Source organism: Tetrao urogallus, assembly GCF_951394365.1.
Source record: "Tetrao urogallus genome assembly, chromosome: 23".
Classification (NCBI taxonomy): Eukaryota; Metazoa; Chordata; class Aves; order Galliformes; family Phasianidae; genus Tetrao; species Tetrao urogallus.
Window position 1 is genome coordinate 4,258,049 of NC_136836.1, and position 137,398 is coordinate 4,395,446.

Below are 137,398 nucleotides of genomic sequence, written 5' to 3' on the forward strand. Positions count from 1 at the left end.
GCAAGGACTGGGTGTTGTGGGACCTGCAGCCCCTGGTCCCAAACCTCATCCCAACCCACGGGGAGTGCTGCGAAATCGCTCAGCTGTGTTAAGGGAGAGCACACATCCCCTTCTGCTCTGGCTGCGCCGTGCCAGGCACTGCTCCCAGGGAGTGGGACAGCCAGAAGCATCCCATGGGGACACTGTGTCACGGGGGGACAGGGCTGGGTAAGGCCTGGGTGCCAGAGAAGAGAGATGGGGAAGGAGGGGATGGGATGAAGTCAGAGCCAGAGGCACAGGGGTCATTCCAGGTAAGGCAAACAAATAAATAGCTGATTCAGGGGTTTGTTCTCCTCTTTTATTTAGCAGAAACCGTATTTTTACAGCTGCAATCCCTTAAAATGGGATTTTTCCCCCCCTTACACAGATCCCTGTAAAATAATGCTTCATAAAGAGAAGCGTTCCTCTGCTAAGCCCCACAGACAGACAGCAGCACGGCGCTCCTCCTGCACTGCCCAGCACCACGCAGAACCCGTCCAACACCTGTCCAGGGAGCAGCCCTGTTCCCTCTGCTTAATTGCTTTAATTTTATTTGTGTTGATGTATTTATTTCTCCCCTCTGCGCCGCAGCTTTCTTCTTTTTCTCACTGCTGTTTCAGCAAAAAACATCCAGGAAATTCCGATGAAATCCCAGCGCGCAGCAGCCCTGCCCCGGCGGGGAGAGGCGAAGAAGGGCTTAATGCTCATTAATTACCACCACGGGTCAATTAATGCGAGGAGGAGGGAAACAACCGGCAAAGCTCCTTGCCATCACGTGTTCTTTAAGCTTCCAAAAATAAGTGCAAATCAATCTGGCAATGAAAACGTTGCTGGGGGAGAGGTGTCTGTACAGCTGTTTACATCCAATAAAGCAGGCGCTTCAGGCTGGGGCTGCTGCTCCCACAGGGGTTTTCTATGCACCCAGGGGTGCCTAAAACAACGGGAAATTGCACCGGGGGGGGGGTTCTGCTCCCTTTGGGGCCTTTCCTGGAGAGCTGGCTGTGCGCTGCTCACCGATCCTCACGGGACGCGGGGCCGCACATCGCGGTGCTGCCGGGGCCCCCCCTCACTGCTGCTCTGTCCACAGGAGCGTTGTGGAACAGGATGCTGCCGGACGCTGCGGTGCTGCTGCTGCTGCTGCTGCTGGTTGGCCTTCGTGCAGCGGCGGCGGGAGGAGCGGCCGGATACGCGCAGGTCAAGTACATGCAGCCCATGGTGAAGGGGCCCCTGGGACCCCCGTTTCGGGAAGGCAAAGGGCAGTACCTCGGTAAGGGGCGCGCTTGGAGGGGTTGGGAGGGTGGGGGTGATGCTGACTGCGAGAGCAGGAGACCTGCCTGCAGCATCCCATAGCGCCCCATGGCATCTCGCTGCATCCCTCAGCCGCTAAGCTCTCCCCATCACACCCAAACCCCACAGTCAGTGGGTCCCTTGGCTCAGGCGGGGGGGTCTCCTGGTTCCTGCCCTCCTGGTCACATCCCCCGGGTGTCTCACTCTGGGACCTTGTGTAGGAAGCAGCCCCACAGCCCTTTGCTCTCTTCCTCCCATCCTGCCCATTTGCAGTGGCTCTGGGCTCATCCTCTACCTATCCTGTTTCCCTGTCTGTGTTTCACACCAGCTAGGAAAGGAGAGAGGGCCAAGGCCCGAGCTGGGAGACCCAGCCCAGCACAAAGAAAGCAAGTGAGAGCGATTTCCTCCGCCACACGTGTTAAATCAATCCCCACCAGGCGACATGTGCTGCTCGCAGGGGCAGAGGCGCTGAGGTCATTGCAGGGAGCAGCCAGCCCAGCTGCAGCTTCCAACCGAGCCACAGCCCTTCATAACTGCTGGCTTTGAGCTGCCCTGCTTCCACCTTGTCTGCTTCCACAGAGTGCACGCACATCCTGCCTGCTTCCATGCCCTGCATGTATGCATGCACTCCCTGCTTGCCTTTGCTGCAGAGCCCTGCTCTCTTTGTGCCCAGTCCTGCTGCAGGTGCTGCAGCACAGAAGGCACAGGTGGGTCCATCAGTGACCAGACCCAGGGGTTATCAGCACTCGTTAACTCCACACCCTCTCTGCAAACAGCTAGCATTGAGAGTGGCTGAGTTCCTGCAGCATTTCTTGGCACAGACCGCGTGCCAAGGGACCCTAACCCAGCACCCAGGTGATATCTGCAAGTCACGATGGGGGAATGACAAGTGTGACTGAGCCCTACCTTTGGTACCATCACAGCATCTCCCTCTGGAGCCAGCCTCTAGGACGGGGCAGATCCCTTGGGCAGTCCAAGGTGTTAACAGCACCGGGACCCCCCGGGCTCACTCAGAGCTGGACCCTCCAGGAAGCCCAAGTGTTGGCTGTGGGAGGAGGAACTGGAGAAAGCTCAGCTGCCGGTGGCTGATTTACTGCTGGGAGGAATGTCTTATCAGGAGTTCAGCTCAGCACATGTGTCAGAAAACACACAGCAAAACCTGGAGCTGAAGCGTGCTGGGAGCCCCCGCTCCCTGCCCCCTTCTCAGCTGTTATAGAGCTGCTCTCTGAATCCCAGCCAGAGACACAACCTTCCAGCACAGCCTCACCAAAGAGCAGCACTTCAGCTGCTGATGGGCCTGGATTCAATATCTCCCCGCTGCTTTTCCTGCTTTTTTCCTCCTCCTTCCCCACACGTCAGGGTGGCTTGTCCTACCTCTATGCAGTGGTGGAACAAGCATGCTGGGGGGCTGCACGGGTACCAGGCTGGAGTGGGCACAGAGCCACACCGATTCAGGACAGAGCAAAGCAAACAGCACGTGGAGGGACCCTGCTGAGCCCCCCAGCTTTCACTGCCCAAAATAACAATGGGAAAGATGGAGGCAGGTGGGAATACTGGTAGCTCCCACATCCCTCTGAGCTCCTGTGTAACGGCTCCTTTGGCAAGGCACATCCCTGCTGGCCCCCTGCCCTGCTCCAGGACACAAGGGCCGTGCCAAGCACTCTGGTACTCCCAAGCCTGATGTAGAGCCTGGGACCCCAATGTGGGGAGGAGCAGGGCCGGTCTTTGGGGCTGCTGGTGCCACCTAGTGAGACGGACAGGGCTGCCTGCCCCGGGGTGCTGAGCAATAGAGTGCCCCCCCCTCCCCAAATAGAGTCCAGGGTGAATGGATGCAGCCGCAGGCAGGGGACGGCCACTAGGATCCATACAGCAGTGCCCACGCGCTGCGGGGCCGAGGTGAGAGCTCGCAGAACTCCTTCCCCTTCCCCTGCCCCAGCTGGCTCGGAGCATCAGCATTCATGGCAGCTTTGTTCATGCTTCGAGGGGAACACATAACCCCATGCTGCTGCTGTGAAATGCAGAGCTCCGAGACATGCGTCTGTGGTAAGACATGGGCTTTTGAAATCGGATACCGCCGGGGCTGCAATGTCCCAGTTTCTCCCCACTAACGTCCCCGGTTTGGTTTTCCCGTCTGCTTTTTGGCCGCCTGCACGCTGGCAGCCCATGCCTGGCGTTCTGCTGTGCTGCGCCGTGCGGCTGCGTGCGCGCGCTTCTCTCTTCCATGGGCTCAGCTGTAGATCCTTGTTCTGATCCCATGCAAAATGACCTAGAAAATTAATTCTTTTCAAACCGTGGCAAGAGGGAAAAAATAAAACCGGGTTGGGGACGGGGGATGGGGGGAAGGGGGGGGAGGAAACACATTGAAATCATTTTCCGGATAAAAATTTTTCCAGAATTCAAGCCCCAGAAATGTGCCTTAGTGCAGCACTTCATGTCTCCCTGCTTTCCCACACCGCTTTCTGGGGTGAGGAGCAGAAACCCAGCGGCAATGCCAGGGCAGATGAGCATTTCCTTAACGCGTGCTGCCAAGTGCCCTGTGCTGCAGCACAGCGCGTGGGCCTGGCTGAGCGGTGGGGATGAGCACTGAGAATGCTTCCATCACCAACAAACACTGGGCACCCAGCTGGGACACAGCCATGGTGCGTTGCTGCTCTCAGCGGAGGCGAACTGCTGCTGTTACGCTTCTCATGTGTCTCGAATCCCCCTGGATCTCCTCCCGCTGACCAGGGGGGGATCAGCGCATTGGCAGCTGCTGCCCTGCTCTGGGCTGGGCTGGGTGAGCTCGAGGTGTTGAGGTCTCTGCCCTTCACATTTCTCGTGGCGGTCCTGCCAAGCGTTCCCTTCATTCTGAGCTTCCCCAGAGGGATTTTGCTGCGTTCACCCTTTCTCACCCATTCTCCATGTCATGTGTTGCAGCACCCGCCCGCGCTCAGGGGGTGATTTATGCTCACGTCTGCGCTTTTCGCGCGTAGCTGCGGTGGGCATGTAATCCAGCCCCTGCTCGCTTTGTAGTCTCTCAGCCCATTACTTTCTTTCTTATATCCGTTTGCAAAAGAGCTCTATAAATTCTTGAGATGTCAGGCGGCGGCGGCCCGCTCCCAGCTGGGCTGACTCACTTGGACGCGGTCGGGGCTGCGCTTCCCTCGCAGCTATTGGAGCTTTTCCTCCATCCTCAGCGCTTTTTCCTTTGTAAGTTTCTCTCCACCTCGCTGGACGGCGGAGCGGGGCCAGAGAACAGCATTGGCGTGTCTTAACGAGTCGCACATCACCTCTCTGGGTTCTCAAGAACATGTCAGCGTTTTCTTTTTAATCCCAAAAGAGACCCAACCATGCGCGGGTCTCCAGGCCTCAACCCATGCGGGAATCATTCAGGTTGAAAAAGCCCTCTGACATCACCCAGTCCAACCCCAACCCATCCCACCGTGCCCGCTGACCGCATCTCCCTCAGCTCCAGCATGTGGCAAAATGGAGGTGCAGCCAACTGGAGGCACCCCGACACGGCAGCCTGACGTGTCCCCAGCCAGCTGCCACCCCAGTAAAGCTCCCTGCTCTCTTCTCTCTGCAGACATGCCACCGCTGCTGCCCATGGACCTCAAAGGGGAGCCAGGACCACCTGGGAAGCCCGGCCCACGTGGCCCCCCCGGACCCCCCGGCTACCCAGGAAAGCCAGGCACAGGAAAGCCAGGCATGCACGGTCAGCCAGGGCCTGCGGGGCCCCCTGGCTTCTCCGGCATCGGGAAACCTGGCATCCCAGGACTGCCTGGCAAAGCGGGTATGAAGGGGATGCCCGGAGCCAAGGGTGAGCCTGGTATGCGGGGAGAGCAAGGGCCCAGAGGACTGCCCGGCCCCCCAGGGCTGCCAGGGCCCGCTGGCATCTCAGTCAATGGGAAACCAGGACCCCAGGGCGGCCCAGGGCTGCCAGGGTTTCGGGGTGAGCCTGGCCCCAAAGGAGAGCCGGGACCCCGTGGGGAGAGAGGGATGAAGGGTGAAAATGGGGTGGGGAAACCAGGGCTGCCAGGGCCACGGGGCAATGGTGGCCCTCCTGGCCCTGCGGGGCCGCCAGGACCTGTCGGCGTTGGCAAACCCGGCCTCGATGGGCTGCCTGGCGCGCCGGGGGAGAAGGGTGACATGGGCCCCCCCGGGGGGCCAGGGGTCAGTGGGGAACCCGGCCCTGCGGGGCCACGGGGGCCGCCTGGCATCGATGGGATCGGCGTCCCCGGTGCTGCAGGGGTGCCAGGGATACAGGGCCCCATGGGGCCAAAGGGGGAACCGGGCATCCGCGGCCCCCCCGGTTTGCCGGGCGCCACAGGCTACGGGAAGCCAGGCTTGCCCGGCCTCAAAGGAGACCGCGGGCAGCCAGGGGTGCCGGGAGCCATTGGCGATAAAGGGGAACCCGGAGTCGATGGTGAGCCGGGCGAGCAGGGCCCTGCCGGCGTCATCGGGCCACCGGGCCCACCGGGGTCCACGGGGCTGCCAGGCAAGCACGGGCTGCCAGGCCCTAAGGGCGACGTGGGGCCCAGCGGGCCGCCGGGAATGCCGGGGATGCGAGGTGACCAGGGCCCGAATGGCTTCGCAGGGAAACCAGGAGTGCCGGGAGAGAGGGGTCTGCCCGGCTCACAGGGCCCCCCCGGCCCAGCGGGCCCCAAAGGAGAGCCGGGGTTCATTGGCCTCCCTGGGGTGCCGGGGTTGACGGGCGGCCCCGGGCCCAAAGGGGACGGTGGGATCCCGGGGCAGCCGGGGCTGAGGGGCCCCTCCGGCATCCCCGGCTTGCAGGGACCCGCAGGGCCCATGGGGCCTCAGGGGCTGCCGGGGCTCAAAGGGGAGCCGGGGCTGCCCGGTGTTCCCGGCGAGGGGAAGATGGGCGAGCCTGGCGTGGCCGGCCCCATCGGCCCACCAGGAATGCCAGGAACACCGGGGCTCAACGGGCCGCCCGGCCCCCCTGGGCCTCCTGGGCCACCGGGAGCACCGGGGGTGTTTGACGAGACGGGCATCGCGGGGCTGCATCTGCCTGACGGCGGCGTGGAGGGCGCCGTGCTGGGCAACGGCAAGCCGGGCAAGCCGCAGTACGGCCGCGGGGAGCTCTCCGCCCGCATCGCGCCCGCCTTCACCGCCATCCTCACCTCCCCCTTCCCGGCGTCCGGCATGCCCGTCAAGTTCGACCGGACTTTGTACAACGGGCACAACGGCTACAACCCGGTCACAGGGATATTCACCTGCCCCATCTCCGGCATCTACTACTTCGCCTACCACGTGCACGTCAAAGGGACCAACGTCTGGGTGGCTCTTTATAAGAACAACGTGCCTGCCACCTACACCTACGATGAGTACAAAAAGGGGTACCTGGACCAGGCGTCGGGCAGTGCCGTGCTTGAACTGAAGGAGAACGACCAGGTCTGGGTGCAGATGCCCTCCGACCAGGCCAACGGGCTGTACTCCACGGAATACATCCACTCCTCCTTCTCTGGGTTCCTGCTTTGCCCCACATAACGGCTGTTGGGCGCATTTCCTTTTCACACACTTTAGCCATAAACTGTCATTTTTTTTTTGGTTGTTTTTTTTTTTTTTTTAAATAATTTTTTTTTTTTTTTTTTTAATGAATACAAAAAGAAAATCACTGGGAAGAACGCGCAAGCCGTTGCCGCGGGACATTGCTTCACGCTGTTTGATCCATGAGTCGAGAGGGTCATCAGAAAGGAGAAGTTTTTCTTTCTTCCTTTCTTTTTAGGGGCAGGAGGAAGGGAGGGAGGGAGCAACTTTCTCAGCAAAGTGTATTTGGAATAGATTTTCCCCTAGTGACTGCACATCAAACACAGGAACTCGCTTGGGATGGCAAGGATCTGGTAATGCAGCATGTTGCTCCGTGATCCAGAGAGGACTGGAGCGGACCCCTCCAGTCTACAGTTAGTGCCCTCGTTTCCCATTCTGAGTTCAGTCAAATAAACGCAGCCGATGTGGTGGATGGTGTGTTTGCTAACCAGCACGGGGTCCCAAGCACTTACCACAAACGCATACAGCAGCAGAGATCCTTGCTGGGTTGAGGATTTCCTTCCCAAACCATCCGATGTCCAAGTTCCGGTCTCCCTGATGCCTGTTTCTTCAAGCTGCTTTGAAGCAGTGTCTGATTCACTCCGGATCCAGTGTGGTTGGATTTACAATCAGAGAACGTGGAACACTATGCATAAGCACCTTCTTAGAATAAGTAAATATTATTTTTTAGCCCTTCCCCAGCATATTTAGGAACGAAACCATCCAGGCATCGGTCTCTGGGAGGACGACAGCCTGTTGCAGGGACACTGGGACCCTTGGGTCCTCTCTCCAATTAACCCAGCAAGCCTGAGAGCTGCTCCTATCCCGCACGTTTCTCTGCAGCCCAAAGGCTTGGCCTCGCAGCACGTCACTCCATCCAACACAACGGCGCTGCATTGTGCCAGCAGATGGAGTTCAGCTTTCCTGCAGGTGCCAGCCTGCTTGTGCTGTCCCACTCCTTCACCACGCGTCAGCTTTCGCACTGGTGTTTCCCATCTTCTCTTTCTTTCAACCGAGGAGCAGCCATCACTCCGACCTTCCATTCCGTCGTCACACAGCGGTGCTATGACCTACTTAACGAAGTTACGTACAAGCGTAGTGCAATATGGTTCTGTGAATGCGCCGTTCCGGGTGCGTTCCTCTGCTCAAACATTCCCATTTGTCATTGCCACTTTGTTCTCTAATGCTTGAAGATGTCACCGACCCGAACAGGAGCTGCAAGGTTTTGGGGAAGGAACGTGGGATGCCGACCACGTGGCTGCTCTGTCCTTGCTGGCGGGAGGAATCAAACTGTTGCTTTGCAGGTTTTCTCATGGCAGAGCAGCAGTCGCCACTTGCACGTAGAGAAAAGCAGTTCTCATCCCAGGAAGCTGCATGCTGCTGGAGGCAATCCGCTGCGTGTCCCTCTGCAAGGGAACGTCCCCAAGGAAACAGCGACGATTTGGTCACCAGCTGAGCAGCTGGCAGCCTTACATTTCCCTAAAGCCTTCTCTATGGCCAAAGAAACAAAATGTAGCAAGAATGAGACTTGGGACTGTTCTTCAGATGGACTGTACAAAATATTTAAACAACTTTTTTTTTTTTTTTTTTTTTTTTTTGGTTGGTTGTGTTCTTTTTCTTTTCCTTAAGCCTGTCACGTGTTTCTGCCTCTTGCCATGCAGGGCTTCCCCATAAAAGCACCCCGGCCCTGCATAGAACAAACACGAAGGAGGTGTAAAGCTGAAGGGGCAGCAGCTGGGGCTGGCGTCCCTCCCCACGGTGGTTTTGCTCCGTGCAGAGCTGCAAGTCGTGGCGTGATGAAACTTTCTCAAGTTGAAACGCAGCCCCAGAGCTCTGATGCCACTGGACCTCATAAGTCCTGGAAGCAGGGAGGTGCCAGGCCTGCTGGGTTCTGCTCACAGCCGGTTATTTCCCAGCAGGAACAGGAGCCAAAAAAAAAAAAAAAATACCCAAAATGTCAAAGTGGAAGCTCGAATGCTTTCCTCAAAGCTGGGAGGAGGGCTCAAGGACAGAGCCTGTGTCTCTGGGTCTCCTCCACTGCAGTGATTCCTGGGGATACAGCACAGACTGGAGCTGCTGAGGTGGGATCCCAGCACGCTGCTCTGCGGCACAGTGATGTGCGCAGTACCTGCAGGAGGCCAGCAGCTTCCATGCGCTTCCAGCTGCTCCCAGGTGGAAGCTCAGTCCTCTTCCTCAACAAAGCGACTTATTTATACTGTGTTCTAACCTACATTCAGCCTTTCTGCTCTGTTCTGGTTTACCGCACACATCGTGTTCCGGCAAGAAAAAAAGACACTGTCACCAAAAAACCAGGATCCCCCTGAGCGCTGTAGATATTGTTTTGCAACCTCTCCCTTCACACGCACAGCCATCAACCGTCACCAACCTGCATCACCTGCTGCATGCAGAAGCAGAAAGGCAGAGCTGTGACACACGCACACACGTGGGATCCGAGAACGAAGCAGAGGACGAGGGGCTGCTCACCAGGCCAGGAAGATGTTCTGCAGGACTGAGCGTGTGAGATCCGCCAGCAGGAAGGGCTGCTGTGCGGTGTGTGAGCGTGTGGGATTCTGGTTTCGGTCACACTCAAGAAAACAGGTTGGGTTGGATGAAGTAGGTCTATTTTTAATGATGAAAACTGCATTACAATGTGCATTTTTATATACAAATCCTTACTATTTTTTTTTTTAATTCGCCTCTAGTATTTCCATTTCTAACCTAGTATATAGAGGTTTCTAGTTTTGTAAATACTTACTACATGCACTGTCTGCCATAGTAAAAGTTGGTTTAAAATGCACTCTTTTTGTGATCAGAAACTGGCCTTCTCTTCAGAACTAAAACTGCAGTACTTGATTGTATTGACAAACCATCAATAAAACTTATTGTACAAAGCTGGGGCTGGCTGTGCCTTCGTCCTCCTCGCCCCCAGAGCTGTGGGCACAGGACAGGAGAGCACAGCTGTGGGGCAGAACTGAACGTTTCAGTCTTTCACGGCTGGCCTAAAATGGGCTCTATTTTTTAAACAGGAAACTTCAGTCCTTCGTGAGTTCCAAACGCTTTAAAATTCTCCAGCTCCTTTAACAGGAAAAATGTCTTTTTTTAAATAGCTCTGTGGACATGTTGACATCTCTGGCAGGAAAATGTGAAAAATCTGCCATTTTACACCTCAGAGCTGCAGCACAATACATAAATATACAAAAGAGCAAAATTCCACACCACCTCAGAACAAGATATTCATTTAAACAAGTAAAACTCATTAAAGCATCACACAGAAGACTGGCACTTGAAGGAAGCAGAGGCAGAAAGGTCTGGAATGACCCCACGCCCCCAGATGTTCCACACGTGCATGCAGTCCAAAACGCACAGCAGCCACGAGCTGTGACCAAAAGGCAGCAAACTCCATTTGTGCACAACGTTCACGTGCCACTGTCACAATCTGAGATAACAGGGTTACATTGCCACGTTCACATTTACAAGCACTTCCATATGACGACTGCTTGCCTCTTCCCTTTTGGTTTTAATTATTAGAAGCTTGTAACCCTCTTCAGACGTGCCATGCACAAGCTGTTATTCCCTTTCTGACCAGCTCCCTTGGGCAAAAGTTTCAAGATTTTCAACTCTGGAACAACACAGCTGCACTGCAATGTTCTCACCCATCAGTACCAGCTTCAAATCCCAGCGTTTTGTCATCTTTTAACCTTTCCCTTTATTTTCAGATGCTTTTCACAGAGAAGAAGAGTTTGAAAGCTATGAGAAGCAACTCCTGCTTTCAGCTGAAGCCATTTCTGTCACTGACTGCAGCAGAACCAAGAATTCAGTCCTTGCTTAACACTACGTTTCACAATTTTTATTTTTAAATAGCAATCTCCCTTGGGACATTCACAGGGCAGAATTAAAAGCACAGAATGTGAGGATTAGAACTAAGAAATGGCTGGAGTAGCTGCAGAAACGTGAGCCAGCTATCTAAGGGAAGACAAAGTGCAGTCAGTCAGGGCAGTGCCAGGCAGATTGCAGAGCAAAGGGCACCAAAGGGACATCATTAGTGATCCCTGCCTAAAGGAGGGGGTTGGAACTACAGGATCTAAAGATCCCTTCCAACCCAAACCATTCTAGATTCCATTCTTCCAGCAGTAACAATTTGCCTACTGGGATTCCGTGTGCAGGCACCAAAGGCATTTCTTCAAACGCCACTGGCAGTGCAAAGAAATCCCTCCTCCCTTCTCAGGCACTTTTCATCCTGCCTTTAATGAAGTGAACCTCCCTGTGAGCTCTGCTCTGCAGCATCTTCACTCTGCACTGAAGGAGGCAACCTGTCCCCACACACAGCAAATCCTCCAGCTCTCCCATGGCTGCTCCTCTGGAGGCTCCCACCCCGACCCTCTTGCTTGTCAGTTGAGAATGAACGCTCACACTTGTCAGTGTTTTAAGGACGTGCATCCCATGAAAACCAATGCTTGACACGTTGCTACCAACAGAAATGAAGGACGTGGCAGTAAATAGTAAAAAAAAAAAGTCTGTGGATTCAGACACCACCTAGGAATAACAAAATGACAGTTACAGAAGGGTGGGCCAAAGCAAGCAGCAGCCTTATGAAAACTTGATGCTCTTGTACTTCGGAGATGCTCCCACTGTCCAAGGCACCACATGCAGCCGCTTCCCAGCACAACTGTCAGTGAAGGCTATGTCCCATCTCTTCAATCCCAGCTGGTGCTTCCACCTCTCTTCTCACAGCAGCAGGTGTCTCCTCAATGGAGGCTCGCTGCATCTGCATGGCACGGATCCACCACCAACTTTATGACCAGAAAAGCAGAGGCAACCACCTGCTTTGCCTTCCGGACACACACTCCCTTCAGGCTCAGAGCCGTTGGCAGTACAGTTCATGTAAGCTATCTGCCATCTTCTGTGTCTCTTGAAAAGCTTCGCAGCTCTGCTCCCAACTTGGGGGTATCTGTTCTTCCCCATAATAAGCCCCTGCAATGGCTCCTGCCATGGTAGCAATGGTGTCTGTATCTCCACCCAGAGAGATACAGTAGATGATGGTCCTCTGCAGGTTGTTGTAGTGCTCAGGAATATCTGGGTCAGCTTCCATGCAGCGCAGGAAGGAGTAAATGGCAGTGGGGACAGACCTCAAAGCAGCGATGCCATTGCCTGTTAACAAAACCAATCAGCTCCAGTGCTGCACAACACTCTTGTCCTCTTCCCCACCGAAGTTACCCCTTCCCTTTTCACTGCCACGTCCCATTGCCAATCACCATCAATCCCGTGCTACTGATTTTATCACCACAAGGAGCAAAACTAAATTTGCAGGAGACTCCCCACAGTCCCCCAGTACTGCTCCCACCCCAGAGAACATCCCAGCTACATCAGAATAGGCTGGCAGGACACATTTACTTAATCCTATCCAACATTACGATCTGGGAGCCATTAAGATGAGATCTTAGAATATTAAGAAATATTATTCAAGATAGTTTTTGGTAGCAAGACAATTTTCTTCCCACAAACAGAGGGAAGGAGTCGCTGGGTTGGAACTCGAAGAATTGCATACCTAATTCAAACAATACATCTGCTTTGGGAACACTGCTGAGCTCCAAAAATTCCTTTATTTTCTTCAGACGCCTCGAAAATGGTAAATCCTCAAATCCCAGCCTGGAAACGAGAGTGCAACGAAGGAGAGAGGCTGTGAAGAGTCAGAGTGAACTGTGGGGTGGGCGCTCCGCACAGCTACTTACGCTCGGGCATCAGTAAGAGACTTATCATCTGCCTCCACGTCCTCCATGTGGCTGATGAGCTGCTCAAGGAAGGTCTCCCTGCTCACCTCTCCCTGCAAGGCGAGATGCACCGCCAGGGCCTGCAGGATGGCCCCGTTGTAGCCCAAGGAGTTGGCGTGGGTCAGCTCAGCACTGAGCTTTGCAAACTGTGAACGAAAACGTATCATTAGCAAACCCAAGTGAGAGCAGAGCGGGACCCAGCCAGCAGCAGGCAGTCACAGAGCCAGGGCGCCCCAGGGAGCACAGTACCTTCTTAACATCCTGAACATCCCAATAGGTGAGCGGAATGCCTGCAACCCTCATGGCACCACCATTGCCATAGGAGCCTTTCCCATTAAATTGAGCTCTTGCTGGCTCAAACACATCACTGCACTTGGGGCTCAGCAGCTTCTTAAAGACACTGACAACAGCCATCCCATAGCCCCTGTTGGGTTCCTTCTTGTATTCCTCAGCAAACCTGCATAGGCAAAGACAGCAGCAGTTACACAGGAGAGAAAGAATTTGTGGAGTTTCCAAATGCAGGTGAGTTAACAGCATAGGGACCACTCTGTGATAGCCATGGCTCAACCGATTCAGCTCTGCAGGGAAAGAATGTCACTTCCAAAAAATGGTGTGAAAAGAGGGGAGGGTGTATGAATGGTGTACAGGCATCTCCCACAACCCACTTGTTTCCTTCTCCACATTTCTTTGAAATAGGAGCAAACTCGAAACATTTCCCTGGGTCAAAACCACAAAGAAAGTCTTTTGTTCGAGTTCAATGGAAGTGTTTTCTAAACAAATAAATGCTCTCCCTTAAGTGGAACCAAATGCTACCAGGGCTGTGGATCCAAAAGGGAAATGGATCATAAACAAACTGAGGCTGACCTCACTAATATTCACCAGCTAAATTAAGTACAGACATAAATAGCAACAAACAAACATGTAAGGAAATGCTTTTCGTCCAGGCGTTATCTTCCACAAAGGTGGCTGAATGTATGTGGCTCCAATACAGAATGGCAAAACAGCAAGTCCCACCCCGCTCCATTCTAAAGCCTATTTGGAACTGACATTAGAGCTAACGATGCTGGATGCTTCAGGACAGAGCACACAATAAATTCCAGGGTCATCGCTCTTGTTTTCTCCACAAATTAGCAATGACTCTGCCTGAGCTCCATCCCCTTTTGCAGAGTTACACGATGGCTTCATTTTAAGCATCTGACACACAACGAGTTTTGCTCTCGCTGGAAGCCCCAGCTGCAGCCCTCACCTCTTGGCCATGTCAACTTCATCGAACTCCCGCTTGGCCAGCAGCGACTGCACCACAGATCTGCTCATGGCCGTGTCATCCGTGTAGGAAAGCGTTTCTGAAACAGAGAGTTACAACTTCATGTGACCATTCAGCTCACAGCTCCCTGCGAGCACCGCCTGCCCGTAGGGCTGCAGCGCTGCTGGGGGACACGCGGCACCCTGAGCTGTGTTCATTGAGCAGCCAGGATCAGAGCAGGAGAGGCGCCGGCAGCACGGACAGGATGCAAAGTGCTGCAAGGCGATAAAGCCAAGGGACACGTGTTCTCCTCCAGGTACATGGGGACAAGTGAGAGATCACAGAATGGCCGGGTTGGAAGCGACCTCAAGGATGATGAAGCTCCAACCCCCAGCCACACGCAGGGCCACCAACCTCCGCATCTCACAGCAGCCCAGGCTGCGCAGGGCCCCATCAACCTTGAACACCTCCAGGGACGGACGGGGCATCGCAGCCTCTGTGCAGCTGTTCCGGCACAGCTCCCCTTCGCTCTCCCTTACAGATCCGTTTCTCCACGTCGCAGCAGCACCGCACACCCGTTACATTACGTTACGTGACGCTTCCCCCCGCTCCCCGCACCGTTTCACATCCCGCCCCGCCCGCCGTTCCTCCCACCTCTGCGGGCGCTCCCGGCCGGCTCCCCTTCACCGCCCGGCGGCTCCAGGCCGCGGAGAAAGCTCAGCAAATCGGGCAGCTTCACCACGCTCCTGCCCTCGAAGACGGCTCCCAAGCAGTCGCCCAGCAGCGCGCCGGCCAAGCAGCCCCGGAAGCGGGCGAGAGGAGGCCGAGGACGGGACACCGCCACGCGCCCGGAGCCCGCGCCCGCCGCCGCCATCTTGAGTCGTGCCGCCACCGGGCCGGAAGCAGCGCCCCCTTGCGGCGCGGAGGGCAGAGCGCTATGGAGCCGCATGGGGGTCAGAGGATCATAGAGGATCATGGAGTCGCGGAATCACAAGGTTGGAAGCGACCTGCGAGATCACCCGCTCCAACCGCCCTCCCGTCACCCCGCTGCCACAGGCACTCGCAGCTCCTCATCCAGACGCCTCTCGAGCTCTGCCAGGGACGGCGACGCCACCTCCCTGTGCAGCCATTGCAGCGCCTGACCGCTGAGAGAAACAGTTCTTCCTCACGTCCAACCTAAACCTCCCCATCACAACCTGCAGCCATTTCCTCGGGTCCTGCTTGTTTCATGGGAGAAGAGGCCAAACCCCTCCTCACCACAGCGTCCCTTCAGGAAGCTGCAGGGCGCACTGAGGCCTCCCCTGAGCCTCCTCTTCTCCACACTGAACAACCCCAGCTCCCTCCTCAGATCCGCGCTCCAGACCCCTCACCAGTTTCATTGCTTTTCTCTGGACACGTTCCAGGTCTATTCTGTAGTGAGGAGCCCAAAACTGAACACAATACTCGAGGTGCAGCCTCACCAGTGTCATAGAACCATAGAATCACAGTGCTGAGCACAGGGGATGACGGCCTCCCTGCTCCTGCTGGCCGCACTGTTCCTAACGCAGGCGCTGCTGGTCGCTCTGTTCCTGCACAGGGGGCAGATCAGTGCATCTGAGTTCAGACCCCCTGGAAAACCCATCAGAGTGCAGGAATCCCAAGCCCTGCTTCTGTTCCCAGCACGGAAGGGCTGAGGCAGAACCGCCCAGGGCACACGATGGGCTCAGCCACTGTGAAACGCTTCCAGTGCACCGCAGCCGCTCTGGCAGACACTCTTTATTATTGAACGCTCCTTGGAGCACACGGAACAGACTGTTATACAACAAACCGGGGCAGTCAGGTCAATTCTGGAGCACCCAGGTGCTCACCCTGCCTTATCCCAGCTCCAGCTGCCCGGCTCTGGGTGGGGATGGCACACGGTTCGTGGTGCGGTTGAAGGAATCCACCTGAGGTACAAACTTCTCAGCGGGCACCACGAGCTTCCTGCGGCTGTCCATGCACTTGTGGTCCAGCACCAAGGAGTGGGCTTTGTAGGCCATGTCGGTCTGCACGCGATGCAGCTGTCGGTACAGAGCATCCAGGGCATCCCTGGGAACAAGGAGATGGGAGCTAGATGGATTCACACCCAAAATGGATGGGAAGCACGTGGCTTTTGCCTTTGTTTGAAGAGCTGAAGCACCACATCCATCACCAGCACCACCCCATGGGCTCCATCACTGCCCCATCCCTGGGGGTGTTCAAGAGCAGGTTGGATGGGGGCTTGGGCAACCTGGTCCAGTACCTGATCTGGAGGTTGTTAGCCCTGTGGCAGGGGGTTGGAATTTGCTGATCCTTGGGGTCCCTTCCAACCCAATGTGATTCTATGATGCCATCATATTTCTTGGGGCATCGCAGCAGCATTGTTTGGGTCTGTGAATAGCTGGGACCCCCCTCCATCCTCCGGCACACACACCTTGACCCTTGCCCGCAGCCCACTGCCCAGAGCAGCTCCCACCAAACCCAACCATATCTCCATTCCTCCTCTGAACAGACACGAGTTCTGAAATGCAGCCCCTGGAAGCACCGGGTACCACATCCCTAGGGAACCTGCTTTGGCAGGGGGGTTGGACTCGATGATCTCTGGAGGTCCCTTCCAACCCCTACAATTCTGTGATTCTCACACAGGCAGTGCTGTGCCACCGCCCTGATGCAAAGAGGAGAAGACTCACTGCGCCTCTGCGAGCTTCAGCTTCAGAGCACGGATCGATCCTTCCAGCTGGTGGACCTCATCTGTGAGCCCGTACTGCACCTGTGATGTGATGGAGATGCCCATGGCAGTGAATGGGGCCGACTCCCTGCTTTACAAAGGCCACAGTTCTGCATCCCCCTGCTGGCCTGCATGGCATTTTCTCCGGAGTGCAGCCACACCTCAAACAAGGACCATCCTGTTCGGTTCCCCAGTCCCTGGTGACAGGGCTGATACCTGATCCCGGCAGAGCTCCACGTTGGGCCGGTAGCTGCGCGTCTCCAGGCGGCTGTGTGCCACTTTCAGGTCCTGCATTTTCCTTCGAAGATCCTCCTCCAGGCGTCGGATGTCCTCTTCCATCTCAGCAATTTCCTCCAAGGTCTAAGGTAAAAAAAGACACGTATCCTAAGGGACAGCCACAGTTCCCTGTAGGAGACAGACTAGGAAACAGCCCCCAATTGCTATAGGCTTTTATGTGCTCTGAATGCATTTTAAATGGAGCTGATGGGTTCTGAACCTCTCTGCTCATGGCTTTGCAGGCAGAGCAGGCATAGTGCTGCTATGGAGCACAGGACCTCTTCTGCATTCAATCCCCACTCGAGGCTGTGGCTGTTAGATGAGCCCCATTTACATTTTGCTCCTGCCATTTCAGCTCATCGTAGGCTCTCTCCATGTCTCTGATCCTCTTGCGCAGGGCAAACTCTGTGGCCACACGCTGAGCCTCCAGCTCGTTGTTTGTCTGAAGAGAGAACAGATTCCAAGCACACACATCTGGAGGGGCTCTCCCTCCCAGCAGCTGCTGCTGTGATGGTCACATTGATGGTCACATACGACACGGCTCCCCGTGAGGTTGGGACAAGCAAAGCCATCCAGGCTGTGTCTGCTGGAAGGTCCCACAGCCAAAAGGAACAGCAGCGATGGATCGCTGTGAGTCTTCCAGGCTGCTGGGTCTGCTGCACCCTCTGCACAGCCCAGGTCTTCTTTATAAACAGGAGGGCACCAGTAATTCACTACCCAGGGGCTAATTTACCTGGGCAATGGAAAGCACTATTGCTTCTCGGAGCTTAGTCGAGGCTTTCATTTCCTCCTCAGCATGATCTTTGTTGTATTGGCTATTCTGTTCCCACTCACCAACCGCAGTTGATCTAGGAACAAATCAGCAGTTATGAAAATAAGTGGAGTGTCTGCAAGGCAGTTCAAAGGGAACCACCTGCTGCAGGCCACGAAGGCTTTCTGCAGTGCAGAATGCTTCAGGAATTTGGAGGTCGCATTCTGTCTGATCTCAGTGCACCAGCTGGAGGCCGCTGCCCCACGGCTCCTGCACTGAGCCCAACATCTGCTCCAACACATCCAAATTGGGATCCAACTGGGGACACATCCAAAGCACGCTATGAAAGGCCACCAAGTGAAAAATGTGCAGCAGCTCTCCCATAAAGCCTTGCCGGGGGCTGATGCTGCTTACTGTCACCTACAGCCGAGCGCAGGGAGGCAGGGCAGCCAGCTTCTGTTTTTGCAGTGACAATTTTGATAACCTGTTCACCGTTTGCGCTCCAATTTTCTGCACTACAGAGATGTTATTTATTTGATGGTGATGGTGGTATGAGCTCGGTGTGCCCTGACATCCTGGCATCTGATAGCAGCACACATCGCCAGCCATCAGCTCGCTACGGGCATGGATTAAGAAAGGTCTGATATCCAACAAGTCTGTGGCTTCACAGCCCAGGACTGACAGCAAATCCCAGCTCCTGCACTGAGCTCTCAGAAACTGCACTCATCAGCCAGGATGCAGCATGGGAAGGAAAAGCATCCTTGGGCTCTGGAAAGCACTTGCACGGATCTGGACAGAAGCACAGGCTCTTTACTCACCCGTTTGGGATCCGAGTTGGGTTGACCTTGAAGGAGATGTTGGGGGAGTTCACGCTGAGGGATAAACACGTGCGGTCTATTTCCAGCGCCTCCATCTTGCCACGGTGGTCGAAGCTGAGCTGCTGGCGGGCTTCCTGCAGGAGGCTGCAGAACACAAGGCTGGGGTTGCAGGGAGCACAAGGAGGAGTGCAGCTCCCCACCTCCAAAGCCTTTCAATCACGTCCTCCATCATCTCCGTGAGACCAGCAGCGTGCTGTTTGCCTCACCAGAGCCGTTCGAAGGCTTCGTGCACTCTCTGCTGCAGCTCCTTCTTGGTTCTGTCGATCACCTTCACCTCTTTGTGCAGCTCCTCCTCCACAGGGTCCCTCACCACATCGATGGCGCGGCGGCCGTCGCGGAGCGTCAGGCACTCCGTGGCCACATCCAGGGACAAATTCTTGGCCTGCAGGGCGCGTTCTGCTGCTTCCTTCACCTGCAGGGAGCACTGGGCTGTGGGGCAGTTCTCCTTCAGGGATGGGAGAAGAGGAAGAAGGAAACCCACCCCCACCCTCGGTAAGAGGACTGGCCACCGCCTGCATCGCAGTTCTGGAGCTCTCAGCAAACCTGGAAGGAAATCTGTGGGAGCCAAACACAGCGGCGCTCCGCGTGCGTTGGGTCAGGGCTCAGACCCTGCCGGAGGCCCAGGGCTCCAAACGGAGCAGCCTGTGGGTTTAGAACTGAAAGAAGCAGAGACTGACCCCGCTGACATTCTCCATTTCAAATCAAACCTTTTCAGATCGTGGTTTGAATGTATTTCTTGTTATCCTTGAAAGATAAAAACGAGGCAAGAACAGGAGCAGGCAGTGCACAGCTCAGCCGAGAACATCAGGATGTAATTTCATCAGGTATCCATCCCAGAATACCTGTGACAAGCCCCCACCGTCGGGCACCATCTGGGCCTACGCACTGCACGAGGCAAGCCTCAATTATTTAACATCCCATGTTGAAAGCGTGGTTCATTTCCAGCCATCTGTCTTCCCAACATACCTTGGCCAAAGCATTGATTTCCTCATCTATGTCTGCGAGGCATTTGTCCAGGGTCTCCTTCCATCTGTTCACACTGCTGATTCGTTCAGCCAGGCGGGTTTGGTTGTCGTGTTCATCCCATTTCGCCTGGAATTGGAAGAAAAGCGCCCTGAGCTGTTGGTTGGTGTTACTTTTTGAGACCCCAATCGTGAAACTTGCCGAAGCCTTTCCTGCTTTCAGGATGGATGGAGCTCTCCATAACGCATCGCTTGCTCTAACAGTGATCAGGAAGAGCAGAAGGGGCAGAAAGCGATGCGAGTTGCCAAGGGCACGAGAGTCCCACCCTCTGTAAGGGGATTCGGGAGGCTCCCACAGGTGAAGCCTTCTCCCCTTCCCCGCCACACCTGGGTTCTCTCCCGCCCTCTGGGCACCTTTTGGGCCAACCCGGGGCTCCCACCTGGTTGTTGGTTTCGCTGCGCAGGGCTCTGGCTTCCTGCCGGATCTGATGCGACGCGGAGCGTTGGCTCTCAGCGTCGGCGGAGATGAGGCGGGCGTTGGTGTCCCAGTCGGGCACGGTGAACCGCTGCCCCGGCTTGACGCTCAACGCTGCCATCTCGCAGAAGGGGCGACTGGAAGGGAGCGGGACGTTCGTTGCGTTTGTTCGCGGAGGTTTATCGTGCGGAAGCGGTATCTGCATCCCCAGAAAGCCGCTCCGATGGGGGCAGCTCGGCTGCACGGCCACGTCCGGCCCCGGGAGCACCGCGCTCTGCACGGGCGGCTGTCGGCAACTCGCGGTGCCGCTTCGCTTTCGGGGCTGCCGCCGTTCTCGGGGTGCACGGAAACCACGGGAGGGGCGCAGAGCAGCCGAGGAGACCGCAGCCCCCGCTCTGGGCAGACACGGGGGGGGGGGAGGGGGAGGAGGAAGGACGGGACACCCCGCGTGCCCTCAGCGCCGAGAGGCGGCGGGATTGGAGCGGGATTGGAGCGGGATTGGAGCGGGATTGGAGCTCCTCCCGCACTGCTGGGGACAAACGGGCCGGAGCTGAGAGCTGGGAAAGGACGCAGCCCCCGCAGCCCCCGCAGCCCCCGCAGCCCCCGCAGCCCCCGCAGCCCCCGCAGCCCCCGCAGCCCCCGCAGCCCCCGCAGCCCCCGCAGCCCCCGCAGCCCCCGCAGCCCCCGCAGCCCCCGCAGCCCCCGCAGCCCCCGCAGCCCCCGCTCTCCCTCACCGCACTCCGTGCCGCCTCGTTCCGTTGCCACACGCGCGGTCCCGTTGCTAAGCGGCCCCGCAGCCGTTCCCCCTCCTCCTCCCCTCCTCTTCCCCCCCCCCGCACCGGGCATCGCGCCGCTGACAGAGCGAGGGGGGCTGCAGCAAAACTTTCGTCTTTTTTTATTGCAGTTCTTAGTGAGTTACACTTCAACCTGAAGCAAAGCGACGTGAAAAAGGAAAAAAACAACAAACACAGGAAATTTCTCATCATTTGTAATGTTTTACAAGGGGTGAAAACCGAAGCGAGAGCAGCAGAGGGTTTGGTGCAGAGCGGTGCCTCCCGCAGCCCCACACGTGGAGCTCAGCATGGACAACGAAAGCCGGATTGAGGACCTTTACATGGCAGGAAAGCAAATGGAGGCGGGTGGATGCAGCCCCCAAACATCAGCCGGGGGGGGGGGAGGGGGCAGCAGCTCGAGAAGTATAAAAACAATAAAACAGTGCATATGCATTTCAAAAAAAAAATTAAAATTATTATTATTTTTTAATACAGTTGGTTTACAATACACCCAACTCGATGGTATTAAAGCCTGCAGAGATCTGAGCACTGCTGTGCGCACTGTACAGCTGCCTACGGGGCGGCGAAGGCTGACGTGGGGCTGCACTGGAAAGAAAAGCAACTCCTGCAACAGGTAGAAAATTTTGGCAAGAACAATTTGTCTAGAAGGGGAGAAAGAGCACAAAGCACTGCATCCACCTCCACCACTCACCAAAGGGTCCATGGCCCTGCACGGCCGCAGTACAAATAGGCACACGTGGTTGAGATGGGTAAGTAAAAAAAGAAAGGCTTCGACCAACCGGCTCGTTTGCCATCTGCCTACAGCTGTGCGGTGCCTCGAGTCACAGCTCTGCTTTACTCTTGGATTAATTCCCTTTTGCTCTGAGAAACTCCCGGAGCTTCACGGTGGGAAGGGCCCAGCAATGAGCTGGAAGCAGAGCAGCTGCTAAGGCAGGAGAAAGAGCGAGACACACAGAGGGAATCGCAACGCAACCGGCTTCGTTTATTAGAACTTTATTCTGAGAAGGAATCCCAAACAGCACAACAGTTTTGTTTGTCATTTGAACAGGTGGTGGTAAATATGCAAAGGGTGTATTTGCACAACGCTGCTCCCCGCAGCCTCCTGCACAGCACAGCAACGCTCGTGGCACACGCTGCCACCAGAGATGTTCCAACAGCCACAACTGGCTCATCACCAGTCACAATGAAAGCTTCAGGCGATGCCTCTCAATGACAACATCCTGATCCATGATCTGATGCCTCAGTGCATTCTGACAGATGAATTCTCCCCCCCAAATAAACAAGCAGCAGTGCCATTTCTCCACCAATTTCATGCACCTGAGGAAGCCTAACTGCTCACAGCAAGGGAGGAAACGGCACGGACAGGAGAGCTGCGTGGTGAGGCCCCACAGCGCCTCTGCTCACAGCTGGGAGATCACTGAGCACCCATTCTGCAGCTGCTGTTGCTGTGCTGAGGCTTCGCAGGATTGCCTGTGGAACAGAGCAGAAACGCAGCAGTCTAGAAGCAGGTTTACCTACAGGAAAACAAGGTGGAGTTTTCTCAAGGCGAGATTCAACAGATTGAACACTGACAAGGGCAGGAAAGGCAGCGCTCTGCTGAGGAGCAGAAATCAAAGCCGAAGGAAACCGAAAGCTACAGCCACAGGAGGCCGCGATGCACACAACCAAAGCCCTGAGGAAGGCAGTGGTGTGCAAATTGCCAGCAGGCAAATTTCATCTCAGCCTCACACAGCAGCTCTGCTGGGCACCCCGTTCTCCCCTGCACACAAACACTGCTCTGCTGGCGTGCTCCAAACACCAAAGGTTCCTCAGCTGTAGCACTGCTCCATTGGTATTGCTGGGCCAGCGGAGCAAGCACTAACCTGTGAGACGCCCAAATAAACTTTCCGAATGCACTCAAGAGATTTGCAAGTGTTAGCACTATGAAAGATGATTAGTAACTATTTTAATGCCTAATTTTCTCACAGCTGTATCAAAATTGGTTGTGGACCCACGATTCAGGTGAGACAATATCAAGATAATCGTATTTCTCCGTGTTGTTGGAGAGCCTTACGGTAGGAACTCATTTTTCAGCTGCTAAATGCGTTTGAGAGACCTCTGAGATTCTCAGCAATGTAAAGGAAACCTTTTATTTGAATCAACTCATCCCTAATTTGCAAAAAAAGCTCACAGAAAGCAGCAGTGCACACAGTGGGACCGACCCCAAGGAGCTCCTTGGGCCAGCGGTGCTGAGATAAAGGCGAGGGCACAGGCTGCGTCGGATGGACAGACTGCAAACAGCCACTGGCAGGAAGGCGCACGGGTTTGTACCAGGAATTGAGCACTTCACAGCACGGCTGATGCTCACAACACACAGCTGGCTCTCGTAAGGCAGCGCACGGCATCCTGCGTGTGTTCCAGATAGGGCAGAAAGCTGAGGCAAAAATCAATTCCCTGAAATCAGGGAGGGAACCCATCTGACAGCCAGCGCCGATGCCAGAGCTGCTGGCTGGGAACCCTGCAGTACCTCAACGTGCAGCAAACACCTCGAAAAGCTCCTCTGTTATTCTCTGACAATCTGCACGCACAGCCTGGAGCCTGAACCAGCACCTGAGGCAGCCAGCAGCCTTCACTGCATAGCTGGGTGTGAGAGGAGAGGCTCAATTCTCATTTCTCCCCTCAGCACATCCCTGCGCCTCACATCCTATCCCAGACTCGCGCATCAGCACCTTCAGCTGCTGGCAGGCCACTCCTTAAAGCCACCTCCAGTGATGTTCAGCCCTCAGCACCACGTTCCCACTTCCCAACCTCTGCCAACAACGTTCCTCAGGTCCTTACAGTCAGCAGGGAAGCTGCAGGAGCACAGCAGAGACGTTATGGGACAGGCAACATTCAGATAAAGGCAGAATTAATGGCTCTCTAAGGAGAAACATATCACTGTTCAATTTCATTTAAAAAAAAAAACTAAGTCTATCACCAAATATGTTTGTTTGATGACATTACTCTCCAGAAACCATTCACTTTAAAGCTTCTTCTCTCTGGGTAGCTACATTCACAAATAATTCAGGGCTCCCTTTAAGCAACTCAACACCAAACCGACTCCGTCCTGACCAAGCCTCAAGCAGCTCAAGAACACTGACCCCACTGTCAAGCAGCGCAGACTGCCAGCTCCTCCAGCTTCTGTCTCGGATCAGAAAAAGGCACATGCTTGCTCTCAACGAGTTCAAGTCTGACCCAAGCAGCCCAGGACACCACAGCTAACATGGGAGCTCCTTCAGCAGCTGCTGTACCAACCACCCAAAGACTGCAGCCAGAAATCATTGGAGCGTCTGTGTTTTGTAAAAGGGCCACACACTGCTCACAGAACCCATGGCTCTGCTGTATGGAACATCACCCACCTCCTGAATCTCTGTTTTGAACCAGGAAAGGCTGCTTTGGGATTCAGAGCACACAGAAGATGGGATCGAACGGCACGGCTGTCGCAGGCACTGCTGCTGCTGCTCAGCACGGCTGTGGAGGTGAGCAGGCACTCCTGCTTACCAACAGACAGGAAAAAACCTCTCTCCTCATCTCTTAGTTCTTGCAGCAGTTACTGGTGGGTGCTGGAGTAAACTGTGGGTGCAAAGGGACAAGTTCAGATGGCCCCAGCAGCATTGGAGCTTTTCAGCACAGTCAGCTCTCCCTCCTGCCTTCCCAGCTTTTTACTACTGGTTTGACAGCACAGTCACCACCTCCTCTCCTCCTCTTCATAAAACACACAGCTGAGTCATTTCAGCTTCGGATTAACCCCAGCACAGCACCATTTACTATGAGTAGCATTGATTATAAACCTTGCCAGGAGGAATGATGCCATTTTCAACAAGTTTGCCTCTTCAGTATCTACACCTTCAGCAACTGGCTTGTGTTAAAGCACCCAGCTGAACTGCATCACACCCTGCAGCACACAGACATTGCTACTGCAGTTAACCCTCATGTGCTACAGCCCACCTCAGCAGGGATCTGCACCCAGCAGGAACCCTCAGACACAGCTCTGCCCTTCCATTGCTTCTGATCACATCTGTAATGTAGAGAAGGAGGAGATAGGAACGTGCACGTCTCAACAGCTTCAGCACTGGCTAAGCACAGATAGAAAATAATCTGGTTCATAGGCAGGGGAAGAGATGGAGAGCATTGCTGCAAACAAGCTGATGGAACGAGATTTTTGGCCCTTTTTAGTCTAAAAGATAGAAATGGCCGCTACAGAAAGCGGGCTCAGAACCCAGGCTGACAAAATGCTTTCTAAACCCCAGCCTAACAGCAGTAAGAAATCAGGAACAAAGCACTGCAAAGCTTAAACACCATGGCAGCAGCACTGAGTGCTGCTCTAAAACAAAGCTGCTGAACAAAAAGGAACACTGCTGCCTTTAACTTCAGCCAGAAGAGATGCTCTGTGTGCAGCTCTGTGCACAGCAGCTCTGCCATGGATGTGAAGCACAGCGGTGTCACAGCCCCAGCACTGCAAACCCAAACGCTTCATGGCTCCTGTTCTGCTCAACAGACGTGAAGCAGCTCTGCTCGCTCCTAGGAAACGCCTGGGTACAAGTGTGTGCCTGCAGCACTGCTGCTCCCAAGGGAAGCAGAATTTTACGCTTCAGCTGATACTGAAAACCATCCTGACATCTGCAGCGCCCAACACTGCATCAACAGTGATTGAAGTCAACACAGATTCATTTTAACGGCCAACGTGAAACCAAAGCACCCCACACAGCAGCCTGTCTACTGAGTTGTTCTGTTTGTTCTCCTCTCAAATGCATCTTAAAGAGTTGAGCTGACTTCAGAAAAGGAAAAAAAAAAACAACAAAAAAACCATTCAGAAACATTTCGCACCTAAAAAGAGCAGCCAGCAGCAACAGGCAGATGGGACACACAGAGCAGCTACACACAGAAGCACCCCAAGAAGGACGTGGTTCACCAAGGAGCAGGCAGGTAACCGCAATCGAGAGCGTTACAAAAGTGAAAGAGGGCATTTTTGCAGGCATGTGCAAACACACGGCAGTGCCATCAAAGCAGAACTTTGCTATTATTAACGCAGCATTACGAGGTTACTGAGGTGCAGTGGCTAATAGTCTAGCTGACAGCCTTTCCCAATGGAAGCAATGCTCACCATGGACCCACAGCACTGCCAGCCCTCTGGGCAGGGCCCACAGCATCTCTCTCCCAGCTAGGAATGACAAGTCCCAAGCACAAACGCACACCGTTAGAACACAACCCACAGGACGCCTGCTTGCAGCACTGACCATCCCTGCATCACCAGACAGCGCTCAGCTCGTCTGCTTTGTCCTTGGGACTTTGTAATGCCTGGGAGACAGAGCTTCCATCCGAGCTGCTCCTCCCCAGCAGCGTTTGGTGATTGCTCCCCAATGCCTTTCCCTCCAAAGGAAACCACCATCCTGGTTATGCTTGGTCCTGACTCAGAGAACTGATGCCTGAAAGTACCTACAGGTACCATCAGACACTTGGCATTTACAGTTATTTATCTTAAATGTTCAGCCACGTACAACTGGAAAATAAAATCTACAGCACCGTCTTCTACAAAGGCACTTTCTGAGGACTGTCTTGCTCAAAAATAAAATATTCACTCCAAATTTTAAACAGAACCACTTTGTTGTTGAAGGACCCTATGGTAACTACCCGTGTCAGGTGAGGGGGGACCTCAGACAGAGCCAGAAAGGCCAGGGCAGGCAGGACACATTTCTGCAGTACCGAGGCTTCGATGTCCTCCCCTGCAGCCCCTGCCCTTCTGCACACACTGCCTACTAAGGGACAAACGTTTTAGTGTTACAGAGATGAGGCTTCTTGGGGCTCTGCCCAGGAGGCGAAGTGCAGGACCCCAATCTGTTTGTAACTCAGCTACTGAAAAGCACACAACTTCTTGCTAGCAGCAAGCAGCAATTAGCTCAAGCTCTAATCTCTACAGTTCCAGGTCACAACGAGTCAATTAGCTAGGTGATGTCTTACTTAAACGCGTGCCAAAACAAGATGAGCATCCTAACACTCAATATCAATGTAAAGTACCATCTTTGGGTAGGGAAAGGAGAGACTGGGATCCTTCCCTTTCACATCCCTATGGATTTTTTCCACCAGATTCAATCAAGCCATCAGCAGCAGAACTCCACAGCACTGAAGGGACAGGGACGGCCGTTTGGACGGCAGCTCTGAAAATGGAATGGATAACTGCAAGGTACGGCAGCAGAGCTTTGGGTTCCTAGGTTATAAAAGTGCTCGGAGGAAGGTCCTAAACCCTCAACTCACAAAACTGGGAGAATATTACAAGAGGACAAGATGTGAAGGGAATATTGAGAAAGAAAAAAGGCCTCAAGCTGTTTGAAGGGCAGGCGGAGCTCGGAGTTTCAACAGAGCAAACTTCCTGGCTAGGAAAAAGCCAGTATTTGTAGCTGGAATTTGTACAGAAGATACCTGGTGCCTTACACTGAGCATTGTAAAGGACAAAATTCGATACACAAAGCAAAACTGGTTTAGGACCAATGGCACCTAGAAATAATTTGACTGACAGCTTTCAGAAACCCACCTCACTCCAGAAAAACCATTTCTAAGGCCAAACTTCCAGAAGGATGCCAGAACGAACCCCTACAGAAACAACTTTTGGACACGTTCAACCAAATCACACATTGAACAGTAACACAGCAATCCTGAGTAAAACGGCCACAGCTGAAGCACCCTCAGAAGCCCCCTGCATGGGGTCAGTCGCTCTGCCAGTATATTAACACACCTCCTAGCAATGCTCTGTGCCAGCATGTTAACACACCTCCTAGCAATGTTAGCACACCTCCTAGCAATGCTCTGTGCAACGCTCTGCTCCCTCTCAGCTCTGCAGCTCCCAGCGCTCGCTGCAGGGCTCGGCACAGCCCGGCTTTGGCACAGTACCAGCACTGCAGCTCCCACCAGCAAGTGGCACTTGAGTACAAACGAGGTCTTGGTGAACTGGTACAGTGTCTGCAGGGCAGGAGCCACGCACCCAGCTGGGCAGTGCACGAGGCCAGCGTGTCTGCAAAGGGAGGAGGAGAAGCGCAGCCCTCGGCTCCCAGAGAGAAAGGAGACCTGGGGAGCAGCTCGACATTTCCCCCCCCCCCACACAGCACATAAATTTTGAGATTGTGTTGGTTTTTTTTTTGTTTGTTTTTCTTTTTTTTTTTTTTTTGTCTTTTTTTTTTTTTTTTTTTTGTCTTTTTTAAAAGGAGAGCAGGTACAAAAATAAAAGAAATCCATATACTCTGAAAATATACCGGAAACTGCCACCACAGATGAGGTACCATTTATCCCGACCCCCCACCCCCAAACTGCAAACATCAAAATATATATGTTTTTAAACAAAGGAAGAATATCTGGCTATTTAATCTCAGTTAAAATGACAGCACCCTTTGTTACACTTGATATTTCACACCATTAATTCTCTTTCAGAAAAAAAAAAAAAACCCAAAAAAAAACCCCAAGATATCTAACTAACCTTGATTCCTTGCTTATCTCCTCATTCCTTAGTGCAGTAATTGTCCATCTCCACTTAAATAAATATAGCAGCTACAGCATCATAAATGTGTGGCCCTCACAACGCCAGTAAGTTGATATTGTAATACAAATAAGTATCGGCACTTTACGTAGATATTTGCAAAACCAAGAAGAGAGATTCAAGCTTCCACGTACTCTTCACATGAAAACCAGGCACAGCAGCTGTCGAGCTGGCATCTAAAGTCACCTTCCCAATGAAGTCTCTTTGTTTTTTGGTGAGAGTTGAAAGCCAAAGGCCTCTCGGCTCCCAGTCACTGAGCGCGGGCAGGGTGCGAAGGGCACAGCATCTCTGCAAGGAGCATCAAAAGACTTTTTGAAAAGGAATTTTCATCTTGACGCCAGAAATGCACAAGAAGGCTTTGTAAAATAGTTTCTTTAAAAAACAAATCTCTACTCCTCTTTAAACGTTAGCTTTCTATAAAAAGCCTAACCTGAACCTTGTATTAACAGAACTGCCAGCTAGAGCTCTTCCAAGGCAGAGTTAGCAGGCCCCCATCTGAGGGCAACGTTTCAGAGGCTGATCAGAGCCCTCCTTGCTGCAACAACTGCAGCACCACCTCCCTGCAGCTCTGCCTCGGGGCGCTGTGGGCTCCTGGAGCAGGGCTGAGCCATCCCGAAGCTCAGCCCAATGGGGGCTCAGGGCAAAGCCCAGCCCCACCGCCCCCCAGTGCTCCCCAACAGCTGCCCACCTCAGGACTTTTCCAGTGCAATGCTCACGGTGCGAGGTTAATCTTTACGTTCCCTTCCTTGGTGCTGGGAGGTGAAGCATGCCTACGCGCCAACCGCCGAGCAGAGCTCTGCGAGACAGCGTTGTGACAGCACTACACACACTGCAGGACGACACACAGACGCACAAATACAGTACTTTGTGTTCTGGCAGAAGAGATGGGGAGAGTCATGCCTGCTGAAGCGAAACGGGCTCAGATTTTAGGCTCAACACACAGAATATTGGCAAACAGCGTTCGGTGAGAACGCCGGGAGATAAAGCTGCTTTAGCGACCCTCTGGTTTTCATGTGGAGAGCAGGTGGGGTTCAGAAGGGCTGGGATAACAGCAATGCCCATAGAAACGATCTGCAGTATATATACTATGAACCAGTGCAAATAAAAAACAGTCAAAAAACGCAGTTCACGAGTTTACAAAGTGCAAAACTTCCCAGACCCCTCGCAGAATAAATGCTCATCTCTGACGTCTTAACGTTGGGTTGCCTTTAAAGTGGAATGAAAGAGTCCCGTTTGTTTGCTTCACATTTCAGTGATTTAAAGGTAGAACTATCCCAGCCCTCTTTTTATTTGCAAAGTGAAATGAAGTTACCAATAACTTAATTTTAAAAGGAAAGTCGTTATCAAAGAGGAAAAAAGCCTAAAAACTTTTAATAACTCCAGACCTTTTATTGATGTCAAATAGGTTTAATTAAGCATGTAAAAACTTAGAGCTCAATAAAAAAATCTGTTTGTTTACTTCAAATATCTTCCACGTCTCAAAGCCAAAAATACGGCCGGTTCCTTTGTTAAACCAAACCAGGGCAGCGAGCGCTGAAGCCTGCAGAGTTCCAGAAGCATTTTTGCTACTTTTTGATTTAAAAAAGGAAAATCCGAGATTCCTTCTGACTATAAAACTTTCCTTTCAAAATTAAGGCTTTGACTTTGTCCTTTTAAAATCGGAGGCGTCCATTTCTCCCACAGCCAGCGGTACAAACACGGCTGTGGTACAGCTCAATGGACACCGTTTTCTTTTCGAACGCTTATTGCACTAAAAGATAGCAAAAACAAGTTGTCAGTTCTTTAAAAATAAACATGGTTACATTTCTAAAAAATAAAAGTTGATGTTGACCATATGTTCTGTAATAATTAAATTAAAGCATTATTATTACTCTAATAAATATAAAGGAAACAAAGGAAGCTAAACTTCAAAAACACGTACGTATGAAATCACATTAAGGTGTGAGAGGCAGCAAGTAAACTAGCATTTTTCTTTTGTCAAGACGACCTTAGCTCTAAAGTTTCAGTTCTGGTGTTTGCTGCAGCCATCCCATAAAGCTTGGGACGCCCAACCTCACATGAAGCTTCACGACATTTGACTTGCCAGATAGAAAGTAATTGAAACTTTTGGACTAGGTAAAACAGCAGCTTTAGTAAAGTCACCAGGGAGCAAGAACAGTTGGGATCACCACTGCCTGCAGTAACACCGCTAGCTTTGTTTGCTTCTAAAAGGGAACTGTTGGAGCTGAGGACTCCAAAGCTGTGAAGAAAGGCAGCAGTTGGCTAAACTATGTTCAAATGATTGGATCAGTGTGCAAAACATCTTCCCTCCCCTCCATTTTTTCTCTACTTAGTGCTGTACATTCAGATGTACTCAGATATGGTCGCATTCGAATGCTGATGGCAATACTGAGAGAAAGATTCCTCAACTGGGCGAAACAAGACTTTTTGCACACTTTTCTCTCCCAAAGAATCACTGTGACTGTTCTTATACAGGTTGCTTTTCTCGAATTACACCATCCTTTTTTTTTTTTTTAATTATTATTAATTTTTTTTTTTTTGCAAAGAGAGTTGTGCTGCCGAGCAACTTGAGGTAAAGGCAGAAGAGGGTTAAACTACGAGAAATTAAACAGAAGGAGGAAAATGATGGCGGTGCTTCCTACAGGAGACCGCGCCACAAAAGCAGTTGGCTGGTTTCATATTGCATAATAGTGCTGTGTTCCTCGGTGAAGTAAACAATCTTCCTTGTGTCAATTTAAGGGTCAGCCTCTCGCCCCTGCACGATGGGAGGCGCACCCCATAAACCAACCCCACTGGAAACATACATTGTATGTGGCTTAATTTGTCAGTTCTTCCTTGCGGCGAGCACGCTCTCCTGTTACTGACTCAAGCGAAGTACATCGTGCGTAAGGTGTCTTGGTGAATCTGTACAGCCTTCGCCAGGGCCTGTGGGTCTCTGCCATTGCTCTGTCCTGAAACGTGACTTCCTTCAGCACTGCAAGAAAACGGGAGAAAGTAAGACGAGAGGAGCTGTGCACTGTGTTAATTGGGATTTAACTCCACATCCCTTCACCACGCAGGAGGGGAAAGTGGCAATATCAACAGAAAGCCTGAAGGCTGCAGAGTAACAGATAACAACAGCTAACAACAGAAACCCCTTCCCCTCAGCCCCTTGATTTGTCCAGAAAAAACCCCCCCTGCAAACACACTGATGGCCTTAACGTTATCAAACAATTCTGACATCCAAAGCAGAGCCAGAGAAACGTGAGGCACTTCACATCTGTTTCACTGATGAATGCTGACTCTAAAGCAAAAAGCCAAACGTGTGTTTGATTCCTTCACACCACGGAGATGTCGGAACAATACTTAATGAAGCTGAACTTCGTTCTTGTAATCCAGGTGTTATTCAGCAGAAAACACCAATCCACCCTCGCCTGCCACAGCCTTGATGTCAGGAACGAGCATCTTAAGCCCAGCTGCCAAGGTTACAAGAATTAACTGCAAAATGAACAGTGAAATGGCTTTATGCCTGACAACGGAGCAGAGACCAACAAGGACACACGTTTAAGGACACGTATTTTTCTTTACCTGTCATGCTCTTTGTCCACAAGATGGTACCGTGCTCTGAATGCTACCAGGTGAGCATAATAGGCTGGTGCAGGTATAGAAACTGACCGCGTGCAGCGCACGTATGTGTGGCAGAGCTGGTAAGTCAGCAGCTGCAGTTCATCTGCAGTAAAGCAGTTATCATCCCACAAAACGTGATAGTGTGAGGGACGGCTGGTACCCTAAGAAGAAGGGAACATCGGTTCACTTATCTTTCTTTTTTGACTCTCCCTGCAATCAAGTCAGACGTTTAAGTTCAGAAAAGGCCAGACTGTCTGGTCTGAATTCCTAAGTAACAGCAGCCAAAGAAATTTCCGGATTATGTCAGCAATAAATGTATCACAGAGATTAAAAGAGTCTAATGTTCATATGATGTTATTTCAATTAGCCTTGCTTGGGAAAAAGAAAACCACATGCCTTCTAAATAACCCTTCACAACTGAAACCTGCTTCCAACATGACTAAACCGATCAACACGCTGGTTTTTACCACCACCCTCACATTTCCTAACAGACCACAACAGCCACTGAATGCTGAGTGCAGCTCTTAGGAACTCTTAGAAGTTCTCCAGCAAACTGCCATGCAGTTTCTTTGGAAGACACTGCTCTGAAATAAATGAGTACTCACCTTCCCCCTGCTTCTCCCCCAGAGGATGTTATACACTGGAGCTGAACCTTACAGCACAACCAAGTTATGGCAATACTTGTATTTTATCCACACCAAACACTTTTTAACATACATAATTTAAAATACACATATATACACACATACAGATTTACTCTATTTAGCTAAGACTCACTTCTAGCTTGCTATAACAATACATTTACATCTCTATGTTCTAAATCCACATTTACTTACAAGACAACAATTATACCTGTATTCCAGCATGACTGCAGAGGTAAAAATCAAACTCATATGGATGTGTAATGTCTGTATCTACAGTTGTTCCAGCTGGGATATTGCCACTTCGTCCAACCTAAACAGAAGTTTTGTTAAAAACTGCAGCTAACAACTTCTACACTTCAACTGTAAATAACAACACAGGCTCCTATTCAATACACACAGCACTTCAGTGAATGAACCTGGGATGTCTGATGTAGACACTGCATGGCTTTTCACTACTGCAATGCAGAATATTGCATCCAGAATCTCAGAGCTTTGAATCTCAGAAAGCCAGAAGAGCTGCACATGGGTACTGTGACAAAGCCTGATGGTGGTTTTGTTTTTAATGTATTTAAGGTCACTGATTTTTCAATTTGGTGCCACATTTTGTGCCAATCAATTCAACATATTCCCCAAAAGCAAACAGAATCAGACTGGCAGTGAAGCCCATGCTAACATTTTGTCTAGCAGCACAAGTACTGACACCAAGCTTGTACTGAGCAGGACAATGATTACCCTTTCTGTTCTGTCAGCACAGAACAACCGTGTATGATGTCGTTTCTGCACCACAATATAGGTTATTCCAGGCTGGTAATCCTTCTCCAAACTGATGCAGGCTTCTCTAATTGCTAGCAGTTCATAGTACAAAACCTACAAGCACAAGAACAGAACAGGTTTTCCTCACATTATATTCTACACAAAGCACCTAATTAACAGTTTGAAGTTAACACTAAGTTCAGCTGTGCCACACAATTATTGAGCTCAGGAAGCACTGAGAAATATATTGTTTCCCAAGAGTGAGAGTTGTTCTTCCTAGACAACAAGGAAATAGCAACTTCCCCTACCCAACACGCTTAAGAAACTCTCCTAAAAAGGCTCAATCTTTTGTGGTATCTCAGCACAAAAGCAGCAGTGCAGCTTATTCCAACAGGAGGGCAGCCATGCAGTGTTTCAGACAGCTCACAAATGAACCAACCTGTCGGAACTGTCCTTCAGAGACCCCATCCCTATAGAAGATGATACGTGTGGGCTTGAAGCGCGTTGACTTGTAGAACTGGATGAGAAGCTCCCTCACCATGGAGGCCAGGTCTTGGATGATCTCCTGCCTGGGCCGCTGAACTCTCACCGTGGCACAGTAGCGGCTTGGATGAGCATCCATACTGCCTACAACCTTTGGGAGAACGTTGCATGATTAAAAGCAGCCAGTTCAAATCTACACAAAACACGCTAACATCATCAAGCAGTATTAATTCCTTCATATTACTTCCGCAAAAGCATTCTATTTAACATGATTGCCTTGATTTAAAAATCAAAATGCTCCGAGCACAAAGTATCAAGCACTATTTTTCTTTTAAAGACACTGTTTTTGGTAACACTGAAAAGGTGTAGCAAGAATGAGGGCATAATCCTGAAAGACATCTGACAAACACAGGCCATGAGTTGCATTTGCTGTTCTAACATTTACCAGAGATGAAAGAACAACGTCGATTTCACAGAACTTACAGCAGCTATGGAAGGTTTCTTTCCATCTCCAGCAGGAGGGTGAGTGACATCGGCTCCCAGAAAGATCACGGGCTGCTGGAACACTGAAGGTCTTCAAAAAAAAAAAGAAAAAGAAAAGTGCTAAGTCACACTTGCAGATGAACAGCTGGTGCTCAAATGGGCCTTTGTTTCTATTTCAGCTGCACAACACAGAGAGACTTTCTTATCAGGTACTCCAGCCAGACCTGAACAATGAGATCTTTGTGTGCTGAAAGCAAACTTCCACAACGCTAACGGTCACTGCGAAACACTGCCACTGAACTGCAGGCACGATTCTAGGGGAGAGAAGCCAAAGAGCTGCACCTTAACAATGCGGGCAGTCTCTTACAGAAACCATTATTCTACCATTTGATTCCACTGGTGCTGGGAGGCCAGCTAAGCAACACTTCAGTGCTACCTCAGCCCTGCAACAGATGGCTGCGCTCGCAGCAGCACGCACGTTGGTCTGGCTTACAGGAGACAAGGACCAGCACGATCTCCCACTGCTTTAAGATATTCTTCCATGCACTTCTCCTTCAAGCTTAAACTCAAATTCCATTCTTTCAGGAATCCTCAGGGAAGAATTTCTACACCTGTGCACTCCAGAAGTTTTTTTCCTGGCTTGCTTAGCGTGTATGTTCACTGTTAAAGAACTGATATGCTCCTAATAACAGTTAGAGACCACCAGAACTTCTTGTCTTCAGGACTGATAGACTCTTCAGAAGAAAGCATGTGAGAAAGAGGGGAGCATGGCTTAGACCCAAACCCTGCTGAGGGCTTCAAAGCACCTGGAACTCAAGCACAGAGATTACCTGTGCAAAGAATGAACTGCTTAGCCTAACAGCGTGAGAGAAGCAGGGTGCAGTCAGTATACTTCTGCCCTTGCTGACAGCACATTGGCACACTAATCAGAACAGATAGTCCTGTGGTGTGTGGCAGACTCCTAAACCTGCAGAAAACTTCTAATTGACACAATATTTCAGCACCTCCAGAACTGCAGCTGTTCAAATCTTTGATACTGATCAAGCATGGAAAAAACACAGGAGCCTTAGCTCCCAGGCCAACAACTATTCAGGGCCCACACAAGAAGAAATGCAATTCCAGCCCATATCACATACTACCAGAAGGACAATTCAGTGTAAGTTTTGGCTACAGTTAAACGCTGGCTGCCAAGTATCAAAGAAAGCCCCAATACATCTCCACGCAGATTCTTACCGTTGGTGAGGTACAAGGATGTTATTGATTCCTCCTAATTTAACATTGATCTTCAGGCACAGGTTTGAAAGGGTCTGTGGAGATGTTTTAATGACATTTTTGACTTGAACACACTGCGTGGCCATTCCCAACAGTGTATCTCCCACACGCTTCACCTCCGCTGTGAAACCAAAATCAGGATACAAACTGAGTCCATTTGGAACTATTGCCACGTTCTGATCTTAGCTTACATCACAACAGTTGAGACGTACATACTCTGTAAAACAGCTTTCTATCTAGCTGAATGCTCAGACTTGCTTCTAATTGATTTCAACTTCAGACAGCACTGGTTCCCTACGCCTAATGAATGCTCCAGAACAGTTTTGTGACACGCCATGCATACGTTTGAACGATGCTTCACCAAACAGGTGAAGACCAAGGGATTCCCTTACCGTACACCGGTGTTTTTCCTGGCAGGATGACAATGATGAGCTGAAGCCCTGAATAGGTGTTCTTGAGGTGCCGAAACATGGGCTCCACACTGTCTGCACCCTGGGCATATTTACAGAAACAGGGCTGGCCCTGGATCGGCATCCCTGCGTCCTTGGAGATCTTACGCAGCTGGTCTGTAAAACCCCTACAGATAAGGAGTTTACTGGATTTTTGCATTGGCAACAGCACACAACAACCAAAGCAAAAACAGGTAGGAGAACTCTGTTACTCCTATGAAGAGAAGGATTTCACAGAGCTTTCAAAGTAGCATTTTTAAAGCACTCGTGTGAAGGCCAGGCAGCTTTGAAACAACACAGGTCAGAATGGAAAACAGCAAATCTGGGGGCTTTTAGGACTGCATTCATAACAGTAAATGAAAGAAAATACAGAGCAGCAATATCACAAGACTCAAACAGTGTTCTGACTGCAGCTTCCAGAAAGGAGGTTGGATTCTTTCCTTAACATCCGAGATGATTAAAGCCAGTTCAAAATCATTAGATCTCTCACATCCATGTTTTCACTAAATGGTTTCATTACAAAAGCAGCCCAAAGCCTGAACTATGACATGCCTTACTTCAGTATTTCTTCTCTGCATTGTCTCTGCGTTGCAAAACAAGCGATAGCCCACATTTTGATCTCAACACCAGTGTGGAATTGCTTCCCTCGCATGTCCCAAACTCCATGGCTTGGGGTCGCTACTGTTCTGTTCTGCAGGAAGAAGAAACACAGCAACATCCACGTGAGCGAGAGCAAGGAGCTGCGCTGTTTACTGCTTCAGAACAAGAGAAAACAAAGCCTGCAATCTAAACTCCACTCCCTGTTCTGCACGAGGCAACTGAAGGGCTTGAAACAGCCGACGCACGTTGGGAATCGCGCGTCAGCCATCGGCACAGAGGCAAAAAGAAAAGGTGCAGAGCTCACCCGTCCCCCGTACTGCAGCATCGGTGCGGGCAGCACGCGCCCCGTCACGTGGGCCATCTCGTCCCGCACCTTGAACTGGAACTCTTGAACAAACGGATCCGCGTCGTAATTCGCGCTTCTCACCTACAAGAGTTTCCCCGCGTTACACAAACGGAACTCATGCAACAAATCGGTGCCGCTCCGCTCTAAAAGCCTGGTAGGAACGCAGCAGAAACGTCCTACAATCCCCCTTCTCATTGGAAAAGGCTCCGATTCAGCTGCTGATTGCTCAACTGCCGTGAGACACTGGATGAGATTTTGTGTTCCCTTAGTCACTCTGGGGGCTCACTTGCATTATGCTCATCCAAGAGCATTTCGTTCGCTCGCTGAATAGATCAAAAAGCGTTTTCCTTTTGAAATAAGAACACTTCAACTCCTTCAATTACTGCACATTCTTGTCTTCTGTGTTTTCCTGAAGTCTTATTTTAATTGAAAAATGTTGGTTCGCTTGTCAGCTCCACATCAGACCATTTCAAATCTGTTTATCAGAATATTCAACCAAAAATACTCAAGTCTTACATTCTGAATCAGAGAAAACTGCTGGGATACGTGAATTCAGCAGCAGATACGTAAGAGATGAAGACAGTGGAGTCACGGAGTGACAACATTTAACGTGTGCTGAGGAAAGCAGTCCAACAGTTGAAAAACAAGACTGAGGCTCAGGAGACCTAGATTCACTTTTCTGATACAGATCCCTCGGGTGATACTGAGCAAATTTCAAAATAGCAATAATTTATAATGCCAGAATGATAAGAGGAAGGAATGAAAGAGTTACGTTGGACTGAAGAATTTAAGAATGTCTTACAACAAAATGGTTTGTCAGTGTGTGACCAGAAGCCCCTGACCCAGGAAACCTTCAACCCCACAAATGAAGACACTGCTTGCCAGTAAGGCAGTCAGCTATGGCCTGTAGAAGAGTTGCCAGGCTGGGGTTCAGAACCATTGCTGAACAGCACCAAGACAAACAGAAATTGAAGAACTCACCAATCTGCTGATTTCCTCCTGCCTGTCTGGAGCAGACCTTGCTGTGGCCTTTATCATAGTTGATGTCTGATTGTCCGTTAGCTTCTTGATACACCGCTGGCCAGCCACAATGTTACATACCTTGAGGAAACATCAGCAGCATTAATACAGAGCATTTAGAACCAGAGAATTCATTAGAGAATTCTACAAACCTCCAAAGTGTTTAAGCAACTGCACGCTTTCCCTCAGTTCCCATCGTTCAAGCACTTTAAAAACGTAGTCATTAGTGAAATAAGACAAAGGGCACGTAAAGAATCTGTAAATATGCAACACACCTGCACTGCAAAGTGCATTCCTTTGTCTGCAAAAAGACACTGCCTGAAATAACGAGCTGACTTATCAGAATAAGTTCCTTACTTCTAAAGGCAGGTAGGTGTGTTTCTGTTCCTGTCCCACTTGCAGGCAAGGCAGATGAGGATACTTCAGCTGGAGGTTGTATTTCTCTCTGAAGTACTGTGCTACTGTTCTCTCCACAGTCTGGCCATTTTCTAACTGTAAAGGAAAGCTGGAGAGAGACACGTTTTCATCAATCAAAATTATGAAAAGCTTAGCTGGCAATTATTAGCACGCCCAGAATGAATAAAGTTAGATCCCATTAGATATTCAGTGCTAAGCTTCTGCACGTCTTACACCCTGACAAAAAAGCATCTTACGTTTGATGACTTGCAGGCCTCCTGGTCACATTACAAACACGGTATTTCCGTCTCATCGTTCCACAATGAGTCACTTCTACCTTCAGACCTGCACAGAAGCACCAAAAAACCCCATGTCACAGCCACAAAACAACTCGCACAGGAGACACAAGGTTTCTTATGAAGGGGTGCATTCTAACCCAACACGTTCAGAGCTCAAATAGCGAAATACGAGGCATCGTTCTCCACATCTTTTCTTAAATTACAAGTGGACTTCTGACTAATCAGGTATTTTCCTCCAAAACACATCATAATGCACAGTATTGAGCGTTCGATGTCACCTGAATTCCTCAAGGCAGTTTCATTTAACAGGAACATGACCAATCTCTGGTAAACACAGGGCTGTTTTTACCACGGTTTTTTTTTTGTTCTCATTCTCAGTGCTGCGTTCCCCTTAAAAACTGCACTTACAGTAATTGAAAAGGCAAAAGCAGATTCCTTTTCCTTGTTCCTTTTTCCTAGCCTTGTAGCCATACTCCGTCTGTAACTTCCTTTACTTTCACTGGCACCCCAGGCATTGCTCTCTATGCACAGTCAATGCCAACAGCAACCCCAGCAGCTCATCTCAGCAGAAAAGGCAGTTGGAAACAGCACTGCCACTCAAATTATTTCCCCTACCCTCCACCAGTTGAGGCTTTTGAGAAAGCTGCGTGATGTGTCCTGTCCAGGTTTGTGTGGACTGTGGGCCACACCATGAATAAACCCATCAAGGCAGGTCCCCAAGTCCCAGGGAGCAGATGTCACCCTTAGCTTACCTGGTGCACAGATATCCCAAAGAAGCATTAAGTGTGCTTCACTGATTCCCAACAACATTAACACCAGCATCACTCAGAGGAAGGCATCACCAGAAAACTACAACTAAGCTAACAGAGCATTAAAGAAAACACAGAAAAGGAGCCATGAAGCACTGTGGTCAAGTAGAAAAGGGCTGTGAATGTGTATCTGGAACCCATCAAGTGCTCTGTCATCAATCTGCCGTGACACTACAGAAGGAACCATCCTCCCACCGAGCTGCACACACAGGCTGCAAATTCTGTAAGGCAGGGTTTGTTTCACTATATATGATCACATCTTGGCTGGAGTTCCCAGACAGTACATCAATAAGAGTGAAGGTAACCTCTTCGTATTCTCTGACTGCGGTAGCAAAGTGTCTCAGGCATCCAAGATTAAGAAGAGACAGCGTCTCCTTCTCCAGCTGTTGGCCTCCCAGAATGCACAAAGATGGGTGTAAGGAGGAGACATGTTTGGACTACCACATCTGTCCTAGAAGGTACGTTTCCCCTCCCCAGCTAACAGCTATTCCATGAGCATACTGCTTTGTAAATATAGCTGAGATCTATTTGTCTGCCAGCCAGTATTTCAGCAGAGTCCAAGCTTTCATCAGTAACACGAGTGTTCCAGAGCAGAGCTCCGAAGAGCTGAACTCCTTCAAAGCACCTCTCTCTGCAAATCACACTGGAATGAAAGGATATGGGGAAAATGCAAAGCAAAGGAGCATATATGGAGTGAAACTACGCTAAACAGTAGCTTATGCAATTCTTTTGGAATGGAATTTGGCCTTCAGCTGCAAGTTATCAAGCGGTACTTGTTTTTCCATACAGCAAACAGTTATTAGAAGTCACTGCAAATAGCATACTTTCAAAGAATCAATTAAGTTAGCTTCAAAATCAATGTTCGTTTTGCCTCAGCATTTAAACAGCAGGAGACCTACAGCACAACACCACCACAACCTCAGTGACCCCTGCTTCTAAAAGGTTAGCAGCCAGCAAGGCAAACCTGCCTACCGCCAACCAGGCGACGAATGCTCCCCGTTCCTCTCTTCAAGCCATGGCAACACCTCTCATTTTGCACCTTTCCTTTCTGCAGAACCACACTGCCTCATTCAGGACTAGAATTACTAACGTGATGCACTGCAGTTCTCCTGGCAGGCGCAGGTTCTCTTTTGATGTGTGACGACCAGGGGCGTTTCCAGTTAAACTGAGTCCCTAGGATGACCCTGCAGGGCAGCACAGACCCATTTCTACTCACCCTTTATCTCTTTGGTGAATTTTACCCGATGAGAATCAGTCAGAGGTCTTGGTTGTTCATCAATGTTGTGAATGTCAAGAACTTCACACATAAACTGAATCACAGGTTGTGCTTTGTAGAAGGCAGTGGCAGAAACTAAAAAGAACAAAATACCAAGAAAACCAAAGTCAGAATGCCCTGAAACAGCAGATAAATGCATGTTTTTTTCAGATTCCAAGTAACCCTCAAGAAAATGCTGAGCAGCACTCATTCCTCAGAACAGATTAAGGAGCCTTCCTTCCAACAACCACAGTGACACATCTGTCTCCAGCTTCGTCATCGTACAGCTGCTTCGCATTTCTGAGTTTTGGAAAGGTTTTTCTCCAAATAACATCAATTTCTAGAGAGCTGTCATGTCCTGAAGAGACTCTGAGCTACAAGCACAGCCAGCACCCATATCTCTGCTGAAGACTTTTCAATGTGTAAAGCTGAGACTATTCAAGATGCAATATGATGTTGTCAATGATACGATCTGCCCAGGGACTGAAACAGTATTTTTTAGCCACATGAGCACTATTTTAACTACACACAAATTAGGTTAGCATAGTAATTAGTGCAACCTTTGGTCTACCAGCATCTCTTACCATCCTGCACACCGGCAACCAAATCACATGAAGAGACAATAATGTTTTTAAACAAAACAGCTGACTTGTTCCATGGAAGTAAGATCACAATCTGCTTAGAGAAGTTATAAGCAAGCGATGAAATAACTTCTAGTAAGGAATGTGGCACAAGCTACAGCCCAACACAGTAGATATAATCCATACTTTTAAAACCTTAAATAGCAGCAACACGGGACAGCTGACAAGCGCTTCGCTGAGCTCCCAGATCTCCTGCACCAAAACCACCACATCCCTGTGTTAAGGCAACACAACATTCTTCAGACATGCGTCACCCCAGCAGCCTGCCAGCCCTACATGACACAGCCCAGCCAACGCCTCCGGATGCTGATCAGTGAATGAACACACACAGCTCACACCCAGAGACCAGCAGCGTGCGGCTGCGCTCCCACAGCAACACAAGCGATGGAGAAACACTCTGTAAAGAACCTTGCATGAGCTTCAGCAGCAACAAAAGCACGTGGCAAGGTACAAACATCATCTTCAGAACCTCAAACCACAACGTGAGGTCATCAAGCCGTAATGAAGTCAAAGCTCTGGACTGTCTCATTCATAGAAAGGACTGAAAAAGCCATCCAAGAATAACCGCTGTGCTTTTTAATGCTGAGGCTGATGGAATTCCAAGGTGACTCGTATTCTTGGAGAGAAGCTTTACCTCCACTCTTAGCTCCGAATCTCAACTCACCATCAATGTTGAGCATCATCTTCCACATGGCAGGCCGCACAGACTGATGGAACCCAAACCAGACCTCCCTGCCGCCCCCCAGGGGGTGATCGTAGCCTTCTGGAGCTGAGAAGAAGGAGCGGCCCACAGGGGTGTACCTGGTGAAAAGATGAGCACAGCTTAACGCCACCTTCCAAACACAGGATAAACATCTCTGGCATAAGACTGTAACAAAATATTATTATGTTTGCAATTTTGTGCACGAGGAACCTCTGTCAAATTTAAACGGCGCTCTCAATGCATTGCAGTGTTTTTAAATGTAGACAAAACATTTACTTCTTTTTGCAAGCAGCAAATTAACTTGTTTTCCAATTTCCAGCTTCAGTACAGTATAATTTCCATTACAGCAGCACACTGGGCTGATCCTTGCACTCATTTTGCATATTTTACAAGCAAACTTCTCTCAGTGTATACTGCATTAAATTGTGGTGGAAACAAAGAAATACAGAAACTAATGCTTTCCAGGCTGCTGTTACACGTCTCCAGCCTTTAGCTCAGGATCTAGGGTAGCTGGAGAACATTAGAACATTCCCAGTTACACCCAATGAAAACCACCCGTGCAAATCCACCATGCTGGCTACAGCCAGCAACCAAAAAGGAACCCCAACTGCCCAAATGCAGCAAAACTGATATAGCCTCCCCTAATGTTTCAAAAGTAACAGGCATGGTTAGGACAGCTGTCTACTCTCAATGATGTATTGAGATCACAAGAAGCATGCACCATTGATGGGTGTATCAATGAATTAAAAAGACTCATGCTTTCAGACAGTCACCAAGTGAGTGGGATTTGGCTCAACTGGAACAGAAAACATGGGAGCAGTGCTAAGCATACTGTAAGCTCTCCATAGTTCAGCACAGACCTAATACAAGCATCCCCTGCTTCTTGATGTTTTCAAACAAGTGCATCACCTGCTCTGCAGCTTAAATATCTACAGAAATACACAAACATCATCAGCTTCTATCTCCCCAGCTCAGCTCATCAGCTGTGCTGTGTGCGGGAATGACCACTCTTTCTTTTCAGGATGAAGGTGTCCCAGTGGGGATCCTTCAGGTAAAGACAGACCGCAGGAAGACAGTGAACCTACTTCATGGAGGGCAGGTGTCGTAGCACCACATCGACAGCATGAACAGGGTTAGTGCTGATAGGTTTGTCTAGTTCCAGAGGCTCAGGCAAGGTTCTTCCTGTCAAAACTTCATGCAGCAAGTGCCAGCTCACCCGAGAAACAAACTTTATTGACACTTTGAAGGGACGATCTTTTCCACCTTCTCCTGGTAATGTCACATCCAAATCCACCTGGGTGGGCAAAAAAAAAAATAGCAGCAGCTGAATTCTTGAGTTTGCTAGCCTGCCCTCTCTATGTAGCACCCAAAACAAAAGGCACTGCTGGAAGAGAACCATTTTCTTTGCATTTATTGAGCTGGAAAGCTGGGAAAGAAGTCTACATAACCTGAAAGTTGCCTCAGCTTTTGAGATCAGCCTAAGAGAAGGGATCAAGACACTTGTTTTCTAAACAGTGGTTTCAAACGCATGGCTCACTTTGTCATCGTGGCTATTAATCACAGTGAAACGCTTCCCTGTGCTGCAGGAGGGCACAAAACATGTTCTTCAAGTCCCTGGCTTTCTGGAGGTGGCTTCCAAAGGTCTGAATGTGCTTAGACCTCTCCACACTTCTACAAGACCACAACACTTATGGAAAAAAGCACTTAGTAACAACTTTTCAATACAGTATTTAGAAAATACAGTTTCAAGAAAGCTTTTGGGTGTAACTTAGAAAAGTAAATGGAAGAAGTTGGAAGAAACGAGTCTCAATAGCTCAAAACTGTCTGTTAAACGTCTCTCAAAAGTTAAGCTGGGCTTTCTTTTGCTTTTCTAAAAAGCTGTAATAAGTGCCATCTGTTTCTCCACTTATCTTACCCCAGTAGTGGCCACGGGAAGTGGGTTGGCTGTATAAAGGCTTCTTTTCCCATCATAAACTGGTCGACGGTCCCCAAATATGGTCACTTTAAAATGCTGCACCATCGAGTCCACCACCTCCCTGGAAAAAAAGTTGGTATTGACACTGAAAACGTCTGCAGGGAAGTTTCATACTGGAACATGCTGATATTCCAAGAAGGTCCTTCTCACATCACAGCTATGCTAACAGATCTACGCTAAAGAATAAAGCCTTGACCAACTCAATGCTTCAGAACCAGAAAATGCTGTTGGTGAAACAGCTTCAGGAAGTACCAGAAATGACTGAGGGCTCTCTCTCACCTTTACTATACAAAGCAAAGATGCACTAATCTGGGAGGAAAGACACAATTAGGAAAACCCAGCACAAGGCCACAGTTGGAAGCAATGCCAGGCCGTGGCAGAAGTTAACTGCACTGCATACCTAATAATATCAATCTGCTCTCCAACTAACAAGTCTTGGATTCTGTTTACATTTTATAAGAACAAAACAAAACAATGTGTCCCAAGTCTTTGCTCTGACATTAATTATTTAATATTTCACAATAAAACCAAGTAAAAAACGATCAGATTTGTGCACGGTTCAATTCAGCCAGTTTTCTTCTCCGTGTGTTGACAGCAATACAGAAAGCAGTAACCTACAGCAAATAGATGGAAGCACTGAATTTACACTTGAGATGGAAGCGTTTTGTTTCCTTTTTCATACGAAAAAAGCCTCCTGGATACAAGCAGCACACGCATCCCCTGCAAAGGGACTTCTGCAGTACCTCTGAAATACGCCTTCAGGTTTTGAATTCTTTGGACATTCTTTGTGTTTCGGTGGCACTGCAGACTCTCTTCATGCACTGCAATTCCCTCATTCTACAGAAATTACACATTTTCCTTCTGAAGCATAACTAGCACTCTCACAAAGCAGAAGCTTACTCATATGCCATTTCCTGACCAGGCAACATTACCCAAAAACACTTCATCACAACAATAAACACCAGCTTCCTCTTCAGCAGGGCTCATGGCAGCTCTTGCACCTCGCAGGTGGAGCTTGGAGAAGGTCAAACTCTCCGCTTTGCGCTTCTCTATCACAGAAGTGTTAAAACTCAAGTTTTTCCATTGGCATCAAGCACAGCACCGCACTGAGCCGCTTTAAAAGAACCTCTGGGTGCTCAGCTCTCCTCCAGAACAAGCACAGCTGGCTAATGGAAACACTTTAGGAGCCAGTATTTCTACCAGGAAAAGTCCCTGCCTCCAGCTATGCCCTATTTCTGATGCCCTGAAGAACAGAGGCGCTGCCGAAGCAGTCACAAAGCTGTGCCCACATTACAGCACCTGGTCACAACTGAACCGACCAGAACCTGGAGCAGCCTCTGTACCCATCTCAGGTTCTAAGCTACACAGGGACTCGACTTGCTCCAGTACGCCTCCCTGCTTAAAAACATCAGCAACGAGAGAATTTAGAAACGTCACTTTCTTACCTGTTCACCCTCCGAGGACACTTATCTGGTTTGATATCCACCTCATAGAGGTAGACGTCAATCTTTGGGATTTCAACTTGGAAGCAGTTGGCCAGCAGTTTAATGGGCTTGCCCATGGTGCCATAGCCAGGCCGCCTGGGCACCATGAGCAGGGGCTGAGCCCCGACGGGTCCTGTCAGAGAGCAAAGCAACACGTTAGAAGACGAGCACAGCAAACAACCTGCATTGCAAAGCTACCAGCTTCTCTCTCAGTAGTTTCAAAGGCTCCTCACATCTGTAGGCACGCTTGCTGGCCTCCCATTAAGACTCATTAATCCACTTTCTCATTCTTAATCAAGTCCCCGAGAGGTCAGGCAGGCACCTGTGTTCAATGCGACACATCACCGGTGAGATGCATCCTGTATGTTGAGATGAGGGCCCTCGGCTCGAGGTCCTGCTTACTCGTGCCTTCCAGAACCAAACAGTAGTAAAACATGGGCCACACTTGAGCATTTCTGCTGGCCATGTCATTTAAAAGCACCTCTTGCTGTTGCAGCAATAAGAACAACGTGCTCTGCAGCCCGACCTGCTTCGAGTTTTACAAATTACTCATCACACAAATGTCACAGCGTTTGATTCAATTAGTTAGAAGTTCTCCCCTCCACTCCCACTCAGTGACGCAGACAGCAATTCCTGCCCACTCTTTTCATAGAAGAGTTGAAATGTCAAGTGCCGGTACAAAAACATCTCATTTGTCTTTTGATTAATCTCCCCCATTCCTGGAACAGGCTGTATGATTTTGAGGCAGGCTGTGTGCTGACCATAGGTGAACACCAGAGCGAAGTTCCACGGTAACATTTGCCTTTCTCTACCCAGAAACCTACCAAAAAAATTCTGCGTGGGTTGGCTTCAAGCCATAAAACAGAACAAAAACATAAAACAAGAGGCATCATTAAGAACACCCTCACAGTTGATGCTTATGCAAAATGAGTTCCAAGCATCTGTTCTCCTCACTTTTTCTTCATTTTAATACTATGAAATGAGTACAAGCAGCCCTACATTTTACTCCAGGCATATTTTCAGAATATAAGCATATGTGAAAAGTTACTACCAAACATTTGAGTGACATAAGTGACTCAATAGCTCATTTTAATATTAAAAGAACATGCATGGCATGGCTCATCTGTAGTTTCTATCTACAAGAAACGTGAATAAAACTGCTGAAATAAAGGTAATCAAAAGGATTAAAAGGGGCTGATTGCTAGAATCAGGGCTGCCCAGTCCCCCACCACAGCTCACATACAAGCTGTGTCACTGTAGCTACAGGAACAGAGCTGGGCTGAAGGCAGCACTGAAGCTGCAAGCGCTGGGCAGGGAGTGCAGCACCGCTGGGTGAGCGCCGCTCCAAGTTCAGCTCCTCAGCAGAGCACAGAAGCGCTGGATGAGACAAAAGCCTGCACAGCTTTACCCCCAGCACTGCTGTCCCATCACCTGCACTAACAAATCCCAGCTAGAGCAAAAGCCTGAAGCACAGAGGTGGCACTGGATGCCACACACGGGGCACGTTCCAGGCCCAGGGAAGCAGCGCTGTGCCCACAGAGCACCGCGGGGAGCAGAGAACTGCAGATGAAGGCGTTGGGATCGGAGCCATTGGAGCTGCTCCAACCAAGGAACGAGAAGCACAAGACTACGTGCTGTTCAGGAACAGTTTTTAGACGTTCTGCTGATTTGTGCAGGATCCCTCGGGCAAGTTCACAAGGAATACAAGCAAGCTGCAGCTCTGTTCCGCCCCAGCCCAGCACTGAGTCGGCCGTGGGCACAGCACAGCTCCCAAATGGCTCTGGTGACTCACAGCGCCTTGGACCCACGTCAGGTACTGCCAGTGACCAAAGCCAAAGCACTGAGTGCAGGACTGCTCTACGCAGCATTGAGTGTGACTGACAGCTGCTCTTCCGTGTAATTCGGCCAAAAGCACAGGAAATCTGTCACGGTGCTGTGCAGCACAGGACCATGGCAGGTTTGGGACCAACCTGTGTGTGACAAACTGCTGCTACTCTGCCTTTACAGCATCAGTACGAACACATCTCAAAAACGCAAGAAAAAGCATTCACCAGTTATTACTGATCACAGCAGCTGCTGAAACCAGAGCGTGTGAGCATCCTCCAGAACAAGGGAAGATCCTCCCGCAGTACGGAACGCAGCTTCCACAGAGCTCACAGGGAAGGAAAGGAACCGATGCTGTTAGAGGGCTGAGGGGGGAAACCAACGCATCAGGAAGTCAAATAAGTGCTGAAAAGGTAACTCTTATTTGTGGAGCATCCTGAAGAAAACAATCCGACGCTTGCAGATACACAAGAAATACGGTTTCTGGTTGGGACATGACGTTAATTTCCAGTGGGCTCAGCCGGTACCTGCAGCAGAAACGCATGGACCTCCCCACAACATGGAAAAATGCAGAACTTTGGAGCCAGATCCCCCTTGTGAAGCTCCCACTGCAGCCACACCATTTGCCAGAAGGATGGGGAAGACACCAGCAGCTCTGCTGGGATCCGAGCCCCAGCACTGCTCCTGCACGCCGACAGCCCTGCCGAGGGCTGTGCACACTGGGCTCACATCCACTGAGCGACCCCACAGCTCAGCACAGCACGCACAGGACCTGCAAGCACTTGCAGCAAACCATGCTAAGAAAAACTGAAGCTTCAGGCACGCAAGGCAGTTTTACAGCAAGAAGAAATACTGCTTTCTAGCAAGATGCTAACAGAAGATAAGGGCTTCCTTACACGATCCTTCTGCAGGGAAGGGAAGCCAGTACCAGGCTTCCTGCAAGAGATTAACCGCTTTCCCACTGTGGGCTTCAGCATTACAGAAGTTCAAAATACGATCAGTTAATAGCTTTATTTTTGTGTATGAAACAGTTCTAGACCTCTCAACGAAAGGTGGCTGAACAGTTTGGAGGCTGTGATGGAGGACATGACAGGGATGGGCTCAGAACAGAGACCCGGCAGCATCCAGCAGGCAGAGGAGGGGAAGGATCCCCTTTCAGAGGGCCCCTTTCTGCTTGGGCTCAGAGGCCCAGCCTGCGGAGCTCAGAGAAAATCCTACCACCAGCAAGACATGAGTTAACTCTAGATTGAAAAAACAGGGTGAGGAGATCCTGGTTAAGCATCGGTTTCCACAATCGCGCTCCTTCCCTATGCCAGAAATCACAAATTGCCTTATTTCTGCAGCAGCAACCTCTCTGGGTGGCATTACATTATTTATGAGTAATGCAATCCACGTTTTCTCAACATCCCTACTTGCAATTTAGGCTTTACTTTAAAAAACAAATAGTTGCAGACCGTAAGTCCTGTTAGAACTCATCGCGCCATCCATCCGCCGCTGCTCGGCTTTCAAGTTTCAGATGCAAGCAGTTGCCATTTCCCCAAGAACTGCCTGAGAGCAGAACAGCAAGATCCCAGACACACGGCGTAGGACTAAATTTAGAGCTACACTACCAGAAAATAAAAATAATTCCTTACAGTTACTGAGCAACACTTCTTTAGACATAACGCTGAAATCTGCTCTACGCCCTCCGCGAGTTTCGCGTGTGAGGAAAATTAAAAGGAGCAAAAAATTAACGGTCGATTTTCTTGTTTTCACAACACTGCAGCACAAAGAAGTGAGAAACAACACCTGACGAACGTTGAGGACCAAATCAATTGGTATCCAGCTCTAAGCTTAGTTAAAGGTAAATGCTTCCATGGCATTCCAGTTATGAAACCCATCCCAATGCAAGAGAAAAATGGATTAGTGAGATCTTGCTGACCCCCTGCTGTCTGTCCTCACTGCAGCTTCCAGCCTTGGGACCATTGCAGAGCTCTCAGCCCATCCCAGATGCCCAAAGCATCAGCCAGATGCTGCCTCTCAGTTCTTTGCTGCAGGACTCACTGGAGCTGCACACAGCGGGGCACTGCTGCTCGACTGCTGTCATTTAAATGCAGACTGGATGTGTTGAAAAGCCTCATATTCCTGCCATTCCTTCAAAATTAGCTTGGGAATTAGCTCAAGCTACATCCTACCTGACAATTAAACCACTATGGAAGTAAAGCAAAGGGGAAGAAACCATTTGTAAAGTTCATACTCTGATTCCAACAGCTTCCACTGCAATTCCACTGAGGCGAAGTTCCATTGTAACTCACATCACACACATTCCTGACTGGAGTAACTGTTGAAGGCACTTATGATTCATTCCCCCTTTCTTCTCAACCCCACCCACAAAAATACAACTTCTAATGGTCCTCCCAAGCCACCAGCCTCAACACAGCAAGGCAAACGCTCTGCATTCTGTCTGCCCTAAGCTCCTACAGAAAACAGCCCACAAAGATTAAGCAACGATGCCTGTTGTGCTTCATTAAAAACACCAAAACAGAGTCAAGAGAGCAACACAACACCTTAACACTAAAAGCTCTGGGCTTGGAAGGGACAATTTACGAGCATGTGGACACACAGCACTCTGACTTGGTCACAGCACAGAGCACCAACTCGCAGCAGCAGAGCTTTTACAGAGCCCTGCAGAAGCTCTCCTCACACCTCCAGCAGAAGCGTGATGCCGGGCACCAGATTCACACTGCAGCTGGGAGCTGCCTTCACTGTGCTTCACTGATCCATCTTCTCCACTTCCTCTTCTGTGACTTCCTTCACAGGAAGGGCTGTGCATCTGAATGTCCTTCCTCTGACACAAGGCAACTTCAGCCGTCATCTCACTGCCCAGCATGGTTTGTGCCCAGCACTGCTGATGGCAGAGTTCCCAGGTGCTCAGGGCATTAAGCAAGCACGGAACCTCCTCATTACAGAGGACACACAGGGAGGAACGCTCAACCCCAGAACCAGCACTGAACCACTTCAACACACCCTGCTAAAAACCATCACATTACAACCTAACCAAAGGGAAAATCATTCCGAAGAGAAAACCAACTCATTCCTGTGCTATTCTTGCAAATCTGAGCCCTGTTACGAAGCAGCTCGATTCACGCCGGGTTATCTCTGTAGTTTATTTAACACACACAGATTGTTCGCATACCACCCAAATTCCGTGGGATTGCTAAAATCCAGCACTTTCCTAAAATGGTTTCAAATCCATCACTTAAGCTCATTAAGCGAGGACACGGGCAGCAAGCTTTTCCAGCCAAATCCACCACGAAGTTCAGCCTCTGTACAAACACCAAAGGCACCCATGTGCAAAGAGCTGGGACTGCCCTGCTTGGCACCTCCAGCTCCCGCCTCATCCCCACAGCACCTGAACGGCAGCCCTTCCAACACACCCAAATCCCTTCTTTAGATCTCAAACCACATTTTAAACAGGCGGCGCACAAATAGCGAGCCCGCGCTTCCCAAACCACGAAAGCCCAACCGAAGGGCATCGCATCGAACCGCCCCGAGACGCCTGCAATTGCTCCTAGGCCCAGCAGCCACGGACACAGCCGTACGTTCAGCCACCGGGAGACGCCGACATCGCGAGCGGCGATGCGTTGTGCGCTGAAAGCCGCGGCTGTGCGGCCGATGCCCCGCGGCACCCCGCGCTGCCGGGTTACGCAAGGCGGCTGCGCGCCGCGCCGGCCCGCGGCGTTACGAAACGCCGGGATTCGTCCTGCGGGTGTTCCCAGCTCCAGAGCGCGGGCGGCAAAAAGGAAGGCCATCCCGCTCCCCCGGGAGTGCCGCTCCGCCCGGCAGTGCCGCTCCGCCGCGCCGGGCCCTCGGGACGTGAAACCACGCGGCGGGGGCACGCAGCACCGCCAGTCGCCGCGGCCGGGCGGCGGTACCCGCTTCTCCCCTCCCGACTCGGGGCCGCTCGGAGCCCCGCTAGGCCGCTCACCTGCGCTGCTGATTTCCATTCATGGAGCTGGGCGCAGCCGCTCGGGGCTGCGGGCTCCGCCGCTGAGCTGAGCTGGGCCGGGCCCGGGCCCCGGTCGGGCTGCGCTGGGAGGCGGCGGCGGCTCCCCGCTCCCTTTAGGCCGCAGCTCGGCGCCTCTTCTCGGCCGCTCCCGTCCCCTCAGGCGGCGGCAGCAGCGGCGGCGGCGGCGCCCCCCCAGGCGGAAGTTGCGTGGCCGCCCCGCAGCCCCGACTCACGCTGCCGCCCGCCCGCCGAACCACCAGCCGCCGGAAGTCCCACCCCCGCACGCCGAACCGTTCGCCCTTCCGGGGAGGGGCGGTGCTTCCGCGGAGGGCGGGAAGAGGCGGGACCGGAAGTGCGTAGAGGCGGCGCGGGGAGCGCGCGAGGCTGGGCGGTTGCCGGGCAACGGCGCTGTGGGCGGGAAAGGTGGCGGGAGCGCCTCCGTGAGGGGAAGCGCGGGGCCGGGCGGAGCGCTGCGCCGCTGCAGCCGGGAGCTGTTCCAGTTCGACGCCGTGTCTGCACTGCAGCGTACCAGACGTGCCCCGTGGCAGCCGTTCAAGGGTTACGATGACTTTTTGGATTCCTTAGCCGCCATCCCAATGAATTATGCTGCGGGTTTTTTTAGTCGTCACCAAAAGAACAGCAACGAGCGGAGCCTTGGCCCTGGTTCAGCTCAACAGCGAGCAGTTCCCATGTAGGGCCGCAGCACAGAGCCCTGCTCCCTCAGCACACAGAGGCCTGAAGCCTCACCCCCCGTCCTCTGCTGCCCTCGGAACCCAGGGCTGCCCTCCGGCTCGCGTGTGTTTGTTGCATTTGCAGGGCTGTGAGAGCATGGCTGGAGTGTGGGAGAAGAATAAAGGCTGACTGGCCAGATCTGCGTACATTCAGATCATAGGGCTGCCCTGCTCTGTGTCTGGCAGTGATTGTAGCAGAGTTCAGTACCAGTCCGCTATTGGAGGTGATACTGTAGGGGTTCTAAAAGCATGAACGCTTAAAACAAACCACTAGAATGTTTCCTTCTTTCAGGATTTAAATGGGGAAATGCGATCACCACGATGCAGCCATAGGGCTGAGGGCGAAGTCTCCATCTGGGCACTTCCTGCAGTCCGGGCTGCTGTAATTGGAGCCCAGCACCAGAGCTCAGATGCCAACCCAACACCTGACACCACGGGCTGACAGAGATCTGCTTCCCAGACCTCGACCCAGCGGCACAAAGCACCATTTTCTGTTACATCTGACTTGGAAACAAGTCCCCTGAAACTGCTGAAAAAGATTTCTGCTATGGAGTAGGGCTCTTTTTATTTGTTTGTTACAATGTTAATAGCAGGAGAAGATGAACAGAACTCGTAAAGATGCTCAGTTCTGTGCAGTACGTCCACATCAATTAGCTAACAAGTACCTGCATGCCATTGGCAAACGCTTCCCTAAAATTGCTTCGCATTATTCAAAAACCCAGAGTTACAGCTCAACTGCTAAATAATTCAGTGCCTCAAGGAATGTGGATACATGTTTGTAAGGTAAAGCACAAACAGATCCACAGAACTCAGAGGATGGCACACAACCTCCCCTTCTGTACCCATGACACACACCTAAGTTATTGGCATGGGTTTGCAGAGGACTGTGAAGTTTGCAGATAATTCTAAAGCTGAGAAACGTAGAGAAATCCAGAGGATAAAGTTTAACCCCGACCCAAAAGGAGTCTGAAAACTTTTCTTAAAGCATCTTGGAGCCAGCTGCCCTTTACAGCCCTCTGAGCATGAAGTGAGCCTCACACAGAGCACGTGCAGCTGCACAGCGGGGCCGTACGGCCATTGGAAGCATCCTTCCACAGCCTCATTCCAACAGAAAAGGCCAAACCGACCGGCCGAGGGCAGGAGCGGCGTGCTCCAGAGATCAAACCCATCCAACCTGCAAACAGCTGAAGTCAGCTGTGTAAACGCACCCAAGTTTACCTACAGCTGTAGGGACTGTTTGAACAGGGAACAAAAGATCCAGGTAAGAAACCAAGTAGCGGTTTTACATCAGGTCTCGGATTTGAGTCCAGGCAAATCCAGAGAACAGTCCTGCCTTTATATTACTTGTCTCAAAACCACGCGAGTCACGCTAAGGCTCCAAAGCCGAAAGCCCAAAGTGGCAGCGTATTTTGGTGTGTGTTTCTGCCATTCAATAACCCAAGGAGCTCCAATGAAGTCCTTTCTGGGACAGATGGTATTTTAATGAAAAGTGGAATTTGTTGTCATCATCCAAGAAGTTTTAAGCGCGTCGTTGTTCACTTGAGTGTTTCTCTCATTAAATTGGGCTAAGCTGGAAAGCGAGGGGTTTTGGATCCTCCACAGCATCTGATGCAATTCAGCTACAGTCAGCATTTCACCGCTCGTCCCCAGGCCCTCTGCAACTGAGCTCAGCACTCAGCACGCACGCTTCCTCCTTCCCCACGCGATCTGACTCAGGAGTGTCACCCCAACATGTTCACATTGCTTTTATTTAGGTCTTCTGCCAACACTTACAGGGTAACAGACACTTGGGACTGCAAAGTCAAAGTTGCAAGCAAAAATCAGAATTAAGGCAAAAAAAAATAAAAAAAACTTAAAATAAAAAAAAAAAAAATCCACAAAAGCGATGAAATCAAATATAAATACAATGTTCTGGAGCTCTTTAATCATCCCATTTTCTTTAATAAAGAGGTGGTTACGATCTTACAGCGTTACCTTTTGGCCTAATCCAGGGGTTTTGTTACTCTTTACCAGTCTGAATTCCACACGTACAAAAAAGAAAAAGAAAACCAAAGTTGATACCCAACCTTTAAAATATACGCCATATTTTCTTAATAAAATAAGTTTTGTGCTGCTGCTTGTTTAGTAAGTACTGTACATCAACTGTTCACATCTATTCAACAAATGGACCATACAGAGTTCAAGCTAAAGCAAAAAAAATAACCGCAAGAAAAATCACAACCCAAGGAGTGTTTGCAAACACCCCGTGTGCAGTTCAACACTTGTTGTATAAAGGAGGTACGAAAGGGGCTAGAACTGAACACAAAAGCACTGGAGTCCCCATCAATTTTCTTTCACAACTATTGAAGTGCAAATCACTCAGGCAAGATATGAATTTCATTGTGTTTATTGCTGTCCTGCTGTCTGGCTTCCCTTCCTAAAAGAACGACCTTCTTTTCTTTATTCACGCTCATTTTCCAAGAAGAAAACCTTCCACGAGGCAACGCTGAATGCTTTGTGACACCAGGCATCAGGTCAGAGGCTCGGGACGCCCCGACTGCCCCCGTCACGTCCAGGTATGAGACAAGGGAATCAAACAGCATCCAACAACCCACAGGTAAATGGAAGTTATTCCTCTTCCCACAAGGCTTGCATGCACTTGGCGATGTTTCCAGTTGCAGAAGGAACGCGGGCGCACTGAGAAGGCAGAGAGACTCGGAGCCATTCGGGATGTCCGCGTGGGGTTTGTGGCTAACTACAAATCCTGATACGCCTCTGGCTTAACAGCTATCTGCTATGGGTAGCAAAATGCACAGCACCTCAACATGCACTTATTTGGGTGCATCTTGGGCGAGAAAACGGTAGAAATACTGAATGCTGGAGCGGCGCAGGAGGTACAGTGCATAGTCTGTTATAGAAAACATGCGGGTAGTCACACCCCTCCTAAACATCTTCCAAGTGGAAATACGGCTTAAAGGGCACAGCAGCTATTGAGTTTGGCTTCTTTATTGAATCAAGACCGTGAAAACCTAATGCAGAGGGTGAAATAAGGGCAGAACACGATCTGCAAGTCACCAGCTGAGCATTTCAGAAGCTGTGAAGCTTTCGTGTAGTTAAAATTGCTGTTAAAAGTAGGTGCTACATCAGCAAGTCTTCATTCATAGTTCTCTATGAACAGCCACCTTACAAATGAGTGCAAATCTTAAAGGTCCATTTTACATTTCAAGTCTCAAGGTTAAAAAAAAAAATGTTACAGAGCAACAAGCTGTTTTGTAAATGCCCACACTATCTCTTTTCAAAGGGTTAAAAATGGCACGCGCTATGCCACAGCTCCTAAAAGACGGTTCAGGATTCCAGACCCAACTAAAACACTAAAAGAAGAACTAGGAACCAAAAGACCTTCGGCCCTCGCTGCCGCCAGCAGCTGGGTGCGTTCTGTTGTAATGCTGGTGAACAAACCCACTGACAGAGAGAACCTTGACCTCAACCCCGGTGTGGTTCTTAACGAGGGGCTTTCTCATCCGAGGTGACCAGGCACAGCCCCTCTGAGAGCGTTTGGCTTTCGAGGAACACAAGCCAGAGGTGTGAGGATGAAATGGAGAGGTGCTGGATTTGTGTCACTATGCAGGCACTTGTGTATAGGAATGTAGGCTTCTCGCGTTGACACTTTGAGTTGAGGCTTTCCCTGCTCTCTAAAAGCTTTCCTAAGACTTCACACCCTACTGACCACGAAGAGCTCCTGGTCTCCTCCCCACCACCCTGCAGACAGACAGCAGTGGCATTTGACACAAGGTGCAAAGGAAAACGTGAACCAAATACTGCAGTCTTGAGGAAAAAGACAACTGTGCTAAATGTAGGATCTTCACCAAGGGTGACATCAGTGGGCTCAGCACTTAGTTTGCATAGCATATTGATGTCTTCATTGTTCACAAACACGTTGCCCAGAAAGAAAACAGGCAGAGTGAATTCCCAGTATTAGGACAGATCAATGGGCCAGCATGACTAGAGCGGATTTCATGCAGGCAAGGCGAGTTTAAACATCAGAAAGCAGAAAACAAAAGGTGTGCTTCCATCCGTGCACTGACAAGGGGCAGCGCTGGTGACAGATCTGCTCTAGAAACACTTTTGGCAGTAAAATGGTGACAGAGCTCTGCTGAGAGCTCGGTAGGAGTGCACGCAGTTTCCCTCTTCAAGGAAGTGTTGTGCAAAGCTTTCATATAGAAAAAAAACCCACCCATCTGCCCACATGCCATTGGTAATGAGTTGTTACTGCTGCCCTGCTGTGCGTGATGGTCATTCTGTGCAGCAAAATGAATCTGAAAAGCAGCCACCACGTTACTGCTGGAAACAAACAAACAAACAAGGCTTTTTTTCTCCCTGTCCAAAAGAGATCAGGAGGAGCTTCCCCACGACGAGAACAAGGATTTGATCATCCTGCCTAAGGAACGCCTCTGGTGTGCTTTCAGAATAAAAACCCCGCGCACAAATCGGCGATAGGGCGACACAAAGAGCAGCACAAGATAGCAGCACAACGGTGGAGAGGCCCCGAGCTGCACGGCCACACTGTGCAACACACAGGAAGCGTTGGGAACCTCTGGTGCGAGCGCGGCGATGTAAACTGTGAGCATGTGAATGACTCGTGTGATTTGGCAACAGACTCGGTATCGTATAAAAATAATGCTCAGTAAAAAAATCCCGGTGTCCATCATAGAAATCGAGGAGAGAAAAAAAAAAAAAGACAGAAGAAAAAAAGAAACTGATAGCGATTTCTGTCCTCATGGGATGACAGTGCCCCCATTTGTCAGACACGGGTTTAAATAACAAGTAGTACATTGGAAACAAAAATGGGTCAGCAGCCATCAAACGTGTCCTATATGAAAGTGCACATCTTTCAACGGAGTTCAACCACCACGAGGTTGTGATCTAACACAAACTGCAACTCAGGACCATAGAAATTAACTCCTTCCGATGGAAATATGGACCACCATCAAGACAAGATTACTATTTTCCTTACAAGATTAAAAACATTGAAATTTTGCAGCATCGTAGTAAGGCACTCACCCACGGAAAAGTCTGTGACTGTTGCTTCAAATGGCAGCAGCTAACTAGCTTTTAACACAAGGAAGACAGTTTTCAGTTCTAAGTGCTAGGGTGCCTTACGTCATATGGGGGGGAACTCGGGGGCGGGGAGCTGTTAGTGTTAGAGTTATCTATAAACTAGCTGTTTTTTTTCCCCTTAACCCATTAAAGCATCTCGTATTCTAAAATATTAGTTTTATAAATCTAGTCTTCTGTTTTAAGGCTCTAAAAATCCCCTCCCCCCAACCCCCACAAAAAATACCTACCAGCGCCTGATGGGCAACGGAGGACCAAATCCGCCTTTCACAGTCAGGAGTCTCTAGTATTGCATCTTAAACATGAAAACCTGCTTCCGCCTCCTCCTGGGACTTTTATCCCTTCCTCGAATGCCTTCAGGTGTTTGGTCAGGTCAAAATTTTGCAAAGCCAGAAAAAAATTAAAAAAATAATCAGTCTCTTCCAATCCTACCGAGGTGTTGGATCTTCCCGTCCGGTGGTGCTGGTCTCCTGCCTCGAACCGACGCTGCCTGCCCTGCAGTGATTTCTCATTGGAAAAAAAAAAAACAAGGTGTCCCAATGCTTCCTTTTTTGTATGGCTCCTACAAATCTGAAAGCTTTCTTGAGTGAGGTAACAAAAGTTAGGCTTTCAAGCAAAGTACATGGTACGTAAAGTGTCCTGATGAACCTGCACAGCCTTCGCCAAGGCCTGGGGGTCTCTGCCGTTGCTCTGTCCAGATATATGGCTGCCCTCGCCACTGAAAGTGCAAGAAAATAGTTGTGTCATTAATTGAAATTCCCCCCACCCAGGAACACTGAGAACTCCCTCTGATACCAGTCTGCTGCGCTGGAAATCGCCTGCATTTCTGCCTTGTGCTACACGTGAGCCAAGCCCAGCGCTGCAGGGATTCTGGCACCCTGAGGAGTGTGGCAATGCTCAGACACTCCAGGGATGCCCAGGATGGGATTTCACACTCCTTAATCCCCCTTCCCTCCTACACTGAGACCTAAGAGGACGCAGCCATGGGCGAACCATTCTCAACCAAGGGTCTTTTGCCGAGCAGCTCAGCAGCAGGCCCTGCTGCACACAAAAGCAAGGTGCTTGGGCCCCACTGCCCTCCCGCAGGGTTTGTCCTCCCTGGGACCACAGGCACAGCCCCCTCACCTGTCGTGCTCCTTGTCCACGAGGTGATACCTGGCTCTGAATGCCACCAGCCGGGCGTAGTAAGCCGGGGCTGGGATGGAGACCGAGCGAGTGCAGCGCACGTAGGTATGGCACAGCTGGTACGTGAGGATCTGCAGCTCATCTGCCGTGAACCGGTTGTCATCCCAGAGCACGTAGTAATGGGAGGGCCGGCTCGTACCCTGCAAGGAGACACAGTGCTGGGAGAGGTGCTGCTGGTGCCCGCAGACTGGGTATCTGCAGGCAGCTGCCCTGCATCCTGGTCACCCCCCTCCTCAATCTAAACAAGCTGTCAAAACAATCTCAGTAGGCGAGGGGCCCATGGTCCTTTACTTCGGGAGCCCTAAAAGTGAACAGGCAGGAAAGCACTTTGCACTGAAGCATAAACTACAGCCAGGCACTGCTGGTGTTTTTGTGCTGCTTGCCCAGGCTCCCAACACTGCACAGCCCCACTGCATCACACTGCACCAGCACAGAGCTCCCCCAGTGCTCCCACCGAAGCCAGCTCCTTGCAGGAGGAGTGGATGCCAAAAAGCCTCCCTTGTGGAAGCAGCTGTAGATGGAGTGCAATTTCTTCTGTATGGTTTCTGATTAATCTTGGCTGCCTGATGAAAGGCAGCTGCAAAGCAAGCCAGCTCCTCCAGGGACGGCTGGCCGCAGCTCTCCCGCCCACACCAGACAGCAGGGCCCTGCTGATGACCAGGCGCACCAGCGAGCCCTGCGTGCTTGGGCACCATCTGACAAGCTGCTGAACTGGCTGCTCCAAAGAAGGAAATTCTCAGAGGAGATCTTTGGCTCCAGGAGAGAAGCCAAGCACATGCCACGTCATGCAGCGGCCGTCCCGGCACCTGCCAGCACAAACCATCATGATGGCAGCTTGGATCAAACTACCCACGTCTCCATGGCCCTTCAGATGCACAAGAGTGAAATTTGCAACAAGAACCAAAGGAAAACAATGCATCACAGCAGCCAGCCCTGCAGCACGGTACCTGAATGCCTGCATGACTGCACAAGTAAAAGTCAAACTCGAAAGGGTGGGTGATGTTTGTGTCCACTGTTGTTCCTGCTGGGATGTTTCCGCTCTTCCCAATCTACAGAGAAAAGAAAGAGATCCAAGCATTGCAGAATTTGGCTACTTCCTGCTATCCAGAGTGCTGTCTGTAACAGCTGCCCTGCACCAGGGCCACAGCACGGGGTCACCATCGCCGTGTCTCAGTTGGAAAGCACTGTGCAGAGCCACTTTATTACAGGGGAACAGAATCAGGTCATCCTACTCTGCTCCCTGTCCCGACAAGCTTGCCAGCATTTTCTGCCAGCATCAACACCAGGCATGACGTACACACAGAGCAAACGACATCAAAGGAGCAGGCAGGGCGAGGTCTGGGCACGGCCCATCCCACTGCTCAGATGAAAATTCAGTGAGCAGAACACCAGGGATCTCTGCAGACAGCGTGCACTGGGGCCTCTGCCACGAGATACGAGGGCTTCAGGCCATGATCAAACGCGGCCCTCAGGTCCCAACATTAAGCCTTTACGCCCAGGTAGAGACTGAGTCTGGCTACACGACAGTTCAACCCTAAATTTGGACCAAATCTAGGAAAAGCTACAATGATCAGTGCCTTACTGCACAGCACAGAGCACACAAACTTTGTGTGAGCTGTGAGCAAGCAAGGGGTTATTCATCCCGTCACAACGTCAGCAACTGCAGCTACCACCAAAACAGATGTTTTCAGGCTGACAGAGGCTATTTCAAGGAGTCACCAGGATCGTCAGCACCCAGTAACTCATCGTAACAGCAAACAGCTGTCTGGGTTTCTAGAAGCCTAATCCTCACAGATACAGGAGTCAACTGAGCAGCACATTTCATTCAAGAAAGTGCTCTGCCTGCCAGTGGTGAGCTTTGCACTCAGCCCAGGGCTGGCTGCTCCTAAAAGCTGGCAATGAAGCAGCCCCCCCCAGGCCCAGCACTCACCCTCTCGTTCTTGTCTGCGCAGAAGAGGCGGGTGTGATGCCTTTTCTGGACAACGATGTAAGTGATGCCAGGCTGGTAATCCTTTTCCAGTTTGATGCAGGCATCTCGGATTGCTAGCAGCTCATAGTGAAGGATCTAGAGGGACACACAGTGTAAAGGGAGTGGACACAATGGCCTGTGTCTGCACCCAGCCTTCTCCATGCAGCAGCTAGTGCAGCTTTAGGCTAACCAGCAGGCAGAACCAAGAGATCTTACACTGCCAGCCATGAGCACTCCTCAGCACAATGCATCCCCAACACAAGTGGGAAAAGAGGACAGTGCTCAAACCCAGCCTCAGAGGGAGCTTCCAAGCACCAGCCGTCTGGTGTCCTCACACTGCTAAGCTGTCCTGAGTGACTGCCAGGTGCCCAGCACCAGCTTTGCAAGGCTTTGGCTCAGTTCCACACTGTTGAATCAGCCCAACACCACCAGTACACCCACAGCATTACAGCAAAACCCCAAAATTCCAGGCAACACAAGTGTGAGCAAGGCAAACTCAGGGCACTGAAGCTCTTTGCCGGCCTTCTTCGTCGAGTAAAAGCACGTGAGGCTGAGGGAGAAGCAAAGGCTGCTCACCTGTGGGAGCTGCCCCTCGGGAACACCGTCACGGTAGAAGATGATCCTGGTGGGTTTGAAGCGCGTGGATTTGTAGAACTGGATGAGGAGCTCCCTCACCATGTAGGACAGATCCTCAATGATTTCCTGGCGAGGACGCTGCACGCGCACTGTGGCACAGTACCGGCTGGGGTGGGCGTCCATGCTGCCCACAACCTGCAGGGACAGCGGTGGGACAGGCCCACGTGTTACCACAGCGTGGACGAAGGGGACGTGGGACTTTCCCATCCTCTGACTGTCTCAAACACCCACGGCAGAGCAGCTCGAGCTCACAGCTCAGGAGATGGGGCAGCAAATACCACGCAGGCAAGTGCAACCCAGAAAGGACAACCCTGGTGGCAGCTACATCCCAGTTTCATGCTCTCTAGAGCCCTGTGTGGCACTTTGGGGAAATTCTGGTGACTTGATGGGCACTGCTGAGCCACGTAGCTGTGTGGGCTGAGACGGGGCTGTTTCTGCTCTGTTTCCACACTCCTGCACAAATGCAGATGACTGAAAGGGAAATGCCCTGTCTGCCTATGGGCACACTTCTCTCTCCATCCCTCACTTGAAGTTTTTGGCTTCCACGAATGACAGCATCATGCTGAACCTGCTTTGCTGCGCCGGTGACATCTCCAGGTACAAAACCTCCCCTACCACCGCCACGCCACTGCTGTAAATGCTGCTTAAGTCTTTATTACGCTTACAACAAGAAGCTCTGATACCAGCTCTTAGCTCTCCAACCACAGCAAAAGCACCAGCGCCCTGCCCACGCAGGACAGCCAGGAGGCCCTCTGCTTAAATGTCCGCAAGGAGCAGCTGGCAGCATCACGTCCCCACGTCCCCACGCTCCACTCAGTCGCAGGCAGCGGCGCTGCCCCAGACTGCGGCAGTCTGCCCTCCCCAAGGACGCGGTGGGATGAGTCACCTCTGGCAGCTGCTGAGCAGGGAGTCACCCATAGCAGCTGGGCACTGCGGAGGGCAGACCTCAAAGATGTCAGGCAACGTCCTGAGAGCAGCCAGGCTTGGCCGTGATGCAGGGGCGGAGGCACGGCGTGAGTCACGGGTGCCGGGGTGGCTCTGGCCCCCACTGTGACACACAGCCCGAGTGCTGGTGGGGATGCTGCTGTGTCATCTGTGTCCCACCATGCAGGGCAGGGAAAGCACCGCAGGCACACATCCTGCACAGCAATGCTCCTGCCCTGTGGCCCTCACACTCAGTTTCACTGCTGCTTAGCAAAAGGAGCTCTAGGCTTCGGCCTGCTGAGACGCTCAATAGAAATGCTTCCTCTGGCCCCTGTGATGGGCCCTTTTCTGTGGTCTTATTAACAACAAACCAAGGAGAAGAACAAGGCCATCTGAAGGCTCCACCCCTTTGCCCTTGCAGATCAGAAAAAGCTTTTATAGAAATTAAAACTAAAACTCCACAGTGGTTCTGTGCAGAAAGACACAGAGGATGTTTTCAGAGTGGAAGCGCCGCCGCCAGGAAACAGACTGTTCTGTCCCACCCACACCTATGAACGAACAGCCAAAAGCATTTCCCAACCCCTTTTAATTAAGAAAAAAAAACAATCCTCCAAAGATATTTGCATGCCAAGGAAAACCTGAGCTACGAGTCCTGGAAAGCTAAGAACTTAATAGGAAAATGCTGAAGTGCTTAATTAAAACAGACGCTACGAGAACCTGACACTCTCCTTGTCTGCACCAAGCACAAGGCAAGCTGTCAGAGCCTCACCAAAAACACGAGCAGCCAGCCGGCCCAGCAGCACACGAGCAGCCATCCCTCACTCCATGGATGCTCATCACGGGCTTGGAGTGAATAAGCAAAGCCACTCCATTTCTCCCGTTCCCAAATCCCCATCTGGGGAAGGTTCCTCCAGGGCTGCCGTGGAAGAGCTGCGATGCCTCCAGCGATGGCAGCACGCAGCTCCCCGCGCGGCCGTCCGACAGCACTGCAGGGCTCGGCACATCGCGAGCCCCATCTGCTGGCTGCTGCCAGCTCTCCCTGCAGCTCAGAAGCTCCCTGCAACAACTTTGCGGCGCGGCACCTTCAGGTGTTCCCCAGCTCCCCAGGAGGTGCCCACAGGGCATGGGGCCACCCTGAGAAGCGTCAGCACGGTGGCGAAGTAGCACACAAGTCTCGCTCCAGTTCCTGCCTCTCATCAAGCCTACAAAGCATGACTGAGCCCAGCCCCAGAACTGGAACTTACAGCTGTTATTGAGGGTTTCTTCCCATCTCCAGCAGGTGGGTGAGTGACATCAGCCCCGAGGAATATCACTGGTTGCTGAAAGACAGCAGAGCTGGTGGGAAAGAAGAAAAAGCAGCAGTCAGCCTCCTGGGGGCATCTCAGGACAATGCACAGCCCAACAGAGAAGAGCAGATGGCCAGAAGACATCTCCCAACCTCCAGGCTCTGGGGTGGACACAGGCATACGTACAGCTTGTCACAAGGCAGGATGGGCTACAAGCCTTCATTTCAGGGAGCTGCTTTACACAGCTGCAAGTACTGCACAGTCTGAGGGAAGGGCTGACAGGAGGGACATGGAACACAGCACACAAGCCCTAAAGCCACGACAGGCAGCAGCCATACGAACCGCTGGTGAGGCACTAGGATGTTGTTGATCCCGCCAAGCTTGACGTTGATCTTGAGGCAGAGGTTGGAAAGGGTCTGTGGGGAGGTTTTCACCACATTCTTGACCTGGACGCACTGCGTGGCCATTCCCAGGAGAGTGTCCCCAACACGCTTCACCTCGGCTGTGGGCAGAGGAAGCATAGGAATGGGCAGGCAATCAGCAAAGCACAGCTGTCAGCATCGACCTCAAAAATGGAGGGAGAAAGCGGAGGGGACACAGCCAGCCCTCCTGAACCAGAGCAAAACCCTTCACTTCTCCCCGCCCGCCCCGGCCCAAGACGCACCGTACACTGGTGTTTTTCCTGGCAGGATGACAATGATGAGCTGAAGCCCTGAATAGGTGTTCTTGAGGTGCCGAAACATGGGCTCCACACTGTCTGCACCCTGGGCATATTTACAGAAACAGGGCTGGCCCTGGATCGGCATCCCTGCGTCCTTGGAGATCTTACGCAGCTGGTCTGTAAAGTTCCTGTGCCCGAGAGGAGAGAAAAAGCAGCCCAAAATCAGCCCACATGGCGAATGCCAGCAGAAGTCCAACACGTGTTAGAGCTGAGCGGCCCCGGCCTGGCCATCCTCTCTTAGTGCTCTCTTACCCACAGTAAAGACTTTTCCTGAGGACCGAAGGAGCTGTAAGCTATTCCTATTTAGAAATGAGGAGAAGGGGAGCAGACCTGTTCTCTGGGAAAGGTTGATTTCCAGGTGATTTGCAAAGCCAAGAGCAGCCTTCACTTATCAAACCAAAGCGCTCTGCTGCACGCAAGGTCAGCTACACTACCAAGATAGATTTCCAAGGATTGCCAAGGATAAATGTGATGCAGGGAGCTCCCAGCTCTGCCAGTGGAAGAGCCTATCCTGAAGGGGTGATAAGGGGAGTGCAGTGCTACTCCCACCTGCACACAGTTACCGCAGACAGAGAGGCTTTGAGCTGCTCCAACCCATCCCAAATGCCACTGTTAAACACAGCCAGAGAGCCACGCAGAACGCTCACCTCAGTGCTTCCACTCTTGGTCAGGAGAAACTTGGGATCCCACCAGAATTCAAAACTAAGGTGACAGCTCTCTAAACCACATGAACTCTCTCTGCTCAGCGTCACTTTGCTATCAAATCAGAGCTACCCTAAGACTCCTATATCATAAAAACCCACGGCACGTTAGTGTAATCCATGCAGGAAGCATTCTGTTCCAGAAGGCACTGTGTGTCCTTGAAAGCAGCAGGAACACTTCTGCTTTGGCCACTGAAGACAAGAGGAGAGGCATCTTATTCCAGGGGGAAATATTGGTTAATCCAGTGGACAGGGGGATAACAAAGGGCAATGTGAGGATGTAGAGACCCAGTGATGTCACAGCACAAAGGAAAACCTCTCCAAGGTAAATCACGGAGTAAAGTGGGACAGAAAGTTCATTAGCCAAATTAAATTCAATCCTGAGCTCCTGGGTTATTGCAGAAACTTTTAACTAAATATTTCTGACAACCTCATCCACCTTCCCCTTGAGGAAATACAGGTCAGAAGAGCTCAGTGCAGTACCACCGGCCTCAGGGCTGGCAGCATCAGAACGAGACACCTGATGCAAAGGACAGAGCGAGGAAAGAGAGACTGCCAGCCCACATGTGTTACAGCGATGATGTGCTGGCGCCAACCTCGCCAGGATAAACAGCCGTGCACTCCGGATAAACTAACAAGAATCAGCACCCAACACCCAGCCTGAACCTGGATCAAATTTGTACCAGCAAGCCGTTCAGCCACACACAGATCCAATGTCAGCAGGAAGGGAAGCGCAGCCCCGGGCTGCAGACAGCAGCGCTGCACTGCACGCCAGCACAGCTCCTTCTGCCTCCTCCCACCCTCACGGGCTGCCCGTTTCCTTACTTCAGCACCTCTTCTCGACACTGCTTCTGCGGGGCAAAGCAAGCAATCGCCCAGACTTTGATCTCAATGCCGTTGTAGAACTGCTTCCCTCGCATGTCCCACACGCCCTGGTTGGGAGTTGCAATGGCTCGGTTCTGCAAGGCAAACAGACGGTCAGAGCGCTGCCGCCGAGGGGCCACGAGGCACAGCAGGACCGGCCCCACGCCGGCAGTCCCTGGGATGCACGTGCTGTGTCTGCACTCATCAAGCTGCACGCCCTGAAGAGCTGTGCTTGCTGAAAGCCGCTCCCTGCTCTTCCAAGGACGACTGTGGCTCTCAGCCATGGGTAGTTAAGAATTTCAGCTCCTCCAAGGTGATGGAAAACTCACCTGAGCTGCTCTCGTGTGGCATCACAAAGCAGAGAGTCCTGAGAACCAGGCATCTCTCTGGGTGTGGACACAGAGCCCATCCACGTGTCAACCACACAGACCGTGGGAGAACCACAGCCTGACCCCAAATATCCCTCTCCCTTTCAGCCCACTTCCCTGTCACTGCATGACTCACGCTTACAACTTTCAGAAAAGTCATATTGCAAAAAACACGGAGGTGCTCCAATAAAAAAAATCCCACCTCTGATCTATAAATCTGAAGGTAGCACAAATTTTAGTCAAAAACAGTGTTTCCCACGGTGAGAGCATCCATCCCTGTGCACTGCAGCCAACCAGCACAGCCCTGCTTACCCTGCCTCCATACTGCAGGATAGGCGCCGGCAGGACCCTCCCCGTCACCTCCGTCATGTCATCCTTCACCTTGATCCCAAACTCCTGAATGTATGGATCCAGGTTGTAGCTGGCATTCTTCATCTGCAGAGGGAAGGAAGGGCCAATGGGAAGGAATGAGATCGACTGCTTCGTGCCATGCAGCATTTAGCTGACCAGGAAACAAGGGCACCTCAAGTTCTGCTCTCTACAAAGCTGAATTCCTCCTGGTAGGGAAGGGGAAGCGATTGAATACAAAAGGCCAAACTCTGCCATCCAAACTGACCTGTGGAGGACCTGAGCTCTGAATGAACTGACTGATGTAACTGAGAGCAGAGCAGGCTCCTGAGATGTAAGGCATCAATGGGAAAGTTTGGAGAGCAAGATTCTGTTATCAAAAGCCCCAAAAGGAATTAAAAGCATCCCCAGCTTCCAAAGCCCAGAGACATTCGTTTGGTATCAACAGCACTGCTACACAGCTCCAGTCCAGCTGCTGGCAGAGCCAGATTTCTCATTCCCCTGCTTGTCCCAAGGAGACCTGCAGACAGTTTCCATACCACAGGCTGATAACGCACATCTCCACACACATCTGGAGCTACCTCTCTCATTTGCTTTTCTATTTTAAGTTCACCTCCCTTTGTGTCAGTTTGCTTGAACCTGAGGACCTGAATTCGCTGCATTTGAGTTTTCCCTGTCACTCTGAGCTGCATTCTCCTGTGCAAGCATCCCTCACATGCAGATGCCAAGGATGGGGGATTCAGTCAAAGAATAACCAAGCTATTAACTCCGCCAGCATCTTCTAGGCAGGCCACAGCTGCTTCCTGCTGTGCAGCTTAGCAGCAGGACCAGAGTGAGGCACACTGCTGACACAGCACAGCCTGCCACCAGAGCCCCAGTCCAACACCAACCCCTGCCATGGTGGCACTTACCAGGCGGCTGATCTCCTCCTGCCTGTCTGGGGCAGACCTGGCCGTTGCTTTTATCATGGTTGATGTTTGATTGTCTGTGAGCTTCTTGATGCACCGCTGGCCTGCCACGATGTTACACACCTGTGTGCAGAGGAAAGCAAGCAGCCACGTGTTAAAAAGTGAGGACCACGGCTAACCTGCCCTGCGTCACCACCGGTGACAAACCTACAGGAGAGCAGCATCTTTACAGCATGAGCACGGGCTCATCCTTCACTTCTTAGCAGCAGCTCTCACCAGGTCAGTATTGCAGTAGTTAGCACCCATTACCCATTAGCTGCAGAATATTTGCCAGCAAAGACCAGAGGCCACACTGCTTTTGCTTCTGACCGTGCCCAAAAGCTGGAACGCTCAACAGTGCAGAAGCCAGCACTCACCTCCAAGGGCAGGTATGTGTGCTTCTGCTCTTGGCCAACCTGGAGACACGGGAGGTGAGGGTATTTCAGCTGCAGGTTGTATTTCTGCTTGAAGTACTGAGCCACTGTGCACTCCACTGTCTGACCGCTCTCCAGCTGCAGGGGAAACCTGGCAGAAGCAGGACACGAAGGATGCACCTACTCAAAACAGACACTTCCAAAACTCAAGCACTCCTTACTCTGGCTGAGAAGAGAGGGAACTGGCAGGCTCTCGCTCAAGAAAATAAAAAGCAGAACAGAAGTATTTTCAGAAATCAAGACAGGAATACTCTGATCCCAGCCTAACACTGTGATCTCTAAATAAAGCTCTTCCTCGCTAATCCAGCTAATCAGGGCAAATGTTTATTACAGGACATGCCATGCATGCTGCTGTCAGGTACATAAATACAGCCACATGGCACTCCGAAGGACTTCCGTGCTTGGTGCCTTCTTTGGGAGTTGAGCTGGGATTCAGGCAAAGGTTAACCAGATCCTGAACATTTATAGGGGCAGGGAAAGCACAAGGAGCAGACGTGCAGACAGCTCAGCACTGAGGGCTCCTCTGCCAGCTCTGAGGGAGCCACCCAGCCCCACGGGGGTCCATGGGGAGCAGGACAGTCCCAGAGCAGGATGGGCTGCTCTTGGCCCACAGCCCCCGGCACAGAAGGACTCCTTGGCCAACTCCCCTCCCAGGCACATGCAAATAATTTTAAGGCAGGGGATCGCTTTATCCCCCGCCAAAGCTTCTGCTTCAGCAGCGTCTATTTTAAGCAAGAAGAAAACCAAACTCAGAGGTAAAAACTAGGACAGCTCCTGGCACGTCAGCTCCCGCCCTCCGCTGCGTGCCTCTGCCAGACAAAGCATCCTCTCCACTCCCACCCTCCTCCCCTCGCCACCCACTCTCACAGCACATGACACAGAGCAGTGCAAGCTCCTGTGCCCAAGACTGCTGCACAGTGCAAAGCACATCTCCTTTTGCTGTCACAGGCTGGAGTTTTCCCTCCAGCTCTCCCTAACACGAACGGCAGCTGCTAAAAAGGAGAACAGTTCAGATTTTTCCGAGGGCATCTTCCCACCCTCCTTACGTCTGGTGGCTGGCCGGCCGCCGGGTCACGTTACACACACGGTATTTCCTCTTCATCTGCCCACAGTGGGTAACCTCTACCTTCAAACCTGATGCAGACAGAAAGACACAGCAGAACCACTTGTAAATGTGGGAATGATTCCCTTCGGCCCGATCTCCCCCTGACACTATGAACACCTTCCTTAAATAATTAGCTGTTTGCAGAGCAGGTATGCTTGTGGATGCCTGAGAAGTGCAGCAAGGGAGGCAACAGTGCCCCAGGCAGCGTTTTAAAGGCGCAAACCCTGCATTCCCTGCTGCTGCCGGGGTGGGAGATAAGCTGATTTGACAAAGCCAGTCTGCAGCAGCGCCAGGCTGAGGTCAACACTGCAGCAGGGCCCCTCAGCTCTGCCCAGAGGCTCTACCTTTGATCTCCTTGGTGAAACGCACTCTCTGTGAGTCTGTCAGTGGCTTCGGTTGTTCATCGATGTTCCGGATATCCAGCACCTCACACATGAACTCAATTACAGGCTGGGCTTTGTAGAAGGCCGTTGCAGAAACTGAGGAACAGACACCATGATGTTTCTCTGCTCTCCTTCAACAGTCAGACCTGACCCAAGAGCAGGCAAGGTCTGGTCTCCCCAAACACACCCAGCCCCAACGCTGCAGTTCCCTACTGCTGACCCCCCACCCCACCACATTCAACACTGGACACCGGACTCCCATCAGCCAGACTTAAACAAAAAGCCCCCAACCTACAGTGCTAAGTTCTAGCCTGTGCTCCTTTCTGTGGGCAAATGTGACTGTGCTGGGCATGCTTGAGAGCAAAGCGTTTTGGCATGAAAAATACATCACCATCAATGTTGAGCATCATCTTCCACATGGCAGGCCTGACGGACTGGTGGAAACCGAACCAGACCTCCCTGCCACCTCCCAGGGGGTGGTAATAGCCTTCAGGGGGGGAGAAGAAGGAGCGGCCAACCGGGGTGTACCTGCACAGCAGAGGAAACAGCACATGGAGCAACAGGCACCGACCACATCACGGCAAGGCAGCGACTGCGGGGCACCCCAGCCACGTGCACGTACCTCATGGAAGCCAGGTGCCTCATGGCCACATCCAGTGCCTGGACAGACTCCAAAGGCACAGGGATCTGCCCGCTCACCAGGGCTTCGTGGAGCATGCGCCAGCTCACGATGGCCATCCATTTGATAGAGACCTTAAATATCCTGTCCTTGCCTTCTCCTGGGATTGTCACCTCAAAGTCAACCTGAGTGCAGAAGGGAAGGGAAGCAATCACGGCACTGGCACAAGACTTCACGGTCACAGCGCAAAGAGAGGTGGTTCATTTTTCAGTTGGCTCTTCCCATGCTCGGGGATCCCCCGTCCCACTCTTACCCTCTCATTTCCAATGGGTAAGGCCGTAACAGTGTAAATGTTTTTCTTCCCATCGTAGACTGGCTTCCGGTCGCCAAAGATCTGAGGTTTGAAGTGCTGTACCATGTACTCCACGACTTCCCTACACGGACAAGCAGAGGCAAGAAAGAAAGGCACAGGGGAGAGAGGAGCGAGGTTTGGTTTGCCAGTTTCTTCACAGCCTGATGTGTGACTGCCAGGTGCTGAGCTTCTCCATCTGAGGCACCTCTGGGCTCTCACTGCAGTGCTGCAGGCCAAGGAATGGCAGAGCCAGGTCCTTCCCAAGGCAAGAGAGCACCCACACAACACCTACGTGCCTTGCCCCACAGCTTGTTAAATCAGTTTCAGCAGAACAAGTTTACACAGCATGCAGCAGCCAGCTGCCAACCTGCAGTGCACTCCATGGACACAAGCTGCCAAGAGTATAGGAAATAGCAGCTACAGCATCTGCTCACTGGCCTCTGAGACACAGAGCCACCCAGGCTGCTTTGGGCAGGAGGGGAAGGAGAGTGAAAAGGGTGTCAAAAAAAAAACAGGAAAAAAAAAAAAAGAAAAAAACCCATGCAATGGCCCAAGGTCTGGGGCTTCCTATTTTTAAATGATGCGATTGTTGCCAAAATTGCACAGCTGCTTTGAAGAAGCAGGAGCGTGTGCTAAGTTCAGGACCTTCTAAGCTATCAGGAACAAACCCTGCTGCACAAACACAGCTCGCAACGTTCAGCCAGCTGCACACGTTGAGCAGTGCTGAGACTTCAGCACACAGGGGCTCCAGGCACCAAAGCTGGCAGTGTCCAGGTGTTTGCTGGGCATGAGCACACCTGGGCTGGAGGCCACGGGGCACCAAAACTGCTTCCAACACCACTGAATGCTGCTTTTCCACCTCAGCACGGAGGGGGCAAAGCTAAGCACAGACAACGTCCCCCTGCTGGTTTCCACTGGTGAAGAGGAAGGAAGGCACTTACTGCAAGGAAACTGGAAGCAAGGAACGAACTCCTAAACCTCTAATACTTGCCTTACCTGTTGACTCTGCGGGGGCATTTGTCAGGCTTGATATCCACTTCATAATGATACACGTCGATCTTGGGAATGTCCACTTCAAAGTAGTTGGCCAAGAGCTTGATGGGCTTCCCAACAGTTCCTATCCCGGGCCGACGCGGCGCTTGAAATACCTGCTGCAAGGGTGGCAGGTAAGCGCCTGCAGCTGATGGAGAGAAAGCAAAGGGTCAGCAGGGCTGGAAATCCCAAAATCACACAGCCGGAGCCCACAGCCCTCGCATCGCCACATCCCAAACCCACACCCCATGCCCAAAGCTGCACGGCTCGCAGCAGCACAGCTGGAGGTGCAGGGAGCTTCCTGGCCACCTTCCCTCTGGATTATGGGAGGCAGCTGAAAATACCTCCAGCCCCCACTTCAGCGTGGGCTCCGGCTCTGTGAAGGGGATGCAGTGGCTCTTCTCACATTATTACACGTTACAAATTATTATGCAGATTTACTGGTGGAGATCTGGAGCTGGAGACTGAACGGCGCTGCTCTCTGAAGCAAGATCTGCCCTTCCTGCTCCCTTCCCACTCTCCCAATCTCCATCCATCCCAGTCTGCATCTTATTTGTTTCTCAAAACCCAGTGAGGTCTTCAGCCAGCTGGGCAGGGATGCAGCAGATCAGATATTCAGAGCACTCCATCTGCATGGCCAACTGTCGAAGCCAGCCCCCAGACAGCATCCCGGCTCCGATTTAGGATCCGTAACACACGGAGCTCTCACCACCCCTCACTCTCATCCAGTTTCCACTTGAACCCAAATTACGATCCCGGGCTCAAAATACTGGAAGGAGAAGAACGCGAGATCAGCAACTTAAACTCCAAATGTCCTTTTCAGTTTTGCACCTGATCTCTGCAAGATTTGCTGTGGATGAAATGCCACTGTGCCCCAGGACTCCATCAGGACTGCCCTGAGATGCACCCAGGGCCACAGGCAGAGGAGAGGAGTGGATGGGAACAACGCAGGAGGGAAGAGCTGTGCGGCACTGCAGAGGCAGTTCGTTTTCAGGAGCTGATTTGCTGATGAACTGCTCGCAGTACGATTCATGTCTCCGCATGATGAACATTTCTTGGCGATCTCCAGCACCCCGGCTACGAGATGAAATGTTTTTAAAGCAGAGGCAGCAATCAACTGCAGGTATTTGCCAGCACCGATGGAGCCTCCACCTCCCTGCTCTGCCTCTCGAGCACAAACCATGCGGCCCCTCAGGAGGTGCATGGCTCTGCTCTGCCCTCCCTTCACCTGGAGATCTCCAGATGCGTTGTGAGCATAAACCCTCACAATTAAGATTGTGAATCACAGATTAAGGAACCAACTTCAAGCAACACAAGAGCTGGCTCGGGAGTTCAACGTAAGCCACGGAATGTTGTGAATGCAGTGGAACTTCTCTGGACACCCCTGCTGGAGAGCACAGCTCCACCAAGCTGAGGGCAGCAGTGCCAAGGATGGGAAAAGCTGCTTTCTGTGCTGCATCAGAGGGTTTCATTTTGGTGACTGCAGAGGTCCTTGATCACGAGGAGCTGAAGCAGTTGCCCACCAAGCGCAGCCCCAGGCTCACTACTGCTTCACCCCTCCAGCAAAAGAAAGATGCTGGTTACTTTTCCTTTCCAAATCACCTTGAGTTCCAAGGATTTTTAAAAAGCTGTTACCTCGTAGGCTTTGCAGCTGGCACAGCAGTGCCTACCTGGGACAGAACTGTATCTGAAAGCAGAGACTGAAGGCAACACACAGCACCTGCACGCAGCTCCGTGGCCCCAGAACCGCCTCGTGGGACGGGCTCTGTGCATTTCAACAACGTGACAGAGACCCCGAAGGGAACCCGTGTGTTGGACCGATCGTTCCCCACGGCCCGGCCGTGCCACAGCGTGCTGGAGGCAGAGCGGTGCCTGACAGCGCCCCGCCAAACCCCCACACCGCCGACTTATCTGCAGAAAAAGGGCCAGCGGAGTCCCCGTTTGGTGGAAGGAGCCTCGTTAGAGCGACCCAACCACCTCCAGACACAGGGGCTTCTCCGCATACCTCGACTCTCCATGGCAAAGCCGCACAGACTCCCACTTTGTCATGTAAATGAGGGCGCCGAGGGCCAGGGGCTGCAGGGCGAGTGTTGTTCCTGCAGCACAATGCAGCCAGTGAGCGGTAGAAAATCCGCCTGCCATTATAAATTCAGCAGCCTGGGAGGAATCACAGACTTTGGCACACAAAGCCGTGCCCCGGGGACGCGGCGGGCAGGAGCGGCTGCCTCGGATGCTCGCAAGCAGCGCTGGGCAGGGATGGCAGCGAGCGCGGCGCTGCCAGGGTGAGTCGGGCTGGGGTGAGCAGCGCTGGGAGAGGCTTTGTTTCGATACGGTAACAGCCGGTGAACACAACCCGCTGACCAACAGCTGCCTGGGCCAAAGCACCGGTGGGAAGGCGTGAAATTACCATGTCATTTAAATCCCCTCCAAGGCGGCATTCAGGAGAGGGGCCGCAATGGAGCCGAGACAAAAGGAAGTTTTATCACTTCTGCGACGGCCCCTCCTGCACAACCAGCACCGCGAAGATGAAGCTGGGAAGCGGAGGAGAGCAGCAGGGCTGCCGTGTGTACGCTGGGCCCCCACACATCACGCATCCCGGCCTCATCCTGAACCGTTTTCCACCCTAAACCAACCTCACAAACCACTGCAAGTGAAAACTCCCAGCAGGAGGCACAGCAAGCAACAGCACCAGCAGGAAAGTCCACTGCTCCAAGGCCACGGTGCACAGAGAGCCAGACCTTCTGCCTTTCGAGGAGCTGAGCAAATCCCACCAGAAGCCCCGTCTGCTGTGCTGCAGGGATGCCTGTCCCACGTCAGGACAGCCCTGTGCCCCCAGTGCATCCCACAGCCCCACCTGCACCCATCCAGCAACACCAGCACCTGCCCTCCCCACGGCCAGCTCTCCCCTTGCGGTGGAATGGGCTCCAAATAATAACATCTGTCATCTGCTGCCCCTAAAGAGCCAGCCATAAATCAGCCTTTTTGTTTCTGAAAAGGCTGCACACAAAACAATGAGGTTTCTGGGTGCTTCAGGCTTTCCTTCCCTTCGTTTCTTTCCTCCCCTTTTTTAAAATGGAAGGAGTTTCCCTGTTGCTCCCTATTACCCAGTGTTAAGCGCTCTCCCAAGAGCCAAGTTGCTCCATTTGACCTCCTTAGATGCACCCCACGCTTCCAAAGCAGCAGCCCTAAGGAAGCAGTGCCAGACACCATCCCACGAAGCCAGGCTTCCAGAAGCACTCTGGATTTAATCCCTGCACACCCAGATGCCCACAGCCCCGGCACTCCGAGCACCGCCAGGTTCAAGCGCAGTTTAACTCCTAGCACTGCCTGCATCGAGCATCTCGTGTAGCAAAGTTACACCACATCAAACTCCAGCTTGGAAATCCCTGGCAACAAACCTGAAAGCATCAAGTGAGAAACCTCCCCCAGCACCGGGCCAGCTGCAGGCCTCCCTCGTGCCAACCCTGCCTGCTCCACAGTGTGCAATTCTGCAGCATGGGAGCAAACAGCCAACTCTGCATGCTGTGCTTCCCTGTTCAACTAAAAGCTGCGTTTCAGATTATAAACACTTTCCAAGGCCTTTTATGCTTTATTTTCTAGGAGTCGGTCATCTGAGATGCCCACATGCAGAAAGGGAACCTAGTGATGCTACAGCAGATCCTAACAGAACAGCAGCAACGTTTCCAACTCCATCACAGCTCTCATTAAGAGGCGAGGCTGTTTCTGTCTGCACAGCTGTTAATAAGGGCTGTGAACCAGCACAGGCACAGCTCAGTGCATCAGTGGCATGAAACCCACAAGGGCTGCCTGCTGAAGCAGCCCCACATCCACTCCTGGTCCCTCTGAAGGGGTCTGACAAACAATCTGACCCCACAACAGCCAAACTTCCTCCAAACACAGCAAGTCGGGGATCCAACCCCGGAGCAGAGGCTCACCAGGGCCAACACTTCTGCATCCCAGATTGGGAAAAACCCAACTACAGCCTTGCAGGCTGCTAACCTGGCTGTCCGCCTGCCATGTGGAGCAGCACACAGCAGCCGGCAGAGAACAGAGAGCTGGGAACGCACACATTTGTGTCTGCAGCAAAGGGCCGGGGCCTGGCAGCCAGCACTGCTCTTCAGGCTCTCCTCCACTCATCCACGACCACAGCCCCAGGGTCTCTGCTAACAGCGCCTAGAAAGGGCAGAAGATAACATCTCTCCCGTCTGTTCCAGGAGAGTTTCACAGACACTGGTGTAGCCTTTCAGGGAGAAGAAAGTGCAGCTGACAGACAAAGAAAGCCTCCAGCTCCTGGGGAAGAGGCAGGACAAAGGCGAGGACAGCTTCGCCCTCACGTGCCCACATGTGAGGGTATCTCCTGCCCGTGGGGCAGCCCCAGTGACCCCACAGTCTGGACCCTTCCCCCAAAGAGAGGTTAAAACCCACACACAGCTGTTACCGACCCCGATGCCACCCTGCTGAAAAGCAGTGCCTTTCTGCCCATTTGTCCTCCTTCCAACATCGGCCATTTCGATCATTTGTCTCCGTTCTGTTCTTTGCTAGCTTTAGAGGCGGACTACAGAAAGCATTCAGGGAGAAACCACATGTGCTCAGTCTCCAGGCAAGGTGCTGCTCCCGGCTTTGTGTCTCGGTATAATCCTGTCCTAGAAGCACCCTCATGTGATTGCACGTTTCCTGAAGATAAAGAGATCCGACAGACGGAACAGCACCGGGTTTTCTGCAAGGCTTTGCACAGGAAGACAACGGTTAAGACTACGAGCGTTCAGGAAACTTGCGAAGGATAAAGAGCGCGGAAAGTTGGGGGGAAAACCAAGTTTGGCTTCAGAGCCGCCTTCCACGCACTCCTCTGCTCCGCGTGCTCCACGATCCCGGTGCACACAGCTGGGCCGACAGCGGGCTCACAGCACGCACACGGGATGCTGAGGCACGGCGCTGGGCTGGAGCTCCCTGCCTCACACCGACCCGCGGCTGCGGAGCCGTAATGGAGCTGAGCTCCCAGCGCCACATTGGGGCAGGAAAGGACAAATCCTTACGGCAAATCCTTACGGCAAACCGAGCCCGAAGCCCAAAGCGGCGCTCCCCGCCCGGGGGCTGCGCGGCCACGGCCCTTCCCAGCGGGTTTTAATGACAGCCCGAATCCCGCAGGCCTGGATTTGAGGCCGAGCGGCGCTCCGTGCCTCCCGCACACAGCGGGGTGCGGCGCTCCGACAAAAAAAACCGGCCCCAAAGCTCCGGCAACGAGGATATCGGCATCTGCACGGCGCCGCGGGCCGCTGCCCGGGACGGACGGGACGGGACGATATGATATGATCACGATATGAGATGATTGTATGAGATGAGATGGGACGATATTATATTACTACGATATGAGATGACGAGATGATACGAGATGCGATACAGCCGGTTGTGACACGGCCCCACACGGCCCCCCGCCCGGCTCAGCTGCCAACGCGACGGCGGCGGGGCGCGCCGAGCCCGGATCGCACAGCAGCGCGGCGCCGGGAGCGCAGCGGGCCGGGCGGAGCCCCGCGGATCCCCGCGCTCGATGCCCGCGCCCCGCATCCCCCCCGCATCCCCCGTTCCGGGCCCGGGAACCGGCGCGGCCCCCCCCCCCCCCCCGCGGCCCCCGCCGTAGGCCGCGCTCCCTCCCCGCCGCACCCCGACGGAAGCGCCGCGCGGCGCCCCGCTCCCCCACCTGCTCCCGAAGGTCCCGCTTCCATCCCATCCACGCGGGCGCCGCTCCGAGCCGGGCCGCGGGCAGGGCGGGGCCGGGGCGCGGGGCCGGGGCCGGTGCCGCACCGCCGCAGCCGCCTCACGCTGCGCCCCAGCGCGCACGCGCCGCCGCCGCCCGGCCCCGCGCCCAACAAAGGCGGCGCCCCGCAGCTCCGCCGCCGCCGCCATCTTGGATCGGCCGCCGCGCTGTAACGGGCGGGAGGCGCGGAGCCGCCGGTGGCGGTGTGAGGGGCGAAGGGAACCGCGGGCGGAACCGCCGTGGCCCGAAAGGCGCCTTGGCTCCGCGCCGTCCCCGCGTGGGGCTGAGGAGCGATGGCGCGGCACGGCTCGAGTAAAGCGGCGACCCCGGGAGCGTTGGGTCAGCGCAACACAAAATCGGGTTTTTAACCTTCGTTGTTACCGTGTGAGGTCGTGGAAGGAGGCCGCAAAAATGGAAGCGTTTGCTTCACGGAACGACGCGGCCGAGGCGGCTCACGGCTCTGCGTGCGAGTCAGCGCTGCTGGAGCAGCCGGAGCTGCTCAGCGATGGGCGCAGGAGGCACGGAGTGCAGCGCTGTGCTGTGCAGTGCAATGCAGTGCTCTGCAGTGCAATACAGTGCAGTGCAATACAGTGCAGTGCAATGTGGTGCAGTGCAATGCAGTGCTCTGCAGTGCAATACAGTGCAGTGCAATACAGTGCTGTGCAATGTGGTGCAGTGCAATGCAGTGCTCTGCAGTGCAATACAGTGCAGAGCAGTGCAATGTGGTGCAGTGCAATGCAGTGCTCTGCAGTGCAATACAGTGCAGAGCAGTGCAATGTGGTGCAGTGCAATGCAGTGCCCTGCAGTGCAATACAGTGCTCTGCAGTGCAATACAGTGCAGTGCAATGTGGTGCAGTGCAATGCAGTGCTCTGCAGTGCAATACAGTGCAGTGCAATGTGGTGCAGTGCAATGCAGTGCTCTGCAGTGCAATACAGTGCAGTGCAATACAGTGCTGTGCAATGTGGTGCAGTGCAATGCAGTGCTCTGCAGTGCAATACAGTGCAGAGCAGTGCAATGTGGTGCAGTGCAGTGCCCTGCAGTGCAATACAGTGCAGTGCAATGCAGTGCTGTGCAATGTGGTGCAGTGCAATGCAGTGCAGTGCAATGTGGTGCAATGCAATGCAGTGCTGTATGGCCATGCTGCAGCCTGCCCACCTGCCAGGCCCACGCCTGGGTCCCGCAGCAGTGTCAGCACCCTGCAGCACTCGGCAGCTCTGCACGCGCTGTGGATGCTCAGGCTGCGCCTCACCTGCACTGCCGGCACCCTGCAGAGCGCAGTGAAAGCTGAACTCAAAGCAGAGCTGTTCCTGCTTGCAGCTGTCAGACTCTGAGCTCACAAACCCCGCGCTGGGAACACGGTGAGCCTGCAGTGAGGAGCACGAGGTGGGATTTGCGCACTGCTTCACCCCCAGACTTAAAGAATTGCCACCGACGCGTGGCATCGTCAAACCGGGAGCTGCAGCGCCTCCCTGAGCAGCAGGGGCAGCTGACGAGGCCAGGCTGGATGCGGCTCTGCTGCTTGGTGACCCTGCCCACAGCAGGGGGTCGAAACCAGATGGTCTTTGAGGTCTTTTTCAAGCCAGGCCGTTCTGTGGTTCTACGAAGGAGAATGTGATGAAGGGAGAGGAGGTCTCTGCCCATCTGAACCCTCACTAACCACAGGCTGCAGCCCAGTGCCTCCTCAGCTTCTTCACTGTCCCTCGGCTGCTGGACGTTTCCATTTCCTTCCCAGCTCAACCTTAAAGGCATTCTGTAGCTGCAGCCCCGCTCTTAACCTGCGACTCATCTTGGAAAGGCAGTAGGGATGAAGCTGTCCCCTATTTCTGAACTGCTTGCGTTTGCCTGAAGGTGAACAATCTCAGTGCTGAAATTCAACCCTGCTGCGAGAAAAGGAAATAAATGGAGGGGGAAGTGCAGATTTGCTGCAGATGAAGGTTATTTTAAGCGCTGACGTGGCCCCGCTTCATTTAGAGCTGTCATTTCATCCTCAGCCAAAAGCTTGCTTTGTCCTCACCGAAACAGTTGTGAGTTTTCTGAAGAAACAACAAACCCTCACCTGAAATAGAAAAGATGAAGAAGGAAGCAGCTCTTTCCTTTGCTCGTTTGGGACTCTGGACGTGGCGTAATTCCTCCAGGTACATGGACTCTTCTGACACTGCATTTTCTCCAGGCATCATTATAGCATTCCTGCAGCCACTCAAAACTTCATCCACTCTGAACATCTCCTCTCTGATCAGCACAGCTTCAGGAAACTGAATTCAGATCCTCCTTTCGTGCAGCTGCAGGTGTGACCCATGTCTGCTTCTACTGCTTGCCACATCCCAGCACATCACAAGTAAGATTTTTGTGTGCACAACACGCACGAGTTGGAATTCCAAGCTAAATAATGTCAGACATTTGCTTACAGGCACAGCTATGGGTTGCTCACTGAACACTGCGGTTATTGAACAGAAAGGAAAAGCAACACTTGGCACAGGAATGCCCATTTCTTTTTTCTTTTTATTTTTCATTTTATCATGGGACACATGAACACAAAATATCCCTGCAGGCTAAAAAAAAAAAATAATAATAATAATAATACATTGCAAATTGTACACAACCAGCATCTCATCGCAACATGGGGCCGCTATCCCACCCAGAACAGCTTCAAAGGAGTACCTCGTATTGCTATAGACAAACACCCAGCCCAAAGTTAATAAAATACCAGTTTGAACATTACGAGTCTAACAATATAGAAACGAAAAGTACATCGTAGGTCAAAAGGAACAAATGCAAACATTTTACACTGAAGTTTCAGCCTCTAGACATAGAAATATGAAAACGCCAATAGCAAGGTATAAGAAAACCTGTAAGTGATATCACAAGATCTTTCCTCAAATGCACAAGGAAAAAACCTTGCAGTTGAAACAGTATTGATACAATGCCCTCCAAAGCCCGCCTTCTTAAAATGAAAGCAGAGCTTACTCCCTTGCTATTGAGCAAGAAAAATCCTACAGCACATCCACAAAGGTAGTTTGGGGGTAGGTTCTGTTGAACGCCATCTGAACAAACGTGCCTTCACCAAGTGAAGAGCAAAGCTGTTGGTACAGGGTGAACAACTCTGACACTGCGCCTGGACAAGGGAAGCGCTGCAGGAAGCAACGTGCCTGATGTCAGCACCTCTGAATGCCCTCTGGATGCAGCTCACAGCAACGAGGGAGAAGCCAGGCTGTAGGAATGGTGCAGACAGGCTAACGAGCGACTGCCAGAGCTTGTTCAGAATTCAGCTGTTCACAAAGCAAGCAGAACTGGTTTCAACATGGGATTTCTGCCTCCCCCCCCCCCCCTTTTTTTTTTTTTTTTGTATTAAATATCAACCATCCCCTTCCCCAACTCTTTAAACTTTGCTACATTTAAAATCCTCCACACCACATAGCTAAACAGTGGCCAACAGGCTTTATTTATAAAAAGAACAAAAACGAAACAAAAACACCTTAAAACTACACCTACAGAATGCACATCTTCCCATTGATTGACACATGCATCACAACTCAGATCACCAAGCCCAACCTCCAGACTCAGCTTTCAGACCTGCATAGGACAGTATTGCCAAACTTGGATCTCATCACCAAGCAGCAGTCCTGAACTTCAGCGCTCCCTGCTCCAAGTGACAGCACTGCACCCTTAGCAGAATCCTTTTGTCTTTTCCTTTTCTTTGCAGGGGTGTTTTAACACCAGGCTGAGTTTGGCTTCTCGCTGTGCTTCCCAAGGCCAGCTGAGATCTGACACAGCATCACAGAACGGTTGGGTTGGATGGGGCCTTCGGGCCCCCCAGCCCCCACCCCTGCCACGGGCCGCTGCCCCCAGCTCAGGCTGCCCAGGGCCCCCATCCACAGCACCTCCAGGGATGGGAATCCCCAGCAACCTGCACTGCCTGAGCTCAAACGCCCAGTGCAGTCACAGGCAAACAGAAGAGAGGCTCTCGCTTGGCTCCATCCGAACTGGGAGCGCTTGGCACTGGACAACAAACCACCTGGTGGTAAAACTCCATACACCTCACGCACCCTCGATGAAACCAGCCCCCTTCCTGCCTAGTGCACAAACCCAAACAGCCGTCTTTGATCCTAGAACTCAAAAAGGGCGCTCAGCTTCTTTCCAAGGTGCCAAAGTTCTCCACGTGTGTTGGGTCAGTCAGAGTTCATTCCAAAAAAGGGGGTTTTTTTTTGGTATTCTCCCTGAACGAGTACTGAGAAAGCAGCCATCTAGCTGGAGCAGCGGTCAGTCTCCCACCCACATGTCCTGATTTTATTACACAAGTGAGGTATTCTTTAAAAATAAAAGCAAAAAACAAACAAAAAATGCATCTTTTTCCAACCTAAACTCATTGACTACACGTGCCAGGAGCAGAGTTTGCTTCAGTCCCATATGAACAGAAAAGAAGTTTAAACTTAATTGAATGAGACATCCTATCTGAAAGAAGGTTACAGAACCGTTTGAAGACTACGTTCAGTGTACTGTGGTACAACTGAAGAACAACCAGCATTTAGAAATGTAAACTTCCATTTATTTACAAGCTTAAAGACCGAAGGAAACAGCATTTCCTATTGCTGATCTGAGGGGCCGGTTCCTCAGCTTTGGAACAGCAGACAACTTAGCAGCAAACCCCACGCAAGCATCAGAGACCACAGTGCAATGGCTGGGCTTCTCACACTGCGATCCAAGGAGCGGCGCCAGCTCTACTCAGCTTAGGAGCACGCTGTTAATCTGTGCTAATTAACGCTAATTAACGCTGAAGAGGAACCTACTCTTCACGCTCTACCTTTACGGATCCCAAAGGCAAAACCAAGCCCCTCTTCTTCACGACACACTGCAGCTGAGCAAAGCCAAGCAGATTTTACAACCCTAATTTCTACAGGCTGGGACGGAAGCGGAATAACGAGACTTGGGGTGATTAATCGTGCTGCTGAATGCAGTTGTGTGTGCAACCTAGAATCCCAGGGGAAGAAGTTTAAAATGCTGGTACGAGTCCTCAGGTTGCCTGTCACACAACACGGCGCACTGCCCAGGTTGGCGAGCCTTTCCTACGCGTAACACCCAGCTCCAAACCTACACAAAAAGCTGCGGACAGGACACCAACAGTGGATATAAAGCAGTTCAAAAGAACTCTTCAAGGAAAACAAAAGCATGGAAGTGCGTCTTTTCTCATCAGTTTTCAGAATCTGCCAAATTGTGTGCTCAGAAAACGACACGAGAACGTGGGGTCACTCATGCACAACCCTCAGCTAGAAAATTACACCGGTGGGGGGGGGGGGGGGGGGGCTTAGAAAACAAATATTTATTGCCAAAGTTCGACCTCCTACGAGAAAAAAGTGTTAAAATCACTTTGATTTATCAAACCACACAGCAGCATAAAGTGGGCACTTTTGTAAAAGTCTGCAAAATATCTAAAAGCTAATTTTTTTTTTTGCTTTTTTTTTTTTTTTCTCTTTTTTTTTTTTTTGCTTTTTTTTTTTTTTAAATCCTTTTTTTTGTTGTTGTTGTTTTTTTAGAGGGGAGAAAACGATGGTTCAGTGTTTGTTATGAGACCAGGGCAGTGTTACTGGTAGCCGTTACAATGAAAACCTGCTGACAGGCATCACCACCTGGGTACGTCACACATTCACAGAGCAGGAACCACCGGTCTGGACTGGCAGAATAGTGCAATTGCTTTGCAGCCCGAGTCTGCAGGTTAAAAAGGTCATTAGTAAAACCGACGAAAACTGCAAGACCTGTGAAAGTTACGTCTGTTAAAAGGCATTTACAGTAGTGAAGTCTAAAATCTCCATTAAAAAAATCTATGGCCCCACACAAGAGAACAATGACATCGAACTGGAGGAGTTTCGCCATACTACGCAGTCACTAAGCAGCGCGTGAGGACGGAGAATCAGTCGTCACCATCAACTCATGGGGTGAGAAGGGAACCTAAAGACCATCGCTAGCAAAATATTCCATAGAAACCTTTCGTGCCAAGTCCTTTAAAAACGGGGTGATCGGCCTTTTGCGCTTTGAGGTAAAAATTCAGTCCAATGCATCAGAAAAGACAGTCTGTGAATTTCTATTACGTAAAAGAACGGAACGAATGGCTCAATTGTGTCGGTGCATCAGACATTGTTTGCAGTCCAGATTCAGTGCGACCGTTCAGAGCTGCTGGTAGTGGGCAGTCTGAAAGAAAGGGCCCTAGCTAGAGCAGTAGGCATTGAAAACACGTCAGGACTGAACGAGTTGTTGGCTTTGCCTCATCTTCCCAAACGCCCTCAAGCAAAATACATGGTATGTTGAGTATCGTGGTGGATCTGCACTGCCTTTGCCAGAGCCTGAGGATCACGGCCATTGCTCTGTCCTGACACGTGGCTGCCTTCAGCACTGTAAAAATGCAGACACATACAGAGAACCGTGAGCAGCTGAGCCTGTGATTCAGGTCCACTGTCTGGCTACCGAGACGGCGAGGTGCAGCCCCTTACCTGTCGTGATCCTTGTCCACAAGATGGTACCTAGCCCTAAATGCCACCAGTCTGGCATAGTATGCAGGTGCTGGAATAGAGACTGATCGCGTACAGCGCACGTACGTGTGACACAGCTGATAGGTCAGCAGCTGTAGCTCATCTGCAGTGAAACAGTTGTCATCCCACAGGACCTGGTAGTGCGAGGGCCGGCTGGTTCCCTGTGGAGAAGAGATGACAGTTCAGCCAGAGAGCACCAGCAAAATCACAGGAGGTATCTGGACGCTGCTCCTTCTAGCAGTAATTAAGTGCAAGCGCCAAGCAGGCACTCACTGAACTGCTGCAACTCTACATGTGCCAAACTAGAAATGAAAGCAACATCAACTCATCAGGACAGCAGTCAGGATTCAGCCCCACAGCCTGAGCACAGCAGAGCTGCAGCATTACCTGAATTCCCGCGTGGCTGCAGAGGTAAAAGTCAAATTCAGAGGGATGCGTGATGGTGCTGTCCACAGTGGTGCCCGCTGGTACGTTGCCACTCTTACCCACCTAATGTGGAAAGTTCATTATTAGCCCGTGGGTTTTTCGGTTGGTTGGTTTTTTTTTTTTCCTTCCTTAAGAAGTGATCCAAAAATACCTCCTCAGGTAGGTGCTACTCACAGCTGGCTGAGAATTTATAGCTGAAAGATGTGGGGAAATTTAGGTAACTTACATAGGAGGAATGAAAATGTTCTCTGTGGGTTCATTGTTAGGAACTTCGCCAAATCCAGTTGGTGCACGACCAGAGAAAAATGAAATTCTTGCCAGCACCATTAAAATTGCAGAGTGGAATAAAGTATTTTAGAATATGAAAAGATGCAGGCTTTCTGAAACAGGCTTCACGCCCTTGTTTGCAATCACACCCCACAGATGCATCTTCTTCTAGCAAACACAAGATGAAGACATTTCCTAAAAAAGGTTCCTTAGTTGGCTCATGGATTTGTGACACAGGCAAACCTTACAGATGCATCTAAAACAGGACAGACAACTGACTGAGCAATGAGCTCGTGTTGGGAATCAAAAGACTACAAAAATCAGGTTACAGCTCCAGAGATACTGAGTGTGCTCACTCCAAAAGGGGCTGGGAACAAACTGTCTGATGTGGAGCAGTAAAAAGCAGGAGGAACCAGCTATTTTGGTCTCACAGAAAAGCCTGCTCCAGCACAGAACTGCTTCTGTTTGTACAAATCAGTTCACTGCCAGTGGGTGAGATGGATTCCACCCCATCAGCCAAACAGCTACGTTCCCATTCACATCCCCATCACCTCCTTACTGAAGAACCCAACAATACTTGCCCTTTCAGTTTTGTCAGCACAGAACAGCCTGGTGTGATGCCTTTTCTGCACAACAATGTAGGTTATTCCTGGTCTGTAGTCTTCTTCCAAACTAATACAGGCCTTTCGGATTGCTATAAGTTCTGGCCAAGCTACCTGGACACAGAAGATGTAACAATTAGTACACGCAGTATTTTTCCTTCCAGATATAAATGCCACTTCACACGGAGCACAATCAGCCAAGATAACTTTAACTTCTGTCTAGGCAGGAAAACAAAACGTAACTGCAAACTGCATCCCACACATGCAGCATCAAGGCCAACCCCTTCACAGGCACCGAGAAATCATCAGACAGTACCTGCTTCATCTGCCCTTCTGACACTCCTCCTCTGTAGTAAATGATTCTCGTCGGCTTGAAACGCGTGGACTTGTAGAACTGTATCAGCAGCTCCCGCACCATGTTTGTCAGGTCCTGGATCACCTCCTGGCTGTACAGCAGCTCCTGCGAGGTCTCCTGACGGGAGGTCTGCACCCGCACCGTGGCGCAGTACCGGCTGGGATGGCCGTCCATGCTGCCCACCACAGCAGCTATGGAAGGCTTCTTTCCATCCCCAGCAGGAGGGTGAGTGACATCTGCTCCCAGGAAGATCACGGGCTGCTGGAACACTGAGGGCCTGTTTGATACGATTGGGGTTTATTTAATAATAACGTAAAGAAGGGGGATGAGGAAGGAGAAAAAGACAACCAAGGAAGGCATATCCAAGAACCATTCCAGGTCTTTAAAGATGAAGGTGTCTGCCTCAATCTATTCCAGACAAAACAGAATGCGAAAGCAAAAAAAGAAGGATCAAAGGCAGACAAACTCACAAGCATTTACCACACCTCAACGTCTCACTCCTCTTCCAGTTTGGAAGGAAATACAGTATGGCCATGGAAGTGGTGAGAGAAAAACGCAGACTGAAGGTAGGAAAAGGCAAGAAAATGCCCTCTTCAGTCTGCAGGTATTTCTAATGTACTCATTATTTTGAAAGGCAGCAAAACAGACTGCCAGAATTTTGTTTGATAATTCAGACTTCAAGGAAAGCACTAAATCTCATCTTACCTTTGATGAGGTACGAGCACATTGTTGATTCCTCCGAGCTTTGCATTTATTTTCAGACACAGGTTGGACAGCGTTTGTGGTGAGGTTTTCACCACGTTCTTTACCTGAACGCACTGAGTGGCCATGCCAAGAAGAGTGTCACCAACCCGCTTTACTTCAGCTGGGACAGAAAACAGGACAATGGATCCAGTTACACGAAGCCATCAGTTCCACCATTTTCCTCTTATTTTTCCCCAGGTGTCACATTGGGTCAAACCCTTAAGGGCTCGCTGACAAAGTCTCAGCCTGCTCTTCAGGAATGCACAAGCACTTTGTACCGTTCCAAAGGGCGTGTGGTGAGAGGACAAGGGAAAACGGTTTCAGATTTAAAGAGGGGAGATTTAGGTTGGATACGAGGAAGGTTCTCCTATGCTGAGTGTGGTGAGGCACTGGAGCACGCTGCCCAGAGGTGTGGTGGACGCCCTGCCCCGGGGACGTTCAGGGCCATGGTCTGAGCAACCTGACTGAACTATGGATGCTGCTGCTCACTGCAGGGGAGCTGGACCTTCAAAGGTCTCTTCCAACTCTAAACTACTGATTCAACCCCACTGAGGACTGATAATCCAATCTCCAAAATACAATTAGAGCATTGTATATACAATACAAAAGGCATTGCCTGCTTTGTCTCCCTCCTACCAATGAATGCATGATGAGATGCCCGCTTGCCACGCAACTCCTTGACACTTCACAGCTTCTACATACCATACACGGGTGTCTTGCCGGGTAGAATCACCACGATCAGCTGCAGGCCAACATAAGTCAGTTTTAGATGTTTAAACATGGGCTCCACACTGTCTGCACCCTGGGCATATTTACAGAAACAGGGCTGGCCCTGGATCGGCATCCCTGCGTCCTTGGAGATCTTACGCAGCTGGTCTGTAAAACTCCTGTGAATAAAACACAAGTGGATGCAGCCGGGTCTTTTCACCACCTTCCACTTTCCTGTTAATTCTACTAATCACATTCTATCAATTACAAGTAGTTCAGATTTCAGAATAAAAGATCACCATCAGTTCTCTGTTAAAACAGCATTAGACAAAATCTGAATGCAGTCTCCACAACCTGAAATGTAACCTCAGTGGTAAGGGAATTGCTGCTCTCCTGGCCAGCCAATTCAGTTATGAACTTTGTTTAAGCCTCCTCCCAAGCAGCACACATTTAAGGCGCTGCAGAACTATCATCTCCTCTTTTTACTGTTAGATGCATCATTAACTTACACTGCATATCATCTTTCAAAAATATGAGGAAAATAAACCCTGAAACAGGTATCCTGAATAAAGAGGAAAATACTTACTTTAGTAAGTCTTCCCTGCATTGTTTTTGAGGAGCAAAACAGGCAACAGCCCAAACTTTAATCTCAATGCCAGCATAGAACTGTTTCCCTCTCATGTCCCACACACCTTGGTTTGGTGTGGCCACAGTCTTGTTCTAGGTAAAAACCAAAGGCAAATTAAAAATAAAATGCTGCCTGGTTTTGTCTACAGCCAACCAGAGTTCATACAAAAGCAGTCCTTGTGAGAAGATAACATGGAACCTTTAATGAATTTCAGCACCCTCAGAACAAGGTATTTCACAAGACCTGGAAGACTCACCCTGCCTCCATATTGCAGCATTGGCGCTGGCAAAACTCTGCCTGTCAACTCAGTCATTTCATTATGGACAACAATACCAAACTCCTTCAGATATGGATCAGGTCCACCAACCATACTGTTACTTTTCACCTGGTGACAAGAGAAGTATCTGTGTAACTGCACCTAGCGTTTCAGCTGGCTCTGTCTTCTTTGCAACAGCTTTTCTGTTTAAAAGGATTTACTTTACAGAAGTCAGAGTTTTTGATCTTCTGCAATTCTGGGCTCATCTGGTTATCATTACATATGCACCAGTGCTTCTCAAAGTCACGCTCACAGACGCAGGCTGTCAGCTCAAAGCTGCACTTACGAGTCTGCTGATTTCTTCCTGCCGGTCCGGCGCCGATCTCGCAGTCGCTTTTATCATGGTTGATGTCTGATTGTCTGTGAGCTTCTTGATGCACCTCTGGCCTGCCACGATGTTACACACCTGCACAGGAACAGTGGAAAGTGGCACCACAGCATTTAACAAAGGACAACACAATGCAAGAGCAAGTCAGGTCCTCACCTCAAGCGGTAGGTATGTGTGTTTCTGCTCCTGTCCTACTTGCAGACAGGGAAGATGAGGATATTTTAGCTGCAGACTGTACTTCTGCTTAAAATACTGAGCTACTGTACACTCCATAGCCTGCCCGTTTTCCAACTGCAGGGGAAACCTACAAAGGATATTTGCTCTGGTTAGTTTGTTGTTGTTGTTTCAGATCTTGAAAGGGGAAAAGAAGAGCGGAAAGTTAATCCAGAGTAGAAATGCTTAAAACAATTATTTTCCTTAGCTTCTGGATTTCTCCTTAATGATAGCATTTCAATCCATCAGAGCTATTTATAAAGTTATAGCCTTTGACAACTCTTCTATTTTCTTGTTCTGATGGAAATAAAGCAGGTGCCTAAATCCACATTACTTCTCTGTCCTGTTAAGGCTGAACGCACTTTCAAATCCACACAGCTCTTTCCCCTTCAGAATCAACTTTTCTTGTACAAATAACAAATCAAAACGATCCAAGATCTTAAAACTCATCACAAAGTGCTGGCATACTTACGTCTGATGACTGGCTGGTCGACGAGTAACATTGCAAACTCGGTATTTTCTCTTCATCTGGCCACAGTGAGTAACCTCTACTTTCAGACCTGGAAACCCAAAATAAAAATCACCTAAATAGAATCAGACATGGGAATCACCTTTGGGAAAGATGAGAGCAAACAGGAAAGGTCAACTTCCCAAGTGCCTCGTAAATTCTCACAACAACAACAATAAATTGACAGCATTTCAATGCAGTGGCTTTAGAACAAGCCTTTACCTCTGATTTCTTTGGTAAACTTGACACGCTGGGAGTCTGTCAGAGGCTTGGTTTGTTCATTGATGTTCTGAATGTCCAAGACCTCACACATGAACTCAATGATAGGCTGAGCACGATAGAAAGCAGTTGCTGATACTACAATAAAAGAAGAGGGTATTTAATTCAGAAGCAGCACAAACTCCATTACACTAATGAGACTCAACTGCCTACATACCATCAATGTTGAGCATCATGTTCCACATGGCAGGTCTGACAGACTGGTGGAAGCCAAACCAGACCTCCCTGCCACCCCCCAGTGGGTGGTAATAGCCTTCAGGGGGGGAGAAGAAGGAGCGACCCACAGGAGTATACCTGAAAAAGGAAATAATTCATTTGAGCATCCCTTTCCCACAGACTTTCCTCAAGTTGGGTGTTTGAGACACGCTTCTGTGGCACACCAGAACTTTAGAGCTAACTCGTGGCAAGCATATAAAACCCGAGCAGAGCAGTTGGAAAGCCTATAGCAAATTCCAGTTGGAAACACGACCAGCAGATACAAGTCTTGAGTTCAGATCAAATATCCCTATTCTAGTGCAGATTTGTAATGCAGGCGTTGAATTACACAACAGCTTCCCTCAACCCTTCTGCAGTACGAAGGGGCAACAGCAGAGCAGCAGCAGGTAGCTAACAGAAATGTAAGACAGAGACAAGACTGACCAGTTCTGCAGACACCTCCAGTACCCACCTCATGGAGGGAAGGTGCCGGGTAATTACATCCAGGGCCTGCACAGAATCCTCAGGAACTTCGTTCAAATGCCCTGCCAGAGCTTCCAACAGCAACTGAAGGCTGACGACTGACACCCACTGAATGGACACTTTAAAAGTCTGGTCCTTCCCCTCTCCTGGAAGCGTCACCTCCATATCCACCTTCCAGATAAAGCCAAGCAGAAGCTTTTGTTAAGGACTGCAGCAGACTTCCATAACATTACATTACACTGCTAAACAACGTTGTAACAACACCACCACCACCCACTGCCAATAAAAACACTTCCAATGGCACCCTGGCAGTTTCCTGCACAAGGTTTGAGCTGCTCACAGTAACACTCACTCTGTCCCTGCCGATGGGTAACGGGTGTGCAGTGTACATGTTCCTCTTCCCATCGTATCCAGGCTGCCGGTCACCAAATATCTGCATCTTGAAGTGCCTCACCATAGTATCCACCACCTCCCTGCAGAGGGATGTAGCAGGTTAGGTCGGAGAACAGGAAAATCCAGCAATGGTCTGATGTGGTTTCAAATGCCTTTTCTATGTTTTCATAACGGATCAAGGTAGGAGAAGTTACAATGCACCAAAACACACTGTTAGTCTCTGCTGCTGACTGTTGTAAGTCATCTCCAGGTTCAGACACTGAAGTGTCAATATAAATATGCAAGGCACTTGTCCGAACTCTCTGATGTCAGAAAAGATGCACACAGTACAGGCAGCGCCATCCGAAGAACTGTTCACCTACAGGAGCAAATACAAGCATCTGCCCTGGGGTGAGCTGGGGTGCTCTTCACTGGGGCTCCACTGACAGGCACCAACACCTAAAACACTCCTATCAACGTATGAGCAGAACTCCCTCACCTCAGCTGCTAACAGACATCTCTGTATAACAGATGACACAACTGTGTCATGACCATGAAGCAGATCCTACCTGTTCACTCTTCGGGGTCGTTTTTCTGGTTTGATATCCACGTCATAGTGATAAACGTCGATCTTAGGGATCTGCACCTGGAAATGGTTGGCCAGGAGGCGGATGGGCTTCCCAACAGTTCCCAGGCCTGGGCGACGGGGGGGCTGGAAAAGGCTTGTTGGGGGCCCTGCAAAGTCAAATACAGAAGAGAACTATCACTCAGTGCAGCATCTTTTCAGGTGTATTCAGCTGACGTCCTTCTGGCACGGTGGAAAGGAACCTTAAAGAGCTCCTCCACCTGCAGATGGAGCATTCCAAGCGGCCCACGGCCTCCCAGCAGCTCTCAACTTCCAAGTGAAAAACGTGCTCCCTAAAGCACATGTGTGTAGGTTAATGCCACAATTCACTCTCTGAATTGTAGTGACATTTATCCAAAACTGTGGTTTATGAACTCGACAGAGTCCCCAGATGGAACGTACACATTTATATATTATCTATTCTTATATAAGGAAAGATAACTGTACTACTAACATCATTTCTAGAACCAGCCAAAAGCCACACCTTTTCATTATGGGCTTAAACTTCAGATGAAATACATTCCCAATTTCTACCTGAAAGTTGCTGTAATCTAGAAATGAGTAAGGTAGATCTTTTACTCTAATCCAAACTTAAGACATATCTCCACATTGGATCCAGGCTAAAAAACCAGTTGGGTTGTTTCCCTCACATCATGAACACATCGCTTCTATTAACAATGAAACACTTCTCCCCTGGAGCAGAATTCCACCCGATTGCAAGTTCTAACACAATGAAAGGAATGAGGTATGGCTTAGGCTTTCTTCTGAAGAGCAATGGAGCAAGCATACAGACAGGTACAGACTCCTAACACGTGTGGAGAAGGTAATTTATTTGGGCAAAGGTAATTTGGGCTGCAGAAGGAGTTCAAAGGAAGAAATCAGGAGAGGCTTAAAAAGGCACTCCCTGCAAGCTGGTCACTGGGTAAGGCTTCAGGTAAATTCCTCGAAGTGTTAAGATCTGAGATACCATATTAACAAGATTAAACACTTTCTGTTGTTGTTCAATCTATCACAACCCACACTGCATTTAAAGCAGAGTTGATCTTTTCATGGCTTTTGTCTGTATCTGCCAGCACGCAGCGTGATCAGTGTTTCTTCCCTCTGTTCTTGAGCAGCAAAGCAGAGTAAAAGAGCAGCAATGAAGTAACAATAAAACTAAGGGCAAGTTCAGTATCAAAAGTGTCAAGCTGCCAGTATCCATTTAAATCAAGGGCTCAGAGCTTATACCAGAAGAGAAGAGAAGCAGATAAGCCGTAGGAGGATGAAACTCATATTTGGGTACACCTCAGTGTGCAACAATAAGCTTAACACAATCCTGAACTAAAGCTAAGACCAAATGAAAGGAGCCTCCTGCACTCGGGTTTATAAGCCAAGCGATGGCCATCACACTGAAATTCCACCCGAGGGCACCGACCTCAGAACGGCTGGCAGCAGAATGGCTCAGAGCAGCTGGAGCCCACTGACACATCCGTGCCAAAGCTGCTGCAGCACTGTGGCTGTTTGGGTGCAGACGTCCCACACGATGCATTGCTGCCTCTGCACCTGCATAAGTAATTGCCACCAGGCCAGGAGCACAGTTGAACTGCTCACAGGGAGCAGTCAGCACCTCAAAAAGCTACAGCTATCTCGACAAGTGTGAATCATCAAGGGCAATCAAAGTTTGCAGTGCTTATTTGGATACGGGAGAGATGATCCATTAATCCTGCGCTAATTAGCCTGAAGTAAGTGCAAGCACTGACCTCCCACAAGAGATTAAATGACAACTATATTTACCCATTTTCCTGCCTCGTATTGACAAGTTCTGCAGGCAGACGTGGCTGTCAGGAGGTCAGCACTGACGAAAGGAAGTGCAACCTTCTCCTTTCTAGAGTTACTTCTCAAAGGATTCTGGAGAATAAGCTAAAAGCCTCCTTGCAGACCACCCTGATTTTATTGGGATTTCTGCCCCATCAGCCTGATGAGGTTCATACGCACTATTTCTCTTCATTTCTTCCACTGTGTGACATTTACAGGCTCTGACACCTCAAGATGTTACTTCAGACAGGAAGTACTCTACAGAGCCAAAAGAGGATCCTGCAGAGCAGGCAGCTGGTGTGGACACACTGCATGGTGCAGCTGCAGAGCAGACTGTCAGAAACCTCCGCTATCTTAACAGCAGAGTTCAGAGTGGCAGGGCTCTGCTTTGCAGGGGGTTGGACTCGATGGTCTCTGGAGGTCCTTCCTAACCCCTACAATTATCATAGAATGGCCTGGGTTGCAAAGGAGCACAGTGCTCATCCAGTTCCAACCCCCTGCTGTGTGCAGGTCACCAACCAGCAGACCAGGCTGCCCAGAGTCGCATCCAGCCTGGCCTTGAATGCCTGCAGGGATGGGGCATCCACAGCCTCTTTGGGCAACCTGTGCCAGTGCCTCACCACCCTCTGGGTGAAAAACTTCCTCCTAATATCCAACCTAAACCTCCTCTGTCTCAGTTTAAAGCCATTCCCCCTTGTCCTATCACCATCCACCCTTACAAACAGCTGTTCCCCTCCCGTTTATCTGCTCCCTTCAAGTACTGGATGGCCACCACGAGGTCTCCCCGGAGCCTTCTCAGCTCTACGCTAAACAAGCCCAGTTCCCTCGGTGTCAATAAACGTTTCATATTTCAACGAAATTAACAATCACCCCAATAACTGCACCAAGATAAGTCACACGTCAGTAAAGAAACACAAGCGGGAAAACACCGCATGCAGAACAGCACCAGCGTTCAGCCAAAGGCTGCGGACCGACACAACACCCGGCACGGCCCACCTCAGCCTCACAGCCGCCCACCCCCAAGGACGCGCCGCGCCCCACTGACAGCTCAGCCCCGCAAACTTCCCGCGGACTTGGCGGCCCGTTCCACGCCGATCCTTTCCGTTCGCAGCGCTCCCTGCGCTCCCCGCGGCCCAGCGGCCTGCAGCGGCTCCGGGGCCCGGCCGCGCCGGCGCAGCCACCGTCCGAGCGGCACCGTGCCGCGGCCTCCGCTTCCTTCTCCTCGTCCCCGCGCTCGCACGGCCCCGCCGGGCCTCGTTCAACCCCCGCCCCGCCCGCGTCTCTCACCGGGTCCCAGTGCTTCCATGGCGGCGGTGGCGGCGGCCTCGCTGCGGTCTCCCCCGGCCCCGCCGGCCGCCCCGGGCCCCGCCGCCGCCGCCGCCGCCGCCGCGTAACGCTTGATCTCGGGAATATTGGCTCCGGGGCGGGGACCCGACACGGAAACCGGGGGAGCGGCGGCGGTGGGGGGAGCGGCGGCGGCCGGGGGGGGGTTGCGGCGGGGCGCGCTGCCGGAGCTCCGCTTCCCCGAGCGGCGGCGCAAACGATCCCCACGATCCCCCCGCTGCGCCGCCGAGCCCGAGCGCGCCCCCGCCGCCGCCGCCAGCACGCGCCGCCTCCCGCCGTGCGCGCCCCCCGCCGCCGGCCCAGCAGCAGGAGGAGGAGGAAGAAGCGCCCCCTCCACGCCGCTCGGCGCCGCCGGCTCGCGCACGCGCAACGCCCCCTGCCGGCGGGGGCGCGCACGTCGCTACGCACTCTTCGGGCGCCGGCGCGGCCTTCAACAGGTGAGCGCGCGGCCCCGCTCCGCCCCGCCCCTCTCACGGCGCCGCCTCACAGCGCGGCTCCGCTCCCGTTCGCCGCTTCCCCTCCCGCTCCCTTTTTTTTTTTTTTTTTTAATTTTCTTAATTCCCCTCCTCAGAACGCCGCCTCCGTTCACGATTAGGGGACGGGGACCCAAAGGCCGGTTCTGTTCGGGGGCAGCCGTGAGGTAACAGAGGCGCCGGGCCGCCCCGCAGCCTCTCTGCAGATCGCGTTCGCTTTTCTCGCTCCCTCCGTTCTGAGGTGCGTTGGGGATACGGGAACCACCACAAAGGTCCGTATCTCCCACAGATCCGTGACCAAACGCCTCTGAAGTTTTGTTTTGTTTTTCCTTTCCTTCCCCCTCAGGACAGGCAGCACCTGACTGTTATTTGACTTCAACGAAAAAAAAAAATACAAATCATTTTACGTTCTACAACGTACAGACCCGTCATACCTATTTGTGAGCCGGATCCCACACCGCGCGGGTTCGGGTTACGGTGTGGCTGCGACCTCCGCAGGCCCAGCACCGGGGCTCCCACACGCGCCCCACGGCTGAGGACAGCCGAAGGACCTCCGAAGGACCTCACGCAGCTCCGCACACCGGGCGCCTCGCTCCGCCCTGACCGGGAGAGCGCCGCCACGGGGAGAGCGGGAGGGCGCCCGCTGCGCGAGCGGTGATTGGACGAGCTGGAGAGGGCGGAGCGAGGCGGAAAAAATCTCCCAATCAAATACAGGGGAGGTGGGACTTAAAGGGACGTACTGAACGAGGATTGGCTGTTCCGGAAGCAGGGCGGGGCTAGGGCAGCGCGCGAAGACTTGAAGAGGTTTCTTACGAGGTAGCGCTGCGACTGCGTCCGACCCGGGCCATGGCGGCTGCTCCCTCTGAGGTGAGTCCGTACCGTTCCGCACGTTCGGCTGGCGGCTACCGGGGGCCTCGCAGCTCCCGTGACCGCGGCGCGGTGGAGGGTTGGGATGGGCACCGAGCGAGACGGCGGCGCCTCCTCAGCTGCCTGTGAGCTGACTCACACCGCCGACTCCCCGCCTCGCTTCAGAACTGCACTTCCCAGCATGCCCAGCGGCGGCGCTCTCTTCCGCCTCGCGATGCACTCTGGGAAGCTCATAGCGGCCTATCTCCGCGCGCGCAGGAGGGAGGGGCGGGGTCTGGCCTGGCGGCGCAGTGCACGAAGGGAGGGCGCGCGCGGGCGGTGCCGCCGTTCGGATGGCTCCTTGTGCCGTCTTTGAGGCGCGTCGCTCACAGGGGGAATCGGCCTGAGCGTCGTTTGCCTTGTTTTGTCTGTGTGCGAGGTCACCTGAAGCACGATTAGATACCAATAAAGATTGACGGAGTGTGTCAATAAGTGTATAAATAAATGAGTGCCAATAACGCGTGCGTGATCCTATGGAAGAGCTCAGCCAAGGCCTCGGGGTGGATTTAGGCCCCAAGAGCCGTTCGTGCATAAACGCGGTGCTCAGGAAAGCTGCCCTTTGCTTTGTAGCTGCAACCAGAAGAGCTGGATGTGGCTGTGCTGAAGGCCCATGGCAGCGACTCAGGCAGCGACTCAGACAGCGGGCAGGGCAGCGCTGAGCCGCCTTCACCGGGCCGGCCGCCCACCGGCACCGTGTGCCCCCAGGATGCAGGTCTGTAATGGGGCTGCCGGACTTCACACAGGGCTGCCTGGGTGGTGGGGATCTGCTGGGCTGCTGTACAAGGCTAAAGTGCCGCTTTTGTTGCTTAGGATGTGGCCAGAGAGCTGCAGAAAAGGGGGTTTCGAGGTATGGAAAGGGAAGTGGTAAACGGGCTCATTTCCTTCCTTTTTATGGTTTGCTTTACCTACTGTGGTGTTATTATTTCAAATTACTGATTTATCAGTGAAGGATTTTCAGTTTTGCCTTTTTTTCCAGCCTTTTGAAGAGGCTGGAGAGGTGGATTTTGAATATTTGATTTCATGCTGATACAACCAATGTCAACGGTTACAGTCATTGACATCTATAAAATTTAACATTTGTAGCTTTATACGTAACCAATTGCTTGTTAACTAACCAGTGGAATGTACTTTTCCATAGCACACATCGCTTCTTTTCTTTTAATATAATTTGTCAGATTCAGAAGAAGAGATTTTTGTAAGCAGAAAAGCAAAAGGCAAGAAGGTGCTTCAGGACAGCGAAAGTGAAGATGGAGAGGATGGTGACTGTTCTGTGCAGAATGACACTCTGGGTGGAGACACAGAAAATGGAGAGGAAAAAGAGGTCACTGCCCAGAAAAACAAGAAGTCTCGGATTCGCCAGGCTCTGCTGGACAGTGATGACAGTGACACTGGTGACAATTTGCAAATTGAAAATCTTGACACGAGCAGGAAGTCTATCTTGTCTGAGAATGAGCTGAGAGAGGAGAGACCACCGAAATCTGGGAAAAAATCCAGAAAGCATAAACACAGTCTTGAAGACGAGGCAGCTGAAAAATCTGTAGGAAAACCTAGAAGAAGAAAGGAGAGGGAGAGAAGAGCTGAGTCCATCAAACAGCTTATAAAAGAGAAGAAGCCAAGCTCGGAGGTACATGCTTTTGGCAGAAAATCTCAGATGCTTTCTGCATTAAATTACATGTATAACAGTATTATTATTTTGTTTCAATGCTTCTGCATCCTTTGTGTCCTCATTACTACAACAGATAGGGTATGGTATCCACAAGGACTATTGAGAGTCCTGTGTATTTTAGGGAACGCTGCTCCATGAATTTAGTTTATCCGTTCTGCAGTGCTCTGAAGTGAACATGCCTGGCTTACAGGGCACGGCAGATTCTAGGCTAAGTTTGGCATACACTTTTTCTACGTTTCCTTGAGATCTGTTGACAGTAATCTTAAACGCAAGTCAAAGAACTGAAGAGGAAATCCTGGAACAAATAATTCAAATATTTTCTTTTTAGGGCCAGCAGGTGGATGGTGGTGAGAGGTTTCCTTTTAATGACAGTGGGTGTCTTCTTGATGACAAAGAACTTTTCGATAATGGCTTAGAAGAGGAAAATGATTCCTTCGCAGGGGATGAAGAGTCAATAGAGTCAATACGAGCAGCAGTGAAAGAGAAAATAAAGAAATACAAGGTATAGCAACATAGCATTGTTGGATACTAGCAGGAAGCATTTTATTTGAGCATACGTGAAACTGTTTGACAATTGTACTTTTTACAGTTGTTTATAACAGGGTAAAATAGTCCTCTGTTTTCTGTTCTTTAAGGTAGAGGAATGTGGTATTGGAAAGTTATAAGGCTACAGTAGAAGCTTTGGAAATCTGCCATAGTGTTACACAGGATTTGTGCTTGTTGATGAGAATGTGTGCAGATCCTGTTTTGGTGACCAGTTATGATTCTGTCATTATATATTTTGACCTGTTTGCCCTCACTGTGCCTATCTATCTATCTATCAAACAAATGGATCTCTCCCTTATGCACTGTAGAACAAAGAACGGCTTTCTGAGGATGAAGGCTACAAACGTGTCTTTGATGATGATAATGAGGAACGTGCATTAAAAGAACCAAAAAGGAAGGTGAAGTATTCTTCTGTTGTTTGTTGCAGTTACTCAAACCATTGGGAGTTTTTTGTGTCTTATCTTTTCGGTGCTATCCGATGTTTTTGTTGGTTTGCTGTTTTGCTATTTCATTTAGTTGTTTTGTGCTGCCTCCTTGTAACTTGAAAGAGGAAAAACAGCTATTCAGAGAAGAGAGGATCCCAAATTCTCCATTCTGACTTCGGATTTCTTTTCTTTTCTTAAGGAGCGGAAAGCAGCAAGGTTGAGTAAGGAAGCCATTAAACAGCTACATAGTGAGACCCAGCGGCTTATTAGAGGTACAGCTGAATTTTTTTTTAGTATGTAGTGGGATTTAAACTAGTAAGAAATTCAGGGCAGAAACAGAAAGGATTTGTCTGAAGGAACAGATCTTTCTTTTACCTGGCATTAGTTACTTAGGGTTGAAGAGTAAAAGACTGTTTTTAATCAAGGACCTTTTTAAAGGTATAAATGCCTTAGATGACTTCAATTTTTCTTGCACCTTGTTTCTCTGGTAGAATCATCTGTGTCTCTCCCATACCATATGCCTGAGGCCAAAAGTGTTCACGAATTCTTCAAGCGTAGATCTCGACCAGTGTACGAAGGAAATGCCATGGCATTGCTGAAGTAAGGACTTCAACCTTCCTCATGTGCTTTCATAAACATTTAGGATATCCCAACTTAGCTTCTGGGGGATGAGCAGACTTTCTTGTGGGCTACAGGGCTGTCTCACATGCACGCCTGCTTTTTGTGCAGTCACTGTTGCTGGTGAGCCTTGAAAAGAAACTACTTTTTTCTTAGAGTCTTCTGATGCAATAAACATCTGGAAATACCTTGTTTTGAATAACATGTAGTAAAATACTCAGGTAGGTGTAAAATCTGTTAGGAGTTTGTTTATATAGAACAGTGTAGAGAAATTGTACTATGCTTTTCTCAAAATGAAGTTTTCCAGACTTTTATCCTTCACCTTTTCTTATGCATCAATGAGAGAAAATTATTTTCTTCTCTCAATTTGTTCTCAGCCTTTCCTCTCCTTTCCTGATAGCCATAGATGATGTATTTCTTCCTGCCTTCGCTAGGTCCACTAAATATCAGTTCACCCTAAATGAAGAAGCTGCAGGCACGAAGACCTCAAGCGCAGATTGCAAAGATGGGCCAACAGAAGGTGATCAATCAGCAGCTAATGAGCCAGAAGCAAACCTTGGTGGAGACATGGATACTGCTGCCAGAGATCCTCTCCTTGGTGTGGGGGAGAACTTGACAGGAGACTGTGCTGAGAAGTCTGGAAAGAACAATGATGATTCTCATAGTGCTGTAACAACTGCCAGGGAAAGAGAGGAACAAGAATCAGTCCTAAGCACTGATTGCAGTGAACAGAAAGAGAGTGAAATTCCTCTACCAGTTGGAGGCAGTGCTGTTGAGCAAAGAGATGAAACAGCACCAGGCCTGGGAAACAACCAACAGATGGGGCCTGGGTTGGCAGCACTGCCTGAAAAAGTGAAGAAGTCCAAATTGGATAAACTCCGTGAGCTGGGAATCGATTTGACCATCAAGCCAAGAATCTGCTCTGGCAATGAATCTTTCATAAACCTCGATGAATCTGAGTTGAATAAAGGTATCACTTTTATTTTTGTAATACTGTCAGATCTTCTGAAGTATGCAGAGCGAAGCTGAGTTTAAAAGGAAAACCTCTTGAGAAATGTTCAGGTTCAGAGTCAGGCATGTTTTCTTACCAGTATAGATGTGTTTCCTTTAACTGATGCTGAAAAGGGAAATTCTGATTCCTTAATATTCACGTGCTTGAAGGAATGCTTACCCCAGCTCTTTGTTGATGAGCCATTAGTCTTAAATATATTTGTTAACAGAAACTTAGAGATTCCTGGTGGCTGGAAGTGTAGAGTTGAGTTCTTGTGAGTACATTGTACTCAGTGGGAATGTCATTTAGTACTACTTCTGCAAAAATATTCTGTCATGATTGATTATTAGTCAAATTGTTTTACAATTACCAAAATGTCTGAGGTTTACAGTTTTTAATTAATGCCTTTTGAAAAAATTTCAAGACCTGCTCTCGATACAAATTTAATACTATCAAATTCATTTAATTTGCATGCAATCAACACGTATTTAAAGATTTAGAAGCCTTGAAGGCACGTTTCTTGAAGCACACTCTTCAAACTTCGAAACCCAAAGTAGAAAGGACCATAAACATGAACATTATTCGTAAGGAAACCACGGCTGAAGGAAAGGAGGAACTAAAAGCAGATGTGGTGCCAGCAGTTTTAGCTGCAGAGAGCCTGGATGAAGCAGTGCACACAAAGCCAGGTCAGTTTGGGGGTTGTGATGATTGATTGGAAATCACCCTGTATTTATTTTTTTTTCCCCTGTTTCCCCTTCTTCTAATGCTGCCCACAAAAAAGAGATGAAGGAATGTTTTTCTAATGTGTGTCCTGTTGGTTTGGTTTGGTTTTGAAGAATCTTAATAGGCCTCATAAATAGCACTGGTCAGTGTTGATCAGGTTGTCACAGATTTTTGTGACTGCTCTGAATTTCTCCCCATCTTTACCAAACTTTTACATAGCCATATGTGCATGCTGTTCTCCCTTCTAAATGTAACTCTCAGGCTCCTTGTGAGCTATTCTTACTTCGTAGATCTCTTGTGCTTCCTTAATTCTGTACTGCAGCTCCTAAATATGTATATTTGCAAAGAAAAATATATGTGGAATGTGACTCTCCCAGTATCTATGAAAAGAAAAATGAATTGTTTGGGCATTCCTATGGGCATGCACTATTTTTAGCTGCTCACAATTATTTCATGTGCTACAGCACATCTGCCCATGGAAAGCATTGTCTCTCTACATTGAATTTGTGGAAGCTAACTCTCCACCTCTTCCAGCTGACAAATCAATGAGAACACTTGCAAATGAGTCAGTTTTAAATAGCCTTGATACGTGTGTAGTGGCACTGGATGGGATGCTTGGAAGTGACAAAGTAAAGGATTCAGTGTAGTGCATCTGATGTGGGGATTCATTCATTGTCCAGGTGAAAAGCTGCAAGTGCTGAAAGCAAAACTGCAGGAGGCCATGAAGCTCCGCAGGACTGAGGAGCGCCAGAAACGGCAAGCGTTGTTCAAACTGGATAATGAGGAGCTGCTGGAGGAGGAGGAGGAGGAGGAAGAGATGACAGATGAGTCTGAGGAAGAGGAGGAAGGTGATCATGAGGTCTGTGTGCAACATATCCACGTAACCCACTCTTATTCTCAGTTCTGATTCTCCTCAGTGAAAGTAGACTCTTGTACACTACTACTGCTGGGTGATTGCCACTAAATCTTCTTAGAAAACAACAAAAAAAAAACCCTATGGTTATCTTGTACAGATTTCTTAGTATTTCAAACTGAATTTATTAGTATCTATTTGCCTAAAAAGCATTAAAAGCTAACATGTACAACAATTTTTGGTGTCGCTCATATAAATGTCTGGCCTTGTTCCTAGCATTTCTATGGAATGTATGCCTACCTGTCTGACCTGGGGTGGAGTTTGCCACAGATTTTTGTTTTTAGAGAGGGTCAGAATAATGTGCGCATTTTGAGCGCTTCTGGACTGTCTCAGAGTCCAGTGGGGTATGGAAGAACTGGGTGTCGCTCAGTGTTCTCCTCCATGTGTTAGAACACTGCCTCAAAAACTTGCAGGAAGGGTGACAGCTCCAAGAATAACCACAGTGTATCTGCTGTATTTGGGGATGTTCTTTAGGCTGTGGAATCTCTGCTTGATGAGGCAGAGGAAGACAATGAAGATTTGGAAGAGAAACAAGTTGAAGACGGTGACAAAGAAACTGACAGAGAGTCAATTGATGGAGAAAAGGTGGAGCAATCTGCAGACTGTGCTTCTGTTCCCAAACTGCCTTCAACTGAGTCTACATTGATGCTCTTCAAGGACAGCTCCTCCAAAATGGGGTAAGATGACAAAACTTAGAAATAGATATTTTAGATGTCATAGATATCATTATGATTATCTAATAGATTTGATACCTCATTCCTTGCAATTAGGTATGATAGCTAATGGCACTTAATCTCGTGTATGTTAACAAATACCTTTCATGTAATTAATTACAGGTACTCCCTTGCTGATGAGAAACACGAAGGTGAAGAAGCTGCAGACAAAGATCCTGCCAAGTTAGGTAAAGCAGAAGTGCTGTGTTAGCTTCATTTTTACTTTTTTCACGTGGCACATGCAGATATTTCCATGTGGGGTTTGTTTCTGGCACTGCTCTGATCTCATCAGCTGCGTGTTTGCGTGGCGTCGCCATGGAAGTTAGGAATTAAAACTTAGGAGAGCATGGAAAAAAAGAGGAAAGTAAAGTTCAAAGTAACGCTGGGGAAAAAAAAATGTGAACAATCAAAATTCAGTCAGATTAAATTCAGTTTCCAAAAGTGCAATATGAAACCTTTATGGAAAAAAATCCAAACTAAGCATAAAATCATGAACTCTTTGCAAGGTGTCAATGCTGTGAAGTAGTACCTGGGGATTACTGGATCACAAAAGAGAAAATAAGCATTATATTAAACTTTCTTTTCAGAAGATGATGATTCATTTTCTCTACCAACACCAGCAAAAGAGAATAGCCACAACAGCAGCTTTGAGTTGATTGGCTCCATGATTCCATCCTACCAGCCCTGTAACAAACAGACGTCGCGTGGAGGGAACTTTTTACCTGCAGCAGGAGGTTTCAGGTCACCTTCCCCAGGTTTTTTCAAAACAAGTTTTATCAGCTCTGCTTCCAAGGTGAGGCTCTTCCTCCTGGCTGTGTCTCACATGAACACGATGAATAAATGTATTTTATCCTGCCATGTTTTTGGAAAAAATAACACAAGGAGAAGGCATCTAGCCAAATGCAATTGTATGAGTAAGATTTCAGGCAAGCAAATGTCCCTGGAGTTTAAAATGTCTCTAAAGCCTCAAAGAGAAGATGCTGTAATCTGATTTTTGATCTCTGCTTTAAATATATTTGCACAGCATTTGACTTCAGCGCAGCTTGGAAATCCTTAACTTCTTTTTATCCCTAAAAATATTGTAAATGTTTTATCTGGTTCTTGCTTTTGATTTCTAGGATTGCAAAGTAATTAATTTGTTTACTTTACCTTCTTTTGCCTAGAGCTCAGGAAAGATGTCTGAGCCCTCTCTTCCCATAGAAGATTCTCAGGACCTGTATAATGCCTCTCCTGAACCAAAGAGTTTGTTTCCAGGGGCTGGAGAATCCCAGTTTCAGTTTTCTCTGGAAGATGACACCCAGAGCCAGCTGCTTGATGCAGATGGGTAGGTTACAGATGTAAAGGATGACATTTGGTGCCCTTTCACAGAGGTAGAACATACAGGACAGCAAGATTTTGCTAACTGCAGGCTTTCTTTCAGGTTCTTGAATGTTGGACAACACAGAACTAAATACCAGTCCTCAAAGCACAGGCTGACTCTAGCCAGTATGGATGAGAATGCAATGGATGCCAACATGGATGAATTATTGGACTTGTGTTCTGGGCAGTTTAGCAGTCAAGCCGAGCACGTGCCGAGTACCAGCAGCAGCAAGAAACAAAACATGGAAGAACTGCTCCATCTTTGCTCTGGGAAATTTGTGACTCAGAGTACGTCCTGAATTCTGTCCCCAGCTCTGCTGCTGGCTGGGTTTCTGAGCTTTACACTAACACACGTTCCAGTTCTGGGCAATAACGCAGAACGTGGAACTTGAGAGACTTCTCAGAGCTGTGATAATTTGTTGGTGCATGCTGGCTGTCATTTCTAAGACGTTCTCCAACATTCTAAAAGTTAGTGTGTCTGTCTAGTAAGTTGTCACCTCACTGTTTTTCTTGTAGCAGATTCTCCAACGTGGGCATCATCAGTTTCTTCCAAGGCAGAAAAGGACAGCGACTTAGAGGACCCAATGGCAGAAGCACTGGCACTTTGTTCAGGCTCCTTTCCCACAGACAGGTTAGCATTATTCTTCAGGGATTTACAGAAGCTTGTGGTGGCAGTTGTCTCATTTCACTCATTTTCCCCTAGGGAAGAGGAAGATGAGGAGCACGAGGAGCTTGGTGACTTTCAGCTTGTAACAGATGACAATGCTTTTGAGAGTGAAGAGGTACGAAGGTATAAAGCGAAGCAGAATGATGTGGCATTCTGACTCAGAACTCAGCTTATCATTTTTTAAATATATTTATCAATGCAAAATACAATGGCATCCAGAACAAGTTAATGGGAAAAAAAGAGAGAGCAATTTAGACCATTTAAAATGTCAACTTAAGATCCTGAATAGCATAATATTAACACAGTAAATCTTTTTTAAGTTCCCTGCTGTTTTATTCTGTGTTTATGGACTGAAGGACAGAAGAAGCTGTCGTTACAAAGCAATCCACTTTTATCTAAAACTTCATTTCCATAAACTCTCACAGGATGAAAAGAGTGGAGATGATGATGGTGAAGAAGCAGAAGTAAGTGACGAAGAAGAACTACTGAGACGTAGAGAGGGCTCGAAGAAAAAGCTGTAAGTGCCAGGGGTTGTTTTTTGCACTGATGCTGCCAAACTGCATGGGTTAACAGTGCTGCTGGTTGGCTGGAGAGAATTCCCATTATAATTTCCATTACAGAGGGAAATGGAAAGGTCAGGATGAAAGCAGTGCAGGAATTTCTTCACCAAAATGGGGTCGCAGTGCATCGCTGTCATTTTCCAAGTCTTGAGGTCTTTATTCATTCTAGTAGGCAACACATCTTGGTGACAGTTACCATCTCACATTTGGCAAGCAGTTGACAAGCAGTCTAGTGCATGACAATAATCTGGGGGTGCTGTGTGTTGGCAGGCTCGATATGTAAATGTGCAAGAACTTTCAGGTCTTATGAGTCATGATTTCTCTTTGAGCATATGTGCTGATCTTCCATCCAAAGATAGAGCTGACTTTCAGAAGACTTATGTGATAATAATTGATCTACCAAACTAAACTCTTCTACCATTCTTTGACAGAAAACTGGAGGATTTCATGGAAGATGAGGCAGAGCTGTCAGGAAGTGACGTGGGAAGTGAGGATGAGTATGATGGAGAAGACCTGAATGAATATGAAGAAGAGGTTATTGACGAGGACCTCCCTAACGAAGCGGAGTTAGAAAGTCAAGTACAGAAATTACACATGTCAGTGGCCACACTGGTGTTCATTTGTGTGCGTGGCTGAGGTGATGGCTTAGAAGTGATGTGCACTGAGCCTCTGCCTTTTGTTTGCCCTGATAGGAAGGCAGTGCTTGATGCTGACAAGCGTGAGTTACGCCTGTACCAAGAGAGGTACCTCATTGATGGTGACCTGCACAGCGATGGGCCTGGCAGGATGAGGAGGTTCAGATGGAAAAACATAGGTGCCTTTCTGATCCGGAGATGGGAGATGGGATGGAAGCTTAGAGAGAAGATGTATGGTTTCTTTTCTTTTTCTAGATGATGCTTCCCAGATGGACTTGTTTCAGAGGGATTCCGATAACGAAGATGAAAATGAACAGTTTGATGAAACAGAAGTAAAATGGAGGAAAGAGAGATTTGAACGAGAGCGGTGGCTTCGTGAGCAGGTACCAGCAGGGCACCTCGTTCAGTCCTTCTTTGTAGCATTACCAGATGTGGCATTCTGGAAAAAACCCCAGTCATAGATTGATCTTTACAGTGGAAAGACATGGCCTACTGAAATTACTGAATGAAGTGCTCATTCCTAATAAGAGCTCTTTCAATTTCACAAAATATCTTCTCTCTGCTACAGAAGGAAAAAAATAAAGAGGAGGAGGAGGAGGAGGAGGAGGAAGACATCGGGGAGGACAGTCAGTTCATGAAACTAGCCAAAAAAGTGACTGCAAAGTCCCTGCAGAAGAGAGGTGGGCTTATCTTTTTTTTTTCTTTTTTTTACTGAAGTGACAACCAAAGAAGAGAGCTTAACTTCTAGTCATGGTTAGCTGGTCCCCAGGGAACCAGGCTGGGGATCAGCAAGCCCCAGTACCTTGTTTTCTTACGCCAGCCCAAGGTTTTGTCATTTGAGCTTCAAAAAGATAAAGACAGAAAAGCATCAATCTGCAAGCTTGTTAGTAGTTGTGTGTACTTAAGAAATACTTTGTTACCTCTGGAAAACAAGTGCTGTGGAGCGAAAGTCAATTCCTCTGCATCTTTTAGTCTCATTCTTTGTCATCCTTTAAATCACAGATATAAGTGACGTGTTTCCTAGCAGCTTCTCCAAATATCTGTGACTTAAGGAAAAACTGTAAGGTCCTGAAAATGCATTCAGGTTTTCCCCGATTGGAGTAAAAGCACGACTCTTTCAAGTGTGCAAAATTGTCTCAGAACCAAATTTTCCCTTTTAAATGACAATACTGATTGCCAGAGCAATCTTACCAGCTGTGCAGCTCGTGGTGTAGCTCAGTGCAGCTTGTTGGGGTTTTTCTGTCTGCAGTATGTTGTCAATTCTGAATTCCTCCTTTTGATATAAAGTTATATTCTTCCAAACTAAGTTCACAAACTGATGTTCTCCTGTTTGTGTCTGCTAGCAAGCCCTGCAGTAGTGGTACAAGATGCAAAGCTATTGCCCACGAACCCGTTTGAAGCATTCAGACCTGCCAGTGACATCCAGGTTGGTATTGGTTCTGGAAGATGGCATTTCCAAACTGCATCTGTAGGACACTGGAGTCAGCTGAGCCTAGATTCCAGCTATGACTGGTTTGTAAGACAGTGAGGAAATAGTGGCAGCAATAACATTTTGGTACACAACATTCTTCTCTATTGAGGGTAATCTGCTGCTAAAAAGAGCTGTCTTGTTCATGTGAGTGGTTAATGCAACATTTCTTTGTTCTTCAGATTAAAAATGGGTCTCTCTTGAACAGACCCAAAGATATCCTTCAGAAACTAGCAGCAATGTCAGATCTTAACCCAAATGCACCTCGGAACTCCAGGAACTTTGTGTTTCACACACTTTCCCCAGACAAGAATGAAGAGGCAAAGGAGAAATCAAAACATCAGGTAAAGATTTGTGTACGATTGTGCTCCAGTTGTGCAGCTTATTTGAACGTGCAGACACCAAACACTGCCAGGCAGTTGGGAGCACCGCTGTGTGAAATATTCTCTGTGATTGCCTGCAGTGCAGCAATGTGATCTCACACCAAATAATTCTGTCGTCGTTCAGAATTTAATCTTGGAGTGCTTCACGTGTGCTCTCTTCCTCTGCAGGTGACAAAAAGAGGTCCTTCTGCAGCTATAACTTCTCTTGCCAAACGGCCCAGGGTTGACAGCACAGAGCAAACGAGTCGAAGCCGAAGCATATTCCAGTACTTGGAGAGCTGAATGTTTTTGTGTAGGGCCAGAAGTCACATCTTGTCTCTCTGTCAGTTGCAGGCTGATCTGCAAATCTCTGCCAGCAATCATCAGGAAGGTAAACAAACTGCTGTACGTTGTTCTCTCTGCTCCAGCTTTCTTCTTCCCAGTGCTGTCCAAGCAGTGGTGAGGTTTGTTCCCGTTTCACTCAGCACTCCATGGCAACTGGGAGCACAAAATCCATGCTTGGTTCGGAATGAATGCAAACTTGGTCTAAGCATTAAGGGAACTTACACAGCTGTGAGATTCTGTGAGGATGCTGTTCGTGTTTCAGTGTTACATTTTCATCTGGAAATGTGTGGTAGGTGTGATGCAGAAATGCTGCAGTTAGCTCGAGGCACAGATGAAGTATTTCTGCAGTGTTAGGTAAGAAGGCAGCAGCGTTAATTACGTTGGGATGCACGTTGTTTGCACTTACAGCACTAAGGAGCCATGGCTTCCTTCAGTGTGTTATTTTCTGTTAAGCATTTATTAGCTTCATAAGTTCAGAAGCTCTAATTTACATTTGTAATTTATGTTTTAAAAAAAAGGGCCCCAGCCTTTCATGAGGCAGCGTGACAGGAATGTCTTCCACATTTCCTTTTCATATTCATACGCATGCATGTGAGTAACAGATGTGGGAGAGGAAAAGGAGATGTGCAGGTTGGAGCTTTACTTCTTCATTTTTGCTTTTTTTGCCCAACTGAAAAGTGGTGGAAATAATCTCAGCCCTGATTTTCACCCACCCTGTGCTCTTCCTCACAAATAATCTGTTTCTGAACAGCGAGAATTGAAGAGCCCTCTCTGCAAGGAGGGGGTTGGAATAAAGATCCATTACTCACAGCCATTCTAAACAGCGTGAAAGAAACTTGAGGTGGAATATACAGCATTTCTGGCCTTGCTGAGCATGTTTAAATTAGCTGCCGTGTTATGGTAGCACAGTGGCCTGCTCTGTAGAACTAAAGGCAGCCTCACATCCTGAGGTTGCTCGCTGTCAGAGAATTGTGTGCATTTTGTAACTGAAGCATATGCCCAGCGTGTGTTGTGTAAAATATTTTACTGTATATTGTGTTTATAAGGAACTTTGGTACCAATTGCAGTGCAATTTCACAATAAAACAGGTTTTTAATGTACAGGATTTTACTTGGCTGTGTGCATGGGTTTGGTTTGTTTGGTTGTTTTTTTTCCCCAAAAAATGTTGACCTCTGTTTTCTTCTGTGGTTGTTTTGTTTTCCTCCATTGCTTCTCATGTATCTCATGTATCCACAGCTGAGGCCATGGCAAGGAACAGCTGCAGTGCCACTGGAATACAACAAAACAACCCCCTGGTGTTTACTGGGGCATAAATTCTCAGATCCTCAAGTCTTTGACTTAGGTTGTCTTCTTAGGGCTAAGAACTCCGTGCAAATACGTTTCTTTTTGCTGCTTCAGTGGTTTTGGTTTTGTTCCTGGATAAAACTTACTTCACCAGAGGCTTGAGGCCTGCCTGCACTGCTCAGACTTTGGCCTAGGTGTGGCATCTCCGTCCAGCCTCTCAGAATAGCTGGGTTTTGTTTTGTTTTCCTCAAATATCCCTTGAGGTTGCACGTAAAGCAAGGCTGGAATTCATTCCAGCTGGGCAGGCTGCTCCTGGCGATGCACATGCAGTCACTTGGCTTCTGTAGAGCTCTGTGTGAGCAGAAGCTGCTTTTCAATGGAAAACAACTCAGTGCTTTGTTTCCAGCTGCGATGGTAGCGTTGTGCCAGCTGAAAGCCCTCTCGTACTGGGGCCAGAAGTGAGAGTGCAAAGGATGAGAGCAGTGCTGCACACGGGGGCCTGAGCTGCTGAGTGCCTCGAAGTCAGGAAATGAGGAACTGAAGGTGAGGTCAGAGGGGCAGCACAAACGTTTTGTGTCAGATGTCCTCTGAAGGACGGCGTGACTGAAAGGTTTCCTAATGTATGGTTAATTCTCTACAGCAGTCGGTTGCACTGGTTTCTACGCTGTGCAAATTCAGCAGGTTTGCTGGACAGAAACGTTGAAAGCTGCAAAATTCAGCGTCTTTTATTAATGTTGTCAATCTGCCCACCACTAGGGAGCAGCAAGAGAATGCTCTTCCCCCAGCAGAAGAGGAAGGGCTTACAATTAAAGCTCAAACTATACTCTGACTCAAAGGGGAATTGTTGCAGTTTTCCATGCTCTGTGATGTTGCGAAGAATTCAATTAGCCTCTTCCCTAATTAGACTTGTAATTGCTGCATTTTTGCATTAGAAGGATTTAAAAGCCCAGCTGAGGAAGAGCACCTTCAGAGGCTGTGCCACGGGGCTCTCGGTGCCCTGCTCAGCCTGCAGCAGCCGCAGAGCTGTTTGCTTTGCTGGCCCTTCTGGGCAGAGCTGACCTCCAGGAAGATTTTTTTGCTTGGGCCAGAGCTGAGCAAAATACTATGAGGCCCAAAGAGCTCCAACATTGGCCCGTATTCCATTGGAAGGCTTCTGCTGATGGCTGCTCAGCATAAATATTTCCCCCACCGCGGTGTTTCAGGAGGTTGGGGGTTTGTGCAGTCCTGCTGTTCCCTGCTGTGTGATGCTTGAGCAGCTCCTGGTGTGGGAGGAATCCTGCACTGGGTGCAGTGCTGGAGGAGGCAGCAGTGAGGGGCTGCTCTGCATCCTCCCTGCACCCAACCCCGGCCGTCTGGCACCACGTTGGCTCTGCTTTGCCTTCTCATTTTCAAGAATCGATTCTGCTCAACCCTCCTGGCACTGTCTGCACTGCTGTTAACAGGGAGAGAAATCTCCCTCTGTTGCTGCAGGGAGCGCCGAGAGCCGTCCAGGCTGGGGGAGGAAGAGCTGGATGCTGGGCCGAGCAGAGAGCAGCAAAAGGGTGGGAATGAAGGGCAGAGGGGTGGGAAGAAGCCCACAGCCATAGGCAGGGCAGCCAAGGGCAGACCATCTCTCAGGAGCACCCTGAGCCTGCAGGAATTGCTCCTGCCTCTCGGTTCCTTGCTTTTCCCATCTGATTGTATCTTGGGCTCGTTCCTAGCAGTCGTGGCTGAGATTTGAGATGCGTTTTTGTCTTTGTGTGAGAGCCAGCTCTTGCTGGCATGCATGGTTTTCATCCTCAATAAGGAGCTGTGTGAGCTGTGCCTTTCCGTGTGACTCCTGCACTGGGTGCCTGGCACAGCACTGCCTGCTGGGGCTGTGAGGAACCTGAACAGAGGGAAAGAAACTAAAACAGAACTTAAGATCAAGGGGAAGGAACAGCCCTGCACTAAAGGTTAACATTGCAGACACGTTTGTAATCACTGCCTTTGTTGCTGTGCAGCTCCGTGGGGCTCCAGGCACTCACTGCATCATGTCTTCTTTTCCTCTTTTAGCCAAGAGACCGAAAGGAAGAGAGTGAAAAAACTGTTTGTCTTGTCTAATTTAATTTATGTTATTTATCAAACAGACAGGTTATTTGGGAAGCCAGATGGACCCGGGCTAAAATCATCTGTATTTCCAACGTGTGAAAAATGATGTCAGAGTGGACACCTGAAGAGAGGCTGTGTGTGTGGTGGGTGCTGAGCACACAAGCCGAACCTCAGCTGCCCCAGATCCCCCATCAGCTGTCCCAGAGCCAGTGTGAGGATTAAAGGGCAGGAAGAGCAAAAAGAGCCCCAGGCACCACTCACATGTGGATGGGGATGGCTTTGGAGCAGCCCTTGCTGGCTTTTAACCCTTGTTGGTGGCTGCACCCGTTTTCCAGGAGAGATGAATGGAGCACAGCTCTGGGCCCAGGGAAATGCCTTTTGCTTGTGTTTGGTTTCAGAACAGGCTCGTGATGTGCTCTGTGTTCAGCATCCCTCTCTTTTCCTTCAGGTTTTCCCCCTTAGAAAAGGAGGCACGGAAAACAGAGCAGCAGAAATAGGAAGAGGGCAACACTGGCTCTAGTCTGACGTGGAGTCAGGATTGAAGACGTTGGGGAATGCAGTGTGCTGGGGTGAGAGGAAAAACAGGGGCTGAAGGGCAGCAGAATTGGGGGTTGTGGGGCTCCCTGGGAAACACCCCCAAGCCTTGGGGAGCAGGGCTGCCTTTATTGGGTGAGCTGCAAAGCAAAACTTGTCCTCTGCCAACTATCGGTCATTAGCACTAATGCCAACACGGTGTGTGCTCAGCCTGGACAGATGTTCAGTCCTGGCACTTTGTTATTTGCTCTTGTATCATCCAGAAGCACAGCTTATGGCCACCTCTAGCAATGCTCCTCCATACAGCAGAAATCTGAGCCAGCTGTACTGAAAGAAAACGACATACAGGATTGCTTTGCGTGGCACAGGGGCGAGAAGCAAACCGTGCCGCTTTGCAAGAGATTAACTTCAGTTTGAAGCTCATATTTTTCCCCTGCTCCTCCAGGCTGTTTTCATGCAACTCTCTGCGCTGCTCCCCCTGCAGTGCCCCATTGATTCCCAATAGCTGATGGTGTTTGTGTGGATGGTGATGGAGGAGCAGCCCCAGCTGCTCTCGCAGGGCGATGTCCTCCTGCCCCAAACCCGCAGTGCCCACGGAGGTGCTGGAGCCCTTTGGCTATTCCAGGTGGTAATCAATGGGGAGAAGCCCCCGAGGAAGTTCCCTGATGCCTGGAGCCTTGCTGTGTCCCTAATTTCCAGCCCCCCGGGTCACTTGAGACAGATTTCCGTGCGGAAAGTGTAATTAATGGCTGATATTAATAGTAGTATTTCCACATTCCTATTTTACATTGAGGCTGAAGGAGGGCTTTGAACACCCCCCACCCCTTCACAATTAAATACCAGCTTAGAAAAGCAGTTTTCCTTTCCTTCCTTCGCTCCTGCTGCCCGGCCCCATGCTGTGGGGTGCTGCCCAGCTGCAGGATGCTCGGGGGGGGCACATCTTGCAGGGCTGGGGGGCACAGAGGGTCCCTACACCCCCATTCCCTGGGCAGGCACAGAGCAGGCGCTGCTTTGGCACTCCCCCACATCCCCCCCTTCCCCGAGTCGCTATGAATAAATCATTGTTTTATTAAAGAGAAGCAGCTGCTTTTTTCCTTCCTACTTTTTTTTTTTCCCTTCTCTTGGACCCTCCATCCCCATCCACGCAAACCCCCTTGGCACATGCTCGAACGCCAAAAGCCCCATTGACGGCCCCCGGAGCATAGCAATTGATACACAGAGATCCCCAAATCCTATTCAGGACCCGCTTTTCTGCACGAGCAGCCTCCAAACAGCTCATTCACTGCTCTTTTTGTCACCGGGGTTAAGTGGTTAAGTGTGTGGGGATCTCATAAAAGGCCTTTACTCCATGAAAAGCTATATTTACATTGTAATCACCAAAGAACTGTTTAGGCGGTCAATAGCGGGGATAAACGGGGCAGCGGGCAGCGATCCGACCCCCCCCTCTCCCTCCCCCAACCCCGGGTCCCCCCGGAGTGGGACTTTGTGGGATTACGTCCCCGTGCCAGCTGCTGGGGGGGAGGTGGGGGCTGCTCTGCTTTGTCTGGGCTGGGGGCGACCCAAAAAGCAGGACGGCAGCACGGTGGGGCTGTCCTGGCCGAGCCCCCATCATCCCGCTGTTAACCCATCGCTGTCAGAAGGACCCCCCGACCCCCCCCCCCCCCCCCCCCGGGTACCTCTTTGTGTCAGACACCGAGTCGAAACGGTATCACTTTAACGAGATTAATTGAGCACAGCGACGAGCGGCACAAGCTCAATTAATTCACCCAGAGCAGAGAGGGGGCTTCCCTTCCCACCAGGAGCCATTGCCACGTAATCAATTAGACGGTGCTCCGATGGAAATCCCCGTTGGGGATCGCTCTCACTCGTCCCATACAGGTGTGAATATTCATCGTGAGTGCGTGGTGAGAGCAAATACAGCCCTGTCAGCCCTGTAGGGTTCACTGGCCGGGATCAGCACGAGGTGGAGGGGGTCACCATCCCTGGAGGGAACGCGGGGATGTGGCCCTGGGGGACGCGTGGGCACGGTGGGGTGGGCTGGGGTTGGACCTGGGGGTCTGAGAGGCTTTTCTGACTTCAGTGACCCCGTGATGCTGGGCTGCTGGAGCTCTCAGCGGCACACTGCCACTTCTGGTGCCCCGTGGTACAGGCTGGAAGGTGATGGGTGCTCCTCCAGCCACGTGGGGATGGCAACCCCAAGCAGGAAAGGTCATCTTCCCATCAGCAAAGCGCTCACACCTGCAGACAGAGCTCTTCTCCAGCACAGCCCCAGCGTGGGCTGAGATGTGAACGTCCCTGTGCCACCCCTGTGCCACACAGCACCCCTCTGTCCCTGCCCTGGAACGGCTCCCACCACTGCTTGCACCCCACGGCCGAGGGCTTCCCAGCACCCAGCCCAGCTCTCTGCAGTGCTGCAGGGTTTTATTCCCCCTCTCCCTTTGGCTCCCGCTCGGGTTTTCCAAAGGCTCCCAAGCTGTTTGCCCTTACTCCCCCGGCCGGCACAGATTGTTCAAATTAGTGTCTCAACGAGAGGATATTGTTGGTTCCTGTACGAGGATGATAACCTCTGGTAGCAGAAGGAGTTTCACCCACACGGAGCGCTTCCAGCCAGGAGATCCATTTTGCTGTGACCCAAAATGGGAACGGACCCCAGTGGGCAGTGGGAGCACCGTGCGGGATGCGGCCCTACAGGGGATCCTGGTGCACTTGTGACTTTCTTCTTCCCATCTGTGTGCCCCTGGTCATTCCTGTGCAGGAAAAGGACAGGGAGAGGAAGGGATGCGAACTGAGCACTTGCAGGTGAAGGGGGAGCTGAGAAAAAAAAAGCCCTTCTGATTGGGATTTGTTCAAAGCTCTCCGCCGGCGCGGTTTGCGCATCAGAAAGCTCTGATCGTGTGCAATCAAACCTTTTAATTTCCACCAGCACAACCTGGTGCAGCTCCTGCAGCTTAGAATTGGTTACGGTGATTAATCAAAACAGGGCGGCCGGATCCAAACCCTTTATTGAATGTTGTGACAAAGGGATAAATTAAAGCATTTATGGAATGTATCAGATTGGCTTCCAAGAGCGAAATTTCCAAATCCTGAAGTTTTCTACATGATGAGGTCCAAATGTGGAACCTTTCTATTTCGGGAAGCAGCCTGGGGGTCACGAGGGACTGTCGGGAACATCCTGGGGATGGACGGTGATCAAAGGGGAAAAGAAGGGCAGGGTGATTGCTGTCCCCAAATCGGCACGGATGGATCCAGCGCTGCTGGGCAGCCAGCATCGCCCTGCCACAGGCAGCAGGCTGTTTTCTGGGCCTGTGGGATAACAGCTCCTGGGTCAGGGCTGCAGCCATCCCTGTGTGCTGCCCTTTGGGGACCAGGATGTGCCCACAGCACACAGAGGTGACAGCGGAGCTGCAGTGGCCGCCCGTCCCTCCCACTTCCCTTCAATTTCCCAAACAATTTCCTCATCGGAGCTTTCTGTCTGGAACGTATTAGTGATTCACAGGCCCAGAGGAAATGGTGACTTTTGGGTCCTGCTCTGATGGGAAGGATGGAGCCGGGGTCCTCGAGTTCCCCTTCTGTAGCCGAGGAGCGGACAGAGCTGCCACAGAAACCCCTCTGCTGTCCTGGCAGCGTCCCCACAAACCCAACCTGTGTGTGTTATGAAAGCAGAGACAGAGGAGAGCACAGGGACCCCCCCGTCCCCCAGGAGCCACCCCCACCCCCCCCAACCCCCGGTGCCATTGGGGCAGTGCGAGCTGGAGGTCAGCATGCTGTTTACTTTAATTTCTCAGAGAGCTTTGAGGGAGATTTCCCCCCTCTGTTATTAAACTCAGATGAGCCGCTGGGGAGGTTGGGTTGCATGTGGTTCAGGGCCCTTTTTTTTTCTTTCTTCTTCTGTATTTTCTTTTGTTGTTGTTGCTGTTGTAACAGTTTGCTTTTAACTCTTCCAGGACGGGTTCCCCAGGACCGTCTCCATCCGGGGGTCCCCGAGGTGGGTGGTGACCCCACAAAGGCCCTGGTTGCCCCCAGCCACGCTCACTTCACCCCTGAGGCACAGCATGTCCTCCCATGGCCATCGCCCGCAGGAGATGGGAATCAATGGGAAGAATATGGAGATCTCCCCCAAACCACATTTCATTTCCTTCTGGTGCTGCAGATTCCAGCCCACACCTCCCCCTGCTCGCAGCCTCCCCGTGCACCACCGCCTGCTGCTCTCCTGGCCCAGAAGATCAGAGCAGAGCATGCAGTGCACACCAGGCACACAGACATGCAGCGATCACACACTGCAGGCGGCAGCCCGGTCCTGCGTGGGGCAATGCATGGAGCCAGGAGCCAGGGGTTGAGTGAAATCTGCTTTAGGGACTTCTGGAGCCACTCTGGGGTTCACCCCGTGCCCTTCTCCCCCTGCACCCTGCCGTGCACGGCCTACATCTCATCCAGGACATCCCATCCCGAAATCCCAGCCCATCGGATCCTGAGCTTGGTCTTTTTCAATAGTTTTTAATTTCCTGAAGGGAGAGCTTTTAATTTATTTCTGGAACAACGTGGGGGAAGAGGAGGGGAAGATGGATCTGAAATCCACCACTAAGCTCCCCCTGCCCCGAGCCCTCGCTTCTCTCCTGCCCCCTCCAGCAGTGTCCCCACTCCCCAGGTCCCTGTGCCAGGAGCTCCAGGTGACACCATGGCCATGGCACGGGGGTCCCGCCGCTGCCCCCCAGCACTGCTCAGCACCTCTCCCAGTGGTTTTGCTGCCGGGCCATAGGGTTGGCTGTGGCACACGGTGAGGCTCTGGGAGGTCACCACCGAATGCAGTGCACAGTTGGCTCTGTGCAGCTGGGGTGGAATCCAGGCAGAGGGGAGGGTTGAGCGCTCAGTGCGTGTGTGTTGTTTTCATTGCAAACAGCAAATCTGCTCTGGTCTCAGTCAGATGCAGATAATCCGGGGCTGGGGGAGCTGCACTGATGCAAACCCAAACCAAACGAGACAGAAAATGGTGATTTTCCTTTGGGATTCCAGCACCGATCCCAGCTGCGTGGGTGCCAGCATTGGGGAAAGGCCCCGAGTGGAACAGGCACCCACTGACCCCAAAACCTAAATCTGGGATGGAACAGCTTCAGCTCAGCCTCCTTCAACCCCATCGCAGGAGAAGGTCCCTAGGCCAGGCCCAATTTCCTCCTTGAGAATATTCTGCTTTGCCTTGACTTTGTTTTGATTCCCTTGAATGTCTGCTGACACAAATGCGGCTCACAGCACAGTGCAGCCCACTGCCTGCCCCACTTCTTCCCTTCCAGCCCCACTTCTTCCTTTCCTGCTCATCAGCAGAAGCTCTGGGCCGGTTTCTGCTTTTCCTTTTGGGAATGTTGGGTTTTTCACCTCGTGCTGTGCAGGGAGGAACCCCACAGCCCAACTCAGTCCTTATGGGGTTTCTTTGTGGCCGGAGCAGCGCAGATCTATCGGCCTTCTGGGAGTCAGCAGACCAGATTTAACTCACAGCAGCGCAATTCCCCCACTCCCAACCTTCTCAATACCACGGCAGAACGTCTGCCCGCAGCACCCCAACCCCACAGAGCCTCATTATCCACAGACCGCCTGCGGGGCTCCGTGTGACTCCCCCGTGCTCCCCCGTTTGATGCCGCAGACTGACGGCTCCCTGCAGGGGGTGGGGGAGGACCGCGAAGGTCCCGTTAGGATCCCACGGACGCCTCGACTCCCCGTCCCGACGGCCCCAACCCCAACCCCGTCCCTTCCCGGCTGATGCTGCTGCTGCTGCCCGCCGCGCACCGCCGCCCTCGCGGGTCCCTCCCCGCAGCCGCCGCCCTCTCTCTGCCCACGGCGGCGGGGACCGCGGCTTCGCTCGGAAGTGCGGCTCCGTGGCACCTCCCCGCGTGGGAACGCTTCCGCTCCCACCGGCGGCGGAGCTGCGAACGGCCCCGGTGAGTGCGGGCGGCGTTGCTGAGCGGGGCGGAGCTCCATCCCGGAGGAAGGGGAGAAATGGGGGGGGGGGCTCAGCGCCGGTTCCCGCAGCCCCGATCCGTGCGCGCATCCTCAACCCCGCGGCTCGCATCCCCGAGCCCGGCCCCGCACATCGCCGGGGATGGGCAGCGGAACGCGCGGCCTTCGGGAGCCCCCGGCTGCGGGTCGGCCCCGCACTGCCCGTCTCCGTGCGTCGGTGCGGGATGCGGTGCAGCGCTGGGGCGGTGGGACGGGGTCATCCCGCACCGGCACGGAGCTGCGGGGGCTCGGGGAGCGCTTCCAGACGCGGAGTTGGGAGGTGCCGCGTAGGGCCGGGAATTGGGCTCGGGGTCTCTTCGGGCCCTCCGCAGCTCCGGCTGTTCTGTAATTGCAGCGCTCTGTGCCGCAGCGCTGCCCTAAGGGACCCCCTGCCCACCTCCGTGCCGCCCCCCGGGCCGATCCGTGCGCTCACAGCGCGGCGCTCCGCGGGCGATCACGGGGATCCTTCACGTGATTGTTGTGAGTGCTGGGAGCGCTCTCCGTGCTGATGCTCCGGAGAGAAGCACGTTGTTCTCCTTCCCCTCTCTGTCCCATCCGCTCCCGGTGCCGTTGGGCGCCGCTTCGGGCACCAGCAGACAGCAGGGAAGAGCCTTTAGGGCAAGGAGAGCTCTTCTGCCTCCATCTGCCGGGGCAAGTGAGGGAGCAGGATGCTGCAGCGCTCCCGTGCTGCCCCATGTGCCCACCCCAGGGATACCCAAATCTCAGCACCCCAAACCCCCTTGTCCCTGCAAACCCGGCTCCCCCCTTTGATGCAGTGCCGCAGTGTGCGCTCAGCCCCACGTCTCCCTTGCAGGCAGCACCGCCGAGATGTTCGCCCTCTGCCCCCCCGACGCCCCGTTCCCGGGGGGCCCCGCATTGGGCACAGCTTTTTCGGGGTCCCTGCAACGCAGCCCCGACTCCAACTGCAACTTCGCGGGGGACGATGAGTGCGACAGCAACCAGAACTGGAGCCGGGCCGGCGGGGGGGGTGAAAACACTGCAAATCCCTCCGATAATCTGCTGCTGTTAGCACAGAGACAGATGGCTCAAGGCGGGATGGGGGACGTCGCTTCGAGCGCGGCGTGCGACCCCCAGCAGGGCGAGCGCAGCCCCCCCGAGGGAGCGGAGGTCGGGGAGGGGGAGGCGGGCGGATCCCCGGCGGAGGATATCGGCTACACCAGCAGCTCGCTCAGCATCGACAGCCCCGACAGCGCCTGCGGCGGCGCCTGGGATCCCCCCGGGGACCCGCCGGAGGTGCCCGAGCCCCCCCCGGAGCCCCTGTTCCCGGCGCTGGCGGAGGCGGTGCAGCAGCTGCAGGAGAAGGAGCGCTTCAAGGAGCGGGAGAAGGAGAAGCACCACGTGCAGCTGGTGATGTACCGCCGCCTGGCCTTGCTGCGTTGGATCCACGGCCTGCAGCAGAAGGTGCTGGAGCAGCAGGACCGCCTGCAGGAGAGCTTCGACACCATCCTGGACAACCGCAAGGAGCTGATCCGCTGCATGCAGCACGGAGCGCCGTGCCCCGCTGCTGCCCCCAGCCCCTGAGCTGCGCTCCTTCCCGTCAGCGTTCTGCACTCAGAGTCCCGTTCTGCTTCCCCCCAGCTCTCCACCCCCATCGGGGCTGAGCCCTGACTGTGATGGTGATGTTGGTGCACGGGCTCTGTGGCAGCCCCAGCCCCACGCAGTGCTCACCCATCCCAATAACCACAGAGCTTTAATGCCTTCCTCCTCCTCCTCGCCCTCGCTGCTCCCACACCTGATGTGTGCAGCATCGCCCTGCAGTGACCTGCAGCTCCCAGCGCCGTCCTGCTGTGCACTGTGGCACGGTGCCCTGGGTTGTCCCCAGCGCTGGGCCCAGCTGTGGCACAGCCCATAGGAGCTGCACTCATGCACTAAGTCCAGTGAGAGAGAATCACTCTGAAAAGTGACCTCAGAATGCTCAGAAATGCGCATAAACATCATCAGCCCCAAACCCAGCACGCTTATTTCACAGTTCAGTGTTAGAGGAGAGTTGATTTAGATTTATTTCTATGTTTTATTGACCAGGTCGTGTAGATGCACATCTGCATGCTGGGGGAGCCGTGTTAGAACCATGCATGGCCTCAGAGCTGCTTGCAAAGCTGTGCTCTTTGCATCATTTTGTTGTCTTAAAGCAAAGAGACTGGTTGGTTTTTTTTCCCCTAATGTCTGTTTTATCCAGTGGGGGCTGCGTGGGAGGTGTGAAGGACGGCCCTTCTTAAATAGAGATTAAAAAGGAGATGCTGTGTTTGTGTGCTGTGCTTTCTGCAGTGATCATTGAAGCTGCTGCTGTGATGGAGCAGTGGGCAGTGGGCTGTGCCCCATCCCCCCAGGAAGCCATGCAGCGCTTCCCTTCCTGCCACGGGCAGTGATGGAGCCTGGAGGTGCTGCCCTGAGAGCAGCACAGCACCACTGGGTTCTTCCTCTATTCCCTATGCCCTCCTGCAGCCATCGTGGGCTGCAGCCCCCATCGCCCAGCACGTGCTGCGTGCTGATGGGATGGAGATAGGAGCACCTGAGCGCTGACCCCGGGGTGACGGCGCCTCGGGCCTCGCGGAGATCAAGCAGAAATGAGAAAAAGCCCTTTGAACCTTCCTTCACCCTTCTCCCCCTTCCTGCGGAGCTGTGGGAACTCGAGGAGCAGAGCCCCTTCCACGGCACGGGGCTGGGGAGCAGCAGGGAAGGGCACAGCAGGGCCGGTGGAGGCCCTTCCATCCAGAGCAGCACAAGGAGCAGCGGAAGCCCCTCGCTGTGCCTGGGGGTGCGTTGATGTCCCTGCAGGGGGTGGGATGGATGCAGCCTCGGTGCTGCCAGAGCCCCTTCCCCCGCCAGGCTCCTCTGTTTGTCTTGGTCGGAAGCATGACACAAATCTTTACATCCAAGGTAAATATTGTGAAAATCCTGATTATTTGCTCAAGAAATGAAAGAATAACTGTGGGCGTGGATCAAAGCGGTGGCTGCGCTCTGCTGGCACAGAGGCTTCTCCCAGCCTGGTGCCCCCGGCGCTGCTCTTGGAGCCCTCCCCATCCCGAGCTGCCCATCCCCAGCCCCGAGATTTGGGAAAACAAAGGCACAAAAACCCACTGGTGTCCAGTGGGGAGCCGTGTCCCAGCTCTGCATCCCGTGAGACCGCAGCTCCGTGTGGCTCCGGTGCCGGGACGGGGATCTCGTGGGTATTCCTGCATCCCCAGGGATTCCCATCCCTCCATACATCACAGGCTGCAGATGGATGTGGGGGCTCTCGGGGTCTCTCTGAAGCTGCTCCAGGTTTGGAACCACTGAGGATGGAGTGATGCCATTGGGATGTGGGGCAGTGAAGGGCAGCTGGGCTCACATACAGCCACGTCCCCAAAATGATCTGCAAAGCCCAGGATGTGAGAGCACAGATTGCCAAGTGCAGCAGACAGGGCCCTGTTTGGAAGGTCTCCTCTGCCTGTTTACTTTATCACCACATTAAATCCCTGTAGCTGGGGCTGACCTGATGGCACAAAGTGAGCTCTGGCAATAGTTGTCTTTTTTTACATTAAAATAACAGCATTACAGAAACATCAGGTGTGTAGGGAGGAAGGTGTTTCACCTCACCATTGGAACCCTTCAGAACAAAGCAGCGGCGATGCTGATTGCTCCACATGCAAGCAAATCTGGGAAGGATTGGGGTTTTCCCCTCCCTGCGTTGCCCAACCAGCAGGAGCTGCAAAACCCCTCCATGCATCCTCCAAACCCCCACAGTGCGTTGAGGACGGGGAAGTCGTGGTGCTGCTGGGTGGGTTCACACGATGGCTGCGGCTCCCACGTGCAGCACGCTGCACAACACGTGCGGTGCAGCACTGCAGCAAAGCAGCTGGGGCCACCCCTGCCCTCCATGCCCCTCTGCAGGGGTGCAGTCCAACAGGACGGGCTCCCATCCCGGCCCATATCTGATGGGGACCCAGCCTGAGCTGCCTTCTTTAATGATTCCCTTTGAAATGTTGTTGCTTCCGCACATCCCCCTTCAGGGTAGAATATTAAGCAAGAGCAACTCGGCTGGAAATTCAGATTGTTTTCGTGTCTGTTTTCATTTACATTTTAATGATAGAGAAATCTTATAAATCAGGCTATTTGCAGCACGGCTCCTCGAAAGAAAAGGGGGGAAAGAAATCAACTGCACCAACCCAACCTCTCCCCTCTGCAAAGCGTGCCGGGAGGTGGGGGGTCACCAAGGGCTTCTGCATGGCAGCACTTCTCCTGCCCCTTTTTCCTACTTCTTTTGCCCTTTTCCTTGTCCCGTTTCTGCAGACCGGGGCTTTGAGCAGGCAGAAATCCACTTTCAGGTGCTGCAGAGTGCTGGGGTGCTGGGAGCTGTGCTTTCTGTCCAACCTGGGGTGCAGGGAAGGGGTGAGGAGGTGGCTCAGATGGGGAACGGAACCAGGCCCTCCCCAGGAAAACAGCTGGGAGTAAAGATCACTGGGAGAGAAGCAATAAACTCTCGGTTATTCTTCTGCCATCGAGGCCAATCAAGCTGCAAAGAGTGCCTCAAGGCCAGTTGTACATCATTATTTCATAGCGCGTTCCCTCTGTGATGCAGCGGCTGTGTGGCTGCAGGGAACACCTTCGTGGTTTTAAGCATCAGCGCTGAAATATCCTGAGCCCTGAAAGCACGGGTCTGAGTCCCAGCAGCCTCCGTTCTGCACTTCATTCCTCGGAGGGGAAAATAACCCCATTGCCACGACTCCGGCTGTCTATGAGCATTTGATTGAGGGCTTGGAAACGAGGGTTCCGCACAGACAGCCCCCAACTCCCGCAGCCCTGGCGTTGGTGCTCATGCAGAGCTCTGCGGTGCCTTTGGTGGGGAGGGGGGCATCCCCAGGGCTGCGTGCCCAATGCAAAGGGCTGATCTGCTCCCGGGATGGGGCAGGTGGAAGGGAAGGCTGCGGCTGGGCCGGGTGGAGGTGGATTCCCAGCTGTCTGTGCTCAGCTCCAAACCGAAGCGGTCACCCTGAGCTCATGGGCTGCGTCTGTGTTTCTTCTTTGGGCCCCGTCACCCCTTCACCCCATCCTGCCTCCTTTTCCCTGTGTTTCGGGCAAGGTGAAGGCAGCCTCCAGCTCCTGCCAAGGATGGAGCAAAGAAGAGATGAATGCATTTATTGAGTCCATTGATGGCTCTGCTCACTTCATTCCATTCCCCACCGTCCAGCACGGTGGCTTTTTACGCTCCATGGATGCTCATTTTCACATCCCACACATCGGGGCTGCGCTCGGCGAACCCCACACAAACCCAACCCACCACAGCCTGGCAGAAAGAGCTGGAAACTTTTTAAAAATTCATGGGGAGAAAAAAACAAAACAAAACAAAACAAAAAAAACCAACTGCAGAATACAAAGACGAATTAAGAGAAGCCGACAGCATCGGGGCTGAGTCTGTTTGGTGGTGATACTGCTTGGAATTAAGGCACGATGGTCTTTCTCGTGGCCAGAGGGGAAGAAGAGGGCTCCCAGTGGAGAGGACCCAGCCCGGCGCTGGCGATGCTGAGCAGGGATTGATAACCCAGCACGGGGGGGGGACGTGGTGCTGCTCTGGGCCGAAAAGCTGCATTTATCCCAGCGATAGCAGCGAGCCAGAGCTGCGGGCCTTGGGGGTAAAAAAGGCTTAAAAACCCATCCTTCATTCAGCAGGCAGCTGAGGAGGCAGGGGGAGGGGGAGGAGAAGAAATGGAGGGGGAATTCAGAGCTGGGGGAGGAAGGGGGGGGGCTGGGGTTGGGTGAAGGGTTCAAGTTGCCCAAAAAGCACTGAAACATCCCAAAATGTGGTGGGGATGATGAGGAGGGAGGTGCTGACCACAAGGGTTGGGAAATGACTTGGAAATCCAGCTGGGATTTTGCTTCCCCCTCCCCTCACACCGCCTCTCCCCATGGCTGAGCCACTCTGAGTGACCCGCACTGAGCTCGGCGTCCCCACACTCACATCCCCCTCCTGCACCCAGTGCTGCCTGCGGGATGTCTGCAGAATTTGGGCAGGTCCACAGGTGGAGCAAACAACGTGATGTGACAGCAAGAGCCGCCGGGCACAGCCAGGAGGGGCTGCATGGGCAGGGAGGAAGCTGAAGGCATTGGGGTGGTCCTGCGTGAGGCTGATGTGTGGCACTGGAGCACTGAGCACGGGATGGGTGGCACCCGGGGACACGGCTCTCCGTGGAAGTGAACCCAGAGGGCACCGCACGGACGTGGCCTGGAAGGAACCCAAATTTTGAAGCGTTGAATGTTTGATGAAACTGTTGTTGTTTCCCAGCCAACCCCACTTCTGAGCTCATCGATCGCGGGGCCAGAAGGGAGCGTTGTGATAATCCGATCTGACATCTCGCACGGCGCGGGCCAGAGAACCTCACTCCATGTGTTCTCCACCAGCCCTCCGTTCCTGAGTGCTGCGTCTGTCAGCAAAGCACTCATCAGCTCTGTGGCTCTTAGCTGGGGCCTCGGGCACAGCAATGGGCTTCCCTCACCCTCCCGGCTTTAGACACAGGGATGACTGCTGTGAGTCCAAGAACAGATTGAAGAATCCCCTTCCCTATTCTTCTCCATGGGGTCAAACCCCTGAGAGCTTGCTGAACGCTGGGGATGGGCTGTTGGCACCTTGTGGTGATCACCGACGGCCATCTCTGCTCATCCAACCAAAGAGAAATACCACTACCCAACGTCTCCCCATTGACAAGATGGCCATTGGTTGCCATGCCCTGGTCACCCAACCGAGAAGTGCCACCATCCACCATCCCCCTGTTGATGGGGACTTTGCCTGCCATGCTGCTGAGCAGGGTGCAGAGCGCTAGGATTGCGCTCCGGAAAGAATTCAAATTAGGTATGCGTGTAATTACAGATATCTTATCCAAACAGGAGGAGCCTGAACACCAGTGGGGATCTGGGAAGAGATCTCACTGATGCAAAGCGGGATGCGACGCAGTGAGCGGGGCGGCCCCAGTGCAGGTTGTGTTCCTGGTGATGGGGAAACGCTGGGAAGAGATGCAGTGAGATACATGGATGTGATGCCAGAGGGGACCTGGGCAGTGCCTGCAGCTTTTGGGGGCAGGAATGGGGCTCCTCCCCAGGGACCACTCATGGGGTTCAGCCCCCTGAGCCATGCAGCATTGCCTGGAGCCCGCTGAGCCCCAGAGTTGCACCATGACAGCTTACATCAGGGCAGCTTTCATGCTCCATGATGGCTCACATCAGGGCAGCTTTCATGCTCCATGACGGCTCACATCAGGGCAGGCTTCATGCTCCATGACGGCTCACATCAGGGCAGCTTTCATGTTCCCTGTTGTTTGGTTTTTTTTCTTAGATCCAAACCACAAAGCTCTGCTTCAGCTCAGAGCCGCGTCCCGTGGTTTTGGTGGCCATGGGGATGAGATGGGGATGGAGGCATCCTGCAGTGGGGCAGGTTCCATGCGATACGTGAAAGGTGTGGGGAGCTGCTCACGAACGGAAGGCAGCCCCTGCAGCAAACTTTCCTTTGAAATTACCCTGTTGATGAATCTCTCCTCGAGTGACTGGTGATAAATGAAGCGATTATGGGACTGACCTGCCACGGGGCTGAGATTGTAGGAGGGGGGGTGAGAGATGGGAGCTCAGAGCTTGGGGCCCCCCAGCACCGCTGCCTTTGGGCTCTTTGCAGCCCCTTTCCCAGCTCCTGCAGCTCAGGATGCGACGGCAGCGCCTGTCCCACCCCGGGGTCGTGCATGGACACGAGGCTGCAGGAGGTGACTCTCAGCTGTGTGTGGTGGTCCCTGCCCGTAGCGGGGCCCGATGCGTGCGAAAAGCAGATTTATTTCTGCCTACGTTTCATATTCTTCACGCTCCGCGGCGTGAGACAAAGGATCAGCTCTTCAATAGAGTCCGAAGAATAAACCTTAAACCTCATCAAATCCAATCCGCCAATAAAAATTGCCTGAACAAAAGGCCGGGGACGGAGGGCGGCGGCGGGGGCCTTTTAGCCACGATAACAAGTTTTCACAAGACTGTTTATCCGCACAATTTGGAACGACACTTAAAATCTCTAATCCCAATAGGCATGAAAGTGCCCGTCCCAGCAGGCAGGTGGGCTGTCCCCAGCCCGGTCCCCGCGCTGCTCGGTGGCCGTCGCATCCGTGGGGGTCACTGGGAACGCGCTGAGACGGGGCAGCTGCAGCCTGAATGCTGCCTCAAAGCCCCCTCCCCACCCTTCTCCCCATCCCACCCCCTATTCAGCCCGATTTTAAAAGGCAGCAAAATGGTTACAAGGTTTAAAGCAGAGGCGAGCAAAATGCTCCACAATAGGGAGGACAAAGGAGGGCTCGGGGCTCTGCTCCCTAATCCACAGCCCACGGCGCTGCAGCCACCGGGATTAGGGCCGCTGCCAGGGGCTGCCCCACCGCTGGGTTTTGGGGTGAGCTCTACCCAGTGCTGAGCATCCGTCCCTCGGTGTGGGGCGATGGGACAGGACAAAGCGCTGTGCCCCGGAGCTGCTGCTCAGTGTGGGGTGGGTTTGTGGGGTGGGTTTGTGGGGTGGGTGGTTGCCCCCGGGATGCGGCTGGCACGTGGAGGTCTGATGGACATCTTCCTCCAGCCACGATGTGCCACAGCTTTGCCAACACCCAACCAGTCAAATTGCCCTCTTCAGAGTGGGATCCTGGAAGGGGTGGGGGTTTGGTGGGGATGTGGGCTGCGGTGATGGCCTGGCAAGGGCACGTATGGCATCGGTGCCATGCCTGGCACTCTGTGCAGCGTCAGCACATCCGTCTGCACCCAAAGGCACTGCTGTGTGTGCAGGATGCCATCGTCCTCACGTGCTGGGATTGGCTCCTGCAGGGTGCTGGAGCAGAGGGACACACAGTGTGACACTGGGGACAGATCACAGCCGCATGGCTGGGAGGCACTGCACTCCTGCTCTGGGATGCTCCGATAGGAGAAGCATTTAATTACTGTCATGTGAACATCAGGGGTGCTGCTCCCTCCTTTCCCAGCATGGTGAGGTGCTTTTCGGGCACAGCTTTGGTGGCAAAAAGGAACTGGAAGCAGTGAAGATCTCAGGGCCTGTGCTGCTGCACCTCCAGCCCTGCTGCGCCGTCCTCACCGCAGTGACTCTGCTCAGGGCCGTCCCCATGCAACCAAAGAAAGCAGCATCGCATTTGGCCACGCCGGACACTTTTTCATCCCCAAAACAAAAGCTCTCCAATAAACCAAACAGCAGCGTCGTGCTTTAAATTAGCATTAATTGACAAAGCTCGGGCAGAGCTGCTGAGCAAATCGGAGCCTTAATGTATGAACGACAGATTATTTTTTTCTTGCCCCTTTGGGTCTGGGCTTTGATTGAGGGCTTTTTCTCCCTCAGCGATGGGGTTGGGCTGCTGTGAGGTGGTGGGGCGACCTCAATACGGGGTGACCACGGCACCTCTAATCCCCTCTTTTAATTGATTACTCTCACCCATCCCCTGCGGCGACGGGAACGGGGACCCACCCTCTATAGATTAGCACCCTTTAGTTTACAGCTCAGCCACTTTTTCAGTCCTTTGCCCCGCAGCAATGCATGAAAATAACGCTAATCTCATTAAGGACAGAAGGGAGCCCTTCAAAGTTTATTAATAATGGGAGCAGACAGGGAGCGAGCTGGGCGCTGGGTCGGGTTTCAAAGCCGGGAGGCGGCGGAGGGTTTTTGCTTTGAGCAGAGCTGATGGGCAGCAGGGGCAGATCGGGATGGGGACGGTGGCACCTGGGCGTCCCCTCCTGGAAAAATGACCTCCACAAGTCCTACCAACGAGGCCTTCCTTCGGCTTCAAATGCCAGAACAAAGGGGCCCTGATTAAAGGAAAAAAAAATAAGGTTTTTCCAAGGGTGGCAGCCCTATTTTTGGTGGTTTTATCCCCTTCGGGTTGAAGTGCAGAATCCTTCCTGCTCCTGCATGCATCAATGAGGGCAGCAGCGTGTCAGCCCCAGCTCAGCATCCCTGACCTGTCAGGGACCTCAAAGAACCTAAAGGGACAAGACCCCAAAGGGAGAAGAGCTCAAAGGGACAAGATCCCAAAGGGAGAAGAGCCGAAAAGGAGAAGTACCCAAAGGGAGAAGCCCCCAGAAGAATCAGCCCCAGCCCAGCGCACCTCCCGCCCTCTCTGCGCCCCCGTTCCTGCTCCCTCCCTCCCCCCGCTGCCCAATTAGCACCGTTACACCGCACAGCTGCCAGGACTTTCCTTCCAGGCGCACGCCCTGCAGGTTGCGCCCTCACCTCACACCACTGCTGTGAGCCTCAGCGCCCGCCCCGACCCCTCCGCTCCATCTGGAGGAGCTTCCATCGCTGCTAATTAGCAGGGAGCATCCCAAGGACGCCCGGAATTCAGGGAAGCGGAGCATCCCGTAACGGGACGCGGGGTGATGCGCGGCACGGCGGGGCCCGGCGCCCTCCTACCAACACCCCGACCCCGCTGTGGCTTTGGGGTGCAGCGCTGCGGGTCGGGGGGCTGCAGGGGGGGGTTGGGGTCCCGGGCTGCGATCCCTCCAGGCCCCACCTAATCACCACCGCTCTGCATTATTACCCTGCCTAACGCGGCATGCTTTTAAATAAAATATGCAAAGATTTCTCAAATTATTTCCCCGGGGCAAAAGCGTTTTCTATCTCTGCTCGTGCATGTTAATCTGAAAAATGCAAATTCTGCACACACCCCCATCTGTTGGGGCTCGGCCATTTATTAACTTTTTTTTTTTTTTTAATTGTGAAATGTTTCTTTTATAAAAGCCGTAGGTTTCGTTATCTCGGCTCCTGTTTTATTTCATTTAGGAGAAAACAGGTTGGAATGGATAAAATAAAATCAAGCAACTGTGGAGTGTGTGTGTGGGGGGGGGCTTAGGGCTCACTCAGCACCAGTTTCAGTCGAGGTTGCAGCCATGGGGAGGATCTACGTGGGGAGGGATGGGGGCTGTGCAAAGGATGCGATGCAGTGATTTGTGATGCAGGATGGGCTGAGAGCCTCAGGTCCCCGCTGCAGCATTTTGGGCTCCTGTGCAAAATCATTAAAAAATATCAAGAAAAACGCAACCGTGCGCACAAGAAAATAAAAAGGGGGGTCGGGGGGGGGGGGGGGGGGAGAATGAAAGAGCCGTCGGTGCCGTTCCTGATGAGAAGGAGATGTGACAGAGCTCAGAGCACTGAGAGTAATTGGAGGCCCACGGACAAAGTTGCTCACGGACAACATTGGGTCCCATCCCCAGGGCTGCAGGCTGCGGCTGTGGGATCCCAGAGCTCTGCAACGCTCTGTGTGAGGAGTCGGAGAGCCTGCAGGGCACGGGGATGGGAGGGGAAACCTCTATGGAAGAGGAACCAAGTCCTTCCTTCTAAAATAGAGTCCTAAAATAGAAACCCACAGAGCTGCAGTTTGGGCTGAGTCCTTGTGTCCTCGATAGCAGGGACACCGAGCTCTGGAATGGTGACACAGATGGGAAGGGACACACAGCATCTCTGCTTTGTCCCAGGAAAAGGAAAACGTGGGGGAAAAAAAAGAGGAAGGAATGATGCAGGGCATAACAAAGGGGAGGCTGGGAACTGCTTTCTGTTGGAAGCCAAATCTGAGCCCTGTTGGGAGACCTGGCAGTCACTCCAAACTGCCTTCCTCAGCTTCAGAGCTCCGGGGTTGGGGTCCCAGTTCTGCTGGGGCTGCAGAGCTTTGGGTTCCAACCTCCCCGTCCCGCTGTCTGGGTGGGAATCGGGTCCCGTCCCACCCGGAGGGCTCAGCGCTATGGGGCCGCGGGAGCTGCAGTCCCACCCACCGCAGCCCGACCCCAAAGCCGCGGTGCGGGGAAGCAGCGGCTCTGTCCCTTTAAAGCTGCGCCGGAGTCCCTTTTTTTTTTCCTCTCTTGTTAAAAGATGTCTGGGAGGGGAGCTGCCAATCTGAAAAATGATCCTTTCTTTTTTCCATTTTCTTCCTTCTCTCCTTCTAGCTCGTGCTCATCTGTTCAGGTGAACCGCAGGCACATTCATTAAATCTCTGTCTTTGACACCTCAGCTGCTTTGGAGCCCTGGGCTGCTCTTTCCCTTCCCTCTCTGCGCTGTTTTTCTCTTTCCCCATCCCCAGCCCGCCTGATCAGCACACCAAAGCGGCGAGAGCGAGCAGCAGAATTGTTAACTAAGCACAACGCGGGCGATGGGTGCAAGGGGCCGGTGGGTCAGGATGGAGCAAAACCCACAGCGAGCATCCCAAGCACGTCCCGACCGCAGGGGCACGGACCTCTGAATGCAGAGGGGTCCCCCGGTCTGTCCTTGTCCGCAGCCTCGTGCCCGTTGTGGGACAGCGGTGTGCGAGGGATGGCCATGGGATGGCAGCGGTTCCCGTCACTATGGGAGAGGCAGAGCCCTAGCAAAGAGGATCTGGGTACGGATCTTGGGAAAGCGCCACGCTGCAGCCGGTCCCTTCCCATGGGACAAATCCCCCGTGTCCCCAAATGGGGAAACCCCACTGAGACCTGACTGAAATCTCATTGAAACCACGCTGAAACCCCATTGAAACCCCATCGTAACCCCAGCTGGGGACACTGGGGGACCTGGGGACCCAGTGCCATGGGAAGGGGGCCGTCCCCAGAGCCGAGCCCTGCAAAGCTGTGAATTCCTGCAGAGTTTTGTTAGCGGGATCAGCGCAGCCTGGTGTCCTGCTCCAAATTAATTATCCGCTGACACGATTTCGCTTCTTTCCCTTTGTGTTATTTTAATTAACAGAGATCTCCTCCAAGCAAGCCAGCTGTCATGTAAATTGTAAAACTGTCAGCATGTACAGGAACTTAACAGGGATTTTTAAAAAGCACTGCACAAAGGGATGTGCTACTTTCCCTATCTGCGGGTTGGTTGTTTTTTTCCCCTTTTTTTCCCTTAAAATCTGGCACATTTGTAAAGTCGACAAAATAAAGTGTGAAGGGCTGCGATGGGGATGCAGACAGAGAGAGCTCTGAGCTCAGATCATTCACTGCGCCCAGTGAGCACGGGGTGTGATGCTGTGATGGGGACAGAGATGCCCAAGGAGGCTGTGGATGCCCCATCCCTGCAGGCATTCAGGCTGGATGTGGCTCTGGGCAGCCTGGGCTGCAGGTTGGCGACCTGCACACAGCAGCAGGTTGGAGCTGGATGAGCACTGAGCTCCTGTGCAACCCAGGCCATTCTACGGCTCTGTGATTCTGTGACTCCACACTGATCCGTCTCTCCTGTTCACCCAGTGCTGCTCTGGCTGGTGCCCACTCATCCCCATCTCCAAACAGTGTAAATGCACCCAATAATGGCCACAGAGTGAAGCTTCTAAAAGAAAAACCCATTGCTGAGCATTGCCCACAGAGCTCTGGTGCTTTCAGTTGGGATCATCCCCAGTGTGGGTGGATGCTCCACCGGCCCCATGTGCTGCTCCTGCAGGCACCATTTTTCCATCTTGAGCCTCTTTTACCCAAGGAAGGACTCATCCTAAAGGGCGTGAGGTCCAGAGGGACGCTGGGGGGCTTCAGTGGGTTTCATTGGGGCTTCAACAAGATTTCAATGGGGTTTCAATGGGATTTCAGTGGAGCATCAATGGGGTTTCCATGATGCTCCCTGGGGTTGGGATGTGCCCATCACACGGACGTTCCCCCCATCCACGCTGCTGCTTCCATCCAAACAAACGACCTTCAGCAGCGCTGTGGGTCAATAAAAAACAATTTGTGAACGAATCCATCTTCTGTGGCAAACAGATGAAGCAGCCTGGGCTCCCTGGACTGTTTTATGCACGGATGGGAGAGCCGTGAAGTCACAACGTGTGTGCACACATCCATGCGGTAGAATGATGAGTGAATAGATCTGTGTGTTCCAAAGGTGGAACAAAAAAGTGTCTCTGCAGTTTTGGAGCCTGGGAGGGGTCTCATGCCCTCCTGCCCATCTTTCTGCCATTCTGCCTCCAGGCTCCTGCAAATCCCATCCGACCCCGAGCCAGGCAGGGACCACAGGGGCTCATCCTTGGCCATGCGGTGGTTTGTGAATTAATGACCACTCCCAGGTGCTTTCTCACCGCATTTTATCACCTTCACTTTTGGGCTGGTGCAGGGAAAGCAGTGCCCAGGAGCAGGGGCAGCCCGCTGTGCTTTGCTGCTCACCTGTTTGTGCTGCCAAGCCCCACAGGAGCTGCTGTCCATGGGATGCAATAAATGGGCGCTGCTTCATCCTGTGGGGCGCAGCTTTGTGCTCCTCTTCTTCAGCAGAGCTGCAGCGGGCGCAGCGCATTCTGCTGCAGGGCATTTCCTGAGAGCCACTAAAGCAAGGTGGGTAATTAATACCTTCCATGCATGAGGAACACCACGAGGCAGGGGAGGAGGAGGGCAGGCGGTGAGGCAGGGGGGCCCACAGCCCTTGGTGCCATTTGGAGTCCCAGCACCTCGTGGCCACGCTGTGAGCAGCCAATTCCCACACCTGAGCCCCCCAGCCCACCCCAAAGCTGCTCCTGAAACCATATCTGTATCTATTGTACAGACATTCTAGGTCTATTTTATTTTCTGTCAGCACAGCGTTGTGAGAACCTGGCAAGAGCCAGGATGTGGCCATTAGGAAGGCTTCAGGACTTGGGTTTATTTGCATTTTCCTCTTTAACTTATGTTCTCTGCAGGCTGGAAAGTAACTGATGGAGTGCAAACGTTCAGCACTGCCCTACTGAAAGCCTTCAGACACGGCTTGGCTGAGATCATCCAGCAAGGAGAAGTGCCTTACTGTCAGCACTTGCTGTCAAAAGCCCTTTGATAATTTGCTGAGCAGCAGCAATTCCCATCTTTGGGAGCTGCAGAGCTCCGAGAGCCCCTGAGATCCTTGGGAATGCAAAAGGGGACTCTGAGAGCAGGCAGTGCTGGCAGTGCAGATGGTTCTGCTCCCAGCTGTGCCCCGGAGCTGAGCTACCCCGCAGTGGGGCTCACATCCTGACCTTTGCACTGGACCAAAGCAGTCCTTCACATTACCAACAACAGCACTTGAAGGGATGAGGAAGCTCAGGCTGCTCCAGCATTGCAAACCACCACTGCAGTCATGGTTTTCTTCCCCATTGAGCATCATTTTGTCCAGCACATCAGCTTGCTGCACCTCCAAAGCCAGCCCACGGCTCTCCTCCCTGCTCAGCACCACTCAGCACAGCAGCAGATGCAGTCGGTGGCTGCAGCACATCCTGGCAATCACATCTGCATGCCCACATCCCCATCTCGCTGACTTTATCTCCCCATCTCTGCCCCGCGCACCAGGCAGGCTCCAACCCGGAGTGAAGGTCACGAGTTACTGAGCCAAAAGGAATTCCAGGAGAGCAGATTGCGATTGTTTTAATTAAAGAAGAGGGGGAAGGGAGAGGAAACCCTCTGACAATTCCCCATGTGAAGATGGGGGTACAGAGAAAGCTGAAATTGACTTTATAGAGGAATGTGAAAATGCGAATGTGGAATGATTGACAAATAAAGGGCACTCTCCTTTGATTTAAATATGCTCCTCGTTTGTGCAGAATATGCTAATTTATACATTGCCTAAATAGCCAGTAGCTATTGTCTGTAAAACCACATCAGATCAGGGCAGCAGGGCAGTTAATGTACTGGCTGGATGTTCCGGCTGGTCAGTGAAGCGATCCCAGCTTCCTTCCACTGCCTCTGAAACCCTAAATGGAATAGCTGAGCTGTAAAAAAACCGCCGGGGGCATCAACTGAAGCTCCCTCTGCCTGCCTGCAATGGCACAGGGCTCTGCTCCCCACCAGGACCCCCAGCGCCAGCCACCCCAGGCCTTCATCCCCCCGCAGGGCCCTGCAGCAGCTCAGTTGGGCTCTGGGCCCCCCGTTCCTGGATGCAGAGCCAACACACAGCGAAACGCAATGATCCCAAACCCACACAATCCATCCTCTGCCATTTGTAGCAGCCCTGGCTCGGGCTGGTCACCGGAACAATTTGTAATGCGAGAAGCTTCTAATTAACGAGATTCTGAAGTTAATTAAGGCAATCTTTCTCATCTCGTTTAGATGTTTCCCTACCCAGAGCCCACGGCCGGGTTGCAGCCCTCCTTCCCTGCGCCATTCGTTTCTCACGTGCCGTCCCAGCAGGTGACACCCGTGTGACATCCCCCCTGCCTTTGGGTCAGCCCAGTCAATGGGCACAGCCATGGGCTCCTCCTGCTTCAGAAAGCCTGTCCTGTGATCCCACAGATCACTCCGGATTAAGTTTAGAGTGATGTGATAAGTGGTAATAATACTGCTGCCTTGCCCCTAATTATTTTCCGTATAATTATGTACCCTCAAGAAAGCTTTTAAGTAGCACTCTCTCATCAGCTCTAGTCCAAGGGATTCGTTTGTTCCAGGAAAGGATCTTCTCAAGTCCACGGCCCTCGTTAGCCTCTACCAGCGAGGGGTGGGCAGGGTGTGCAGCTCAGCCCCAACGCGGTCTGATGGCACAGGAAGCATCTGGCTAGGAAAGAAGCCTGGCAATCCGCTGGGCAGTGAAAGGCTTTGAGCTGCAGCGTGTTGTCAGATGGTGGCACTCTGCGGTGTTTTGATCCCATGGAAGTGCTCTGGTTGTGATGGGTGGAAGGAAAGGGTTCAGACTTTGCCTCGGTGGTCATTTCAGGGGCAGCCCTATGGGGTTTCCCATCAAACCAAGCCAGCCTTGGCTGCATTTCCCATAACGCAAACACACTGCCCTCTCATCCCACCACTGCAGTTCCCTGCGTGCCTGCAGCCAAATCCATCCTGCTGCGACCCCCCCCCCTCCTGCATCATCCTCAGAGCAAAATTCATGGAGTCACAAACCATCAAATTAGCCGAGTTGGAAGGGGCCCATAAGGACTATCGAGTCCAATTCGGTTTGTGGATTTTAAGCAATTTGTGGTCTTTTGAGAACCTGTATAAATGGACACCTCCCCAGGATCCTTGGGCACACATTTGGAAGTCTACGTGCACGGTGATGCTTCAAAGACTCTCCTGTGTCTGATGGGATATCAGGGAATCACGTCTGGTGAGGGCAAACCAGCATCACTTGAGCCCTCAGGCAGGGAGCAGTGCAGTGCGTGGCCATGGCTGGCTCCCAAAATCCTTTTGGGAAAGGCAGGGCTCCATTGGAAGTCAGGGCCCAGCCCTCTCCATGCATCCCATTGCCCACTGCAGCCCTGCAAGCCAAAGGTGAGCTTCCAAGGAAAGTTGCCTCGCTGAAATAGTTAATGGGAAGCGATTCCATCCCCCAGCTCACCACCCCTTGGAAAAAAAAATCAGAATAATAATTAAAAGATGCCTAGAAACGCTCTTGGAAGAGCATAAATTCTGAAGATGAAAGTAAATGATTAAAATAATTAAATACTTCAAGTTGACAAGCAGAAGCAGAATCTTGCCAACGGACATTTGTCGGTAATTAGTTAATTAATCCTAACACAAATTATAAGCCATAACAAACCAGTCAGGCTGAACGCAGCCGGCTGTTCAGAATTAAACTTAGAAAAATAGGGAGTGAGGGAAAGAAGAAAGAAAAGTTTCCAGGTCCTTGTGGGCTCTGGGCAGATGCTGCGTCCCTTGGGATGAGTGGCTGGGATGGCGCAGGGTTCATGGCCCCCCACAGCCCCCCAGGGCTTCTGGGGGTGATGGATGGATGGTGGGGAATAGGGGTGTACAGGGCTGTGCTCCCCCAGCAAGAGCATGGAGGATGGGACAGCTGGAGCAGTGTGGGTCAGGACTTGGTTCTTCCACCCTTTATCCATAAGGGCAGAGCAAAGGCTCCTGAGCTCTGCATCCAGCTTTGGTGCTGATGCTGCACTCTGGTTTGGGATTTGTTTGCAATATGAGCTGGGAAGGCGGGGAGGGACAGCAGTGCAGATGTCCTCACACCACGCACACAGCCAGCAGGGACCAAACTGCCGGCAGGGATGCCAAAAGGTTAATGAGCTGCAGGCTGATTTCTCACCTCTGGCCACCTTGGCTCAAGACCAATTTTCAGCCCTAGATTGAGTGAGCCCGAGGACCCACAGCAGGGCCCAGTGAATGACAGCTGATGTGCAGGAGTGGGGCTGGGGGGCACGAAGGGGCCGGGCTGAGCCTCTCCCACAGCACAGAAAGGCACCTGAGCAGGGATGGAGCTGGTGCTCCCACAGAAGGGAGCAGCCACGGCACACACGGATCCTCCAACCTGCCAGAAGGTGAACCTACAGAGAGAGCATGCCCTGCACGCGTTACCCATTGACCAGGCAAGGCAAACTTCAAACTGCAGCCATGCCAGCCTCAGCCTCTCTGTCCCCAATCCCCTCCAACACACGTGCAGCAGGCGCCTGCTTGCCCTAACATCCATCCACAGCCCCACTGCAGAGAAACTGCTCTAAGTGTTCTGCATTATGTGAGCTCTGACCTTCAGAGGGGAACAGAAGGAATATTTTCCCCCCGGAGGCTAGAGTTGTCAGTGAAATGTCTGTCTTCCTTAATAATTTCAATCCGGGTGACAGGGGACAGGGCATTTTGCTCTGAACGAACGTACTGTAAAAACTGTCAGATGGAATTTGTCTCAAGAAGCAACATTTCTATCTATTCAGGGTCATAATTGCAGGCAGCTTCTGACCTGTGGAGCAGCACATTTTTCTCAGCTGAAAAAAGGATCCTAAAATAGGTGGTTTGGGCTTCTGCAGAGCTTTGGATGGATGCTAAATGGATTCTAACAAGCAAAGGAGATCTCCAGCAGCAGGCTTTCTTCTTTTGCTTTGTGTTTGTTGGGTTAGTTATTTAGCTGCTGTTTTCTTTTTAATCCAGAACAAATCATGCACAGAAGTGATGTAGCAATAAAGAAGGGACACAAACTGCCATTCTTTGAGCTGGAGTAATGGCCTATTTCAGCCCACATCCTGTCCCCTCACTCTCTGCATTTCCTCCTAAGTGACCTGTCTTTTAATTAACTCAATAAGTAACCAAAAGAGCAATTAACCAAATGAGTATTATGATAATTTGATTATGCTTTACCCACTTATAAAGCAGGGGAAACAGTAAGAAAAGTAATAAGTCAGTGACCAGCAAGAATTCAAGCAGAAGGACAGAACAAGGGGAGGCTTCTCTGGATGCTACTGCCTATAAATCTCCCCCAATACCAAAGAAATCTCTGTTTGTTTTGTTAAACATTCTGATTCCTTGATTCGTGCCTCCTCAGTGGGGGACAAAAGCCCATGGAATAACTTGAAGCAGATTTTCTTCTTACGGTTTAATTTTCCAATTAGCAACGGTTATGAAGCGGATGATGGGATGATGCTGCTGGACCCCGCAGAGCCACGCAGGGATGGGTCACCCCATTCAGGACCGGACGTCTTGTTGGCATTGCCAGCCTGGCTCTGCAGAGCTGAGCTTTTGCAATATCAGCCTGCAAGTGCCAGGACTGTGAGCAGCCACTGTGACAGCGCAACGGGCTGATAAGGAGGCTCCAGGAATAGGAAAAGTGGAGAAAAATCACTGCTGGTGTCCTGGCTGCAAAGCAGTGAGCAGACTGAGCCAGCGGTGAGAGAATGGAAACTGCAGGGCCTCAGCTGCTCTCGGAATGCTCTCACCTGCAAGATCAGTCCTGGCAGAGACACACGCCAGTGCTAATCAGCTCTGTTAGTGCAGCAGGCAGCAGGTCGCAATCCATTTTCACCTGCATGCTGCAATCGATGCCCCGCTCTTCCCATCACAGGCAGAGGGCAAACACAGCCTGGAGCAGGGGCTGCAGGTTTGGTAGGAGCCAGGAGGAAGGAAGTTTTGCTCCCCGCAAACTGGCCTTGGTCCCAAAACTGCTTGGGAACCGCAGGAGGGGAATGGTGCAGGGTTTGTCTGAAAGCAGAATCTGCTTACATGTACATGTTTGGGCCCACAGGAAGATGGCTCAAGGAGATCCGTGGAGCCCAGACGGAGAGATTAGCAACAAAGCTCCACGTAATCCTGGCAGGGTTCACTGCGGGGTTGTGGGATCCAGCAGCATGCTTCAGCAGTAGAGAGGAGCTCAGTGAATCAGGGCAGCCCTATTTCCATCCATAGCCCGCCCTGTGATCACCACTAAATCACTTCTTTCTGCACTTCATTTCCTGCACCTGACATAGCAGGGACACGAGGTTCCCTTTCTTCTCTGGCAAGCTCTGAGCTCAAAGCAGGAAACCTAATCTAGGTGGCACAGCAATTGCAGCATCGTTTACTAATGCTGTATTGAGACAGATGACAGCAAAGGGTAACAACCAGTGCAAAAAAACCCCACCAAACAATCTGAGAATGCAAAAACCCTTTCTGTGCCGCAGTCACACGTCACATCACAGCCCAAAGCTGGAAGGAACAGGGATACCAGCAGCCAGGCAAATAGCAGTGGTCTGGGAGCTCAGAGAGCAGTGTGTGCTCCTGGCCGAGTGACCGTAGATTATCACAACTCTGCACCCTGGGCACATGCAGATCAAGGACAGACCCTGCAGGGAAGCTCAGGAAAGCACTCCACTGTTGGCAAATGTCAGGAGCATGCTGAGTTTGCCAAGCATCACAATGAGAACCAGACACCATTAAGAGCAATTGCAGGCAGGGTAGCAGACGCCGGCACGGCAGAGCATGAAGCCCGATCAGGTAGAAGTGAGCTTGTTGTAGAGGTAGGAATTACAACAGCATCATCTCATGGACAGTGTGCAGAGGGGTAAAAAAAACAGGTGTGGGAAAGAAAATGAGCCGCTGAAAAGTTTGCAGAGCTGACTTACATATTCACAGGCACTGCCTTTTTCCAGCTGTT

General features: G+C 51.5%; 7 protein-coding genes across 11 annotated transcripts; 3 read left to right on the forward strand and 4 right to left on the reverse strand.

Moving 5' to 3' along the window:
* Positions 1-1,122: 1,122 nt before the first annotated feature.
* COL8A2 (collagen type VIII alpha 2 chain) lies at positions 1,123-6,792 on the forward strand (the record flags this gene model as incomplete). The annotated part of the gene is made up of 2 exons (XM_079545991.1): positions 1,123-1,285; positions 4,871-6,792. 2 exons carry the CDS (start codon positions 1,123-1,125, stop codon positions 6,790-6,792), a joined length of 2,085 nt encoding a protein of 694 aa, XP_079402117.1.
* Positions 6,793-11,686: 4,894 nt separating this feature from the next.
* On the reverse strand, positions 11,687-14,716 carry ADPRS (ADP-ribosylserine hydrolase; the record flags this gene model as incomplete). Its single annotated transcript, XM_079545926.1, has 6 exons — positions 11,687-11,979; positions 12,377-12,477; positions 12,561-12,745; positions 12,849-13,056; positions 13,846-13,942; positions 14,497-14,716. 6 exons carry the CDS (start codon positions 14,714-14,716, stop codon positions 11,687-11,689), a joined length of 1,104 nt encoding a protein of 367 aa, XP_079402052.1.
* Positions 14,717-15,695: 979 nt separating this feature from the next.
* Positions 15,696-20,030, reverse strand: TEKT2 (tektin 2; the record flags this gene model as incomplete). The annotated part of the gene is made up of 9 exons (XM_079546115.1): positions 15,696-15,909; positions 16,530-16,609; positions 16,784-16,927; positions 17,178-17,285; positions 17,577-17,691; positions 18,413-18,556; positions 18,679-18,884; positions 19,439-19,564; positions 19,875-20,030. 9 exons carry the CDS (start codon positions 20,028-20,030, stop codon positions 15,696-15,698), a joined length of 1,293 nt encoding a protein of 430 aa, XP_079402241.1.
* Positions 20,031-31,111: 11,081 nt separating this feature from the next.
* Positions 31,112-76,695, reverse strand: LOC306954995 (protein argonaute-1; the record flags this gene model as incomplete). Of its 4 annotated transcripts, XM_079546215.1 has the most annotated exons (19): positions 57,711-57,819; positions 58,227-58,426; positions 59,234-59,335; positions 60,217-60,351; positions 60,832-61,026; positions 63,060-63,150; positions 63,444-63,603; positions 63,766-63,950; positions 65,349-65,482; positions 66,068-66,190; positions 67,015-67,134; positions 67,428-67,575; positions 68,531-68,618; positions 68,934-69,068; positions 69,364-69,500; positions 69,595-69,776; positions 69,905-70,025; positions 70,940-71,123; positions 76,671-76,695. In XM_079546215.1, 19 exons carry the CDS (start codon positions 76,693-76,695, stop codon positions 57,711-57,713), a joined length of 2,574 nt encoding a protein of 857 aa, XP_079402341.1. The 4 variants fall into 4 exon arrangements, with proteins under 4 accessions (XP_079402342.1, XP_079402341.1, XP_079402343.1 ...); XM_079546216.1 differs by lacking the exons at positions 57,711-57,819; positions 58,227-58,426; positions 59,234-59,335; ... (11 more) ...; positions 70,940-71,123; positions 76,671-76,695 and adding exons at positions 31,112-31,220; positions 31,814-32,013; positions 32,705-32,806; ... (10 more) ...; positions 40,623-40,757; positions 41,967-42,065 and having other exon boundaries at positions 69,439-69,500; positions 69,905-70,009; XM_079546217.1 differs by lacking the exon at positions 76,671-76,695 and having other exon boundaries at positions 69,899-70,025; positions 70,940-71,037.
* A 6,305-nt stretch (positions 76,696-83,000) lies between these two features.
* On the reverse strand, positions 83,001-93,395 carry LOC306954884 (protein argonaute-4; the record flags this gene model as incomplete). 2 transcript variants are annotated; one of them, XM_079546084.1, is made up of 18 exons in its annotated part: positions 83,001-83,109; positions 83,208-83,407; positions 83,634-83,735; positions 84,521-84,655; positions 84,858-85,173; positions 85,602-85,761; positions 86,343-86,527; positions 86,935-87,068; positions 87,233-87,361; positions 87,579-87,698; positions 87,777-87,924; positions 88,306-88,393; positions 88,564-88,698; positions 88,778-88,914; positions 89,288-89,469; positions 89,651-89,771; positions 90,240-90,405; positions 93,377-93,395. In XM_079546084.1, 18 exons carry the CDS (start codon positions 93,393-93,395, stop codon positions 83,001-83,003), a joined length of 2,586 nt encoding a protein of 861 aa, XP_079402210.1. The 2 variants fall into 2 exon arrangements, with proteins under 2 accessions (XP_079402210.1, XP_079402209.1); XM_079546083.1 differs by having other exon boundaries at positions 93,353-93,395.
* A 1,357-nt stretch (positions 93,396-94,752) lies between these two features.
* On the forward strand, positions 94,753-106,761 carry CLSPN (claspin; the record flags this gene model as incomplete). The annotated part of the gene is given in 27 exon segments (XM_079546157.1): positions 94,753-94,782; positions 94,784-95,080; positions 95,083-95,115; positions 95,383-95,524; positions 95,988-96,436; positions 96,807-96,980; positions 97,333-97,422; positions 97,649-97,721; positions 97,941-98,049; positions 98,502-99,037; positions 99,553-99,744; positions 100,462-100,640; positions 101,169-101,371; positions 101,531-101,595; positions 101,995-102,200; positions 102,571-102,731; positions 102,828-103,054; positions 103,283-103,397; positions 103,470-103,548; positions 103,859-103,950; positions 104,425-104,589; positions 104,686-104,807; positions 104,884-105,011; positions 105,197-105,308; positions 105,972-106,054; positions 106,279-106,440; positions 106,648-106,761. Coding segments are annotated over 27 exon segments (4,338 nt in total).
* Positions 106,762-117,504: 10,743 nt separating this feature from the next.
* Positions 117,505-118,218, forward strand: LOC306954756 (UPF0500 protein C1orf216; the record flags this gene model as incomplete). Its single annotated transcript, XM_079545921.1, has 1 exon — positions 117,505-118,218. One exon carries the CDS (start codon positions 117,505-117,507, stop codon positions 118,216-118,218), a length of 714 nt encoding a protein of 237 aa, XP_079402047.1.
* Positions 118,219-137,398: the final 19,180 nt, after the last annotated feature.